This window comes from Sciurus vulgaris (assembly GCF_902686455.1).
Source record: "Sciurus vulgaris genome assembly, chromosome: 3".
Taxonomy (NCBI): Eukaryota; Metazoa; Chordata; class Mammalia; order Rodentia; family Sciuridae; genus Sciurus; species Sciurus vulgaris.
In genome coordinates, this window is record NC_136463.1 from 27093579 (window position 1) to 27231914 (window position 138336).

General features: G+C 52.4%; 6 protein-coding genes and 2 long non-coding RNA genes across 14 annotated transcripts; 3 read left to right on the top strand and 5 right to left on the bottom strand.

The window, feature by feature from the left end:
• Positions 1-4575: 4575 nt before the first annotated feature.
• Positions 4576-18625, top strand: PDK2 (pyruvate dehydrogenase kinase 2). The gene is made up of 11 exons (XM_079132387.1): positions 4576-4812; positions 6873-7014; positions 13799-13870; positions 14257-14441; positions 14854-14943; positions 15115-15192; positions 15840-15916; positions 16002-16100; positions 16202-16309; positions 16865-16978; positions 17536-18625. Exons 1-11 carry the CDS (start codon positions 4695-4697, stop codon positions 17674-17676), a joined length of 1224 nt encoding a protein of 407 aa, XP_078988513.1. The 5' UTR covers positions 4576-4694; the 3' UTR covers positions 17677-18625.
• Positions 18626-18904: 279 nt separating this feature from the next.
• Positions 18905-38273, bottom strand: SAMD14 (sterile alpha motif domain containing 14). Of its 5 annotated transcripts, XM_079132386.1 has the most exons (12): positions 34738-38259; positions 33193-33269; positions 32342-32477; positions 31466-31520; positions 24851-25012; positions 24137-24425; positions 23327-23414; positions 23158-23232; positions 22917-23076; positions 21745-21864; positions 21484-21639; positions 18905-20677 (listed from the first exon to the last, which is right to left on the bottom strand). In XM_079132386.1, exons 4-12 carry the CDS (start codon positions 31475-31477, stop codon positions 20522-20524), a joined length of 1218 nt encoding a protein of 405 aa, XP_078988512.1. In that variant the 5' UTR covers positions 31478-31520; positions 32342-32477; positions 33193-33269; positions 34738-38259; the 3' UTR covers positions 18905-20521. The 5 variants fall into 5 exon arrangements, 4 of the variants coding, with proteins under 4 accessions (XP_078988512.1, XP_078988509.1, XP_078988511.1 ...); XM_079132383.1 differs by lacking the exon at positions 32342-32477 and having other exon boundaries at positions 34738-38262; XM_079132385.1 differs by lacking the exons at positions 32342-32477; positions 33193-33269.
• On the top strand, positions 24420-31455 carry LOC306656841. The gene is made up of 3 exons (XR_013762654.1): positions 24420-24556; positions 27489-27585; positions 27749-31455. It is a non-coding gene; the product is annotated as an uncharacterized lncRNA (long non-coding RNA).
• A 71-nt stretch (positions 38274-38344) lies between the features above and the next one.
• Positions 38345-55548, bottom strand: PPP1R9B (protein phosphatase 1 regulatory subunit 9B). 3 transcript variants are annotated; one of them, XM_079132381.1, is made up of 10 exons: positions 53664-55546; positions 49578-49710; positions 47594-47714; positions 45625-45729; positions 44466-44601; positions 43828-43980; positions 43689-43742; positions 40593-40822; positions 40169-40265; positions 38345-39986 (listed from the first exon to the last, which is right to left on the bottom strand). In XM_079132381.1, exons 1-10 carry the CDS (start codon positions 55035-55037, stop codon positions 39933-39935), a joined length of 2457 nt encoding a protein of 818 aa, XP_078988507.1. In that variant the 5' UTR covers positions 55038-55546; the 3' UTR covers positions 38345-39932. The 3 variants fall into 3 exon arrangements, with proteins under 3 accessions (XP_078988507.1, XP_078988506.1, XP_078988508.1); XM_079132380.1 differs by having other exon boundaries at positions 47594-47717; XM_079132382.1 differs by lacking the exon at positions 40593-40822 and having other exon boundaries at positions 47594-47717; positions 53664-55548.
• Positions 55549-59761: 4213 nt separating this feature from the next.
• LOC306656792 lies at positions 59762-67031 on the bottom strand. Its single transcript, XR_013762642.1, has 3 exons — positions 66994-67031; positions 60472-61197; positions 59762-60281 (listed from the first exon to the last, which is right to left on the bottom strand). It is a non-coding gene; the product is annotated as an uncharacterized lncRNA (long non-coding RNA).
• A 737-nt stretch (positions 67032-67768) lies between these two features.
• Positions 67769-79556, top strand: SGCA (sarcoglycan alpha; the record flags this gene model as incomplete). Its single annotated transcript, XM_079130344.1, has 10 exons — positions 67769-67783; positions 69633-69834; positions 69928-70082; positions 70265-70337; positions 70734-70932; positions 71410-71572; positions 72586-72794; positions 73071-73097; positions 76741-76933; positions 77227-79556. 9 exons carry the CDS (start codon positions 67769-67771, stop codon positions 76919-76921), a joined length of 1224 nt encoding a protein of 407 aa, XP_078986470.1. The 3' UTR covers positions 76922-76933; positions 77227-79556.
• Positions 73106-76420, bottom strand: LOC306658375 (histone H1.9-like). Its single transcript, XM_079135247.1, has one exon. The coding sequence runs from the start codon at positions 74223-74225 to the stop codon at positions 73695-73697; it is 531 nt and encodes a 176-aa protein (XP_078991373.1). The 5' UTR covers positions 74226-76420; the 3' UTR covers positions 73106-73694.
• A 5395-nt stretch (positions 79557-84951) lies between the features above and the next one.
• On the bottom strand, positions 84952-101243 carry COL1A1 (collagen type I alpha 1 chain). The gene is made up of 51 exons (XM_079134015.1): positions 101015-101243; positions 99323-99517; positions 99168-99202; positions 99034-99069; positions 98843-98944; positions 98016-98084; positions 97733-97777; positions 97518-97571; positions 97321-97374; positions 96702-96755; positions 96549-96602; positions 96182-96235; positions 96047-96091; positions 95886-95939; positions 95726-95770; positions 95521-95574; positions 95152-95250; positions 95020-95064; positions 94822-94920; positions 94662-94715; positions 94381-94488; positions 94244-94297; positions 93866-93964; positions 93675-93728; positions 93483-93581; positions 92638-92691; positions 92376-92429; positions 92234-92287; positions 92081-92134; positions 91583-91627; positions 91391-91489; positions 91070-91177; positions 90579-90686; positions 90336-90389; positions 90139-90192; positions 89796-89903; positions 89654-89707; positions 89496-89549; positions 89200-89361; positions 88992-89099; positions 88736-88843; positions 88583-88636; positions 88379-88486; positions 88004-88057; positions 87807-87914; positions 87404-87457; positions 86936-87043; positions 86565-86844; positions 86283-86473; positions 85500-85742; positions 84952-85376 (listed from the first exon to the last, which is right to left on the bottom strand). The coding sequence occupies exons 1-51, from the start codon at positions 101115-101117 to the stop codon at positions 85230-85232; spliced, it is 4389 nt and encodes a 1462-aa protein (XP_078990141.1). The 5' UTR covers positions 101118-101243; the 3' UTR covers positions 84952-85229.
• Between the last annotated feature and the right edge of the window lie 37093 nt (positions 101244-138336).

Consider the following 138336-nt stretch of genomic DNA (forward strand, 5'->3'; position numbering starts at 1 on the left):
GCACAAGCTCCTGTGCTGTAGGAACAAGTAGTCCTGGCTGTCACTGAGTGAGGCTGGTGTGCAGATAGAGAGACAGAGCCCTCAGCCAGTGACTGAGTTCACGTAAGAGCCTCATTTTCTGCCTCCGTTTCACCACCAGCACCCCTGGGCACCACGATGCAATCAAGGTGAACCAGTTACCCAAGGCTGCAAAGACTGACAGGCCACAGTACCCATCCCCCAGTCTCTGAACAGGAGGCCCTGGAGCTCTCGTCTTTTGCAAGCCCTCCACGAATGTTTGGTCCCAAGATTAGGTGGCCACACCATTTAAATGAAGCTCCCCCCTTGCATCCCGTGTTTCCTGGGGTTCCTGAAGCAACTTCTACCTCTGTGTTGCGGTTGTCTCCCTCTGCATGGTCTGGGGATTGGAACAAGGCTGCATCCCCTTGATTTCTTGACCCTAAGCTGTGTGTTAATACTTTTCATTTTCCCCAAGGCTGAGCTGGGGATGCAGCCCAGTGATAGAGTCTTTGACTAGCACCAGGCCCCCTCCTGGGTTCCAACCCCAGCACCAAAAAAACAAAAAAAAGAAAAAGAGAGAGAGGGAGAGAATTTTCTCCAAAGCTGTAACCCTTGACAAGATTTCAATGATGGGCAGAAAAAATGGTCCGCAGAAACTTAGGGGCAGGGGCAGATGCCAGATTGAGCCACTCAGAGCCCACAGGCCCAAGCTATTCTGAAAGTTCCTCCTGATGTCTACCTGGGTATCTCCCAGCCTTGGCCTTAGGATAGCTTGTCTGCCCTCCACTCTCTCCAGCAGGGCCCAACACCCTCCCTGCACCTCATCCCTCCATTTTCTGTGCTGGGATTTCCTGTCTGGGGATGTTTGAGAGTGGAATGCCCAGTTCCACCAGGAAAACCCCAGCTCCTACCCAGAGAAGCCACGTTCCCAGAACCCAGTGATCAAAGACCTCACTTTGTTTTCCAGAATCTGGGATTGTTTAGGAATAACACGTGGGGGTGTCAAATTCGCGCTCATGTTGAGCAAAGCTTAGCCCAGCTCTGTCCTGTCCTTACAGCCACTTCCTGCTTAAGTCCAAGGAAAGTTTATACACCCCTCTGACTTTCACATGTCCAGCCCGACTCCTTTAAGCCGCTGCTTGGACAAGAACCCACACACTTCGAGAATAAGGCAGTTGCAGGACAGGGCAGCTACACTTCTAGGCAAGAAGTAAGTGGTAGAGATGCTGCGATGCCCGCTACAGAAACCAGCTCCACAGTGCCAAGCTTCCTGAGCTCCCGGGAGCGGCAGCACCTCTATCTGCATTCCAGATAGAGTCCTGGCTCAGGCATCTCTAAAAGGACCATCAAGGAAATCTTTCCTTCTTGAGTACAGGGTGGGATTGCACTTCCTGGGCCCTCCTGGTTGGGTGAGGCCATGTGACTAATCTGACCAATTGAATGGGAGGGAAGCAGCTGAATTGTGGGCTGAACCTTTTAATTGCCGGTGTAAAACTGCTGCTGTGGAAATCTGTGTTGAGATGAAGTTTCTGTCAGCCTGACAGCCCGCTACCAACCCACACTGCACAGGACATGGGACGTTTGAGGATTGTGGCTTTGGCCAGCTCAGCATCACCTAGCATGACTATTGCACCCTGCAGCAAGCTCTGCAGAAGGAACTTCAATTCAAGCACAAAGCCCACTGTGTGGAAGTTCAGCTCTAAGGTGAGGGTCATGGGAAATCTCTCCCTCTCTTACACCTAGGCTCAGAGTCCTGGCCTCTTCCTTGCTATTTTGACAATCTACGTAAAAGCTGCCATTTATTGCTGGGTACAGGCTTGGGTTTTTATGCATAATATCCCATACATTGCAGGGCACTTGTAGCCACGCTCAGCTCACCCAGGTCCTTAATCACTTCCTAATTGCTGGCTCATCAACATCTCTGATATCTCTGTGCATGTCTCCCTGCTGATCCTACTTCCGTTTTCACTCTGTCCTACTATTGCCAAAAGCTTGGTCCTTATCCCTAATGCTAATCCAATAGCAAGGACATAGTTTTGAGAAAAGGAAAAAGGTGTATTGCTTTGCTAGCAAAGGAGAAACACAGGGGACTCCTGTCCCAAAGGCTGTGATTTTGCCCATCAGCAGGAACAGGTGGCTTTTAAAGAGATGATTCAAAGGCTACATTCCACATGTTCTCTGTTGGACTGTAATTCACTTGTTAATTTGGGAGAGAGTCATTTCTGAGATCTTCTGGTGCCATCCCCAAAGTCTGGATTACTTCATTCCTATGGTGGGTGTGTGCTCAGGGGCAGATAAATCTGCCTAAGATGGGGATGAAAGGTAATCCTGTTTCCCCCGAGATTAAGGAGGGAGAGAAGAAGAGAAAGAAACATGCCCATTTCAAAAATTAGTTGCAGTAGCAGAGCAGCAAGGGTTATATTCACAGCGTAAAGTAGACCACTGTTACTCTGCCACATATTGGGCACCGTGTCCCAAGTTGGAGACAGAACAGTGAATAAGATAAACATGTGTATGTCCTCCTGGAGCTCAGAGTCCAGTAGGGAAGACTGATGAGTCAGCAAAAATTACCACTGGGTGCGATAAATTCATGCCTTGCTAAGATTAGGAGACCTCAAGAGCCCTGGGAGGAAGCTCTGAACCCAGCCTGGAAATGTCAGGGAAGCTTCCTGGAGGAAAGAATGACTAAGCAGATGAAATGTGAAGAATGGATAGATGAAGCTGAGAAAAATGATCCTGACAGAAAAGACTGAGTTTGCAATGACTTGGAAATTAGAAGCTAATTCAAGGCAGCACAGAGGTGAGGCTGGGAGTTGAGCACGGGTGTTGGTAAAAGCTCTTTCCTTGTCCCCATGCCAATCCAATAACAAGGATGTGGTTTTGAGAAAAAGGAAAAAGATGCTGATTGCTTTGCTAGCAAAGGAGAAACACGGGGACTCCTGTCCCAAAGGCTGTAATTCTACCTATCGTGGGGATCAGAGGGGTTTTTAAGAGGTGATTCAGAGAAAATGAGATTAGGGAGATCAGGAAGAAGATGGGGGAAAAGAAGATCAGGGAGAAAGTTAGGGAAAGAAGATAAGGGAAAAGATTGGGAAAAAGAAAACCATGTAAGTTTCAAAGCAACATGGGATATAGTCAAAAAGCATCAAGTGAACCCCTGTTACAGGGGGATGTGGGACAGGAGGCTGGAGAGTGAAACCAAAGTACATCATGGGACAACTGAAAGGGCTCCAGTAAGAAGTGGATAGACACTGAAAAGCTGTGAGCAGGAAAGCAACAAGGTCGGATTTGTAGTCCAGAATGAGCCCTGCATCTCGGTTTTCCTATCTATAAAATGGGGATAATAATAGTACAATACAATAGAGCTGTCTTGAGAATTAAGTGAGGTAATGCATACAACCAGTGCCTGGCACATAGATTATTATTCATTCAGCCAGGAGTGCCTTCCATTGTGAAGCCTGGCCACAATCACATTCTATTATTAATTCATTTCTTATGCAGCTATCTCCTAAACTGAGAAACGAAATGATTGAGGGAAAAGGCTATGTCATGATCCTGTCTGTGTTTCCTGATCTCAACACAAAGCCTAGCACATATAAGGCGCTTGATAAATGAGGGCTCACGGTTAGATTAAACTATTAGTGCAAATTCTCAAAAGGGGCAAGTCGGGCCCCAGACCCAGGATGGGACAGACCACATTCCACCACAAGTGGGCGCAAGACGTTTCCCACAAAGGAGTCGGAGCTAGTGGCGAAGGCCGGGCTCCAGGACTCTCCAAACCCTGGGACCTCACTCTAAGGAAACCGGGTCCGAAGAGGTTGCTTTCTTAAGTGGTCGCCGCAAGATGTCCAAGGCTTTATGATCAGTCAAATGAACCCGATAATAAAATGAAAGTGTTTCAAAAATGAGCACTGACTGTAGTTGCTGCCTCCATCGCTGCTAACCGTGAGGGTTTTTGGGCTCCGGTTGTTTTTCACTTTGGAAAGGCAAACGTCACCTTTTCCTGAGCCACTTGGATCTTTATAGAAGCGGGTGGGTTGCATGTATATAGGGCAGATTAGTATAGGCTCGTGTCCTGGTTCCTAATTTTGCAAATCCTCAGTCTGTGTCAGTCACCTGGATTGGGAAGCCATAGGATCCGGTAAAGGAGAACTGGTAGGGAGCAGGACAGATGAGACAGGTACCTTTATTAGGAAAAGGGATTCGCTGAAAGCTACCCGGGCAAGTCAGGGAAGAAAGGGTTAAAAAGGAGACGACAAGTGAAGAAAACTGGTGAGGGAGCAAAGGAAAGTGGAGAGAAGCAAAGGACTGGCTGGTCTCAGGGAAGAGAGGGGTTAACTCGGGGCTTGCCTCTGGGAGGCATCGGAGGAGTGAGCAGATAGGGGCGGGACGTCGACAGCCTCAGAAAACAACAGATCGACGTCGGCAAAGACAGGGTTAAGGGGGCGGGCCCAGAAGAAGCCACGTGCCGGGACACAAGGCTATTGGTTTTCCCGGAGTTGTTTGTGTACGGCTATTGGCTACGTCGGGAAGCCGCGAGTGCCGATTGGCTGAGCGTCGGAGGGGCCGTCAGGGCAGAGACAGGGAGGAGGCGGCCGAACAGCGTCTCTGGGCCGGACTGGGCCAAGCCAGCGCAAGAGCTGCCCGTGCAGGGATCGCAGCCCAGCTGAGCCCGAGCTGTGGGCGCCGCCGCCATGCGCTGGGTGCGGGCGCTGCTGAAGAATGCGTCCCTGGCAGGAGCACCCAAGTACATCGAGCACTTCAGCAAGTTCTCCCCGTCGCCCCTGTCCATGAAGCAGTTTCTGGACTTCGGTACGGAGTCCGAAGGGAGGGAGGTGGGAGGCGGAGGGCCGTAGGGTCCGCCAGGTGGGGCGCGGAGAGGGGGTCCTGGCGATGAGAGGTTAACGCCCTGGAGAGGAGAGGCCCTCAGTAGCGGGCAGGACTTCCTCGGGAGAGTGCAGGCAGGAAGGGGTTAACAGGGAGGCAGGGCTGAAAGGGTTAAGGGTGCCCCAGCTGAAGACGTGGTCTCCTAAACTGTACAAGGGAATGGGGGGCGCTAAGAAGGAGGGGGTCCAAGGTTTCCTCCTGGGCTGGCTTTTCAAGGGGTCTGGGAGAGTAAGGGGCAGTGAGGCCTGATGTCAGCGCAGGGAGGGAGGAGAGCCCTATCCAGGCACTGAAAGGCTAATAGGGTTGTCCCAACAACTCTTAAAAGAGTGATGGAGGAACTAAGGGCATGTTGGTAGGAGCAACAAGGCAGGGTTGAGAGATGCAGCCATCTGGAAGGAACCTGGGCTGTTGGTGAAGGGTCAGACACTCCTGAGCAGGCATCAGGGAAGACCCTGGGCAGTTGGGTAAGGAAGCTCCTTCAGAAGAAGTTGCCAACAGGAGCAAATGCCCCTGACTAGCGTACCTCCACTCATTTCAGCTGCCTCAGTGGGCAAGGACACTTGAAGATCAAACCCCCTTCTAGCCTGGCAGCCTGTCCTTAGCTGGGCAGGAGCCCAAGCTACCAAGAGGTGGTCAGGCTGCTTGTACCCTCCCTTGATTACCCCCCAGTTGCTGAGTCAGGATCACCTCCTACCAGTGTTCAAGGGGTGACTGTGGGGCAGGAGGAAGGCTGTGCCAAGGTGGGAACCAATACAGACGTGTAGGCCCTGCCTGTCTAAATGGTATTTCCATGGTGCCAGCTGGAAATTGGGGGTTGGGGGGGCAGGTCTCTCATGAGTTGAGTAGATAGTGGCTGGCTTAGGTTACAGCTGCGTCACTGACAGAAGGAGGTCAGGGAGGTGGCAGCCAAGACATATGGCTGTTTCTCAGGATATGTCTTCCCGCCCACTGCCCTGTTTGAGTGTTGAGCTTCCCTCATGTAGGAAAGCCTGGTGGGCCCACTCCTAGCCCTTAGAAGCCACTCGCCCATACTGGACAGAAATGTCACACTTGTGGAGGGACTTGAGTAGTTTGTTCCACTTGTACAGTTGGGAAAAGTGAGACTTTTTCGGAAGGATGGTGACTAGTCCTGGGAGACAGAATTGGTAGCAGAATCTGGACCGGAACCCAGGTCTCCTGTCACCAGGCCATAGTCTTTTCCAGTCCCTCATCTCCTTTTCATCTTTACTGGGGATCAGGGTCCCCATTTGCCTTAAAGATGGGCAATAATGCCAGGAATGGTGGTGCATGCCTGTAATCCCAGTAGCTCAGAAGGCTGAATCAGGAGAATTGCAAGTTCAAAGCCAGCCTTAGCAACTTAGCAAGGCCCTGAGCAACTCAGCAAGACCCTGTTTCTAAATAAAATATAAAAAGGGCTGGGGATGTGGCTCAGCAGTTAAGTATCTCTGGGTTCAGTCCCTGATGCCAAAGAAAGTGAGGGGGGGCATTAATACAGAGGCAACTCTATGGTGGGCATCTATCCACCTTACCATCCTGGATGGAGTGTCCAGGGACAATGCTGGGACTCTGCAGCCGTGGGAAGCTAGGCATAGCTCCCGTCAACCAGGTGCAGTTCAGGGTGGGATGGTTTTCCCAGGTGCCTCTGCGCCCTGGGTCTACTCCCAGAGCCAAAGCCTTCTGGGAGGGAAGGAAAGAGAAATGAGGTGACTTAGACCAGAGCAGCTCCAAATGGGTCCCAAAGGGGCCCTGTCCCCATGGTTAAAGGCAAATGGGACAGGAAGGGGATACAGGCCTTGAAGTACGAGGTGGGGGCTGGGGAGGCTTGAGCACTGCAGGGGTTAGGAGAGCTGCCTTGCTTTTGTCCTTGGCAGGTCACCTGCCCTCTGAACCCTTGATCAACGCAAGGTTTAGCCCACTTGATCCTGAAGATATCCTTGGGCTCCCATGGTTTGTGCCTATGGACTCACCCCTCTCCCTTCCTCCAGGGTCCAGCAATGCCTGTGAGAAAACCTCGTTCACCTTCCTCCGGCAGGAGCTGCCTGTGCGCTTGGCCAACATCATGAAAGAGATCAACCTGCTTCCGGATAGGGTGCTGAGCACACCCTCTGTGCAGCTGGTACAGAGCTGGTGAGACTTCTCCCATTCCATCACTCTGTGTCCCTTGGCTCAGGCATGGAGTCTACATGCTGCCAGCTGCCTTGAAGCAGGAAGGGATCGAGGGAAGGCACAGGACCTCTGAGAGGCTGGGGAGTTGCCCAGAGTCACATGGGAATCCTAGGCCCTAGCAGGAATGGTTGGACTCTTCACTTCTGTGTCTGGAATAGCCCTGTTCTTACCATCCTGCTTTTTCTGGGAACCCAGGATCCATCCAGGAAATCAGTTTTCATAGCCAAATCCTCAAGTCAGGCTAATAATGTCAGCAATGGCCACCAGCCCTGGACCTGGAAGCCCACCCCCTACTAGGTATTATTTATTTAGGGTAACTTTTTTGGGAAACAGAGAAAAAAAGAAGCAAATCTTGGAACAAATGATATAATCCAAGCGACAAGCCTGATTGTTTTGGAAATTGGAAAATGCTCAAATAGATACAGGGATGACATAGTCCCTTCCCAAAGAGTTTTGGAGGGCAAAGACCACAAGTTTATTGCAAGCAACCAGAGGAGCAGAGGTGAAGCCTGGGGAGGGCACTCAGGAGCATGCAGGGTCAGGTAACTAGAGGCCATTAGCAAACAGCCTGTTCCATGAAGCATAAACAAGGTGTGTCCTTCAGTGGCATAGAGCTGGCTAGTCATCAGTGGGCTTTCACAGTGCCTGTGCAGAATTGCCTGGTCATTGGGACCTGTGGTATGGAGTGGCTGTAGTTTCCTTTTGGACTCCAGAGCATGTGTCCCCAGCATGAGCCCAGCAACATGCTGTGTCTAAGAAAAAGCAACAGCTGCCCTCAAGGAGCCCATACTCTCATAGGAAAATACAATTTCTACCAAGGCAGGCAAACCAAGTGCATCAGCAATAAAGGGAGGAGCAGTGAGCACTGAAGAGTTAGTTGTTTTTAATGAAGAGTCAAAGGTTATTATTTTAAAAGTAAAGTTGAGTATTTTCCCCCCTTGTTACAGAAGGATAATATATCCATTTTGACACTAGGAAAACATAAAAGCAGAGAAGAAAATGCAAACCACTATCCTTTTCCTATAACTGAAATGCTGCTCAGGGTTTCGGGGCTTTATTTGCACCCTGCCAGCATTGTGTCCACACAGGGACATGCACACACCTGACTTATTCTAACGAAATGAGCCACAGTAGGTAGAGTGTTACATAGAAAGCCAGCTATGCAGGAGGTGCATAATGATCACTGACCAAGTCAGAAGTTGTAGGGAGCTGGGCCTGGTGGCGCACACCTGTAATCCTAGCAGCTTGGGAGGCTGAGACAGGAGGATCACAAGTTCAAAGCCAGCCTCAGCAATTTAGCAAGGTGCTAAGCAACTCAGCAAGATGCTGTGTCTAAATAAAATACAAAAATAGGACTGGGGATGTGGCTCAGTGGTTAAGCACCCCGGTACCACAAAAAAAAAAAAAAAAAAAAAGAAAAAAGAAAAAGAAGGAAAGAAAGAAAAATTTTGGGGAAGAAGAAGTGGACTTCAGAGAAATGTAGGCAATTCAGAGCCATAAAGGGAAGGGCCTGCCTCAGTCACCCAGAAACTTGCTCTGTGGGGGTTGAGTGGGAGCCATGAAGGTAGGGGACAGAGGACAGAGTCCCATCTTCATGTAGCCCAACCAGGTCACCCCTTGCTGAGCCCAGGATCTCTGAGCCAACCAGCATGGCCCACCACAGGGTGGTGGAGCAATGGGGGAGAGACAGAAGGTGCCATCTGTTCTCCCCAGCCCTCCTCCCACTCTGTCCGGTTGACTAGCCTGGCTGCCTCTCAGCCTGTCCCTGACTTCAGGACCAGGCTTTTCAGTTCCCTCCCTGGACACTGTGTTCCTGGGACAGTCAGGGATGCAGGAGGAAGGCAGGGGACTGTCGGACTGTCCATGACTCCCCGAGAGGCTACACAGAGTCCCTTTCTGAAAATCAATGACCTGTGGGGGCTTGGCCTGATTTATTCCTCTGTCAAAGCTTGGAAGTAATGTCAAGTAACAGCAGGAGGGAGTGAAGTTAGACAAGAGAGAACACTTCGCCAGAGGATGATTCAGCATAGAGGAGAGCAAGCCAAGGGATTGTTAAGGCATCCTGGCATGCTGAAGGGACAGCCTGCTCAGAGTTTTTCCAGAGCCAGTGGGCACCAGCCACAGTAAGAGAGACTGAGGTGTGAGAGCAGGACTTCCTGATGGGGACAAGGTGGTTGCCTGTAAGAGTGCAGATTCCTTTTCCAGGAGAAACCTCCAGCTAGCTAAATGATGGATTGGATGTGGTGGGGATGGACAGGGTCTCTAAGAAGAGGAGGTGACTTCCCAGGGAGCCCCGGCAAGAGGACCACCAGCCTAAGTCTGATGAATAAGGAACAAAACTCCCTTTTGGCAAACAAAAGAGTTCTGTGCAAGTGCAGTTGTGAGTAGTGTTGTGGTCACTATGTGCTGATAGCTGGCAGGTTTCCTCCCCAGCTGGGGCAGGGTCTGGGCAGCCCCTGTTCATGAAGAATTCCTGGTTCCAAATAAACCTGATGTGTTATTTCAGCTGGACAGACTTGGGGTAGCGGGGCCATATTTTGGAGTGGTGGGAAGGTGGGGATGCGTTAGGTGTTGCAGACAGTATGGTGGCCTCGTGGCCTCGAGCCTCTGTTCCCTTGTCTGTAACATGGGGACCCATTCTGTTTCTCAGGGTCAGATGCCATTGCTAGATGTGACAAGCATGCAGAACTCTGTCAACAACAGTGATGTCCCCAGGCCTCTGGGCAGCAGCACCTCCAGGCCACAGATGATACAACTGTGGTGGAGGTTTCTAGACAGTGTGACATAAGTGACCATGGGGACAAAAGACGCAGAGCCGAGGGCCAGCCTGAGTGCTTGTATGCACCACTCATCACTGCAGCCTTCTGAGTGGACCTCACTCCTACCCCCACCTTCTAGATGAGAAACTGAGGCCCAGGGAGGTGAAGAAACTTAAGGCCACCTGGAGTGGGTGGTGGAGATGGGATTCGAGCCAGGGCTGCAGGATCTGGAGGCTGCGTCCTGCAAGGGAGAGCAAGGCCGCGCCGTGGGCAGTGCCACGGTGCTGAGAGCCCTTCCAGAGCCAGTGGGCATCAGCCGCAGCCAGAGAGACTGAGATTTCTATGCTCATACGTAAGTCCCCTGCAAAGCAGTCTGTCAGCTGGTGGCTACCCTGGCTCCTCTCAGCAGGGGCAGACAGCCGGAGGAGGTGTGGACGGTGGGGACAAGCTTTCAGAAAACGAGCCCAGGGCTAAGTAGGAGTTACAGAGTAGAATCAAATGACAGTGAGTCATTCCTGTGTTTAAGAGTCTGTGGGGGTTGTTAGAAGGAGGCAGGTGATGGGGTGTGGCTAGCATCCCCTTACCAGCCTCCCTTGCCCATCAGCAAGATGTGTGGACCCCAGACCCTGCCTCCACTCCAGGGAACCACCCAGCCCCAGGGAATACCAAGCCACCCGCCCAGGTGGCTCCTGCCCGCTGGGCTAGGGCCTAGGCTGAACCAGCTGCTGGATCCCCCAGACTCCCGTGCGTAACCGAGGAGTAGAGGCTGAGCCCAGCAGGAACCACGAGCAGGGATCATCTCCTTTTATCTGTGCAGTCCCACCACCTCCTTCCTGCTGGGAGCCCTATTTTGCACCTGGGGACTGGGCAGCCCAGTGGACTGGCACAGCCATCCTGAAACCCAAGCCTGCCAGCCGCCACAGAGTGCTCCAGTGCAGAGAGCCACCCCCTCACGTGGTCCTCACATGGCCATCGCCTGGTCTACACCTTTGTCCCCAACAGCTGTGGACACGAGCGCACACATGCGCAGAGCGCCCCTCCCCTCCCACACAGGCCTGCGGGCGCCCCCTCCCTCACCGAGGTGTGTCCTCCCCCCTGCCTGCAGGCCGCCCCTCCTGCATTCCCTGTCGGGGCTCTGGACTGGTGAGAACACGGAGGCCCTGGGCACCTCCGTGTTACCATGGGCAGGTGGGAAGCTTACCAAGGAGTGGCAGGATCTGAGGCCCAGGTCTCCCCAGGCTCTGGGTTGGCCCTACTGCCTGCTCTGCATGGACGTACCATCTACTTCAGGCCCAGGTCTTCCCCTGGTGCTGGGAGGGTAGGCAGCCCAGGAGCCAGTGTCTCCATGCTGTGTCTCTTCTGTAGGATGCAGGTCTAGCCCAAAGGTGACATCTGGAGTGCCATGCTCCTGGGGGCTTCAGGCCAGGGCCAGAGTCAAGGGGCCTCTGGGAAACTCCTTCTCATGCTCTCCTCTCTGACCGGGGAGTACAGGGTTTTGGCACCCTTCAGTCCAGGAGACCGAGGCCTGTGGCTGCTGTGATGTCCCCTTGCCATACTGTTCTGGCTGACTGGTGGCACTGCCCAGCGTCAGTTCATCCCGCTGCTCTTTGTTCCACTACAGTGGCCGTGAGCGGCCCCCATACCTGCCCTTTCAGGTTCACTGAGCCACCCTACTCCTGGGCACTAGGACTCTGACCCCTGCTGGCCATGCACAGTCGGGGGCAGCTCAGCCTCCTCCTCTGGCCTCCTCCCCAGCTGCCCTTGGGTCCTGAGAGGGGGTCCCAGGACTCCCTGCTCCACCTGGTCCCCTCCCCATTCTCTCGCCCCAGCATCGTCCACTTGCAGATTCTCTCCCAAATCTCTCCAAGAGTCACATGAACATGAGGCTTTAGTTCAGACATGGTAGAAGACCAGGATTTAGAGTCACACAGGCCTGGGAGAGAGCGTCCCAGCCAAGCATGTCCACTTCACCTGGCTCGCAGCAGCGCCTACCTTAGGGGGTCACTGTGGAAGTTAAAGTGAAGCACCAGGGAGGCACACAGCAGACCCAGAGTCACCATCGGCCACAGCAGAAGCCTCACTCGTAGGACCAGTGTGGCTGGAAAGTAGCTGGCCACAGGGCATAGACACGGAGCCAGACAGACCTGAGTTCAAATCCCAGCCTGCTGCTCACTGTGACTGGGGCACAGGACCCGCCTTCTCTGAACTGGTCCCTTGTCCACAAAACGAGGGAAATCCTTTGCACTCTCCACCCCAGCTCCAGGTGCAGGTGGGAGACAGAGGTCTCTGTGTAAGTGCCAGCTGTCATAATTCTCCAGGAGACCAAGTGCACCCGATGTCTTTGGACAGGGATGGGGTGACTGGGAGGAAGTTGATCTTGACTGCGGTCTGGCTCCCCATTCCCAGCCTGTCAGTGAGAACAGCTATTCCTGCCCACAGTGGGGCAGCTCTTCAGGACAGTGTGGACCAAAAAATGGAGTGATTTGGGACCTAGAAGCAGTAGGGGCTGTTGGAGGCCACTGAGGCTTGAGTGTACTCAGCTGGTGCGCTTTTGAGCCACCATTATTATAAGAGCAAGCATTCAGAGGGTGCTTGCTATGTGCTAGATGATCACATTTAGTCCTCACCAAAATGCAAAGGTAAATATGTTTTAAAAATCCCCATTTTTGATGTGGCTTAGTGGTTGGGTGCCCCTGAATTCAATCCCCAATGCTCCCCACCCCCGCCAAAAAAAAAAAAAAAAAAAAAAAAAAATCCCCATTTTCCTAATGAAGAAATTCAGCCCCAGAGAGGTTCCATGACTTACTCAGGGCCACACAGCTTCATGTAGAAGAGCCAGTTCCAAGCTAGTTCTTTTAGACTCTTCTCTGCTGTCTTAGCAAGAAAGGGAAGGGCAGAAGTTGGTAGGTGTAAGTGAAGGGCATCTGAGCAGAGGAACAGCCTGAGTGGAGGCCTGGAGGTGAGAATCCAGAGCAGTCACAGCCTGATAGTGTGACAGGAGTGCTGGAGACCTTGAGCCTTCTTCATCCCCCTTCCTGGCTATGGCACTGTCCCCGGCCTGGGCTGAGGCGATGGAGGCTCCTCCCTGCCTTTCTTGCCTCCTAGAGGTTGCCATGAAAGTCAGAGCATCCTGGCCATCAGAGTGGCTCTCGGTGTGGTGTGGCCCTTTCCAGACACACCGCCGCACTTGGGGTCCCCCCGCCTGGCTGGAGCATTTCTGCCAGAGACCCAGTGCTTCCTGCCCTCGCAGGAGAACAAGCTGCAGACTGGGCATGTTAACAGGGAAACTGGGGGTGTCGGGGGCAGTGGCTGTGGCATTGCCAGCACAGGTGACTCGCAGCAGAAGCTTCCCCTGCTGGCCCTGGGTTCCTTTTGAACCAGTTCTTTTCTAGGTACTAGAGAGACCAACCTCTGCAGGTGGGAGCAGGTGCCACCGCTGGGCCCTTCAGAGCAAAGTGAGCTTCTCTGGGCTCTCCAGGGACCCCAGCCCCACCCTCTTCCTGGCCCTTCACTCTTTAGAATCCTATGTTCTAGGCCTGATGGCACTCTGGAAGAAGCCCATGCTGGCCAGTCAGTCTCCATCTGGATGCATCCAACACCTGTGGGAGAAGTGTTAGGATGTGTCTGGGAAGGGGCTGGGGGAGGCAGGTGGACCTCAGCGCCCTCTCACCATGGGCCCTTGGTCCACACTGGGTCACAGTCTCCTGACCTATGAGACCTCTTGGGTGGAATGATCTCCAGGCTCACCTAAGGCGAGTATCTTAGTTTCCAAAGCAGAGCTGCCACAAGGGGACCCATGGATTAGAGGTTTGCGTAACTCAGCAGGTGGTCGGGCGACTTGTGTGCAGATGATAGGGGCTGAGGAGAGCTGTGCTGCAGCCTGTCCCCAGGTCCCACAGTGGGAACAGAGCAAGAGCAAAGTCCAGCTGAGGGGATGGGAGGGACCTTGCCAGCTGTAGCTGAGGCCTCCTTCCCTCTGAACACAGGTATGTCCAGAGTCTGCTGGACATCATGGAGTTCCTGGACAAGGACCCCGAGGACCACCGTACCCTGCACCAGTGAGTGAGGTCCCTGAGCATGGCAGGGAGGCAGGTACAGGCGAGAGGCATCTGAGGTTGCAGCTCCAGGGGCGGAACCCCAGCAGGGCAGGGGTGGCCAACCTGAGAGGAGAAACAGACTCCCATTCTCGGTGTGGGGAGTCCACTGGGTGAGGGCCAGGCCCAGCTCTTGGGCAGCTGCCCTTCAGAGGGACTGAGAGCTCCTGGCTTTGAGCGTGAAGGGAAAGGCAGCGGGAGGGTCAGGGTGGCTTCAGGAGGAGGGCGTGTGGCTGTAGGATTGGGAAGGGAACAGAGAGGGGAGATGCTGTGGGGTGGAAGTCAGAATGGAGAGGAGTCTGGGCGCCCCAGGGCTGGGGCCGGTGGGGTGAACATCTGACCTTTCGAAGGTTCACCGATGCCCTGGTCACCATCCGGAACCGGCACAATGACGTGGTGCCCACCATGGCCCAGGGCGTACTGGAGTACAAGGACACCTATGGCGATGACCCGGTCTCCAACCAGAACATCCAGTACTTCCTGGACCGCTTCTACCTCAGCCGCATCTCCATCCGCATGCTCATCAACCAGCACAGTGAGCGTGGGCTGCCGGGAAGGCGCAGGGCAGCGGGCAGGAGCCCCTGGGCTGGGTCCCCAGCAAGCACCGATTGAAATAAGCGGCTGTTCAGAGCTTCTGTGTCCAGGATGTTTCACTGTGATTGTTGACCGATCACAGCCGTCATCAATTAAATGAGTTTCTCATGCTTAAATCATTTCAAAAGCAAGACTGGCGAGAGTTATCAAGGACACCTGTGAGGGGGAGGGACATGGGGAGGAGCTTCTGGAAAGAAGCAAGCTTCAGGCCTGCAGAGGCCCCAGGTGGCCGCAGCCAGGGGTGCAGGGCCCTTAGGAGCCTAGAGAAGGGTGGAGACCGGGCTGGCCCTGGGAAGAGGGGACGCAGGGGCAGGCTCTGGGTCCAGCGGCAGCACCTTCTCTCCCGCCCACAGCCCTCATCTTTGACGGCAGCACCAACCCCGCCCACCCCAAACACATTGGCAGCATCGACCCCAATTGCAAGGTGTCTGATGTGGTGAAAGGTGAGCCTGCCTGGGCCTGGCCTGCAGGAGCCTCAGGACCTGCCAGGGGGCGGCCCATTCCCGGGGTGGGGGCACAGCTCCACCAGGTAATGTTGGTGATCCCCTGTCCGTGCCAGGGGCACTGCCTGTGGGTGAGCCACCCACACCCTGAATGGCCCCATCTTCTTGCAGATGCCTACGACATGGCCAAGCTCCTCTGTGACAAGTATTACATGGCCTCACCTGACCTGGAGATCCAGGAGGTCAACGGTGAGCAAATGAGGCTGTGTGTGTCTCCGGGAGGGCAGGGGCCGCCTTGCAGGTAGGGGAGGAGCAGGGCTGCTTTTAGGATTCTTCATTTGGTAGTTGCTTTTTAAATATTTGATAAATATGTATTGCAAGGGAGATGGACAAGGTCCCTGTTCACATGGTGGGGCTTATATTCTTGGTGCTGAGGAGGTTGGGGAGTGGAGTCTTTAACCAACAAATAAATAAACAAGACAATTTTGAATGGATAAGGAGGAAATAAAATCGGATAGCAGGGCAGTGATGGGGCAGCCATGTCTGAGGTGGGATGTCAGCCTGGCTGCCTTTCCAGAATTCAAATCCCAGTGTCTGAATTAAGAGAGAGGGTTCCCTCTGGCCAGCCTCTGGGTGGCTGGGTGGTCAGCGCTGGCTCCCCACCCCCAGCTTTCGGGAGAACAGGGAAGGCAGGGCTTCCATGAGTCACCGGCTCCACTCAGCTCCACGGTGGCTGGGGATTTCCTCTAGCTGGGCAGCCTTGTGCCCAGTCACAGCTTGGGAAGGGGGGCTGTTACCCACAGAAGGAGGGAAGGACGGCTTGAGGGGCCTGTCTGGAGGAGGCGTGGGAAGGTTACTCCAGGCCGTGTCCTGACCTTGCTCTTGACTCTCCGCAGCTGCCAATTCCACCCAGCCCATTCACATGGTCTACGTCCCCTCCCACCTCTACCACATGCTCTTTGAACTCTTCAAGGTGAGGAGGCTGGGGACCCGTTTGCAGGCTCCATGAGGTCTGGCCTCTCTCACTCAGCGCCACCCTGTTCTCCACCCCCCAACAGAATGCCATGCGGGCCACAGTGGAGAGCCACGAGTCCAGCCTTGTTCTCCCTCCTATCAAGGTCATGGTGGCCTTGGGCGAGGAAGATCTGTCCATCAAAGTAGGTGGTCCTTGACCTTGTGGGTGGGGAAGACCATGGGAAAGTCAGGGGTGGTGATGGGATGGCTTTGGAGGGTCCCTGACATGTCTCCTGTGCCCCAGATGAGTGACCGGGGTGGAGGTGTCCCCTTGAGGAAGATTGAGCGACTCTTCAGCTACATGTACTCCACAGCACCCACCCCGCAGCTGGGCACGGGGGGCACCCCGCTGGTGAGATGGCTTCATCCAGGCCCCTCCCGCTCCTGGGGGATGCCGCCTCCTCCACCTCTTTTCCATCTTGCTTCCTTACCTCCCAGTCATACAGTGCCCTCTGTGGCTGTGTGTGGTGACAGTCTCGTCTCCTGAGTCTCATCCCTCCCCTCCCTGCACAGATCCACCTCTGCCTAGTGTTTGTCTGTCTGCCTGCCTGCCTGTCGGCTTTCCTCAGTCCGCCCTCCCTCTCCCCACAGTTACTGCCTTACTCGTGACATTGTTCAGCTGTCCAGTGCCTCCCTGTCCACCGGGAGGAGCCCTGTGACCTGCGTAGGCCTCCTGGCTACCTGAGCAGAACTCCTGACTGCCTGGCCTCCTCCTTCCTCCACGGTCCCCTCATTCATCCCACACCCCCACCTGGCCTCAGAGCCTCCTCTTTGCTGTGTTCCCTCCCCACCCGGGTCCTGGGGAACCCCTGCACAGCCCCAGCCCACTGGCCTTCACTTACCCGTCAGTCCCTGCAGCCCCAGGACCAGCCCCAGCCTCTTCACCGCTCCTTCCTGCTCCCTGCAGGCTGGCTTTGGCTATGGGCTCCCCATTTCCCGCCTCTACGCCAAGTACTTCCAGGGGGACCTGCAGCTCTTCTCCATGGAAGGCTTTGGGACCGATGCTGTCATCTATCTTAAGGTGAGGCCCAGCCCGCCGGGCCCCTGGAGAAGGGTTTTCTGGGCAGGCAGGGCTGCTGTCCGTCCTTTCCTGGTTCTAGTCTCAGAATCAGCAAAGCTACAGTTCCTCAATCCCCAGCCCCAGCCCCCAGCCCTTAGCCCCCAGCTTGGGAGGGAATTTCAGTCTGTGGCCCATGATTAAGACCCCTCTTCCGGGACCCTTGACCTTTGAGACCTGGAAAGAAATGGGATCATGGAGGTCTTGTTATCCAGCTCAGGGTGAGACTGAGGTCCCAAACTGGTGACCTTAGCGTCACAGCCCAGCCTCCTCCCTCTTCCCCCATGACCCTTGAGGGAGCAGCTTTCTGGAATGGGCAGGAGCAGGACACAGAAGGAACAGACCCTTCCGTTGCCTTCCCGAGCAGGGTGGTGCCTCAGCCAGTGGCTGGAGGCTGGGCCAGTTGACTTTAGGCCCATGGGACATGAGGGTCGGGGACCAGCACAGCCCACCTGGGGAAGGGCGGTTTTCTGAGGAGTGGGCAGTCTCAGGGAGGTGGGGGCTGACACTGGTGCCCGCAGGCCCTGTCCACGGACTCCGTGGAGCGGCTGCCCGTCTACAACAAGTCGGCCTGGCGCCACTACCAGACCATCCAGGAGGCCGGCGATTGGTGTGTGCCCAGCACGGAGCCCAAGAACACATCCACCTACCGGGTCAGCTAGAGGCCACCCCTCCCCTGTAGTCAAGAGGACAGACTGCTGTCTCTGGGTCTGGCCACCGAGGTGACCCTCTCCATCACCCAGAGAGCAGGGTGGGGGGTGGTTCTCCCTGATGACCAGGTTCTATCTCTGCAAATCACTGCGGTGACTGGCTTGTGGTGGTCCTTAAGTGCCAATCTGTCTCTGTGGAGACACCTGGGTGGTCTCCCTGGGTCCCAGTCCCCATAGGTGATGCCTGAGGATTGGGGATGCTCCACCCTGATGGGGTGCCCTAGAGACACTTTCCCATGGCAGTCCTGAGACCAGGGCTGTCACTCTTCTGCCAGGGGTCCTGGGTCCCCCTTGCTGCCCACCATAGCCCTGGCCTTCCAAGTGGATACCCCTCCTGCCCTACTCCACGCCCCATATGGGCATACTGGCCCAGGTCCGTCGTCAGTGCTAGGAAGGGGCCAGACACCCCAGGTCTGGTGAGAGTGGGAGGGAGGGGATGCACCTTTGACCCTTGTTGGGGTCTTGGTCCTGCCTTCTCTCCCTCCACCCCGTGCATGAAGGTCAACGTTGGCAGGTGGGGAGTCGGGAATGGTTCTCACCCTGGGCCTATCCCAAACAGAGGAACCTGGGAAGACCCAGAGGTCGCCTGCCCTATCAGGGAGCCTCATGTGATCTTGGCAATGTTGTGCCACCTCCCAAGCCCTCCCCAGCATGTCCTCACATGCACACCCCTGTCCGCCCACCACACACCCACTCGGTCCTGCCTGGGCTCAGACCTCAACCCCTGCTGTGCCCAATGTGTGTTCAGGTGGCTTTCTCCTTGGATGCTCTGTACATAGCTAGTTTTATAACCCTGAGTGCCCCCACCCTTCCCCTTAGCACACGGGTTAAAGCTGTGTGTTCCTCCCAGTGGCTGTGAGGATGACAGTGACATCCACAGTAAAGAGGAGATTGAATAAGACTGCGGCCTGGCTCCATTGCTGGGGGGCGGGGGAGCCACACATACACACGTTCACACAGACTGCCACGCCCTGTGTCCCACACATGATGCCCCAGGATGTTGGTCCAGCTTGGGACCTCACCAGGGTGTACCGTGAGCAAAATTCCAGGCAGGGCTGTCCATTGAGTACACTTGACAGCCCAGCACCCAGTGACAGGCCTGTCACTCCACCACACTTGGCGTAGCTTCGTCCTGGTGTCCCTGCCCACCCCCACAACTGGGGCAGACAGAAGTCACTGGCACATCGTAAATGTTTATTGAAAGAAATTGAGAACTGCCTCCCCCCTTCACATGCAGGTGGACACCCACTGTAGCTCCTGATGGCTTCAAGGACACACATGCCTTCCCGCCTCCCACTAGTCCCTCTGCCAGGCCCAGGTGGTGCCAGTGCCCCCACTGCTCCTTATCCCTGGACCTCCACTCCCAGCCCAATGGCAGAGGGGAGGAGAGCTCTGGTCCCAGGGAGGGGACCCTGGCCCTGAGCCACAGTCCCTGGGCAGGAATGGGGTCAGCATGCACTGGTCCTGTCCGCCACTCCAGGCAGACAGTGGGATGAGGGGTTTCTAATCAGAAGCCCCTGGCTCCATTGGTAGGTCTAATGAGGGCCCCAGAAGCTGGGCTGGCTGCCAGCCAGCATGGTACCTGGACAACCTGTCTCTGGACACTTTCCAAAAAGGACAGATGCCATCCCCACTCAGGGGTCATTCCTGGCCCTCTCTGCAGCCTGTGAGCTGCAGCCTGCAGGGCCTGCCAGTTCTAGAGCCCCCTGAGCTTCTCACTGTGCCTGGGGCCGATGGAGAGCACCAGTGGACCCTTCCAATCCAGCAGCTTCCAGGTGACCCTAGACTTTGCCTCTGCTGGCTGGGGTGAAGTGCTGGGGTTCAGCTGGCTGAGGCACTGGGCGGGCTCTGTCACCACTGCTCCCAAGTGTGTTCTGCCCCCAGCAAGGGCTCCGGTGCTCTCTGAGGGAGCAGGAGGAAGAGTCCTGGCTGGAGAGCAGGTGAGAGACCCACTCTTATTTCCACGATGCCACAGTGCTGGGGACTCGAACCTGGGCCTTGCGCGTGCGAGGCGGGCACTCTACGTGATGGGCTATATAGCCAGCACAAGAGAGACCCACTCTTGAGTGGGCCCCAAAGGGGCAGACCTGCCGCCCTGCCTGGATGCCATCCTTGCATTGGGACTCACAGGACAGGGAAGGAGAAAAGGGGTTCTGGTCCTCCATGTCTTCTCCAAATCCTTGCAGAGGCCACAGTTATCTCTTCCTGCTCTCTCTACTCTCCTGTTGAGTTGGCTGGGAGTCTACCCTGAGTGCAACTTGCTGTAATGCCCACTGATCTACCTGGGGAGCAGAACAGCTCTCCCCCAACACAGTCACCTTAAAGAGCTGGAGAGGCACAGCTCTGTCCCCCTGCTGAGATGCCCAGACTACCCTCTGAGCTGGAGACCCTGCTGGGTGCAGGGCCTCTGGGAGGCAGGCAGGCACCCTAGCTCACTTCATGCCCAGCACCACACTGGCCGAGGGCAGAGGGCCAGCCTGACCCCAGCTCCTCTGGGTTTCTGGACTTACATGAGCCCGGGCCTCTCTGTCCCTCTTCCCTACAGCTGCTACCTGCCTCCCCAGGAACTCTGTGCCAAACAAGTCCTTGGAATCAGATTTATTACTGGGCCCTCTCCTTGGGGTCTCCCTTCCCGGGGACTCTGGGTCCAGACAGGGTGAGAGAGGGCATGTGCCCCCCAAGAGTGTGGGGCCAGGCCAGCCCAAGCCTGGCGCCCAGGCCCACCCCCCGGTGAGGCCTGTGCCTGCTGAGCCTGGTGGCTGCCCGCACCCAGGTGCCAGTGCCACCCTGCCCGCCTCTAGCTCTTCTTGGCCTCCTGCTCCCGGCGCCGCAGCTTCTCCCGCTGCCTCGCAGCCTTCTCCTGGGCCTTGCGCTCCTTCTCTGCAGCTGCTGCCAGTTCCTTCAACTTCCGCTTCACTAGCGCCCGGTCATGCGAGTTACTGAGCCCCAGGCTCTGAGGGGAAAATCCCAGGGTGAAGGACAGTGTCCCAGAACCCTCCAGGTTCAGGTCCAGCCAACACAGCCTGGGCCTTCCTTCTGTCCCAGCTATACACTTGAAGTGCAGCCTCTGCCTCCCACTGTGACTGGCCCAGGATCAGAAGCCCCGGTGAGAAATGGAATTGCAGTGGGTGGGAGAGATGAGGCTTGAGGGCACTGGGCCTCCCCCATCCTTGCCTCCCATTCCTCCACTTGGGATTTCAGCCTGACACAAACCTGTCCAACCTGCTGAGGCCCAGAGGTGGGGAGTGACTTGCCCAAGGTCACAGCTGCTCTGAAGCCAAGGTCCCTCCCCACTACCAGAGACTTTCTTACCACCTCTCCCCCAAGCAACTCAGGTAAGAACAGAGAGAGGCCAGGAACCTTCCAGCAAAGTTCAGAGGCCACTCCCCCAACCTGTCCCCATGGCACACTACTACCACTAGCCTCTGAGACAGAATGGGACCCACCTGACCAGGGGTGAGGCCTGTCTTCCCCATGATACTGGAAAACGCAAGTACCAAAGGTCAGAGGACAGTCCCAAAGTTAGATCAAGCTCAAGTGGTGGGCGTGAATTCCCAGCCGAACTGGGGTCCCCTACTAGAATATAAAGATTAGACCAAAGACCATGCCTAGGGGTCAGAGGTCAGGGCAGTGGCCGGAGAGAGTAGAAAGGCAGTTCAGGAGGCAGGGCTGAGGGTCAAAGGTCAGCATGAGGGGTTCCTCATTCTTGAAGTTTGCCTCAGGCTCTGGCTGGGTCATGACCCTTGCACTTTGACCTACCTTCAGTTTGCTTCCGTCCAGCTGCAGGAGCTGAGGACCATCCACCTGTCGGGCTGCAAACTCGGCGGCGTACTGCTCCAGGTTGAGACTGTGCAGCCACTGGCCCACCTGCTGGCTGGTCCAGTGCTGGACGGTAGGGAGGGGTTCATCCAGGAACTGGGACAGAGACGGGAGAATGAGGGCGCGGCTTAGCCGTGGCATGCACACCTGGCAGAACCAGAGGTCGGGGCTCTAGCCGGCATGGCGGCCAGCCTCGCTCACCTCATCCGAAGACTGGGACAGTGTGTGGTAGGGGTAGGAACACTTGGCCTCCTGCCGGGGACCACTCGGGATCTTGGGGCTGCTGCTGGGGGGCGTGGAGTCGTCACTCAGGGTGGATTCCTACACAGGAAGGGGCGTGTGCTGCTGAGGAATGAGTTAACCCCCAGGCCCAAGGGAGCCCTCTGAATCTACCATCCTGTCTCCATGGGGCTGAGGTCCTGGACTAGGCACCAGAAGTAGCTCAGTGCCCTAGGAGCTGGGCAGGTACAGGACCTGGTGTCTTGTGGAGATGTCAGGACCTGTGGCCTTTGAGAGGCAGGCAGCCATCTGGAGGACACAGGACTAGAACTCAGCCAAATGGAAGAGTTGGCAGGAATAGAGGTCTTGGGCTTGGTGCTGCTTCCTACAGGAAGCCCGCCAGGACTCCCCGGGTTGGCCCAGGTGTCCCTCGGACCTGCCTCCTGTGGCACCCTGCTGGTAGGCACCCTCACTGGACTATGAGCTCTATGAGGACCTTCCACTGGATCCTGCTCACCACAGTGTCCCCAGGGCTGGGGGCCATGGAGCTTTACAATGAAATCTGCACAAGTCTGTGAGCAAGTCCCCTCTCTTGGGGCTTCATTTGCTCACCTGTACAAGAGGAGCGTGCCTATCTCTGCCACCTCACTGTTAGAGCACAAGTGTGTGCTTGGGGCTTTGTGAACTGCAGAGCACTGTGAGAACGGAAGCACACACTCAGGGTTGCCTCTGTCACTCGGGCTTGCTCCTCCTGCAGCCTGTGAGCTCTCAGAGCACTAGGCTGGGCTCCTATTCATCTCCGTATCTCTGAAGCGTCACCCAACAAGCAGGTGGCCCAGCTCCTGACTGGGTGTTGCGTCAGACCTGAGCCAGGCAGAACCCGTAGTGGGCAGGGAGACCCCAGGCCGGGTGAACAGCAGAGCATTGGTGTTCAGGGAGGAGCGCTGAACGGAGGAGGTGGTGAGGGAGTGAAGCAGTGAGTCACTCAGAGGCTGAATGGACGCGGATGACGGATGGTCATGGAACACACAGTGGCTCTGAGGTGGACAGAAGGGTTCCAGGAAGGCCCGGATCCCAGTCTGACCAGGGTGTGATATGTTCCGTGTCACCTGAGTCCAGGAGCCAGTTTTGGGGCAAGAAAATCCTGGGCTTACCTGTGAAGCTGACTTCTTGGGACTGAAGCCCTCGTGTTTAGGAGAGCAGGCGGGGGAGGTGGCGCTGCCCGAGGACGCCGAGCCCTTGCCACTGTCTGTGAACCAGGAAAAGGGCAGGAACGGGGAGCCCCCTGACCGACCAGACCCCTCCACCGACTCCCTGCGAAGAGAGCATCCAGCATGGGTGTGGACACCAAGGGGAGGTTGGGAGCTGAGGGTGGGCGCTGTGGGCACCTCTTACCTGCTGCCCATGGACAAGCGGTTGCTGCCCTTCTCCTTCCGGCTCTTGCCAGTGGATGCTCGGCGGAGGGTGACCCTGTGGGGAGGGCAGGGGGAATGGCAGAGCTGCCCACTGTGCTGGCCTTACCCCAGCAGCTCCAGCCCTATGTGGCGGCCCGCCCTTCACTCACCCCAGGTCCAGGAACTTTCGGCGAGTCTTCTTATCCAGACCGATGGTGGGGCTGGCAGGCTCAGGAGGGCTGGCATCCCGGCTGTCATCTTTCAGGGGACAGAGGGGGAAAAAAAGCCAGTACAGTGGCTTGCCTGTCTTCTTTGGTGGGTTGGCATATTCTTGACTTAGAATCAGCCAATCTGGCTCTGGTGTCCTTCACTAGCTGTGTGACCTAGGAGAAGTCACTTTATCTCTCTGAGCATCTGTCATTTCAAATGTGGGGGTAATAATCCCCGTACATGTCATGATACCTACTGGGATGCTTCAGAAAGTCTTTTACACACTGCAAAGCACTTTACAAACCGACAAATTAGGGACCACTACTATTTACTGTTCATTTTATCCTGGCCTTCCAATCATGGCTCAAATGTCACTTCCTCAGAGGAGTCTTTGATGATGCTCTCCAATAGGTCAGACAGCCTGATAATAGGCACTTCCGCCACCATGCACATTTCCTGAGTAGCACTTATTACCCTTTCTAACTGCACATTTAATTAAGGGATGATTTGATTGTTGAGCCTTTAAACTCAGAGGACAAGGGCTGCCTCTATTTGCCCTGTTTGTGGCCCTGGACCCAGCAGTGTTAGGCATATAGTAATTGCTCTATAAATGAATGAATGAACCTTGGTGCTCTTTCTCCCCGGTTCTCCCCACCCACAACCGACAGCCACACCGTTCCACTGGTGCAGCCACCAACTCCGTGTCACGGGGCGCGGTTGGGGCAGCTGCAGTGCCGGTGCAGACCGGCAGGGGCGCCGCCCGCGCTCACCTTCGCTGTGAGGCTCCGCGCGCGGGTGGCGGCGCACGAAGCTGGGCGAGCTGTCCGAGGAAGGCGCGGAGCGCGGCGGCGAGCTGGAGGCGGCGGCCAGGCCCTCGTGAGAGGCCGCGTTGTGCAGGGGCCGGTAGCGTGTGAGCGGCGAAGGCGGCGGCTCGTCCTCGTCCAGACTGCGCCGCAAACCTGGAGGCTCCAGGCAGAAAGAGCCCCCGGCTGGGGAGCCCGGACCCGAGTGCAAAGGCGAGCGCAGCCGGTGCAGGGGACTCCCGCAGCCATCGGTCACCTGGGGGAGGGAACAGCCCTTCACCAAGGACTCTCCTTCTCCCTTCTCAAAGGGTGAGGAGACCCACGCACCCTGCCCACGGTGCTGGAGCTGGCTCCTGAGTCCTGCTAGGGCCTGGAGAGGGTCCCCTGGTGAGTCACATAGGGAAGGGTCGAGGTCTGCTTGCTTTGCTTACTAACCGTTGTGACTGACACTGGACCTCTGCTGGCCTCAGCTTCCTGATCTGTAAGCTGGGTCCTGGGCAGCTTACAAACAGGGCAAATACAAGTCCTTCTTTAATAGGAGGAGCCAGCCAGAAGTGAACTGCAGCTGACATTTAGTGGCATTATTTGAGGCGTCCCTGGAAGTTGGGAAAGCCCAGGGGTGTGTGTGTGTGTGTGTGTGTGTGTGTGTGTGTGTGTGTGTGTGTGTTGCCCCAACCTTGCCTCCAGGCCCATCGGAACCTTCACCGTCCTCAGCAGAGCTGGCACTGTCCCGAAGTCTTGAGCGGGAAGGCCGGTGTCTTCGGCCCTTGGCCAGCAGCTGGGCCCGGGCCTTGTGTAAACTGCTGTCCAGTCTGGCGGTCTCTGGCACAGCCAAGTCCAGATCTGCAAACCAGAAGGGGCAGAGACCAATCCCCTGGAGGTGTCAAGCCCAGAGGTCCAGCTTGTTCACACCCCAGACGTTCAGCCAGTGCTTCTGAATGTGAGGCACTGCCAATCCAGGGGAGATGGAAATCAGCGCCCCCCCCAACACACACACAGAGGCTGGGAGGAAGCTAATCACACCAGCACATAAATACAGCCCTCGCTGAGGCACAGAGCAGTCGTATTTGGAGAGGTCAGAGGGGGAAACACCAACCCAGCTCCTAAGGTCTGGAGGGGTGTTTGCAAATGACCAGGTGGCATATGCAATGCTGAAAGTAGGGAAGCAGGGGCGGCACCTCTAGGGATGTGGGAGGAAAGCTCTCTGGGGAGAAGGACTGGATGAGGCTGCCACGTTAGAAGCATCTACAATGCGTCATTCAAAACAACCCCTGGAACCAGATGTGGTGGCACAGGCCTATAATCCCAGTGACTGGGGAGACCAAGGCAGGAGGATCACAAGTTCAAGGCTAGCCTCACAATTTATCAGGGTCCTAAGCAACTTAGTGAGATCCTGTCTCAAAATTTAAAGAATTAAAAGAAAAAAAGGGGGGGGGGCTGGGGATGTGACTCAGTGGTTAAGTGCCCTTGGGGTTTGATCTCTAGTAGGAAAAAATAAAAATAAAAAAACCCAGGGAGAGGAGGCTCCCACAGCCACTATACACACTGAATAGCTGAGTGAACTGAGGCTCAGAGAGGTCAAGTCACTTGACTGAAGCCTTCAGCTAGCGGTAGTCTGGGATTTGAGCCTGGCTAGACTGGCTCCAGATCTGGCCCTGTGGGGACACTTGCTGTGTTGCTCTTAGGGTTCTATTCAGAGATAACACTGGTGAGCATTTGGGGAGTTGCATTTGAAGTGAGGCACAGGGACTCCCACAAGCCAGTGGCAGTGGCAGGAAGGAAGGCCCCACAGGCCTCTGCAGCCTGTCCTTCCCGTCTGCAGTCTGTGGCCCAATGCGAGGTCCTGAAGGAAGGAGAGCAGGCAGACACAGTGGATCATGCACAAACGCACTTATTGATCAATTTCACTTTTTGTGTGCCCCACCTGGGAACGGTGCCCTCATGCTGGACTGGCCCTGACCTTGGCACGAGGGTCTCTGAATAGAAAAGATTCTTCCTGTGCCTCAGCATGGTTCAAGACCTTTCTCCTCCTCACCTCCCTTGGGATCTTCAGGACCCCATTCCATCCCACATCCCCACCCTGTCTTGCCTGCTCCTCCCTCTTTTCTGCAGATACCCCCAAAGGCACCCCTGGCTTAATGACCACTTATGTCTATTTCTAGCTGACTTCTCCCCTGAATTCCAAGCCCAGGCACTCAGGCCATGGTCAGGGAACCCGACATGACACAGGACCCCCAACACCTCAAACTCAACACATCAAAACAAACACACTGCCCTGCCTCAGACTTCTCTCTTCTCTGGCTCCCTGAATGGTTCCACTGCTCACCCAAGCCACCCAGGTCAGGCAGCTCTGGGCTACCCTCCCTGCTCAGCCCCACGCCCAGCTGGTAACGTCCATGTCTAACTGTCCACTCAACACTTCCACTGATGTGCCTTGTGGGCTCCTTCCACTTCTATGGTGAAGCCAAACTCAGGGCTCTGCCTCCCTGTGAGCTGCTCCCCCAGGTCCCCATCTTGGTAGCTCCATCCATCCAGGTGCTCGAGTCAACCCCCCAGGGTCATCCCTGACTTCTTTCTCTCCCATCCTACAAACAGATCCAGCCAGAATTCCTGTTAGCTCTACTTTCAAAATATATCTAGACGTACTGAAATATTTATGATGAAGTGATATGTTTTGGATTCAGTTCAAAATAATCCAGAGTAATAAGGGCAGAGAATGGAAGGGATAGAGGCGAAACAAGGCTGGCTGTGAGTGGGCTCATGCTGAAGTGGGGTGACCAGGACATGAGCACATGTCAGAGGACAATGCATTCTTCTCTACTTCTTCTTCTTCTTTTTGGTATCAGGACTAAACCCAGGGGTGCTTAACCACTGAGCAACATCCCCAGCCCTTTTCTATATTTTATTTAGAGACAGGGTCTTGCTGAGTTGCCGAGGGCCTCCCTAAGTTGCTGGGGCTGGCTTTGAACTCGCGATCCTCCTGCCTCAGCCTCCCAAGCCCCTGGGATTACAGGTGTGCGCCACTGTGCCTGGCACTCTTCTCTAATTCTGAACATGGCTGGGAGCTGGGGATGGAGCTCAGCAGCAGGGCACTTGCTTAGTATGTGCAAGGCCCCAGTAGTACAAAGAAAAAAATATGGTTGATATTTTTTAAAAAATATTGTTTATGATTGTGTATACACACACGCACCCATGCACACATGGAGAGGAAGGAGAGGGCAGGGGAGAACGCACAGCTAGGTACCATCATCTCTTGCCTTGATTACTATTAAAAAACACCCTAGCTGGTCTTCCTTCCTCCCTTCTTTCCCATGTGCAGTCTTTTTGCAGCACAGCATCCAGCGTGATCCTAATGAAACCTGTCGGCTGTCACTCCCCTGCACAGAACCCTCCAGTTACTTCCCATCTCAAACAGAGTAAGAGCCCAAGTTCTCCCAGGGGCTCAGTCTGTGCTCCTCTCCCTCCCTCCAGCCACCCTTCCTCACCAAAGTCCAGCCTGCACCTCAGGGCCTTTGCATGTCTCTTCCTACAGAGCCCTTGGCCAGATTTCTACATACCTCTCTTCCTCCCCTCCTTCAGGTCTTTTGCTCAGTGTCATGGAGGACTTCCCAGACCACTCAGTTGATGTCGCCTTCCCATACACACTCCAAAACCCCACTCCTACTTTTTCCACGTCATTTATCACTCTCTGGCATATTGTATTATTTAAGTTTATTGTCTGTCTTCACTCCTTAGAATGTCAGCTCCACAAGGACAGATTTTTCTCTATCTTGTTCACTACCCCAGGCATAGGACAACATCTGGCACATAGTGCACATAGTAGGCACTTAGTTAAGTACTTGTTTTTCATTTTTGTTTTTGCAGTAACCAGGATCTCCCACATGCTAGGCAAGTGCTCTATCACTGAGCTACACTCCCAGTCCTTTTTATTTTGGGATAGGTTCTGAGACTGGCCTCAAATTTGTAATCTCCTTGCCCTGGCCTTAAATTTATTTTTTATTATTTTATTTTTGGTCCTGGAGCATTAGACCCTGGGCTGCTTTACCACTGAGCTACATCCCCTGCCCATTTTACTTTGCATTTTGAGACAGAATCTCACTAAGTTACTGAGGATCTTGCTAAATTGCTGAGGCTGCCATCGAACTTGTAATCCTCCTGCCTCAGCCTCCAGAGTTGCTGGGATTACAGGCGTGTACCACTATGCCAACATTTGTGTAAGTACTATTTTAATAAAAGAAGAAAGTCCTGTTGATTGGCCTTCTTTGCACACATGGGGTGGCCTGTTCTCCCCGTCTAGACTGAACTGCCTCAGCTCAGGCCTCTGCCAGCTGCCCCCACCTCTGCCATCCCAGAGCATGGCTTCTGCATCTGTGTATTCTTCCCTCCCCACACCTTCCACGGGTTTGAAGGAACTTTCTAAAGCACCTTTCTTGCCATGTTCTCTACTCTCCTGCTCTGACCCACTGGCGTGTGGGGTAGGGGATCCCAAAGCCAACATACAGTCCAGCTCCTCAGCCCTGCATTCAAGATCTTGGAGACCCCGCCCACCTTTCTGTTTCCCAGACTCCTCCTGCTCCAGACTCTTATGCTACACCTCACATAAGGGCATGGGCTCTGGAGCCGCGTGGCTCAGGCCAAGTCCAGTTTTGTTGCTTCCTAGGTGTACCTGGACAAGTCACTTACTTACATTAGGTAGTGGCTCCCTCATCTGTAGAAAGGGGTCAAACCAGCAGTATCTTACCGAGAGCCTTGTCATGCGCACTAAGTAGAATCATCCCCATAAAGTGCTTCATCATGCCTGCAACTTGGCGACTGCCTAATGGGCATTTGCTGCTGATGTCGAGCAATGCTGGATTGCCTGCACCCACCTGTGTATACACCTGAACCTATGCCCACCTTTGCCTCTGTGCCCACCCTCCCTCAGTGCCAGCACACCACCCCTTCTGTCTGGCTGACTCTAGCGCCTCACCCCCGCTCCCTCCTCCTCAGGCCTCACAGGACATTCGTCTTTGTCTATCTCTGTGAGCTTTCATGATATGTGCCCCTGCTTGTCCTCACCCTAGAAATCAGGCTCCCTGAGGGCAGTGACTTGATCTGCCTTGTTCTTTGTTGCCTTTCCCCAGAGCCTGGCACAGAACCTGGCACCTATCAGGAGCCTGTGGATCTTTCCTGGATGGCTGAGGAGACAAGGATTGCCTATGGGCTACTACTTCATCTCAGACAAGGCCTCAGTCTAGCTGACAGTAGAGCTGAGGTTGTAGAAAGACCCAGAGTTTCCTAAGGAGAGGGAATGGTGCAGGCTTGGGCTTGGGGTGTCTGAGGAGCAGCCGGGGGACCAGCACAGCCTGTAAGGAGGAGCCGGGCATGGGCTGGTGAAAGGGGAAGATGGACACAGAGAGGCAGCCGCAGTGGACTAGGGCAGCGGCAGGGGGTTCTGAGGGGGCAGATGCTGTCTGAGGACGGATTTCTTGGACCCAGGCCTGACTCGGTCCTCTGGTCCCTCAGTTGCACTTGCTCTGCTTCTGGTGTCCACAGCCCCTGGGCTGAACCGGAGAGGGGTCCTCCTTTCCCCGCCCTCCACCCCTCACCCAGACTCCCCAGTCATGACCTGGTCGCAGCAAGCCCTGAAGACCAAACCGCAGAAGAGGCAGAGCTACTCCCCGCTGGGCTCTTCCGGGCCAGGCCTTCTTCTAAGTGCTTCACAATTACTCGCTCATTCTACCTCCCACAACCCAGGAGGAAGGGACACTACCAATCCCCAGGGTAGTCTCAATTTGACTGAGCTGGTAAGATCCTGCCAGGGCTAAAGACAGGCAGTCTGGCATATCTGTAGCCACCAACTACACTGCATCCCTTCTGAAGAAAGATGGGAGTGATTTGAGTCCAACCCCCAGCTTCATAGGTGGGGAAGCTGAAGGTCGAGGAAGAAAGGTTTGGCCTAGGGTAGGAGGGAGTTAAGGATGGTGTCCAGGTCTCCTGGCTCCCAGCTGCCCTCCTGGCACTCAGCTGCTGCTCAGCCAACCTGTGCCAAGGAGGGGGCCCTCTGCTCCTGACTCTGAGCACCACGGTCATCTTCCATGGGACAGTCTAGAGGGAAAAGGGAATCCTGGTGGTTTAGAGGTTCTGAGGTGAGGTCAGCCAGCCTCTCCTGGGCCCCTTGGTCTACCAGGCCCCTCAACCCCTTCTTCCACCTCTTGCAGTTCCCTGCTCTGTCCTGCTCTTCCCCTCCTGCCTGGGCAGTGGGAGTGATGACTATTTAATTGCCTTTCCCATCAGGAAGCAAGGCCCACTACCTCAGCAGAGTAGGGAAACAGGAAGGGCCTGGGTGAGGAGCCTGGGTGAAGGCTACAGGGGGAGGGGGCAGGAAAGCCCAGGGGAGGACAGTTCCCCTGCTAGGCCAAGGGTTGAGCTGGGCCTTTGTGGGGATACAGGGACCCAGGGACCCACTGGAGCCCCTGGGAGCCTGGGGTGGGAAGCAGTGTTCCTCAGAAGCCAGGAGGCAGTAGTCCTGGTGTTACTGTGGTCAGGGGCAGTGACAGGGAAGAGAGGAGCAAGATAGATAGGAAGGCAGGCACGAGAAGCTGGGAGCCCCTTGGTATTCTAGGTTTAGGAGCTCCCCAGCTGCACACCCTAATCCAGCCGGGAAACAGTTTCTCCGCCCCAGGGCCTGCTGGGAATGCTGCCCCACTGGGGTAGTCTATCTCCATATGAAGGTACAGGGTGTGCACGCAACCAAGTGTGTGCTGAGGACAAGGCCATGCAGACCAGCATGAGGGGCTGCTATGGGGTCTGAGGTTGTATATGTGTTGCACTTGATTTCAGGGAGAGCCATGGAGCGAGGTCGCATGCACTCATGGAGGTGACTAGGAGGTGATGCCTGTTGTCTGGGCTGGAATATACAGGTGTGGAGCACAGTGACCAAGAGCAGAGAATCAGGCAGTCAGGGGTTCTAGCCCCAGGCCTGTCAAATAACTTATGTGATCTCTAATGCAAGTCACTTCAACACTTTGCATTCTGTGCTTATCTGTAAAATGGACTTACTAAACAGCATTATTGTAAGAATGAATGATACAGTGCATGTGAGATCGGGGTGTGTGGACTAGTACTGGAACAAGATAAGTACTTGCAGACGAGAACCCACTAAGATAGTAGTGTCAGAGTCAGACCTCAACACACAACACACACACACACACACCGTGCACGTGCGCGCTTGCCCCCACTTGATGCCCAGTGGCCTTGGGAAGAAGTGCTTTTTGGCTGTATCTATTGCTAGGAATGGAGCCACACAGAACTTACCAAAAACCTCATCTGTGGGTTCTCGGAGCTTTGAAGAAGCCATGACTCAAGAGAGCTGTGGAGGATAAGTGGAGAGAAAGAAAAAGAGACCCTGATAAGAGGTTCAGGTTGGTCAAGTCAGGGGACAGTTCAACGGCTATACCTGCTTCTAGCTTGCTAGGGTCCCTCACTTTCCCTCAAAGCTCCTCTTCCAGCCCTGGAAGAAAAGCCATCTGAGTTCTCCTCTAGACTGGGGGTATTGGGGCAGCAGGCACAAACAGAAGGGCCTGGCTAAAGCCAGTCCTGGCACAGATGCAGGCCGGGCCCTGCAGGCGGTCCAAGCCAACTGGCTGCTGCCTTCACACGGACTCTTCACTGTCCTGGGCCCTTCCATCACTCATATCTCCTAAAAGCTTTCAATCATCATAAACTGTCCAACATCAAATGTAGGAAAAGTTATGGAGATTATTAAATCCAATCCTCTCATTTTACAAATACAGAAAAGGAGGAGAGAGTGGCTAACCCATCATCACATAGCAAGTTAATGGCACATACAGAACCAGAACCCAGGATCTTCCATTCATCCACCTACCTATTTATCCACCCATCTGCTCCATCCGCTAGACTATCCACCCATCCATCCATTCATTCATCCATCCCCCACACCTGTCTAATAGCCATCTCATCCATCCAACATCCACCCAACACCTACCTCAATCCATCCATCCACCCATCTTTGCAACTACCAGTTCTGTATCCATCTTCCATCCATCATCCAATTCTGCTTCCCCCCTCTCCATCCTCCATCACTGGGGCCCTCACCACCTGCCCTTCTGAACATGAGCTGTTCAGGAAATTGGCACCATCAGCAGGGCCCACTGTTCTAGGCAGACTCACAGTTCTCACTGTTCTTGACAGACGCACAGATGCAGGAGGGTATGAGGAGTCAATGCTCAGAAGCATCGAGTATGTTCTGGGAAGGAGTGTGGATGGACCAAGATATTTTGTTGTTGTTTGCTCATTTGATGGGAAGCTGAAAGGAATGACAGGTAGGGAAGCAGAATATAGCAGGTGAAACCATTTGGACAGGCTTTCCTAGCAGATGTTGGGAAATACTGGATGAGAAGACAAGGAAGAAATTGGGAGTCACTGATGGCTTAAAGAAGAGGACACTATAAAATCAAGACATGATCTTTAGTTACTTCTAACACTCAGGTCCCTAGGAGAAGGGCAGGGCACTGGGCTAGGTCATGTACTTGACAGGTGCCTGGAAGCTAGGCACATGCCTTCCGCTCCACCTCTGTTCCTTATGGTCTCACTGTGAGCTTAGTATTCCCACTTGTCAGATGTGAAAACTGAGATGCAGAAGATGGGAGGCAGAACTCCGCTTTGACCACCTCTCCTATCTCAGTGCTCTCTTGAGGGATGGCCTGCAATTCCTGGGGTACTCCTGAGGAAGGGATGGGATAGAGACAGGGGAGCTGGTATACGCACATGGCCCAGGATTAGGGGAAGAATTAAAACAACCTCCACCCCAGACTCCATGGATGCCTTCAGCTGAGCAGGAAATGAGATATGGGAGGGGTCAGTGATGCAGGGCCTCCAAGAATCCTCCCGACATTCTTGAACTCTGGGGATTAGTAATAGCCAAGATCTAGACTGGTTCTTCCTGCCCTAAGGGGTCAGATGAGAAGGGAGGCTAACCCTAAGAATGAACCAAATTCTCTCACTGGATCACAAAGCCTTACCTGTCCCCTTTTCCAGAAAGCTGTCCTAGGTAGTTCTCCTGCCTTCTATTTTTCTGCATAGTTTCCAATTCCACACACTGAGAAATGAAGAATTTTTCAGACTTCATTGATTCCCTACATGGGTCTTATCTCCCCATATCAGATGAGAGCTCCCCAAGAGTCCTGTATTCCCCCATCAGAATAGGGGCTTTTGAGCTAGGAGCTGCCTCTCCCATCAGAATGGGGGCCCTCTGAGGACAGCAGTCTTAGACACTGAGAAGGAAAAGCTCATGTGCTCTTTATTCAAGGACCCAGTCCAGGACTGAGACCCTGCTGTGCACGGAGGCCTCTTCCAGCCAGCTCCCTGCAGTGTGTGAGGGAGGGGAAGGAGGGACCCAACCCTCCCTACACTGCCCCATGGGGGAACTCTAGGGAAGCTTGATATGCAGAAGGTCACCTGACCCTGCCACCTCTCCTTCCAAAATTGAGTCTTGGAAAATTAGATATTCAACCTTACGTCACACACACACACACACACACACACACTCTCTCTCTCTCTCTCTCTCTCTCTCTCTCTCTCTCTCTCTCTCTCTCTCTCTCTCTCCTGGACAGGTAACCATCCAAGGATAGAAATGAACCTGTTCCTCTGGACACTCCATTGCCAGACCATTCTCTTCCCCCACAACTGCCAATTTCTGGAGGTGCATCAATGACCTGACTTTTTTCTGGGAGAAAGGGAAGCAGGTGAGTTCAAAAATAAATATGGGAGCCAAGGGAAGGAGAAAGAAAAAGAAAAGGTGCACAGTCTGGGGAGGAAGCAGGAGTAGGAACACCAGTCACAGAGATTGGCAGGGTCCAAAGGGGGCTGAGAAGAAAGAGCAGAGTGGGGCCAGAGAAACTGGTGGAGAAGACAGAGGGCTGGGAGCCCTGAGGGGGCCCAGGGTGGGGTGCCAAAGAGCCATTGCCTGCAGGCTAGAGGCAAGAAAGGGGCCCTGGAAGAGGCGGAGGAGAGTGGGGGGGGGGAGTGCAACTGGGAAGGCCGGGCAGGGTGGACTGAGCAGGCTGGGGGAGAGGCTGTCGTGGAGCTAGGGAGGCTGTGCCCCTCCCTATGCGGGCAGTCTTCCACTCGCCTCAGGCTGGGGACAGCCTAAAGGAGTCTGACACTCTCCTAAAGCGCCGCTGGACATGGAGAGGAGGTGGGGGACAGCTACCTATTTCACTCCCAGGGTCCCCCTCTCCCTAATCACAGCGGGTGGCCAATCTCTCTCCAACCCACTAGTCCAACTCCTCACTGGGCAAGAAGGAGTTAAGCCCTCTACCCCTTCCCCCACACCAGTTTTTTTTTTTTTTTTTTTTTTAATTAATTTCTCGGGAGAGAGGGAGGGGATTAGGGACACAAATCCTATCTCCGCCCCCTCCCCTGACAGCCCAGCTCCCCAGCCCCGTGCGGTCCCCCTAGGGATAGGGGAAAAAAGGTTCCTGTCGCTCGGACCCATCCAACCCCACTCGGGCCAAGCGGCTCCCCGCCCGGCTTCCCCGTCCACCCCAGGGGGCCCGGCCTCTCACCTCTAGCATCGGTCATCTTCAGCGGCTGGCGCCTCGGGAACCCCTCGGGCCCATGGTGCTCAAGTCGAGGGCCGGGCAGGAGAGGGGCGAGGAACCGTCACCCCGGCCGCGGGGGGCTCCGGGCTGGCTCAAGCCGCTCCATCCCGGGTGGGGGTGTGGGCCGGCGGGGAGGGTCCCGGAGCCGGAGAGAAATGGAGAGTGGGGGGAGTTTGGGGACAGGGGGAGGCTTGCAGGCAGCAGGAGGCGCGGGCGGGGCTGGACCTGGAGACCTGACGGGAGGATGCTCCGTGTGTGCGTGCGTGTGCGTGTGTGTGTGAGTGTGTGTGAGTGTGTGAGTGTGTGAGAGAGAGCGCGAGAGAGCGAGCGCGCGCGCGAGCGGTGGAGCGCCACCTCCCGCCCCGCCCCCGCCGGGCCCGCGGGTCGGGGCCTCGGCCTGGCAGGCGGAGTCGCTCAGCGTCGCGTCCGCCGGGTCGACGGGGTTCCCGGGAAGGGGCGATGCGGGGGCGCGTGGCGGGGAGGCCGGGCGCCCGGGAGACAAAGAGCGGGCGGCAGGGGGCGGAGGCGGGAGATCCGAGCGGAAGGAGGCGGCGGGCGCCACGGCCCGGCCCGGGGATCCTAGTTGCAGCTACTTGTCGGCCCGCGGGAGACGCCACGCACTGGAGTCTGCGCGGGGGCAGGGGAGCGGCCCGGGAGGCGGCCCCACCGGGCTGCCGCCGAGTCTGCAGGGTCCGTGAGGGCTCCTGATTCACTCACTCACGCACTCACTCACTCACTCATTCAAAACACCCGCCCAGCAGCAGCCCGGCGCTGAAGCCGGAGGGGACCACGGTGAACCCAGCCGACCCAGTCCAGGCCGTGGCGCTCGCCATGCAGTCGGGAGGCCCTCCCAAGCCCGGATGCTGTAGGCCGGGTCTCAAGAGGACACTTCAGCCGGGAGGGAGAGCACGCGAGGGCGCCTGGTTGGTCTGGGAGGGTGGACAGGGAGGATTCCTAGAGGAGGAGGTGTCTGGCTACTCCTGCGGACCACGGGCCACGTTAGGGGAAAAGTGTCCACGGTCTTCGGCCTTGCGGTGGAGGGACCAGAGGGGCAGGCCAGCTGATGCTGCGGAGGTGCAAGGGGAGGTTTGCATTTCATTCTACTAGCCATCGGGGAGGGAGGGGTGCAGATCTGCATTTTGGGAAGAACCCTTGGGCTCCTCAATGGAAAGCTGATAGTAGAGGACATCCTAAGGTCGAGCCCCCTCAGGACGCTGTGAAGAAACGACAGAAGGGGGCAGAAAGAGTAAAGATCAAGTTGAGAACTATTCAGGATGGAGAAGTGAATAAAGTGACAGGCCGACTGGACAAAGTTGAGGGAGAGCAGGGGTTTAGGATGGCTGTGGGTATTGGCTAGAGGCAGGAAGCCCTAGAGCTGAGTTGGTTGTAAGGAGGGACAAGCTCACACTTGGACTGGGTGAGCCAGTTGCAGATGGTGGTGGTGGCAGGCCACCCGGGAGAGATCACGTAATCAACAACTAGCTGCCATAGGCAGGGCTTGAGGTGTGTCAGGCACCCTACTAAGTACTTCTCAAGTAATTTAATGTCATTCTCACAGTAAACCCATGAGGTAGGTGTTCCTGTTACTCCCTACCTTGAAGCTAGAGACTTAGAAGGAAAGTGGTTTAGGAGCAGGTGGTGAAGCTGGAGAAGGGTCCAGCATTCATGGGAGAGTCCAAGAGGCTGGAGAGGGAGAGCCCCTTCGTGGCCCATGGCTATCTGTAGTCTGAGGCCTCCAAGGGTCTGTGGGAAGCTGCACAGAACTGTGGGTGAGGACAGAATTTTGGGAACTGAGGGCATCCTAGGAGATCTGTGGCAGTCTGGGACTCTGGGTGTCTACAGAATCTGCTGGCAGTCATAGGGGGCTGAGAGGGTGGGGTCTTTTTTGATAGCTCATTTGGGCTGTCTGGGGTCTTGAAAGAGGATGTGGTTTGCAGGCTGAGATCTGGAGTGAGGGATTGATTCTATAGCTCATATAGATCTCAAGAGATTGGGGGTTGATGAATGTAAGGACACTGCTGGGGGTGGGGCATTCTGGGGGAGGATGCTTTTAGACTTGAGAGGACTCATGTTCTTAAGAGGCCTAAGTTGCTGAGAGCTGAGAAATTCCCCTCACTTGACTTCCCTCCCCAGGTAAGTGTTGGGGTTGTGACAAACCTGCTCAAGTTTTGGGCATGTGACCTGGGTAGGGGATGAGAATGGGGCTAGGGGAGCAATGGTGACAAGCCTCATGCAGGACTGGCCATGGCCATCTGACCCAGCCTCAAATATGGATATGTTTCAGGGGTAAGTCATATCTCAGGCTCGAGAAACTCCCAGCAAAGCCACACACACAGCCATAGGGCTTAAACATCGGGGGGCTACTAGGCCCACCTTCTGGAACATGTGTATGGTTATCTGACACACATGACAGATGGGAGTAGCAGAACTCCACCCTGGATGATTAGCCCCAGCCAGACCAGAAGCCCTCCGTACAACCCCCAGGTCTGCCTCCCCCAGCCATGTCACTCACTTCTTGGGGCTTCTTTGCAAGGCTTCTTCAGTAGTCCTGGGGTTGTGACTTCTAACTATGGAACCATGACCTGTGACCTGTGATCATGGGATAGTGACACCTGGATCTGTCTTCAGCATCCCCAGAGCTCTCAGTGTTCCCAGGACGATCCACTTTGGAGGTGACGCTCTGAGAGATATGGTCACTAACACTCGGGTTGGACTAGACTGGTCCTACATGGGCCATGATGTGAACTAGACATTTTGAGGGGTAGTTATGAGATGCCAGAATTTGCCTTGACATGAATGAGACTGTTGAGTCATCCACAATGGAGTAGCTGCCTCAGGAGCTATCAATGGAATTCAGGGCCCTTCAGGTTGACACTTCTATTTCTTATGGCAAAGAGCAGGGAAAGTGAGAAACCCACTGGGCCCAAGCCAAGGAACACAAGGGCCCAGCTTTGGTTCTCTCCCACGCTTGCACCACAGCACGAGGGGCAGGGAAGTTCGGGCTGGGAACTGCCACAAGTCCCTGCCCCTCCCTGCTGCCCTGACCTCTGGGACTCACCAAAGCTTGTTCCTGGAACACCAGAATCTGACTCCCTGGCCCTTTAATATCAGACCTGGAGGCAGCAACCGGACCTGCTGGAACAGAGCAGGGGACTCAGGCTGTTTAAGACCTCTCAGGCCCATCTCTAGAGGGGCAAACAGGACATTTCTAGGACCATGGAGGACAGACTGCTCTGACATGTCACCTCCCACTTTGATCCTTCTAGCACTTCGGAGTGCCTGTGGAGAATACCCCTTCAGTCCAGTACTCAGGGGAGGGACCTGGGGTTCACCTTACCATATCTAGCCCATCCTCTGGATCTTAGAGGTCTTACAAAAAAGATGCGACAGACTGTTTAGAAACCGCAGGAGGTCTGGACAAAAAGCATGTATGCTGATGGGGAATGATGGCAGAAAGGCAGTTTGCTGGGACCCGGAACTCTGCAGAAAGCACATCAGGATCCGGGATAGCACCGGTGGTCTTGATGGCCCACCCCCACCCCCAGTGAATCAAGAAACCAGGCAGCGAGGCTCTGGGGGCTGCTTTTATGGGGATGACCTGACAGAGGGCATGGTCCGTACAAAACCGGGAACAATACATACATATATATATTATATACAGAGACGGGGTCCTCCAAGGACGGGGCAGGGGCGGCCGCTAGCCCGAGAAGCCGGAAGCGCCCCGCGGCCCCGCCCACCCGGCTCCGCCCCCTCCATCTGGCCGGGTGAAGCACAGGGGCCCGGCACTGAGACAGCCAGCTCTTCCGGGGGTGGGGGCACGTCTGAGGGAAGGAGAGGGCAAGAAATACTGATCGATGTTAATGGTCTATTTACAGGGAACAAGGAGAGGCCGAAACGGATGGAAAGGGGTTGTTTTTAAAAAATGAACAAAAACCCGGGCTTGGGGCAGGGGCATGAGCAAGTGGCAAAACAAGATGGATTTTTAAAGGGGAGGGACATGAGGGGGGGTCTCACCTCCTTAGTCAAAGCCCCAATTTGGGGTCGAAGTGGGGAAATGGAGTGGATTTCACTTAGAAAGCAGGCTGCCAGTAGGGCAGCCCTGGTCTCCAAAAAGATGAGTAGTAAAATTTCGCCCTCCAGTCAAAACAGTGGAAAACAGCGCGGGCGGGGCAGGGTAGGGTGAGGCTGAATCTCTGCGATGTTAGCACAAGGCTTCCAAGTGTGGCCCTGGGCAGGGCTGGGAAGGGCGGGGCCTGGCTTTCCAGTGAGAAATGTTGCCCTTGCCTAAGACCAGGGTCTCTGCAACCAGGCCCCCTAAGTTGACCTCCCCTCCTCCCTGACACTCCCAGGCTGGCCAGGAAACCTGGACCCCAGAGAGGTCACAGAACAGTTCAGGAGGAGGTTATGGCTATTTGGCACCTGGGAGAGGGGAGGCACAAGGAGAAATTGAGGGCTGCTGCTCTTTCCAGGAAAGGGGGAGCTGGGGACCAGGTGTCCTGGACTCGACTTTCCTCCACTCTCACTCCCCTTTTCCCGAAGGATACATAAGAAATCAGTGCAGGGCCAGGCCCAGCCGCTGGACTCTGGGGTGGGCTCTATCCTTCCCAGGATAGGGAACAGGTATGGGAGGTGTTGAGGCAACCCCCACCCCAAGCAGGAGGGTCAGAATGCAACAGACAGCACAATGATAGGGGAGAGGGAGGGCCAAGAAGGTAGAATCTCAAGTCAAGAGGCCCAGGGGCACCCAGAGCCCCATGGGTAGGGAGCAGCCTCCAGTTGGCGAGATGCTGGGAGAGCCTCAGCCCCACTCCAGTCCAGAGACAAAGGCTGGAGGTTGTAAAGTCTGGCAGTTTGTTCTGCAGGTCCACATGTCCATCCACCACCCAGGCCAGCCGTAAGCTTCCCTTGGCCTCTGTGCCTCAGCCCTATAGGGCAAGAAGGAGGCCACCCTTCCAGCCACCACTGTCTGCCCGGGCCACCTTAAGGGGGCCTGTGATATGGGCCCTCTGGTCCCTGAAGCTGGGGGAGGTGGGGTGGAAGGGTAGGGGGAGTCGGGGCACCTGTCCCCAGGCAGAAAGAGGGTGGGGTGGGATATTGAGGACAGGGGAGGGAGGACAATGGGAGGGGATTATTATTGTCTGGTCAAGGAATGATTCCTGTTAAGTAGAATTGGAATTCCTCAGTGTTTGCAGGTTTCCTTCCAGTTCTGAGATCTGGAAAACAAGGATTGGTGGTCAAGCCTGGGCACCAGACATGACCCTGCTCCCTCTACCACCCCAGTGAGGAAACGACCCCGAGTTCCAAGCTAGCTGCATCTTGGGGTTCACAGGTGCTAGCTGGGGCAACATGCTGCTCCCTTCACAGGGCCCTGCCCCCAGGGTACCCCTTGGCCTACCTTGTCCAGGAGCTTGTCCATTTCCTCCTTCCGGGCTAGCTCTGACTCCTCCAGAACCCGTCGCTGGGCAGTCTCCTTTTTCAGGAACTCGATCTCCCTGGATACAGGAATGGACAAATGCTAGGTAAGGGTGTGTGGTCTGGCTTCTGTCCAGGGAAGAATCAGGTCTCAGCCCTGTCCTCAGTTCCACCCGCCAGCTGTGCTACGCTGCTTCTCAGATCAGGAGGTCCCAGGTCTCCTAAGGTCTCTAAGGCCTGGCCCTGTGCTGCCTCAGGGGCCTAGCCATTCCAGGCCCAGGTACCCCACCTTGGGGTCCTCCAGTCTCTGTGCTCCTTGTCTCCCTGCTCAGGGGAGGGGATAGGGACTGCCACCGAAGTCCTCTCAATACTCTGGGGCCCAGGACCCACAGCCTCCTACCACGTACTTCTGCTGGTAGTCCTTGATGAGGCGTTTGGCCTTGCTGTACTTGCGCTCCAGGGCCTGGTACTGGGCCTGGGTCTCCCGCAGGTGCTCGTCCACAGCCTGGCACAGGCTCTGGGCCTCGCCCCAGTAGCCCTCCAGTTTCTCCATGCGCTCCTTGTTCTCCTCCACACTCTGCTCCAGCTGTGCCTTCTCCACCCGCCAGCGCCCCTTCTCCTGCTCCAGGCTCTGCAGCTGAGAGGGAGGAGTGGCCCTGGGTTGGTGTGGGCCAGAGCCAGCTCAAGGGCATCCCAGTCTGGCATTGGGGCCAGAATCTCCCGAGGATTCCTGCAGCTATGAAACCCACTGCCCCCCAACTATTCACTCTCCTTGGCTGAGTCTGGGAACTGAAACCCAGGGAAGAGGTGGGACTTCAGCCTCAGGATTCCTAGCCAGGGTCCCTGTCACTGCCCCATACTCCCAAGGAGGCAGGAGGCCTCTGTTAGTCACTGACTAGCTCTTGCAGCTTCTGTCTCAAGCCTAAGCCCTCCCATCTGTAAAACAGGAGTGACAACTATCACCAACCATCCCCCTCAAGCTTTCAAGGGAGCTTTTAACACCGATGAGATGGAAGATGTGAAAGGCAACACATCAGCAATGGTGAGGGTCACCACTGCACTCTGTCCTTTCTGCAGTCCTGACTGCTGATGCTTCTGGGGCTTCCTGAACAACCCAGTCTCTCTCAGCTCCCAGGTAAATTTTGGTCCCCAACAGCTTAGCCTGGACCCTTCTTTCTCTCCACACTCACTACCTGGAGCAGGGACCTACCTCCTATGCCACCTCTGTGTGCTGGGCCCCAAATCCCAAGCTTCAACCCCAACTCATTCCCAAATCCCAGCTCAGTCCTATCCCCCAGGCTCCTCACAGGCCCCATATGCTAAACCAGAGCCCCCAGCTGCATAAACCAATGCCTCCTTTCCAGACTTGCTCACCTGTTAAAAGGTACAACTATTTCAGTCACCCCAGAACAGTCTCAAGCCCCTGCCCTGCCACTTTGTTCTTTGTGTCTCAGCTAAACAAGCCTTCCTGTAGACTCTTAGACTTGCCACCGGGCCTTTGCATATGATGTTCCCTCTGTGGGAAATGGCATCTACTCTCTCTCTTGCTAGTTATTCCTAACCAGTTTGTCCTCTGCTCTCTACTCCATCTACCACTGCCTCAGAGAAGCTCCCTGTGACTCCAGCAGCACAACACAGCCCGTTCTCATCTGGCCAGGTTTTTTCTGCTCTAGGTGCTCAGTAACCCTGTCCTTTCCTACAGAGTCCCATGTCAGCTTGCAACAACAGTCACTGGCATGCAGACTAAGCTGTGTGAGGACAAGGACCAACTCTGCTTTTGCCCATCATGGGGAGTGACTGGAACAGTGCCAGCCATCTAGAAGTGACACCGCAGTTGTCTGTAAATTGGAGGCCCCCTTAGGTCAGGCACAATTGTGCACACCTATAATCCCAGTGACTCAGGAGGCTGAGGAAGAGGATCTCAAGTTCAAAGCCAGCCTCAGCAACTTAGTGAGGCCCTAAGCAGCTTAGCAAGACCCTGTCTCAAACTAAAAAATAAAAAAGACTGAGGATATAGCTCAGTGATAAAATGCCCTTGGGTTCAATCCCCAGTACAAAAAAAAAAAAAGGCCCCCCCTTTGTGCCCCTGGACACAACTCCAACTCGCCCTTCTCCTTGAATGCCCTGCATACACCCAGGAACATGACCTGTCACCTCAACCCTGAAAATGAGGCTCCAACGCACCCTTCCTTTCCACACCCTTAGCTTGTCTCTGGGTAGTCCTGGGCCACCCTGACAGGTACTGCCCAGCCTCCAACCAGCTGGCCTGCCTCCAAGTCCTGCCCACCCTCACATCCTCCCACTTTTTTGGGCAGTGACTTTCTGAAAACCCCCAGTGACTATACAGCCCCATGCCATCTATAAGAACAAGGCTAGAGTCCTTAGGACACAGCACCCTGCTGGCCAGAGCCCACCCTAGTCCGGCCTGCCCACCACAGGATTGGCACTGCTACCTGATGTCCTCTCCCAGAGTCAGCCTCCAAGCTAGCTTGTCTCCCTGTGAGGAATGCCCTTCCTCTGCCTCAGCCGCTTTAATCCCGCCCACTCCATGCACAAGTGGTAGTGTGTGTACAGGAGTACCTAGGTGGCCTGGATCTGCATGGCCCCTCCAGACCCATCTCTCCCACGCGAGAAGCCTCATGGGGCTTGAAACTCCTTCACTGTGAAGTCTGTGTATCTACATACCTGCGAGAGTGCTGGCACCCAGTGTTCTTGTAAGCATCTGTGCAGGGACATATGCATGTTTGTATGTCACATGTCACCAGCTGGCGCTGTCAGCATTAGCATCTGTGCTGCTTGCTCAGGTGAAAATATGCATGTCCTGTAACCCTCTTCCCAAGCCAGGTGCTCTGAATGATGGTCACACCAGTGTGTCTCAGAGCACTCAAGGGCAGTGGGTCCATGTCCCCTGCTAATGGCCCCGGGAGGACTGTTACAGGAAGCACAGGTGCACCGTCCTGTGATTAAAAAGTCTGTACAGAGCGTGAGTGTAGGTGTCTGGGTCTGCGGGTACTGTGTACCTGGGTTCAGCGTGTGTACCTCTGGGCAGTTTGTACTTAACACTCAGCCTGCACATGGAAGAAGTGTGTGGGACAATATCAACATCAAGACATCTAGAACTCAACTTAGCCTGCTGCAGTGTGACAGCTAACACTAACTTCTGACTGATCACCTCCTGTGCGAGGGGCTGTGTATTATCTCGTTTAACCCTCACCAGGCTCCTATGGCGCTGCTAGTATTTTGGCCCCACCTTAACAGTTGAAGAGACGGAGGCCAGAGCGGCAAATGAATGGTGGAACAGATGGGCTGGAGCCCGAGCTCTTGGACTGCGTTCCCTCCCCTCACGGTAGTCTGCTCCTCGAGCATCTGTGGTCGTGGGTGGACTATGAGTGTCAACTGCTGCAGGTTGGAGGGTGGGGATCCTCCCTCCGGCCCTCAGGCCTGCTTCTTAACACACAGGCAGACGCGCCCGCCAGCACACGTGCGCCCACAGGCACTCTCACCTTCCTTTTCAGCTGCTGGATCTCTGCCTCAGTCACAGCGTGCTTGATCTGGAGCTGCAGGGCAGAGGGGGTAGCACTCAGCTCCAGCAGGGCAGGCCACCGCCTACCTTCACCCCATCACCCAGGACCCTCCTCCCACCTCTTTGAACTTGTGCACCAGCTTCTCAGGCTCCATGTCCACAGGAGACAGCGCGTCTTCATTCTCCGCTAGCTCAAACACCTCAATGGCCATCTCGCCACCTGGGAACGTGGGGCTCAGCTCCTCATCCTCGTCAGTGGCATATTCCCCTGTCTGTGAAGGGAGACAGGTGGCCGTGGGCCCCACCCACCACAGCAACCCTGTGACCAGAGCTGAGACCAGTAGCTATCTGCCCATGGCACACTTTGAGCTGGCCAGGGGTGTGGTCCATGCCTCCCCCAATAGCCCAGGGAGACCCCTTAATGCAGAGGTAGTTTCCCTATAAGATTAGGACCCTGAAAAACAGCCCATACTGTCCCCTTCACAGTATGTATCCCCAGAGGTCTGGACCTGTCTCCCTCCTTAGGTTAGATCCCCTGAGGATCAGGAAGGCTCTCTGAAGACAAAGGGTATAACTCTTTCATCAGACTAGGGGTTCTTTGAGTGAAGGATCTGCTTTTCCTCTCTCAGACTGGGGGCTCCACAGAGGGGTTTGGGCTTCTTTACCAAGCCTGGGAAAGCCTAGAAGGAGATGTCTGTACTGCTCCATCTGGCCAGCAGAGGGCAACCAAGCCACCAGACAGGTCCAGAGTCCCTACCTCCTCATCATCCTCCCCATACTGGGCGTATCTCTGCTCCATCATCTCCCGCTGCCATCGCTCTTGTTCCAAGGTCTGTTGAATTAGCTGGGCTACTTCACTCTGCTCTCCCGGCCGCTCCCGGCCAATCATAAACCTGCAGGGGCACCAGTGTCATCCCCTGCCTGTCTTCAGCTGGTAATGCCAGCACCTCCCTGCTGGTGCTCCCCTCTCCAAGCCCAGGCCCTCCCAGGGAAGGTGAAACGAGAGGCTGAGTCCAGAGGCTGCAGTGTTAATAATGAATGGGGGAACTGGGCACCTTACTGGGTTTCCTTCCCAGAGGAGGCAGGAAGGCCCACCTGGCCAGTCCGCCGAAGGTGGATATCAGCCAAACTTTGGGCTGGGCTGCAGAGGACATAAGCTTAGGAGCCGCCAGTACAGGGGGCTCTCTCACTACCACATGGGACAAAAGGAGGCAGGGGAATGGCAAAGACGACCCACCCCTGCAGGGCTGGAGCTGGGGGTGTGTCTTGGGTTGGCTCCAAGTCCCTGAGCTTCAGGAAGGGGCGGGATGATGCTGACTGGAGATTAGGATGGAGAGGAAATAGTGGAACTTCCAGGCACCAGCCCCTCCTCCCGTGGCCACCCACATCCTGTTTCTCTCCACCACCCTTTCCTGGGGGCAGTGCCCCTCTTGGAGGGGGCAGGGAGTGATCCTTAATGTTAGGCCAGAGATGAAACGCACATGGGGAACTTGGAATCTAATCCCTGGGTTTGTGGGTTTAGGGAGCAGTCTTTCCAGGATTACATGGGGCTAGTTGCGAGGGTGGTTTGAGCTGCAGATGAGAGGAGCCTAGTTTGATTGGCATTCAGCATGTACATCTTGGTTTTCCAATGAGGGAGCCAGAGACAGGCAGGGGAAAAGGAGAATAAGCCCAAGTGGACAGTGTGGAGGAGCATGATGGTGGGCCTAGAAACCTGAGTACAGGTGGCCAACAGTGGCCAGGGAGCTCAGGGTGGGAAGTCAGGCCTGGGGTAAGGGACTATGGACACAGAAATTTTTGCAGACAAGGAACCAGTGGAACCTTGACTAAAGGTGAGCAGGTGGACAGAGTGGTCACATGAGGGCCAGCCTCCTGCCTGCTCCCATCCCACCTGTCCCCACCTCTTGGGCTCTCACCGCACTCGGCCCTTGGTGTTCCTGAGCACAGAGGCTGCAAAACTCTGAGTCACTCCCACCAGACTTGTTCCATCCACCTCCACCAGGAGATCATTCACCTGGATCCTAGGGAAGGTGACATTGGTTAAGGGGGTCATGAGGGAACTGTGAAGCTGGAGTACAGATGAACCCCTCCCATCAGAAACTCGAGGTTCGTCTACCTGTGAAATATTTATGAGACCAGAGGATTAGGTATTGACCAGGCCCACCTGTGTGGGCATAAGAGCCTGGCAAGCTACCCAGACACAGTGTCTAGGACTGGGAGAGGGGGCTGGTATACTTCCTGTAACAATCACACTCTTGCCCCCTCCTCCATCACACTCAACAGGGTGGTGTGACATCCTCAGAGTTCATGTCTGCCATGCACACATGTCCTGTGTTGCCCTCTTACATGGACACTTCTGCCCAGACCAGAGTCCCCAGACGTTTTCCCAAAAGTCTCAGACCTCAGCAGCACCCTCATGCTCACCCCCACCACAACTGATGAGGGAGCACCCCACAGGCACTCGAGCGCTGGCTCTAGAGGCCTTGTCCTCCACCCAGGGGAGAGATGGGGTGAGGGAGCCTGGACTGCCCAGGCGAGCACCTCCTTCCTCCACTGCCCTCTGCTTGGAGAACTCCAAGCTTTCTCTCCGGGCGCCACGTGGAAATGGAGACAGTCTATTATACAGCCCCACATGTCCCAACCCCCCATGTGGCATGAGCCTATGGACACACTCATGCACACCACACCCTCCCCAACCAGCAGGTGACAAGGGGACAGGCTCTGGAAAATTCCAACTGGGAGGGAGAGGGGGTAAATACAAGAGTAGGAACAGTCCCCCTTTCTGTTCCCTACCCCTCTCCATGCCACCTGGGCCGCAAAAGGCAGAAACCCCCTGAACGGGGAACCAGACTCTCCCAACATGACCCCAAGGTCAGCCAGCTCTCACAAGGACACCTGTTCATCTCTGTCACAGGACGGGGTCTGGGTTTGGAGGTGCCACCACAAAGGATTCCTGATGCTAACCTCTCACAGCCTCCATGGGGGGTGCCAACAGCACTGTTCACCCCAACCCTGCCTCCCCCGGCAGCATCACACAGGGGAATCACTGACACAGGTGTGACTGGGCTGGCCCAGAGCTCCATAAAACCCTCCCTGATTCCTCGGGCCCACAGGACTTATCCCTGCATCACAGATGCTTGGCACAGGCGCACACGGCACACAGGCAGAGAGCGGCCCTGCCCCCAGAGCACACCCCCAGTTGGTCTGGTCACATCCACACCTGGATCCCCTGGCCCTCAAAGTGCCAGCCATCCTGCCTGCCTTCTGCTTCCCTGCCTGGAACTTTCTGCACTTGCTGGGCCTGGCCAACTCCTGTCCAGCCTTGAGCTCACAGCTCCCATATCACTTCCTCCAGGAGGCCTTCCTCACTCCCAGAGAGAGCAAGCCCTCCTGTGTTCTGCCTTTATGTATTGTTCTCCATTCTGCCACTTTCTGGGTATTCCTTGTCTGGTGTCCTCCTACCTTACTACACTGCCAGCTTCCTGAGGGCAGGCCCTCAACACTGACTGCCTGGGGCCTGGCACCAGCCCATGGACTGGCACTAGCCAGGCAGTGAGTATTTATTTGGTGAAAGAAATGCTCAAACATGCTCCAGAAACAGCGTGTGCTCCCCGCACAAAGCCAACATGCACAAGACACACAGTCCCGTCTTCACCACACCTCCTCCAGAACACAAGCACCACGAGGGAGGGGTTCCCATCTGTTTGTCCACTGCATATCCCAGGGCCTGGCACGGCACCTGGCAACGCAGCGTTCCACACACATCTGAACCACACAGAGCGTGCATGCCTCCCAGGAACAGCTTGTCCCCCACCCAGTGGCTGGCTCCACAGATGATGTTGGGGAAGGGGTTGAACGAGAGTGGGGAGGGTGGGGGGGCGGTACCTGCCGTCCCGATGGGCTGCGCCACCCTCCGTCACAGTCTTGACGAAGATGCCCAGCTTCTCCAGGCCCATGTCAGCCCCGGCCCCCATGCCAATGATGCTGATGCCCAGACCCTCGGAGTCTGCTGGACAGAAGGGCAAGATATTAGGGACAGTGAAACATCCTTCAACCTGAACCCTCACTCTAGGGAGCAGCTCCCCAGCAGGAGGCAGTCCCCAAGCTTAGAGGATGTCCTACAACTGGGAAAGGGAAGGACATGGTTCTGTCTACCCCCTTTGCCAGGCCACCAAGAATGGCTCTTGGTTCATTCACTCCCCTTGCCCCTTTTAAAGAGCTCAGGGGCAGCAGGGTATGCAGGCAGGTGTGGGAGACTACCACACGTGCAGGTAAGGGTGCATGGCTGGACACTGCAGTGACGCAGCCACAGCAATGCTGGTAGCAGCACAATCCACAACAGCTAAGCTATGAGCCAAACTAGGTGCCCTTCAACCGACGAATGGATTAGGAAAGTGTGGTATATATGCACAATGGAGTGTTACTCAACCACAAAGAGCACGGAAGTTTTGGCATGTGCTGATAATGGATGGATCTGAAGACTGTAATGCTAACAAAATAAGCCAAACCCAAAAAGTCAAAGGTTGGATGTTTTCTCTGATATGTGGTCTAGTCCAAAATAAGAGGGGAAGAGAAAAAGTGGGGACGGGGGCATGGGATTCCATTAAAATACAAGGAAGATAGGTGGACTAGATGATGAGAATTGAGGCGGAGGAGGAAGGCTGGGATAAGGGAAGAACAGTGGAATGGATCTGACCTAACTTTCTTGGGTTCCTATATGAATACACCACAGTGAACCTCACCATTATGTATACCCACAAGACACTAACTATTAAAAAAAAACCTTAAAATTTAATAGCAGAAAGATCAGTAAAGGGAAGGGAAGGTAAAGGGAGGGAAGAGGGAAGGGAAAGGGCAAGTACTGGGGACTTCATTAGAGCAAATTATATTCCATGCTTTTATTATTATGTCAAAATGAATCCTAATGTTATGCATAGCTGAAAAGAGCCAATAAAAGGGAGGCAGGGAGTGTGTGGCTGGGATGTGGTCTGTGATAGGACTTGGCCTTAATCCTTTTGGTCCCTCTCCAAGCAGTCTCATCTATACTCAGAGCTTCACTGACCAGAGATCCTATTTTCGCTCGCTTTCTTCCCTAGCCACAGCTGTCTGGCCTAACTCATGGGCCTCTGATATCCAAACTGGTGACCTTCCCTCACAGACACTCCTCCAGCGGGGTGACACCACCACTCTCCTGCTGCCAGGCCCAGGAAGCACCCCACCCCCTCACAGCCTGATGAGCCAGATCCCCACCAGGCCCCACTGATCCACCCACCACCTCGTCCACGCCACAGTGGTCTCTCCATCCACTTCTGAACCTGCATCACTTGCTGTGGTCCTTCTAGAACACCTTCCCATGCCTTGCAATGGCTCCCAATCCATCTCAGGGGAGAGGTCGTGGTCTGGGAAAATGCACCCAAGCCCCTCCCTCTCTCCTTCACTCCCCTGCGTTCCTCCTCTTCAAGCTTCACTCAACATTACCCCCTTAGGAGCCCCCATGTCTGGTCAGGTCAGGTCCTGTTAAATGCTTTTACAGCAGCAATCCTCCCTGCCCACACCTGTTATAGCTCCTTCATCCATGTCTGCTCCCTGCTGGTCTCCCTGAGGGGGACACCTCCTGAGGGAGGGTGCCTGGTTTGGCCCATCACCAACCCTCCAAGAGAACCCAGGGCCTAGCCCACCATGGTCTGTTAACTGAATGACGGGCAGGAGCGGCTGGGCTAGAGTGCAGAGTGGCTGTGGGGCACTCCTGAGGGAGGGCCAGGTAAGGCTGCCGCGGCCCAAGCGTGTCTGTGAGAGCTCGGGCGCGCTGCTCAGACTGACACCAGAGAGGAGCCCAGGCGAGCCCGGGGGCCTAGACCAGGCCTCTCACCCTTCTCCAGCTCCACAGGGAACAGCTCCAACCTCTCCACTCGCTTCTCCAGCTCATACTCTGCAGAGGCCGCCATGGGATCCACGTCTTCATTGCGCCGGTCGTAGTCCTCGTTGGAGTAGGTGCTGAACACCTGCGGAAGGGCAGCTCGTCAGAGGCCCCAAAGGGGCAAGGGCAGAACTGGCATGAAAAGGCTGAGGCAGCAAGCCGAGCCCCACTGATGCCCCTGTGCCACTCCTGCCACAGGCCCTTCCCTGATCCCCAGGCGGACCTGAGATGAGGCCTCCCCCAGTCCTGGGATGACCCCAGCTCTGAGCAAAGTTCTGAAGCCCGGGGGTGGGGGGCAAGAAAGAAAGGCACCCAGCTGGCCTCAGCCACACAGCAGCCAGAACTAGCACAGCAGGTCTGTGCAGGAACAGACAGGCGCTCCTGGAGAGGCTGACAAGCTCAAGAACATAGACACTCAGAGCAGAGAGAAAGCAAAGGACAAGACCCGGGGGTCAGACAGGTGAGGGGGACAGAAAGACAGACAGATGGGAACTGCTGAGCAGAAGAGGAAGAAGGAAGAGGAGCAGGAGAAAGGATGGCGACTATGCTGGAGGATGCTGGATGTGGGGTGGGGGACAGGAGAGAGGGATGGGGAGAGCCAGACAGGACCCCATTCTGCCTGGCACCTGAGGTGGACACTGGGAGTAGGGGAGGAGGGTCATGGAGAAGGGCAGGCCCTCCAACTCCAAGTGCACCTTGAGGGCAAGAGCAAAGGTAGAAGCTGGGCCCCTATGCCCAGGCCTGTGTCCCTCTGGACTAGCTGCTGAGTGGTGCCTCCTGTGTACAAGGAGGCCCAGGCAGAGACCCTAGGACACATACCCTGAAAGGGCCAGGGGCCCAGGGAAGTGGCAGCCTCTCTGCCTCTGCCATGGTATCCCCTGTACCTCTCTGTGGTCTCCCTCCTCCTGGATCTCTCAGTCAAGGGGAACTCCCCACTCCCACCTTCCCTCAAAGGACCAGAGGAAGGTGGGCCAGGAGCTCTGTGGGAATGCCCGATTCTGTTCACAGGCAGGGTGCCCCATGGGAGTATAATGAGCACTGTTTGGGGTACCATGTTTGGCTTCACTGCCTGCGGTGACAGGCTGGCACTACTTGGAGCCAAGTGGGGACTGGGAGGGTGGACCTGGGCCTGAGGAGCTGCAGTGGGACACTGTCTCCCCAAGGACCCTGCCAGGGCCCCCTCTGCTCCAGGAGCTGGCCCATGCCTTTGTTTGGGCCTGCTCCATGTCATCCCCACCCCCTACCACAGAGGCGCACTGCCATGGTGGAAGGGGATGCGTGCTTATAGGACTAACTAGAAGCATAGCTAGGAGGGGCCTATGTGGTCCTTAGTTCAGTGCCCACAATGTCACAGCAGCAGAGGCACTCAGGCTCGGGCCCATGGGCTCATCTGGCCCTGTGCAGTGGTCAGTGGGCTGTTTTCCCAACATCTGGTCAGTAGCCCAAGCCCCTCGAAGGAACAGGACACCCATTCCACATACAAACCAAGACACTGGGTCCACTGGCCAAGTCGCAAGCGTCAGTCAGTGGCTGGGTAGGATGGGACCACACCCAGCTGGGCGCTGGCAGGTAGGTGACCAGTGACTGTGTTCCCATTGCACAAGTGCTCCTGGCCTTGGGATGGGGGCTGGGGTAAAACTAGCTCCAGTGAACTGGCTTTAGCCCACTTTTGCATCTGAGGCCCCCTCACCCTCTGCTCTAGGACAGAGGGTCCTCCATTCCTTTCCTTGTTACCCCACTACCACCACTGTGACCTCCCAAGCACCCTCCCATCCTGTCATGGACCTTGCCCTCCCCTCTTTCCTCAGCCTATCAAATCCTGTTCATTTTTCTTTTCTGTTCTTTTTCTTTTGGAAATAGGGATTGAACCCAGGTCTGCCAGGTGGAAATATTCACATATGAGTCACATCCCCAGTCCTTTTTATTTTTTGAGACAGGGTCTCCCTAAATTGCTGAAGCTCTCACTAAGTTGCTGAGGTTGGCCTCCAACTTACCATCCTCCTACCTCAACCTCCTGAGTCGCTGGGATTGCAGGCATGTGCCACTGTTCCTAGCGCCTGTTCACCTTTCAAATCCTGCCCCCCTGCAGGAATTCCAGGTCTCAGGTTCAGAGGAACCAACCCAACACCCTCTCCTATTAAATGGCCTTGGGCCCAGTCCCACCTCCCAGGCGATAGTCTGGAACTACATTCTCTGTCCTTCATGAAATACTCCACTTCTATAAGGGCAACAACTGGGTCACTGGAGGAAGAGAGAACCCTGGACTCAGGTGGAGGCAGGGAGAAGAAACCTGCAGCCCCTGCATCAAGGTGGGTAGGAGGAAATCCCCAGCATGGCCAAAAGTCACTCAGAGCCTACATAGCGCCTTGGCTCTCATGCTGGGCGGCCAGTCTCATAGTCACTAGGGAGTCGGGAAGCACTGCTCCAAATCATGTGCTATTTTTTACCAAAAAATCAGGGTAAGGTGTCAGATATAGACAGAGGTCCAGACCACACTCCATCTCTGAGGGCATCCAACTGCCGGTGGGGGCAGGGGTGGGGGCCTCCTGACTCCCTCCCAGGAATAACACATCTTCCACTCACTTCAGGATCTCACTGCCTCCAGAGGGAACAGGGGATGGAAAGGGCACCTAAGGTCTGAGCCAGGGCAAGAGGCAGGCCTCGGGGAAGAACAACAGCCACTCTCCTTTAACCTTTTACTTAGGCTCTTGCTAGGCTGGGAGGCAGGAGAGGGCAGAGGGTGAGAACTCTGGATAGGGAGAGAGAAACTTGGGCAGCTTCAGTGTCCAGTAGTTATGGAGACTGCAAGCAAACAGATGGGGCTTGGCTGGGAGGGTAAAAGCTGGACAGGGTTCAGGCCAAGGAAAGTCCTGGGACTTGGATACTTCCAAAGCGCAGACCTGGGGCCAAGCACAGATGAGTCTGGGGTGGTGAGAATCATCAAAGCTGAATATGTCAGTCAAAAGTGGAGGGCAGTGGGGTGGAGGGCTCAGGTTCTTAATTCCTCCCAAGGGACATTCCTTCCTCAACAGCACTATTTTGAGGATCTCAAAGCACAGGCAAACCAATTATCAGCAGTGGTGGTGGGGATGGGAGTGCAAACTGAGACCCCCCAAAAGGGGAAGCTCCCACGGTCTTTCAGGGTACTCAGAGAATGTGGTAAGAGCACTTGGGGCCTGCTAAGGCCACAGGAGTCTGTTCTATTGAGCAGCCAAGAGCAAAGGCTTGTGGGTCTCTGCCAGGCACCCTTGGGATCTCCCAGCCCCACCCCTTCTCCTTCATGGTCTGCAGAAGGCCTTCCCCCTCAAGGGTAACAGAAGTTTCCCCACCCTATGCAATGAGGGATATGGGAAGCCAGCCCAGCACAGACCCCAGGGAATAGAGCCCCAGTGCCTGGGCCCTTCCCTCAGCCCCAGTCACATGCCCATGGCCCTGCTCACCCTCACGATCTGCTTCCCTCTTTCACTTCTGTAAAGTTGGGGTGGGGGTACACACAGGGAGGAGGAAGGGACACCATCCCCTGCATCTTTGTTTTGGGAAGTTTCTGACTCCCCACTCCCTTACCCGAGCCAGCTCCCCTACAGGGGAGAGCAGCAAGTGTTTCTAAGCCCCCTGACCCCTCTTTCTCCGAGTGGAGCAAGTCATCGGTGGGGAGAGTCTCCTGAGGACACCCACGCCCTTTCACAGCATCCAAGTCCCAGCCTCTGGCAGCCTCTGGAGTAAGGAATGTCTGGGAGAGGAAGGGAAAGCAGGTGTCCCAGAGCCCACACGGGGCAGGGCCTGTGCTGCGGTGCTGGGCGGGGCAGAAGGCGGAGGAACCAGAGGGCAGGTCGGGGCAGGTCGACCAGTCGCAGACCTGAAAATCGTCCCCCTTTGACAAACAGCTGGAACTCCCCCACGCCCCCCTTAGGGTGGGAACTTCTGGGAAGGGGGCTGGGTGGCAGGGGCTGACTCAGCCTGCCAAACCCCGCTAGCGAGGCGGGGGCGACCGCGTGCACGTGGCAGGGGCGGCGCGGGAGCGGCAGGGGGTTCACTCACTTGGATCGGCGCGGTGCTGAAATGGATCTTCCGGCTCGGGGCCGGATCCTCTTCCTCCGAGAGCCCCGGAATCTCCACGCACCCCGACTCGGGCTCGTAGGGGGGCTCCGCGTCTTCCTCGTCTTCTTCATCGTCCTCCTCCAGGGCACTACCCCCAGAGTCCTCCCCGAGCCCACTGTAGGCGCTCACGTCCACCAAGTCCGCCTCCGAGAAGTCCTCCTTCTTGGACTCGTCTGCCTCCTCTGGGGCCACGTCCGGGACCCGCCCATTGCCCACTCCCCTCTCTGGCGCTGCCACCGTTACCGCCTCCTCCTCGGGGGCCGCTTGGGCCTTGGGCTCCTCGGGCGCCGGGCTGGCTGTGGTTCCCGAGGTGCTGCCATTCTCCAGGGCCGCATGGACCGTCACCTCGGCCTGGATCACTTCCCCGGGTGCAGACTCGGCCTCCGACTCCCCGCTCTCCTCCACCTCCACCGGCTTAATCTTGCGCACCTCCCGGGGCTTTGGGGGCGGCCGGGAGGGGGCCACCCGGTGCTGCGGAGGCTGCTGCCCTCCCGGGCCGCGCTCCTTTTCGGCAGGGGCATCCCCCGACGGGGCGGGCGGCGGCGGCGGCGGCTGGAACACCCGGGATCGCTTACTGACCAGCTTCGAGTTGACCTGGGGGGCTCCTGCGGCCGCGGCCCTGGGGGGCCCCGGCCCACGGTGGAGGCCGGTCCTCGAGTCGGCCTTCTCGAAGACGGCGCTGAGTTGGCTGACAGTCGGCGACACGGCGTCGGCGTCCAGCTTGTCCAGCGCCTCGGTGCTGCCGTTAAAGCGCACCACGACGTCCAGCTTCCGGTCCTGTAGGCCGGCGCGCTCCTGCCTCAGCAGCCGCCGCGCCGCGGCCTCCTTGTCGCCGGCGGCGGCTGCCGGGATGTTCCGTTCGAACAGCTTCCGCGTCTCCTGCAGCCGGGACGGCGGGTGCGGCGGCGGCGCGGGCTGCGCCGAGGGCGCGGGCTTGGAGTCGAAGCGGCTCACGCGCTCGGACACGCTGGTGCCCAGCTTGAGCAGGGCGCTGTGGTCCACGTTCTCGTTCAGGCTGCTGGCCCGCGGCAGCGACAGGCGCACGCCGCGCTCGGGCGCCCGCGGGGCCTCGGCCAGGCCTGCGCCGCCGCCCGCCTCGCCCGGCGGCCCCGCCGTGGTGCCCATCTGCAGGAACATACTTTTGATGCGGTGGACGTTGGAGCCATATTTCTTGTGGTGGGCCGCCTTTGGTGCCTCGTCGGGCCCGGGTGCGTCGGGCGGCTTCAGCGCCTGGATGCCCGCCTCGTAGGCGCTGCGGTGCGGTGAGGCACTCCGGAGGGGACCCCCGGGCCCCCGCGGCTCCGTCTTCATCATGGTGGGGGGAGCCGGGTTAGCATCCCCCCGCTCCCCGCTGCCCCCCTCCAGCAGGCGGCCGGCCAAGTCGGGACCACCGCCCCCTGCCCCCGAAGAAGGAAACCAGAAAGGCCTTTTTCAGGGTCCTCCTGAAACCAAGCTGCCAAAAACAGTTAACCCCGCTCTAAAAAAAAAAAAAAGAAAAAAAAAATCTCCGAGCGCCCTGTGTGGGTCGCCTCCCCCAATCAAGCTGCCAAAGACAGCCAGCCCCCCTTCAAAAGCCCGAGCGGCCTGGTGCGGTCGCCCCCACCCAAATTAGAAGAGCGGCGGCCGGGGCCGCTGGGACCGCGCGCCCAGCCCGCGAAGCAGCGGCGGCGGCGCCGGTTCACATCGTCCGAGGCGGTGTCAGCGGGGCTGGCGTCGCGGGCGCCCCCCATTCCAGCCGGGGGCCTCGGCTCTCCGGGCGCCCGGCACTCCAGCGCCCATGGCTGCTCGGCCGGCCGGGCCGCTCCGCCGCGCCTCCCTCCCTCCCTCCCTCCCCCCCGCGCCCCGAGCCTCGGTCTTTCTCTGGCTCTGCCGGAGCGGCGGCTGCCGGAGACCGAGCGGCTGCCCTTCTCGCCGCCGCCGCTGGGGGACTGGCACCTCTGGGTCCTAAAGGGATCGGATTTCCGGGGCCGGAGCCTGTGAGCCCTCCCCTTTCCCTCCACCCCAGCGTGTCGTTTCCCCTGCCTATGGTTGGAGGCGAGCCTTCCGCTGTCTCCGGACCATGACCAGTTCTCTTCAGCCCTTCCATCCGAACCTCTGCGGCTTATCACGACCCACATAAACGCACTCCCATTTAAATTTGGGGGAGACAACTCAGCCAGGGTGGTCTCAGTGCGGCCCCTCTCTTCTCCCAATGGGAAGGAGGGGTTGTGGGGAGGGGCAAAGGATCATTTCCCTCAACGTCCTTAGGGTTCCTCGAAGTGCTTCAGGTTTATTAGCATAAAAATCGCTGGGCTACTGGTAAAAACAGATTTCTGGGCCCTTTCCCCAAATCTTGTGAAAGAGAAGATCTGAGGCTGGACCCTGGGATCTGCATTTTAACAGTTTCCCATGAGAAATCTTTTGCATCTTGGAAGGTGCAAAACCTTGGCCAAGCGTTATTGACCTTGCAGTGGTGGAGGAGGAATAACAAAAGGGGGTGGACCCCTCATCTAAGTGGCTAGGAATCCCTAAACCTGCCCTTTACCCTTGGGAAGTCTGAATAGATGTCCTGTCACCTGCCTGCTCTACACCCCAGGATAGAAAAGGATCCAATTCCGGTTTTCATGCCCTTAGCAGGACATTCTTGTCTCTCAAACAGGAAAAAGGGGTTGGGGAGAAGGAATTCTAGAGGCCTGGGGCCAAAGTTTCCCCAGTGAGAGTTCTAACTTGGGTCTCTAATTTAAAGGATCCTGGACACAGCCTGCAAGTGTGTGTGGGGGGGTGACAGTGACCTACACATGCCCTGTCCTGGAAACCCAGAAAGCTGCTTTGAAGCTCCCTCATTCCTCACATTCACAATTAGGGGCTTAAGACTGCCCTTTATCCTTCCACAGCTCTCTGAGTCCTGGGGTGAACATGGACATGTCCTCTGGACATGTCCAGATGTGTTGATCCAGTCTGCAGATCCCAGATGAACCGAGTGGACTCTAGGACCCAGAGAACAACTCAGGCACAAAGCCTCACCCCCCCCCCTCCCAGCTGCTTCCTGCATCTCGGGCCTTCCTGCGGCCTCTGCCTGCCATCCCCCCCCACCTCCCTCCTTCCCTTCCATCCTCTTCCTAATCTCCCACTGCCTCAGCATTGGCCTGGTACCCCTCCACTGTAGCGGGTGGATGTGGGTTTTGCGGGATACTGACCCATCAGCACGTGCTAAAGAGCTCCGTGTGTGTGTGGGGGGGGGGGGATGGGGTGTGGGGAAGCCGCCTGGGAACCCTGAATATTGGGATGGGAAGGGGCCAGGAACCACAAGAGTGGATCTCAAGGCTGGTGCCAATGGGGAGGGAAGATGTGGGTTCTGAGCTGGAACTGGAAATGAACCCAGACCTCAGGCTTTGCAATGCCATCTACCTCTTTTGCCCAGTCACACAGGAGACGATTCCCCTCCCCAATTTTGCACTTCTGGATGGGACAGAGCTAGGAAGCCAACCTCAGACTCCCCACCGGACTACCTTTTTAATGCTTTTTAGGAGGCCTCTTTCAGGAGAAAACTTTGGGATTTGGGTTTCCAAGCTTAAGTTTGGGGCTTGAACCCCCACTCCAAAACCTGCTATGGCAGTTGGGAGAGGTCTAAAAGCTTACCCAGTTGGGGGCTGGGAACTTGGGCAGTGTCCTCAGAAGCTCTTTTGTGGATTGGAGGAGGGCGCAGGCCCCTGGGTGTTCTGCCCAGAATCTCCCACACCCTTTGTAGTGAGTCATCTTAACTAGTCCCAGTCCAAGGGGTCTGTGCCCACGCTTCTGGCCAGGTGGGGAGCCCCCAACTTCTGAGGGTGGGAGGAGGCAATGAAAACCAACTGTCAGATGCAGGCACCCTGGGGACCCCTAACAATAGTTCTGCAGCAACTTGGAGTGAATTAGAATTACTAGGATGCTCAGGTCTCCCTTGTCCAGAGATTTGTGAGGGTGAAACCGCTTTAAGGGCTTTGGGATGCGAAAAGGTGGAGCCAGCCCTGGCCTTGGGTGACTGAGGCTAATGAGCTGGATTCTTATTTCATGGGCTCCTGGTTAGCTGAGCAACCTCCAGCTAGGATTCCTGAAGAAGCTTTTAGGGAGCTGTAAGTGCACTCTTCCCCTGGGCTAGGGCACCAAGCGTCTGCACTGTAAGATGGGTGGGGAATGGGCGTCATGTCCTCCTCCATCCTCTCTGCCTCCATGGAGCAGTGATCCCACCTGCAAGGAGGGGGCTACATTTGGGAGAGTTACCGTCCAAACTGAAGGCTTTCCACCCTATTTACACCCCTCAGGCTATGACACCCACCTATTCCCTAGCGCCCCAGGATAACTCGGCACACTCTTTTATTATTCCCATGGTCCTGGTGGAGAAACCTTGAGGGTCAAGGGCCTGGTGGTCTTCTGATTGATATTTTTTTCATTTCTATTGTGCCAGAGTAGAGGACAGAGTGGCTCCCAAGGTTGACCAGGAGCTAGGCTGCCAGGGTTTGACCTTGACCCTATAACCTTTTAGCTCTGTGACCTTGGACAAGTCATGTAACCCCTCTGTGCTCTGAGAGGATGAATCAAGGCCCAGGAGAGGTGACAATGACTGCAACCCAGACAGCTAGGTACATGGGAAAGGTGAAGCTTTCCCAGAGCTTGCTAAAAGGCCAAAGGCAGATATAATTCTCTCCTGTCTTCCCACACACCCTCATCTGATGAGGGCCCCTGGGAAGATGCTCTTTGAGGACTGTTCCTTGAGGCTTGCTTGCTTTAAACATGGGGTGTAGCTGCAACAACAGCAGCACAGGCAGGGAGAGGCCTGATGTGTGATAAGTCCTGAGGCTTCAGCACCCTGGGCTGAGGCCTGGGCTGGGTGCCAAGGCTGGCTTCTCTTCCCAGCCCTGGGGCCTTGGGACAGCCTCCGAAAGTGTTTTTTCCCTGGGCACGGTCATCTGAGCACAGGCAGGTCTAGACCCTGTCCTTCAGACGTTTTGTGGTGAGCCAGTAGCCCTTGCCCCAATTTCTCCCTTTATCTGCCAGGGCCTTGGGCTGGCCGTAGGGCACTGGGAAGGTGTGTTTATGCGTGTACACTTACACAGAGCTCAACTCCCGTGAGTCAGTGTTGGCGGGGCCTTTAGAAGCCCTCGTCTGACCCTTTCACAGGGGAATGAGGAGGGCTGAGTAGTGGCTTACTCATTTTTGAGGAAAGAGACCAGGCTAGGGTTCACAAGGGTCACCCATTTGGTAAGTGACCTTGGACTACTCATTTCCCCTCCCTAACCCTCAATTTCCACAACTGGCTCAACTTGAATGTCTGATCATCTCCTGAGCATGGATGACCCTGAGAGTCCCCCAGTCTGTGTGTGGAACAGAGCAGGACGTGCTGTTTGAAGTTAAATCATTTTTGTTAAAACCCCACTTCCAAGCTAGGGGACTTAAATGTAATGTACCAACCTCACAGAGTTGTTGTGAGGATTAGTGGGTGCTAAAAGCATAAAACACAAAGGAGCCTGGGGTGTCAGCTGTTATTGATTGCACACATATCTGAGTGTGTGTGTGTGTGTGTGTGTGTGTGCGTGTGTGCGCACACACACACAAGGGCAGGTGTGGCTGAAATTGAAAATTGGTATCCGTAGCTCTAAATCTGTCTTCATGGAACTTTGGGGCTCTGGTTTCTTTTTAAGGCCCATTATGTGAAATTCTGAAATTCAAGTATCCCCTGCCTGCAGCTCCTTCAAGTCTCTTGGGATCATTCTTGCAGTGATGGTCACCTCCTTTCACTGCTTCCCAAAGGATCTTTCATTTCTGTCTGTCCAGGAGAGGGGCAGTGAGGTCCTCATGTAGCTGAGAGACTTCTGCTGCCTCTTCTTTCTGGTTTGCCCCTTTTCTTTCCATCAGTCTCCCACACTTCATTCTAGTGTCCCTTGGAAGTTCAGATACATATTGGAGATTGGCAAGAGGAACTGAGAAGGAGTGTGTGTGTGAGTGTGTGTGTGTGTGTGTGTGTGTTGGGGATGGGGCAAAGGGTGGGACAGAGGAAAGATTTCTCCAAATCATCAGTTGTTTTAAAGGAAAGCCTATATTTAGCTTGGCTTAGAGGGCCTGTAAATATGTATTTTGCAACACAGACAGCCATAGCCATGGGAGTTCCAGAGACATGCAGGGAGGTCGCAAGGAAAAAAAAAAAAAAAAAAAAAAAAAGAAAGAAAGAAAGAACCAGAAAGATTAGGAAATGTATTTTGTCATCAGCAGATTCGAAGAACTCTTTCTACTGCCTGCTCCAACTGCTAATAATACACACTTCTATGTTTTGATGGTTTCTATTTTTCATCTGTTCTCTGGATCTTGTGCAGTGGGTGCCTGAGGAGGCAACTGACTCTCAGAGTCACCTTCTTCTGCCAGCTTTTGCATTACCTGCCCTGGATCAGGGGGAAAAGCATCCTGCCACCTCCTGTCCTGACTGGGCTAGTGTGGCATCCGGGACATGTATCCAACACTGTCCGGTCATGGGTCCCCCATACTCAGCTCCTTGCACTTCGGGTGGTCTCAGTCCCTGAGAGATTCTGATACTTCAGGACAGTTCTACTTCAGAGAGAGAGAAAGAGGGAGGGGGGCGGGGAGAGTTCTACTTCAGAGAGAGAGAGAGGGAGAGAGAGAGAGAGAGTTCTACTTCAGAGAGAGAGAGAGAGAGGGAGAGAGAGAGAAAGTGAAACTTTCTAATTAAAAAATAACTTATTATGGGCTGGGGACATAGCTCAGTTGGCAGAGTGCTTACCTCCCAAGCATAAGGCCCTTGGTTCAATCCCCAGCACCGCAAAAACAAAAACAACAAAAAAATAACTTATTAGTTCTTATTTTTTAACATGTAGTTTGAAAAGTTTTTGAAAGATGAGTTCAGAATATCAGAATCGGAATTTACAAATGCTAGCAGTGTGACATTTTTGCTCCAGGTTCTTCCCTATAATAGAAGGTGGCCATTCCAGTTTGAGTGAAGTCCTGGTTCCTTTTCTGCATCTTGCTTGCCTGTCCTTCCTACTCTCACAAGCTTGGAATACATCCTTGGTAGGTCCTAATTTTGTATTATTGTTTTATAATTGTAGCAAACTAACATAACATAAAATTCGCCATTTTAACCATTCACAATTGTACAAGTCAGTGGCATTAAGCACATTGACATTGTGTGACCATCATAACGGTCTCCAAAACTTTTTCTTCATCTTCCCAAACCGTGACTCCATATTGGTCCAACAGTAACTCCCCACCCCTCTCCCAGCGGCCCTGGCAACCACCATTCTTCTTGTTCTATGAATTTGACCACTCTGGGTTTCTCATATGAGCGGAACCACACAGAATTTGTCCTTTTGTAACTAGTTCATTTCACTTAGCGTAGTGTCTTCAAGGTTCATGTGTGTCGCGGCATGTGTCCGAATTCTCTTCTTTTTGAAGGATAGCTCAGCGGATCCACGCTGGTACATGCCTGTAATCTCAGCAGCTCACGAGGCTGAGACAGGAAGATCACAAATTCAAAGCCGGCCTCAGCAATTTAGCGAGACCCTAAGCAATTTAGTGAGACCCCGTGTCTAAGTAAAACATAAAAAGGACTGGGAATGTGGCTCAGTAGTTAAGTGTCCCTGGATTCAATCCCTGGTACCACAAAAAATAAAATAGCACATAATTTCATATTTTCCCATACCTTTAAATTTCATAGAACAGTAGTGCATTCTGTCACTTCACAATAAGGTGATAACCATCATGCCATGTATACCATTTTGTGCTTTTTCCTGCATGAGGTGTTTTTCACAATTCAGCCATGTTGATGCTTATGGCTTCGGTTTGGTCATTTTAATTTCTGTTTATTATATTATTATGTGAATGAGCCACAATTTATGTATCAGTTTCTCCACTGACGGTTGTTTAGATCATATCCATGTTTGGCTGCAATGAACATCCTTGGACAGCTCTCTGAACCACCTTTATTTATTTATTTATTTATTTATTTATTTATTTTTGCTCTACTGGGGATCGAACCCAGGGCCTTGTGCTTGTGAGGCAAGCACTCTACCAGCTGAGCTATCTCCCCACCCCTCTGAACCACCTTTAGCATGAAGCTTGGCAGCGGGGGGCAGGCAGGCTCTCCACCTGACTAGTACTGCCAAACTGCTCTCTACAGTAACTAAACCAACCACTGGTTTTCCCACAACCAGCATTTGTACAAGATGTCCTGTCTGGCCTCATCCTTGCCAACTTTTGCTCTTGTTAGATATTTTATCTTTGCCAATCTGAGGGATGTGAAGTGGTATCTCATTTGAATCTGCATTCCCTTCCTATGAGGTCAAGCTTCTTATCATGTTCATTGGCCCTCTGAATTTCCCCCGGATGAATCACTTATGTTCATATCCTTCTCTATCCTTTGTAGCTTTTGATACAAGTTACAGAGAGCCCAGCTAGAAGTGGCTTAAGCAAAAAGGATTTTCTTACATAACAGGAAGTCTTCGAGTTGGTTCCTTCTGCGACTTCAAGGACCAGGTTCATCTCCATTTTTCTTTCATGAGGATAATGCCGCCCTCATCATGTTTGCTTGCCTCTTAAACTGGCTCCCTCATGATCCCAAAATTGCTGCCTCAGCTCATGTATCTTGTATAGGCAGCAATATCCAGAGGCAGAAGAAAGTGGACACTTTCTTCTTAGACTCTTTCCCAGAAGCCCCCCCAAGGGAATATCCATCTAGTTTTGGTGACCAGAATCACATCCAAGTCTACATCTAACCCAATCAGTGACCATGCTATATTTAGACTAACAGTTCACTACTGAGACCAGGCAAAGCCTGGTCCTTCCCCAAAGCCCTAACCCCTGAATCAGATCAAGATTCTAGTGGGGAGAAGGGAAAGGGACATTCAAAAGATCTGTCCTTTCTTTATTGGTTTCTGGGAGGTCTTTATATATTTTGAATACTAACCTTTGATCTGTTTCATGTGCTGCCAACATTGCCACCCAGGCTGTTATTTGTCATTTTAATAGCAGAAGGCTTTTCAGGGGGTCATGTAATAAAATCAGACCATCTTTTACAACTTGTGCCTTTTGTCTAAGAAATGCTGCTTTCCTAACCTCTAATTATTTTAAAGTTTTGTTTTTCACTCGTAGATATTTAATCCATCTGTAATTAATATTTATGGATGATGTGAAGAGTTTTCATATGAAAAGCCAATTGTCCCAATACTCTTCATTGAATAGTCTGTTCTCTCTCCCTGGGTTGCAATGCCACCGCCATCATAAATCAAATCCCCACATATGCTTGCATCTGTTTCCGGGACCTCTATTTATTGATCCCTTTGTCTAGCAGGGCACCAATACCACACTGTTTTAATCACTATGGCTTTCAAAAAAGTCCTGGTATCTGTTAGGGTCAGGTCCCCTTCCTGTTCTTCTTCAGAATTCTTTAGCTCTTTCTTAGCCCTTTGCTCTTCCATATGAATTTTAGAATTAGTCTGCCCAGCTCTGTGAAATGTATTGGACATACATTGAATCAACAGATTAATGTGGAATCTTTTTTTTTCTTTTTTCTTTTTTCTTTTTTTCTTTTGGTACTGGGGTTTGAACCTAGGGGCACTCAACCACTGAGACACATCCCCAGCCCTTTTTTGTATTTTATTTAGAGACAGGGTCTCACTGAGTTGCTTAGGGCCTCCCTAAATTGCTGAGGCTGGCTTTGAACTTGTGATCCTCCTGCCTTGGCCGCTGGGATTACAAACCTGTGCCACCACATCAGGTGAGAGAATCATTGAATGAAAACCACACTGAGGAATCCCATCCCTAAACTCAACCATTCTCTACTGCTCTCCATTTATTTCTTTTATAGGCTACAGTAACTTTTATTTTTCCCCTGCACAAATATCTTGAAATGTCTTGTGTAAGGTTTTCTTCCGGATTTTCTATTATTTAAATTTTTTGTGAATGACTTATTTAAAAAATGTATAATTTCTAATAAATTATTGCTACTACACCGAAACACTAGAGTTTTGCATTTTATTTGTAGTTGGATGCTGATCTTTGTCCAGCAACCATGCTGTGCTTTCTTAGTAACACTAATAATAATAATGCCTGTAGAAATCTCTTGGGTTTTCTATGTAAATAATCATACCATCTACAAAAGATGTCAGAAATTGTGTCTCTTTTATGTTCTCAATCCTTTTATCAGTGAGTTCTGGCTTCTAAATTTGACCTGCCCTAGCTCTCAGGCCCTGCCAGTAGGCTGGCCCTGGGTAGGTTAGTCTTGCATTGTCTGTTATAAATAAATAAAAGATCCCTTACTTTCTTCAGAGCTTTACAGTTTACAAAGCACTTTCGCTTCCATTATCTCATTGATCCTTCTTACACCCCTTTACAGAGAGGGAGTGTCTCCGAGGAAATGGCTATGACACTGACCTCCGACAGTCCCTCCCCTTCTCTGTCTTCTGGAATCTAAAGTTTGGGCAGGAAGTCTCTAGCATTCTCGAACTCAGGTTTGAAAGCTTTGGGAGGTCAGAGATTCAAGAAACCCCTTAGAGGGCTGAAATCCACTGATAAGAACGGGTTAAAAAATTCTGGGTAGATCTAAGTCTTTAGGCTGGCGCCCCAAAGTGTCTGCGGGGTTAGGGGGATATGGAAATGTCCTTGGAAGTCGCAGGATTGGCACAGATGATGGGTGGGTGGGAGACAGGTGGGGAAGAGATCATTCTGTCCAGCCTCCTGCTTCCATGCTAGTTCTCCATAGGGAAGAACATTCTCTGAATAGGGAAGAGGAGGACGACTTGGGGTGCGTGGCCTTGGGTGCCCTTCTGCGTTGCCCCTTCGACCCTCGGGTTCAGCACGCATGCACCACAGTAGCGCATCCCTAAACCCGGGCGGGGCGCCCCGCCGCCCTCCGTCTCCCTCCTGCCTCCGGGATCTCAGCTCTCGGTTCAGCGCTCCGCTCCGCCCCTCCATTGCGCAAGCGCAAGACCGGCTGGAGCCGGCGAACGCGCCCTCTCCTGGCCAACTGACCGAGTCGCATCCTTTGTTGTTGCGCTGGGGGCGACGAAGAGGATGGGGGAGAATGATGTGGGTGGAGCTTGGGAAGCAGATGCGAGAATCAGATCACAGTGACGAAAATGCCTTTCCTTTGTCCCTCACCACAACGTATAATCCCCTGTTTTAGATGCAGATAAAGAAAATATGGCCCTCAGAAATCAAGAGACTTAGGGAGATAGGCCCATGGATACTGGAGTGGAATGAGACAGAGTTGGGGATGTCGTGCACGCATTCATTCACGCAGGATTCGTGCGAGGGAAGAGACAGTGTAGGAAGCTGGGGAGATGAACGCGGTTGGCAAAGAAGCGAAGACAGAAAACCAGTTAGGACAGGGAAGGGCTGGGTTCGCACGAGTGAAGCAGAGGCGAGGGAAGCTCCGGCTGAGCTTGCAGAGACAAGGCTGAGAGGCACACATGCGGAGACCTGACCCTCCAGTAGCGCCCCTCCCATCCTGGCCAGATGCTCCAGCTGGTGAGGACAGCTAAACCGAGAGCTAAAGACGGGCAAAGTGGACACCAGGAGGGACGCTAGTCGCAATGGATTGAAGCAAATATATTTAAACCATGGATTCATAATTATATTAATAGCGAAAAGAACGCTAATTAGCCACAGCTTGGAGGATGCTAGGGAATCAGCCTATTGTTTTGAAACTGGTAAATATGGGAAACAAATCAAACATTGACCCTGTTTTTCCTATAAGAACTGTGCCATTCAGATAACCAAATCACGAGTGAGGGGCAGTATCGATGTAGATGATGATGAATTTTAGTACCCAGGATTGAACCCAGGGGCCCTCTACTACTGAACTATATCCCCAGCCCCTTTTATTTTATTTTGAGGCAGGGTCTTGCTAAATTGCTGAGGCTGGCTTCCAACCTAAGACCCTCCTGCCTGAGTCTTCCTGGTTGCTGGGATTACAGGTATGTGCATCACACCTGGCTCAGTTTTTCTATCTAGAAGTATTCCAGCTAGTAGAGAAAGGAATGATCGAATTTGAATATCACCATTTTTTCAAGGAAATAAGAAAACAACATCTAAACTAAAAAAGCTGATGGTGCATGATCTGCCTTCAGATGGAAGACACTTCCAGCACCTATAAAGTGGTTTTGCGGAAGAAAATTGAACCTAAATCTGATCAGGCCTCTGGATCCAACTATAATGTACAGGAAATACCATTTACGGAAAGTGCAGAGGTCAGAGGAACATGTTAAAGAACACCAGAGAGATGCAATCAGCAAAATCCAGACTGTAGAAAACTGCAGAAGAGCTTGTTCTTTCAAGGAAGGAGAGAGTGCTAGGGAAAGGGTGTGAAGAAAGATGAAGAGGGGAAAGAAGAGAAGCAAGGAGGAAGGAGGAGGGAGGAGAAGAGAAAGAGATGGAAAAGGAACCTATGGATCTGGAGGGTTTTGTTGGTTGGTTGGTTGGTTTTTGAGCTTATTTTTATTTTTATTTATTGACTTATTTCTTCGGTGGTACTGGGGATTGTACCCAGGGCCTCACTCATGCCAGGGATTTGGGGATACTTAGCCTATCAATCAGTTGTAATATGTCCATCTTATTAGATCCTGATTCAAACAAATACATTGTAAAAAACAAGAACTTAGATGGGCACCTAGGCATGTGCCCTTAGTCCCAGCTACTTAGGAGGCTGAGGCAGGAGGATCACTTGAGCCCAAGAGTTTGAGGCCAGTCTGGGCAACATAATGAGACCCTATCTCTTGAAAACAAACACTTGAAATATGTTTAATATTAAGGGATTATTGATTATAGTAACAATTACGTTTTGTGATTATGTTAAAAAGAGTCATCATCTTTTAAACATATGTACTGGAACATTGACAGATGAAATTAAATGGGAGAGGGCAGAGGGCAATTGGGAGGGGCATAGATGACGCTAAATTAGCCATGAGTTGATAATAGTTGAAACTAGGTGATGGATACATAGCAGCTCATTATATTATTCGGTATACTTTTTTAAAACTTCCAAAATAAGTTTAAAGACCCTGCCACCCCGCCCATCCCTGCCCATCCCTGCTTCAATAAACAGAAAGTGCTATGTGTTCCGTAGCAAGCTGAGATCCAGATAGCTTTGAGGTAGGGAGTCCATCTGGTGATCTAGGGGACTGAGGAGGCTTCCTGGTTACTTCCAGCGGGCTCCTGGACAGTCCCTGTCTCTTCTGAATGGGGGTAGTATTGGGGAGGATCAGAGGGGGATTGGCTACAGCTTTTCCATTGTGGTAGGGTGACTTACGTGGGCCTGGTGACACTGGGTGCAGGCACTGCTGCCTTAAGACAGCTGAGGGTGTGAGTATGTGGCTCCAAAAATAGCAGGGGAGAAGGAGGGGAGTCACATGGGGAGCTCAGGGCCTGAGGCCTGGGCAGCTACCCAGCTTGGGCACCCGACTGCCCCCATGGCCCTCTGCCTCCGGAATCGCTCTTCCTCTCTCCCTTCATCTTTCAGAAGTCAGAGAGATGCCAAGGTGATTCAGGGACAAACACCTGCCCGAGATCCACAGTGGTTGCTGACTCTGGAATTTGGTAGCTCTCCAGAGACAAGTGAGGTGGTCAGGTGAGAAGAGAGAGGACAAAGATGACGAAACCTACCTGCCAGTCCACGCCCCAACCCCATCTGCAGGCCTACACACTTAGGCCCAATCCAGGGCACTCCTGACATCCTTGCCGGCGTCGCGGGGTTGTGGGGTGAGGCAGGAAGCACCTTTCATTTTGAGGCCTGGAGAATGACTTACACGGTTACCAAGGACAGTGGGCCACTGGCCACCCTGGGTTCCTACCTTCTTCTCTCGCACCTGGGAAGAGTGCCCCTCAGCCTTCTCTGAATGGAGGCTTTGGGAGAGAAGAGCACCCTGGCTTTCTTCACGCATGGACCAAAGTCCTTCAGCAGATACAGGAGGAAGGAAGGGTGCGTTGCTCATCAGCAGCATGGCTTTGGGAAGTCATACAGCCCTGTGCCTCAGTGTTACCATCTGTAAATGGCGACAATACTAATGCTGCCTCGTGGAACCACCATGGTATGCCACAAGGTAAGAGGTGTAAAACTACATGAGTCTTTGAGCCCAGTGGCAGGCAGTTCAGCTGTCCTGACTTCGCATGCAAGCTTCACGCACCTGGATTTTGCTCAGCTCTGCCTCTTTGGCACCTGGTACCTGGTGGATGCTCTGTTGTAGATATGCTGCAAACATGATTGTGGGGATCCTCCACAATGACGCTGGCAGGCAAGCACGATTCTTGCAGCCTTGTACTTGTGGACAGAGGCCTAAGAGGACAAGTGACTCGCTCAAGGCCACATCTTGGGGAGCCTCAAGGTGGGACCTATGCCCAGCCAAGCAGACTTCCAAGCCTATTCAGTGAGTCCCAGCTGCACGAACCAGAGAAGACACCTCCTCTGCTCCAAGACTGGCCCCATGCAAGGCTCGCTCTTCCCAGACCTATGTGCCAGGGATGCTTGGCCTGGGAATGAGCACAAGGTGAACAGACACTTCCATTTGCTATTCAGGAAGCCATCACCTGTCCCTTACACATACTAGTTGCTAAGACCTGTGTCAGGTCAGGGATGGGAAGGTAGAGTGATGGTAGTGCCCTAGGAACCCAGAGCACCCATACCACCCCCACTGTGGCCTTGGATTGTGCACAGGGATGCACTCAGGAGCTAAGGGGAACCTGGCCTCAGAGAGGAGGGAGCCTGTCCAGACTAATCAAAGGTGAACAGAAGAGGAAAGAGCTTATCAGCTAGGGAGGGGCAGAGTGAGATGGAGAGCCTGTGTGTGTGTGTGTGTGTGTGTGTGTGTGTGTGTGTGTGTGGTGTGTCTATAGTGTAGTGGAGAGATTTAGACAGGATGAACCTGAAAGTCATCAGGAACTCAAGGACAATGGGGGCCATTAGGATTTTAGAAGGTCCCAAGTAAGCAGGTTTGTGGTTTAGAAAACACTATGGCCATGGGGAGGGGGTGACTGGAGGGAGCTGTGAGGAGGGCGTCCACCCCAGATTCTAGGTGGAGAAGGGGAGGGCCCTGTGGCTAGGCTGGGACCCAGCTGCTCTGGGTCACCTCCCCAAGTCCCTCCCTCCCTCCCTCCCTCCTCCTTTTCTCCCTGCCCCTGTCTCTGTCACTCACTGGGGCTGGCCAGGCTGGGGCAGCCATGGTAGCAGTACTAATCTGGATTCCTCTCTTTGTGGGCAAGTTGGGGACTTCCTCAGGGGGAGGCCTAGGGTGAAGGGTGGGATGAGACGGAAGAATGGGGGTCCTTAGGGGAGGAATCTGGGGAGAGCCAGGTAGGGCCTGAAGGACTTTTGGGGTGTTGTTAGCATGAAGGCAGGCCAGGATTCAGGGGCTGGGAGCTGGCTCTGGGCTGTGGGGCCTGGAAGCTCTGAGGCCTGAAGGTATTCTAGGGTCGAGGTGGGCCTGACTGCACAGTCCCATAGGGTCACGGGCCCTTTAATGGGCTGGCTGGTATACTGCTTCTTTGAGGCTAAATTTGGCCCTAAGAGGGAGGGTGGGGCGGCTGAGGCCTGTCCTCTTTGCTGGGCTTCCCTTGGCCTCTAGGGTAGGCCCTGGTCTTCCCTGCATATTAGGGAAGACGAGGGGGGGGGGGGTGTGCTTGGGATTCCAGAATAGCTCCTTTAAAGGCTCCTTCACCCTGCTGTCCCCTCTGGCCTCCTAGACATTTAGTATGGGGTTCTTTTCAAGTGTCTTTAACACACACACACCCCACATACCCCTCCCACTCAGACATTAGTCCCTGCCCAGGGCAACACCGAAAGGGGGCCTAAAATGAGGGGTGGAAAGATTGTTGAAGGGGGAACCCTCCCATAAATCCAACATGCCCTCCTTTGCTGGGGGTCAGCAGATCAGACCCCTTCTCTCAGCTTTTTAGGAGCAGGGATTTGGTGGGGAAAGGAGCTTATCCTCAGGACAGAGGCCATCTGTCCTATTTGGGGTTTGTGGGGTGCCCTCAGGTGTCCTGGCAGGATTGGGGGGCACTGAGGCCCAGCAGATTACCCTGCACCCACTGGTGGGTCGTGTCTTTGTGCACACACTGGATCATGCGACCTTCCTGCGCCTTCCTGAACACGTCGGTGAGTGGGGCCTGGTGGGCACCTGGTGGGCTGGGGGGTGCCTTGCCCTGGGCTCTGGTCATGAATCCAATCCCCTCTTCTTTCCTCCACCAGCTGTCCCGCCCACCGTGCGCATCACCTACCATGCCCACCTGCAGGAACACCCAGACCTGCCCCGGTGGCTCCGCTACACCCAGCGCAGCCCCTACCACCCTGGTTTCCTCTACGGTACTGCCACTCCAGAAGATCGTGGACGTCAGGTCATCGAGGTGCCAGCAGGGACCCTCGGAACCTCCTAGGGGCAGCCTCACCAGCTGGGATTGGGTGTTCCTTCACGTTCATCGACATACAATTTATATTACTTCTAACTTAGTTTCCTTATAGTCCTCTCTGCCAGGCCCAGCTGTCCCACATTCCCCCCTAAACCCACATCGCTCTTGCTACTCCCCAGGTCACAGCCTACAACCGCGACAGCTTTGATACCACTCGGCAGAGGCTGGTGCTGTTGATTGGGGACCCGGAAGGTATCTTCAGCCCCAACCCACTCTTCCCCCACTCATGCCAATCTTGGGGGACCTCCCCTGGGAGGGGGGTGTGGTTGTGGACAGGAGAGGCTTGGAAAGCAGTAGAGAGAGGGGAGAAGCCAGATGTGACGTTGATAGCTTCTAGGGAATGAGCGCTGGCTGGGGTTCCAGTCTCAGGTTGTGCTATTGGTCACTCTGCCCACAGATGGCAAGACTGGATGAGTCACTGAGGCCATGGGGGTCTGGGAAGGGCATTTGGGACCTGTGATGTAAGAGTGCTGGGGGTCGGAAGGTGTGTGTGGGGAGGTGGGAAGGAGCTTAGGGGCGGCTTGGGAAAGATCTGGGGGTGCAGAGCTAGGGCTGGGGCAGCCTGAAGTGTTCCACCTGGCTTCCCAGGCCCCCGGCTGCCTTACCAAGCTGAGTTCCTGGTGCGCAGCCATGACGTGGAGGAGGTGCTGCCCTCGACGCCCGCCAACCGCTTCCTCACAGCCTTGGCAGGGCTCTGGGAGCCCGGGGAACTCCAGCTGCTCAACGTCACTTCTGCCTTGGACCGCGGGGGGCGTGTCCCTCTTCCCATTGAGGGCCGTAAGGAAGGGTCAGTGTGCGTCCAGCAGGGCTTCCTAAAGGAGAGGCTGCCCGCTTTGGGTCAGGGTGCTGGGCATGAAACAGTCCCCCTAATTTCCAGGAAGGGCTTCACCACCAGCGCACATCCTCCTTGCATGACCGTCTCTGGAGTCACATGGCCGTCCAGTCCCGTCCAGTCAACCCCTTGCCTCCTTCTTGTCCTTCATGGGCCCAAACCCATTACCCTAATTTTTGCACTTCCTACAGATCCATCCGAGAACATCCCTGGGGGAATAAAGAGTGGGGTGCTCTGTGTCACCATCACCCCAGCTCCCAGGGAGGGGAGGCTGGGATATCTGCTGGGCCCCAGCTGCACCATGCTTCTGCCCTACTCCCCATCCCACCCCCAGGCCCCTGCCTACAAGCAGGTCAGCATCAACACCTTTTGCAGAGTGGTACCCGGGCCCCTCACCCCACGCTGTTGACAGTGGTTTCCACTTGTGCCCAGGGTGTACATCAAGGTGGGCTCTGCCTCACCCTTCTCTACCTGCCTGAAGATGGTCGCCTCCCCTGACAGCCACGCCCGCTGTGCCCAGGGCCAGCCTCCACTTCTGTCCTGCTATGACAACCTGGCACCTCACTTCCGTGTTGACTGGTGCAATGTGTCCCTGGTGAGGAGTGATCCTGAGTCCAGGCCTGGGTGTGGGGCATGGTCCCCTCAAGTTTCTCCCTCTCCACTGCTTCTCACTCCAGCCTTTCTAACTTTTCCAGTCCTGTGTGTGTCCCTGGTCTCAGTCTCAGCTTTAGTCTATGCTCTCAGTCTTGTTCACAACACACACACACACACACACACACACACACACACACACACACACACACACACACCCTGAAGTTCTACCTTCTTCCACAAGAGGGCAACAGAGTCTACAATCCACATATCCACATCTGGGGTCTCTAGCTCCTAGTTTCCCAGATCTGCCCAGCCCAACAGCTAAACCCAGCAATAAACTACCCATAAGGCAGTTTCCAAACCCTTTACCCCGAGGGCTTCTGTATGACCGCTTTGTCTGCTTCCCTCTGAGGTGCCACTTAGCATACACACCTGCTGTAGAAGCAGGTAGTTTCCAAGTTATAAACCAAGGAGGCTCACTACAGCGCTTTGGCATGTTGAGAGTCCCTGGAGATTCCAATTCCCAGGATAGAAACCGCTGGTATCCTCTGCTCCTGGGAATGGACCAACAGGCAGCGACTCATTCATGGACCCACAATCAGGGACTCGTCACTGATGACATCTGAGCACTCACTACGTGCTGGGCATTGCACAGTAAGCCTGTTTCAGCCTCACAGTTACACTGTGATCACTCTGAGTTTACAGAGGAGGAAACTCAGGTACAGAGGCAAGCCACCCTGCTGTAGCTCTAAACTGAGTCAGGATGCACACCTAGGCAGTCAGACCCTAGAACTGGACGCTAACCGTTGTACAATGCTGCTTCTCCTAGGGTTGGCCTCCCTTGTCTCTGGTCCAGTGTTTGTCCTGCTAGGTCACATGAGCTAGGAGAAGCAGACAGGAAGAAATCCTGTGGTTGCGTGGGGTGACAGAATAGCCCTGCAACCTCTGCCCTGTCCCTGGAGGTCTCTGTGTCTAGCCAGCAGCTTCTGGGTCAGCCTTGGGCTCTCTGTGCAGGTGGATAAGTCAGTGCCAGAGCCCATGGATGAGCTGCCCACCCCAGGCGATGGGATCCTGGAGCATGACCCCTTCTTCTGCCCGCCCACTGAGGCTACTGCCCGAGACTTCCTAGCAGACTTCCTGGTCACCCTCCTGGTGCCTCTGTTGGTGGCCCTGCTGCTCACCCTGCTGCTGGCCTACATCATGTGCTGCCGGCGGGAAGGACGGTGAGTGTGGGCAATGGAGGGCAGGGTGGTGCTCACATTCGTGGGACCCCTATGGCCCTTGTGCTGTGTGCAACCCCCTAAGGAAGTGGGGTTCTCAGCCAGAGGAAGAGTGAGGGACCCCTTTATGGGCAACTGGGACTCTAGGCCTGCCTGGCCTGGAACCAGAAGAGATTATGATGAACACACACAAAAACCAATATACATTGCAGCCCTGGGGTCACCATGGAGTGAGCCCAGAGCAGGACTAACCCTCTTCTCTCCCTCTCTTTTCCATAGGTTGAAGAGAGACCTGGCCACCTCTGAGTAAGTAGGAGAAAGCTGGGGGCTGGGTGGGAACCCCCTTGACTGTTACATTGGGTCCCCCAACCTCCATGAGCAACAGGGACAAACCAGATTACTCTGAGATGATGGGGACCACCCTTGAACTCTGAACCCTGACCCCAGGCTGACTGATCTTGCACAATTTTCTGGTCATAGAAGAGTCTGTTGTAACAAAGGGGAAGGGGCCCTGTCACTATCCAGGGAAAAGTGCTTGAGAAGCTCCCAGCCAGCCTCCCACCCACCCACCCACCTCCTCCAGGCTGAGCTCTGCTACACAGTGACTCCATCGGCCTTTCTGGCCTCAGATTCTCCATGTGCAAGAGGTCATAGGTGGAGCTGATGTCTCTGCATGCTTTCCATTCTGCCTGCTCGTCCCAAATCCCTTTTACTCTTATTTTGCTCCAGGTTCCCCCTACATGGCCTTGCCCCTCCTTCCAAATGCCCAGCCCTCTCCCTCTCCCTCTCCCTGAGCTCAAAGATTCCAGAAGGCCAGAGTGAATAAGTTGGGATCTTTTTTATTCTCACTGCCCTGAGCCTGTGGCTGCCCGGCACTCCGGCCTGCTTGGCTGGCCTGCCTGGTTAATGGCGGTGGCATTTGGCCACCCTGCGAACCCCCTTAAAAAGCCGCTTGTGGCCCTGTTTAGAGCCCAGTAGCGACCTGTGCTGCCCAGACCGGCGCTGCCCAGACCGGCGCTGGCCAGGCCGCTGCCGACGCTGTCTTCTCTTGGCCTTAAGCTTGGAGGCCCGCTTCTTGCCCAGGCGGAAGGAGCCTGAAGTTCCCCTGCCGGTCACCTGCTGGAGCATACCGTTGTCCACCAGCTTCTTGAGCACACGCTTGAAACGCCAGATGTTGTGGGTCATGTTGTAGCCATTGCTGGTGACAGCCTTTTTCAGAGCGGCCAGGGATACACGGTTGCGTGTCCCTTTGTCTGCCATAGCCCTCATGATCACCTTGGACATACTGGGCTTCCGGTGGGCTTTGGGGGAGGGGCAGTGTCCATTCTCACTCTTGTTAGGGACTCCTGATGCGCTGGCCTGCCGGCCTCCACCCATGGTAGCGTTTGAGGCCGAGGGTATAGATGGGGACTGCAGCGAAGTGTCTTTCTGCATCTCTCCCTGGGATGGCTGAAGGGAGCTCGGTGCGGGGACCTCCAGGATGGCGGCCGGAAGTCTCCACTGCCTCGCACTCTGTGGTGGGCGATCTGCGTCCTGGCTCCCGGTCTCCTCAGAGGCTTCCTTGTAGGGCTTCGGCCACGCCTTCCCCTGGGTGGCCAGGAGGAGGACCGAGGTGATCACCCACGGTTGGCCTCAGCAGACTTATGCTGTGGGTTCAGAGGGTGGTGAGTTTATCTCTGCGGTGACCTCAGGGAGACATTATGAGGCCGCCAGAATCCTGCAGGGGTCACAGTGGCCCCATTGTTTCCTCCTGGGTGGGGCAGACAGGAGGGCAGCCTGATGTGTGGGCATCTGACCTGCCAGGTGCCCGGTGGAGGGCTGTGTCTGTGTGGGCCGGATGGATGGGTCCACACCGGTGTGCACGCACATACCTACACGTGCGCAGAGGATTTCAGGGTGTTCCCAGCCCTCAGCTTTAAACGCCCCCATCTTGATCGGGCCCTCTCTGCCCTCTGGGTCTTTGTTCTTCTGAGTTGGAGGATACAAACATTTAAACAGCAGAATTATGCCCACACCATTTTTATGGGGGATATGGTTTCCAGAGTACACAGAAATGAAATTCCTTGATCTATGTAAGTCAATTTCATAGCTCAAATAACTCTCCAGGCGAAGCAGTCCAAAGGCTTTGCTTTTATTTTCTATGTTCATTTTTATTTTGCAGACTCCCCCTCCCCAGAAGTTGAGATCAATGATTTTCCATGTAAATTTCACGAGGAAGATTTTGTTCCTCAGTTTTGGAGGGCTGTACCCAATTCCAACAATGGTATTTTTGTTGGGGGTTTTCTCTTGTGACCAATATTTTCTTTGCCTCCAGCTTTCCTGGGTCAAATGTGTAGTTCTGATATTGTCGGGAAAATCAGCTTCCCTGGTCAATCTGGAATTGATAACTGATTTTGCCATGCATGACATCAGCCTTTATCGTTTCGGGTTTTGTGCTATTTATTTCCACCACATTCAGCTGTTCTGCTTTGTTTGATGTCTGCCATTTTCCAAATTATCCACAAATTGTGATTCTATGGCCTATTTTTCACTTGTATCAGATTTTACTGGTGACAGAGTCCTCCAGGCCCCAGTGACACTGTGCCAGGTGCAGGGCCTACGGGGTCACATATTGACTGGGTGAGACCTCGGGTCACCTGTGTGTGGGAATGCCTGTCTGCACATCCCTCTGTTCTAGTGCTGATGTGGAAGGCCTGTGAGGGAAAGGCACCTAGGGGTCTCGCATCTGCTTTTGCGCTATGAAAACATCCCCAGAACGTTTTTCCACCTGTGTGTGGCAGAGTAATGAGACCCGGATGTGGAGCGGGGTGGGAGGGGCCCACTGACTGAGTCCCTTCCTCTCTGGGCATCACCTGGCTCCCCACCTCAGCATCCACACGCTTCTCCACCTTCCCCCTCAGCCTCTCCTTGCCCAGGAATGGAAAATTGTGTGTTGGAGAACTCCATTTGCCAAATTCCAGACTCAAGAGCTCATCTTAACCTTCCCCTGGCCTCACTCGGTGATAGAGCTTCTTCTTCCCCGACGTGGTCACGCTTACCCTGGGGAGTGCGGCCCATTCCGTGCAAGGCGGCACATCTTTCTGTCGTCTAACCTCTCAGGCTCTAACTGGGGCCCTGACTGAAACTAGGACAGGAATGGGGATGATTTTCCCTCCCACATCTGATCAGTACCTGAGTGGCAAGTGAGGTTGCTTCAACCTGCCCAGGGCCCCAGCCACTTTTATTAAAATCAATTCTTATTGTTTATAATGAAAAGTCCCTGCTCTAAATGTCCTGGGAACCTGATAGTCCAGGGAAATGTCACCAAGCTGGGCCAATAAGGGGCTGGGGAGATAGCTCAGTTGGTAGAGTGCTTGCCTTGCAAGCACAAGGCCCTGGGTTCAATCCCCAGCACCAGGAAGAAAAAAAAAAAAATCTGGGCCAACAAATATGGATGGGTTCATGTAAAAAGGGCTTGGAAACACTCCTGGGGTGGGTTTCCTATAATCATAGATACTGCTGGCTACAAGCCTGACCAGGAGATGGCCCAGGTGCTTTTCCTGGATTAACTCATTTAATTCATATAACTCCATTGCTGATGAGGAAATGGAAGCACAGAGGGGTGGTCATTTGCGCAAGGTCACATAGCAGTAAGCGTGGAACCCAGGTTACTGGAGGGTGGGCATTATTATCCCAATTTACTGTTGAGGAAACAGGCACAGTGTGGTTAAGCAACTTGCTGAGAACACATAGCTTTGAGCGCAAGCCTGTACCCCAATCCCTGGGCACAAATGAACACCATGGAGTGTCCTGTTTGTTCCCTGATCCCACATTCTGTGTTTAAGCCCCCTCACCCCCCCCCCCACAAAGAAGTGGTGGGGCAGCCTGCAGGGTGGCTCAGGGGCAGTGCCAGGCTAGGCCCTGGCAGGCCAACTCTGAGAGTTGACGTCCCCTCGCCCTGTGCCTCCAGCATCCAGATGCTTCACCATTTCACCATCCACGGGAACACAGAGGAGCTGCGGCAGATGGCAGCCACCCGTCAGGTGCCCCGGCCTCTCTCCACTGAGCCCATGTTCAACGTGCGCACAGGCCAGCGGCTGCCTCCCTGCGTGGATAGTGCACAGGTGCCTCTTATCCTGGACCAGCACTGAGCGCCCTGCCAGGTAGGTCCAGCTGGGCCATGCCAGCCTCATTTCAGGAAAGAAGATGGCCTGTGTCTCAAAGCTGGGGCGATGAGGTCAGGGGAAGGGGCACAGAGACCTGCCTGTTCCTGTGAGGTGGCCACGGGCAGCGGGTGCTCAGCACCGTCAAGGTTAGACCTCCCACTGCCAAGCACTCGGGGTCAGAGGGTCAGGGCGGGAAAAGCAGGCGAATTGGGCTCTCTCCGTCCTCCTGTCTGTCTCCCCCTGCTTCTAGTTCCAGCCCTGGCCTCAGGCTTCTTTTTCTCCCGACTCAGAGAGCTGCTGACCCATGGCCACATCCCACTGGTTGATGCTGGCTCCTGGCCCAGTTGGACTGCAGGCTCTGAACAAGCAGGGATGAGATGGGAAGGACCACGGGTGTTTGGAGTCAGGACCCCCCCCGGAATAAAATACTTGCTGCCCTGCTCATATGTTGCTGCCTACATGCTCCTCCCAGCGGCCTCCCACTGTCCTCACTGTCTACATTTCCCCTTTGACCTTTTGGGAGTCCCCAAAGGCTGACAGCCTACTCTGGACTCTTAGCATTTTGCTGTTTTCTCGAATTTTCTTGAAGAGGGAAGGACCTGCTATATGCGACCCTTATATGAACCTGACCATGAGAGATGCCTGGATCATTATGCCCATTTTATGGACAAGAAAACTGAGAACTATGGAGAGTAAGTGATTTTTCCCAAGGTCACAAAGTAAGCAGGTGGCAAGGTTTGGATTTGAACCTGGCACATCTGCCCACATTGCCTGCAGAGGACGGAGGGGCTTGCAAAGCAGAAGATCCAGGCTCTGACCTAGAAACTTAGTCAACACCTGTCACCATCCCTTGGAGGGAGTCCCTTTGTAGGTTGTGTTGAGAGAGAAGCCAATCTAGAAATGGAGAGAGGTTTGAAGGCAGGACAGAACGCCCTAGGCTCGAAGGCTCCTGGTGCTCCTCCAGAGAAGGACCAGGTGCAGAGAATCCGGCAGCCTAGAACACTTGTTGAGCCGAGTGCCACCAGAGTACCTTGTCCCCAGGAGCCTGGGAGAGCTCAGCTGGCCATGCAGAGCCCCAAGGTTATTTTTCCAGGTGGCAACAACCAAAGTGGGCCAGCTCACTGCCATCTGTGCTGCATCCAGTCTCACGTTTTACCACTCCCATGTGAGGGCAGGTCTGAGACCCAACCTGAGAGGTGACCCAGATACAGGGGGGGACAGCAGAGGAGTAAAGACACATGGCTTAGGCTTCTCTTGGTGGCAACTGCAAGAGAATCCAGCAAGAGCCCAGCACCCAGCACCCTAGCCCGCTTCAGCCCTTCTCCACTGGGGGGACCCCAGCATTCCCTTACCCACACACATCCCCGCCTGCTGCAGTTTTGGTCCCTGCCCTACTGGCCTATTCTCAAAGAGGCCTCCCTGCCTGCCTTTGGCCTTGGGGCCCTTTCACAGCCCTCCTTGCTCTCTGAGAGATGCCTCTGAGGCTTACCACGACACAACGTGTGGGCTCAATGAACGCTGGCTGAGGGGTAGCTCTAGGTGCCCAGTCCTTAACCACATGGGCACATACACTTGCGCCAGCTCTGTGCCTCTGCCAGCCTCCACGAATGCTAATGACTCAATGTTCTATGCATTAATTAACTAGTTAATGGGTATGGGGCACTGGGGGCAGGGGCAGAAGAAGCTTTAGCAATAGGCTTGCTCAGCCCTTTGCCCAGAGAGGAGGAACAGCCTCTTTAAGAACCAGGCGCAAACCCAGACAGACACAGCCTGCCTTTGCTTCTCGTTTGCCGTCTCCTTCCTCCTGGGCCCATCATCTGACGGAAAGCACAGGAGCTGCATGGAATCTACTTAGAGCAGTCAGCCTGCTGCCTGGGCTGGCTCCCTCCATCCTGGTCCCTTGAGGAGGGGACAGCAGTCTCCCCAGTCACCTTCTTGCCCCTGCAGCCAGGCAGACCTTGGCCCTCCTCTGTGCTCTTCCTGTGTTGGCCAGAGACGGGGGACTGTGAGGCCAGCTCCCCCTCCTCCTGCTTCCCGGCCCTGCCTTGGGGTCTTGGCAGCGCCTTCCTCCCTGCTCAGCTCCAAGGAGCACACGGGAGTCTGGCTGCCTGCCTGAGAGGAAGTGGCCCAGACAAGTAGCCGGGAGGATGGCGTGACTGCAGAGGACAGAGAGCCGTGCCCAGGCACACGCACACGAACAGCCAGCTGCCCAGTGGTGCACGGGGAGGACACAGTCACACTTAGTGCTGCTCTGCCACTTCACAGCAGCCCCTACCAGGAGGGCAAGATTCTACCCAGTGGTCCCACCCCACCCCCCGCAGGCCCTGACCAACCCCACCTCCACCCCAAGATAGCCCCATACTCTGCCATCCTGTCTCCTCCAGGCCCATGGCTGGGCCTGACAAGACCTGACGCACATGGCCTGACTCTTTACACATTTCTTCACCACCTTCAATTGGCCAGACCTGGGGACACAGGGCACCACCTACAGCAGGCCTCAGCCCCTGTAGGCGCACTTCCCCAGCGCAGGACCCAGTCAGGGCTTTGCCACCCTTCAGCTGCTGCAACCACTGAGAGTTAGTTCATACCTGCCATGGGGCTGTTGTGAGGGTGGCTCCTGGGGTGGGGACCTTATTATACACAAGCCCCCCCACCAATCTCTCCAAGGACAACTGTTCTGGGGGGTCTCCCTGCCTCCCCTAAGATCCAGACTAAATGGGCTCCATTTCCACCTATGCCTTCTGAAAAGTTCCGTTTTCCCCTGCGAATTTAAGGTGGAAGCTTAGATTTGCCCCTCCTGGATACAGAATTGCTACATATTACTACATGGTGCTGCCACACTGCCGAGGGAGCACTTGAAACGTGCCTGGTCCAAACAGATGTGCTGTAAGTGGAAGGATGAAATTTTGGGATATACCAGGTTAAATAAAAAACATTATTAAAAATCAGTTTTGCTTGTTTCTATTTTTCTTTTTTTAACATGGCTGCTAGGCAATACAAAATGACATGTGCGACTCATATTCAATTTTTATGGGAAGGTGCAGGTTCCATTTCAGATCAACTCAGGCCTAGAACTCAATCCTTTCCATGCTTTCTGTGTTCCCCTGCTCTTCCAGGTCTCCTGCTTGCATCCAAGAAGCCCTGGTGGGGAGCAGAAGCATCTGCCCCACAGAAACGAGACCCTAAAATTTGGATGTGTAGCCTCCTTGCTCTAGAATGTGCTTTGGTCCTGACCGTGGCCTTCACTGTCCTCTTCCTTGCTCCTCTGCCCTTCTCCTTCAGCAGTCCTTCTTCTCAATTCCCTTTGCTGTCTCATGCAGGGAGAATCCCAGTTTTTCCTGCACCCAGGGGGACCGAACTCACCTCCTTCCTGGCCTGGCCTTGCACAGCCTCTGCACAATGTGGAAATTTCCAGGGGTCTAAGGATCCATGGCTGTCCCAGACAAGGGCAAGCCCTCGTCCAGGGTCTTGCCTCTTAGGTCATCGACATGACCCCCAGCCCAACTTGGTAACTTCCAGAGCACACCCCCAGAGGGCCACAGAGACACAGCTTCTCACTAGCACCAGGGCTTCCACTGGGGCTGAGACTTCAAGGTGGTAGTCTGTTCCCACTCTCACCCTCTCCTAGTCTTGCCACGCCCCTCCCTACTCACACCCTGTCCATCCCCCTTCACACAGAAGGACCCTCCTATACCTATGGACATATTTGTCCCAAAAGCCAGGACCTATGTCTTCCACAGCTCCTATGGCATCTCCTCCCTGCCCTGTGTGGGAGGAAGCTGCCCTTGTTGTATATAGACTCCCCCCACAACATACGGCCCTCCACTTGTGTGCAGGACCTGGTGCCATGGATAGGGGCACCCATGGGTGGGCAGAGTGAGGCACATTCTCCTTCACAGGCACCTACCAGGAGGCCCAATGGGGACCATCAGAGGACCATGCTGTGCCTCACCCCCTCACAGCATCACACAGGCTACCCCAAGTGGGTGCTCCTGTGAGCAGCCCCACATTGTCCCATATGTAGCCCCTCACCCCCATGCCAACCCTCCTGGCCTGTCCCCTCCTCTACCTCCCCAGCTGTAATATCTAGGGAAGTCAGAGGACTCGGAAAACTGAGGGTTGAGATGCTGTGGGGTGGGGGTGGGGGGGTGGAAGGAGGGAAAACCCACCAGATTCTGGATATAGAAAATCCTGCCAGGAGATGGATGGAATCAGGCCTTCAAAGGGACCCAGGGTTCCAGGACAGCGGCAAAAGTAAAAAATTCAAGTGAAGTCTCCTTCTTTTCTAGAGTTTTCCATCTGGATTTGACTGAAAAGTTATCCATAGGAACTTAGTCTTCCTGCTCACAGAGAAAACCAAGGCAAATCCTGCAGAGCAGAGCCGGGAGCAGCAGGCACCATGCCACCAAGCAGGGCACAGTGAGGGTCCCCGGACAGGGTCTGGCAGCTGTATTTAGGGCAGCTGTGATGTCAGCGGAAAGGAGGGTTTGAGTTGGGAGTGTGGTACAATGGCTTCATTGTCCCCCTCCCCTCCTGTCCTGAACACACACTGAAACCACACACCATCCCCACACCATGTGACGCAGACACGGAGTCACCAGGTGGGGTGCTGCCACATGAGCCTGCCACCTCTACAGTCCCGATGCAGGGTTCCTGTGCCCACAGACGGGCACACACACAGGTAGATCTGCATGCATGTAGCAAGAGGCGTGGTCACTCGTCCACCTAGAGCTACGCTGCCCAACACAGTAGCCACCAACCCACACATAATTGTTTAAATTAATTACAGTTAATAAAAGTCAGGTTTGCATCCCTTGGTCACTAGTCACATTTCAAATGCTCAATAACCCGGTGGCACAGGTAGAGGACCTGTTGGTCATTGCCTGCTGCTCCCCTGCACGGGCGGTTTACACTGCTCTTCCCCACTTGCCACACCTGCGCACAGGTGTGCACAGCCCCCACGCACCCTGAGGGACGCCTCTCTCACATTCTTACTAGTCCTTCTCCCCAGTATCTACAGATTTTGCACAAGGCACCTGGCCTGTGGCCTGGAACCTGGTGACATGGGTATGGCAGCAATCTCTGGGTGCTCAGAGGGACAAGCACAGCCTGGGGCAGGGACGGGAACAAGGGCATGGCAGGGGTAATGGGACATTTAAGCCTGGCCTGGAGGGTGAGGGTTGAGCAGGCAGAGAGAAGAAACATCATATTCCATCAGGCACAGAAGACCCAGAAAGTGGGTAGAGGGGTGCACATATGGGAATGGCGGTCACCCTTTTTGGCTGGTGTGACAGATGTGGGCTGTGGAGGGAACAGCGAGCCTGGACAGGTGGGTACTGGCCAGGTAGAGCCTTGAATACTGAGCTCAGAAAGTTTTCAGATCCCCATGGGGCCAGATGGGGAAGGGGCCCAGAGAGCAAGTGTCCTGGGCACCAAAGGTTCAGTTAGGTGGGGTTGCCTGGGCAGTGTGTCAGGCAGGCAGACATCACCATGCAAATGCATCGATAAACCCATCAATAGTATTCACGCAACTGGACAATTTGCATACCAGTACGTCTTCATTTATATGTATATGACAGGTTTCTAATTTTGTTTTTACACTGTTCTACTATGGTAGAGGTGCTGATGGTGAATTATTAAAAGCCATAATTAATGGCCATGAATCTTCAATGATAGACACAGTATTAGTATTGCCGGTGGATATCCTCTGCAGACTTGTCCATGCTCTATAGACTGAGGGAAGGACACAGGTCAGCCTTCTCTTTCCTTTGAGATTTGGGCCTTGGGATGTTTGGTGGGGGCAGCTGTCATCTCCCTGTCACTCATCTCTGAACACGCTGTTTGCTTCAGGCTTCCAACTCTGGATTCTCTGATCCCCACTGATCACACACTGCTGTTCACATTCCCTGAGATGGCGGAGCTGGCTGGTCACCTACCCTTCAGATTCTCAGGCAGGGGCAGGGAGGGGCAGGCAGAGGGTAAGGGAAAAGAGGAGGGAGGGAGAAGGAGGATGAGAAAGCAAGAATTTGGGGAAAGCACAAAAAAGGGGAAGTGAAGAAAAGGGCCAGAGCTAGAAGCAGGGCGCCATGATTACAGGCTGCCAGCTCTCTGCCATTTCATGTTCTGGGTGTGCAGAAACCCAAGAGGGCCCACCCCTTCTCCATGGGGCTGGGCCTCTGTCCTCTGGGCTAGTAACCTGCAGGTGTCTTAACTGAGACTCTCCAAATTCCCTAGAAGGCTCTTTTGAGACAGTCCCCTTGAGCAAGGAGCCTTCCTTTCCTGCTGTCCCCTCCCAGGTGTCCGGGCAGGCTCAGCAGACCCCTTCCCGTTCTGAATTGCTGTTTCCTTGGGGTGAGGAGGGGGTAGAGGCCAGCGTCCCTTCCATGTTTGTCCAGGCAAAGGATTTGCAGAGGGGCTCCCATGTCCCCCTCACTTGTCCTAGTACCCACGGGCAGCACCTCCCCACACCCAGCCCTGCAGTGTACCCACAGCATAGAAAGCCGATGGTGTCCAAGCTGAGGGTGGCATGAGGCCTGGTGACTGGCAACTTAGGATCTGAAGGGGTTTGTGCTTGCGTACATGCGTGCTTGCGTGCGTGCATGTGTGTGTCTAGCTGCGAGCGGGTGGGGGGGCTACCTGTTTGGCATTGCAGGAAAGAAGAGGATTTGGAAACATGCAAAGAGGACTGCAGGAGAGAGAAAAATAAAAAGGAGGAAAGAAAATAAAGGCTTAAGACATGAGAAAGACAGAACAGAGGAAGACAGAGGGCAGGATCCAGCAGGAGTGGGTGGAGAGCAAGGGCAGGGGATGCTGTCGAGCCCACCTGCTTCACACCCCCACCCAGGCCACTCCCTCCCCGCCTCCCAGGGAGGAAATTAGGAGACCACTGCTGAGGTGTTTGGGTCATTTCCACATGCTTTATTCCAGCAATCAAAATAATTAAAAACATCTCAAATTATTATACACATACAAAATAGGTACAGAGTCTCTTGCTTCCTCCCACCCTAGAGGGAAAAACTGCTTTGTGCTTTGGGAAGTTGTGCTCTGAAACCCGGATGCAGGACAGACCAGTAGAGAGGTGGGGAGGATGGGGCACAGCTGCAGAAGGGGAGGGTTTCAGAGGAGGGAGAGGTCAGAGAGCGGCAGACCCAGAAGCTGGCGGAGAGAGGGTGGAGAGCAGCAGGCTGGAGCCCAGCCTCTCTCCCCCACCGTGTTAAATAGCACCGTTAGAAAAAAATTCACATGAGTCCCCATCCACAAAATAGAAAAGGAAAAGAGAAAGAAGGAAAGGGGAAAAAAAAAAAAACAGAATAAAAACAAAGACTGAGCAAAAGGAACATTTGCTGGTCTAGGGGGGCATCTCAACTTCTATAGCACCAGAGATTCCTTCCCCACCCCACCCCATCACATAGATGTAGCACCTTTGATATAAAATGGGGAGCCGCTGCCACCCTGCCCCCATCCCCGCCCCCACACAGTTGCCCCGGTGACACAAAGACGAGAACGAGGTAGTCTTTCAGCAACACAGTTACAAGGAACAGAACAATCTCTCCCACCCAGCCCTGCGCGCATGGGGAGATTGGCACCGATGTTTCTGGTCTGTCGTGGCCCTGCCTGACTCTCCTCCAAACCCAGTGAGGCGCTGGGGCTCCCCCCGCACGGCCCCCTTGAAAACAAAGTGGGGTGTGCTGCAGAGGTTGGGGGGAATGCCAGAGGGTGAGGCTCCTTTGGCAGTCTGAGAACCCCAGGTCCCCCCAGGGTTTGGGGGTGCTGGGTGGAATGGGCTGGGGGCTTGGGGCCACTTAGATGTTTCAGCATTGCCTTTGGTTGCTGGGCAGACAATGCATTGTTTTCTGTGTCTTTGGGGGAGACTTGGATTTGGGGAGCAGTGGAAGAGAGGCCCCAAGAGGGGGTGGAGAAAGGAGTAGAAAGGGCAGCATTGGGGTGTCATAAGCCCAATGGGCAGAAAAGGACTTACCCCCACATGGGTCTTCAAGCAAGTGGACCAAGCTTCCTTTTTTAAAAAGTTATTTATTTATTTATTCTTTTTTTTTTTTTTTTTTTCTTTGGTAAGGTTGAATGCACTTTTGGTTTTTGGTCATGTTCAGTTGGTCAAAGATAAAAACTAAGTTTGAGAGATGAATGCCAAGGAAAAAAATATTTTCCAAAGTCCATGTGAAATTGTCTCCCATTTTTTGGCTTTTGGGGGAATTCAGTTTGGGTTGTTTGTCTGTTTCCAAGGTGGGGAGAAAGTGGGCTGGGTGGGAGGGAGCCAGGTTGGGGTGGAGGGAGTTTACACGAAGCAGACAGGGCCAATGTCGATGCCGAATTCCTGGTCTGGGGCGCCAATGTCCAAGGGGGCCACATCGATGATGGGCAAGCGGGAGGTCTTGGTGGTTTTGTATTCGATGATTGTCTTGCCCCAGGCTCCGGTGTGACTCTGGGGTGAGGGGAGATAACGGGAGAGGGCTGTTACCCAAGGGGATGATGGACTGAGGGGAGCCGTCCTGCCCCAAAGTCAAAGCCCAGAGCGGCGGGGCCCTGCCAGGGCCTGGGGACTTACCGTGCAGCCGTCGTGGATGGTGCTGTAGGTGAAGCGGCTGTTGCCCTCTCCCCGGAGTTCGATCTCGTTGGAGCCCTGGAGGAGCAGGGACTTCTTGAGGTTGCCAGTCTGCTGGTCCATGTAGGCCACGCTGTTCTTGCAGTGGTAGGTGATGTTCTGGGAGGCCTCGGTGGACATCAGGCGCAGGAAGGTCAGCTGGATGGCCACATCGGCGGGGTCGGAGCCCTCGCTGCCGTACTCGAACTGCGGGAGGTCGGGGAGACAGTGAGAGTGAGTGACCACATGGGGGCCTCTAGTCCCTGGCCTCCCTGCTCCTGAGTCCTCCCGGAGTATTCCCAACTAACTCCCTCCATCCCCCCACCCCTGGGGGCTGGGGACTGAAACCAAGAACATATACCCCCAGCCCTTTTTAAAAACTGGAGATTTAACCCAAGACTTATGACCCCAGCCCTTTTTAAAAATTTGTCATTCTGACTCAGGCTCTTGCTAAGTTCCCCAAGCTGTCCTCAAACTTGGAATCCTCCTGCGTCAGCCACCCAAGTCTCTGGGATTATAGGTGTACCACACCATACCCAGTCCAACTAACTTTTCTGTCAAGAGGGATGTCACTTGCCCATGGGGGACCCTGTGTCTGAGCCAGTGTCAAGGACCCAGAGCTCTAGCCTCCCAGTCTAACTCTGTCCCTCAGACTCCATGAAGTCCTAGGCTACTCCAGGATTCTCCGCTTCTGAGTACTGGGCTAACCCAACTCCTGAAAATGGTTCTAGGGTCCAGCTCACACACCTGGAATCCACCGGTCATGCTCTCGCCGAACCAGACATGCCTCTTGTCCTTGGGGTTCTTGCTGATGTACCAGTTCTTCTGGGCCACGCTGGGCTGAGTGGGGTACACGCAGGTTTCACCTGTCTCCATGTTGCAGAAGACCTTAATGGCGTCCAGGTTGCAGCCTTGGTTGGGGTCAATCCAGTACTCTCCTGCAGTGGGGCAGGACAAGGTAGTTAGGGGAGGCGGGTGGCCAGCACCATATGGGAGGAGGGGCAGGAAAGGGAGGAAGGGGGCCCTCACCGCTCTTCCAGTCAGAGTGGCACATCTTGAGGTCCCTGCAGGTGCGGGCGGGGTTCTTGCGGCTGCCTTCGGGGCTGCGGATGTTCTCGATCTGCTGGCTCAGGGTCTTGAGGGTCGTGTCCACCTCCAGATCACGGTCACGGACCACGTTGGCATCATCGGCCCGGTAGTAGCGGCCATCGCCAGCCTTCTCTTGAGGTGGCTGGGGCAGGAAGCTGAAGTCGAAACCACCGCTGGGAGGACCAGGGGGACCAGGGGGTCCAGGAGGGCCTGGGGGACCCTGCACAGAAACAGAAGAGAGCAGGGATCACCTGTGTCCTGGTGCTCTTGGGGATAGAGAGCCAGGAGGCAGAGAGGGTGGGGCTACTTACAACAGGACCGGCATCACCAGTGCGACCACGAGGACCAGGGGGACCGATGGGGCCTGGAAGACCGTTGAGTCCATCCTTGCCAGGAGCACCAGCAGAGCCGGGGGGACCCTGCGCCAGGAGATACAGTTGCAGAAAACCAGACGGAAAACCCAAGATCACCCCACCAAAGAGACCACCACTGTCCCTGCTGCTCTGGTTCCCAAGGCCTCGCAGGGCCAGTCTCGCCTCTGGCCCTGACCTTACTGGTTTCCACAGCCAGGCCAGGAAACAGTAGGTGGGGGAAGGAGTGAGGAGCAGGGAGGCCGAGCTCTACAGAAGACTGTTCAGGACTCCTTTTGCCTCCCCCCATTCCCTGTCCCAAGAACTGAGGGACAGGGAATGGGGGAGGGATGCCTGTGTCCCTGGCAAAGGGCCCCTAGGTGAGTCTGGACTGGAGTTCCAGGCAGAGGAAAGAAAAGCAGGACTTACGCGAGGACCAGCAGGACCAGAAGCTCCAGAGGGACCTTGTTCACCAGGGGAGCCCTGAAAGGTAGATGCGAGGGAGGTTCAGGCCCAGTGTGCATCAAATGCCCCCTGGGCACAGCCGGGGAGGTGAGGGGCAGTGTGGGCAGCCCAAGGCCCCTCCGCCTTCTGGAAATCTAGCCCCAGGCTGTCCATGGGCCGACACCTTTCCCACCTCTCTCCCTCTGGGAAGCTACTGGAAATGCCCCACATCTTCAGCCTTTAGTCCTCACTAGGGAGGAGTGAGAATGTCTACCCAGAGGGGGAGAGTGAGGCACATGTTTCCTGCCCCACCATCACGCAGCAAGCACGGGCAGATGACGAGAAGGCTCAAAGGCAATGGGGACCTTGGTGGGGGGGGCATACTCACAGGAGGACCAGGGGGACCCTGGAGACCGGAGAAGCCACGGTGACCCTTGATGCCTCTGTCGCCCTGTTCTCCTGTCTCACCCTTGTCACCACGGGGGCCTTGGGGTCCCTAGGAGAGAAGAGGCACCAGGGCGTCAGGTGGAAGTTCTGTTGGTGCTAAGGGTACCAAGGGCATGGAGGTTGGCAGCAGGTACTTACAGCAGGACCACGGGCACCAGCAGGGCCAATGGGACCAGCAGGACCAGCAGGACCCTGGGGGGAGCAGAGAGAGCATTAGATCCTGGCCCAGAGATGCTGAGGCTGAGACCGTCCCTCTGCTGGGTCCTCTTTACGCACATCCCTCCACTGTGGCTCTCTCTCCTGACTCCCTGATAAACCCCCGAGAGCCAGGCTTTATGTGAGCTGGGGTAAACCTCATTTGTCGGGGGACACGGGGGTCTTGTGTGGAGAGGGGCCTCGAGGTCAGTTTTTCCAGGGAGGCTGAGGGCCCCGACATCTTACAAGACCTGTCCATCCCCAGGCCTCTAAGTAGGCCTGGAGGGCCCCTGGCCTGAGCCCAGCCCAGCTACTTACAGTCTCACCGCGATCGCCGCTCTTGCCAGCAGGGCCGACAGGGCCGGGAGCACCAGGAGCACCGGGAGCACCAGGGGGTCCAGCAGGGCCAGTCTCACCACGGTCACCCTAGGTGGGGAGGACAGGGAGTGTGGTCAGCCCCGGGGCCAGGCTGGGAGGGTCTGTGGCAGGCAGGGCTGCAGCCCTGGAGCGTGGCTCTCTTACCTTGGGGCCAGGAGAGCCATCTCGTCCAGGGGAACCTTCAGCACCAGGAGCTCCCTGAAGAGAGAGGGGAGAAAGTGAGTCCACCAGGAGGAAAGCTCAGGACAGACCCACGAGGCCCTGCTGTGGGCACTGGCTCAGGGGCTAGGGACTCACCTCACGTCCAGATTCGCCAGGGGGTCCAGCTAATCCAGGGGGGCCCATGGGACCAGGGGGACCACGTTCACCACTTGCTCCAGAAGGACCTTGCTTGCCGGGCTCACCCTAAGACACAGGAAAAAGTCAGGCCAGACACAGGGTATGGGGACAGACTATCTCCTTCAGTTCTGTCCTCCTTGACCCCCTCCCCATCTGCACCCTTCAAGTCCTAGGATGGTTCTTCCTGGGGATCCCAAGATAAGGGGGCACTTACAGAGGGGCCAGGAAGACCAGGGAAGCCTCTTTCTCCTCTTTGACCAGGCAGGCCAACCACACCACGCTGTCCAGCAATACCCTGAGGTCCAGGGGTACCAGGAGCACCCTGTGGGAGGCAGAGGTGGGTGAGGTGCCTCATGGAGACACAGGGCCCACTCCCCAGCCTGGACACCTCCAGAACTTCAGAGATCTGAGCTGGCACTCACAGCAGGTCCGTCAGCACCAGGAGATCCTTTTTCACCAGCAGGGCCAGGGGGACCAGGGGGACCAACTTCACCAGGACGTCCAGCAGGGCCAGTCTCACCACGGGGACCTTTGCCACCTTCTTTGCCAGCAGGGCCAGGAGGGCCAGGGGGTCCAGCATTTCCCTGAATGAGGACAAGAGGGGAACACACTTGAGTGACGTCTGAAGCATCGGAGAGGCCTCAGGTGGGCCCACCATCCTCCTGACGTGTGCCTGCCGCCCCGGACGCAGAGGAGCAGACTCCGCACAGATACTCACAGAGGGGCCGGGGGGACCGACTCGGCCAGCAGCACCAGGGAAACCAGTAGCACCCTGGCAGGAAAGAACACAGCAGTCAGGAGAAGAGCCGACTCACCGGCCCAGCCCCTCTGAAGCTTGTCTCTGGGGAGGCCCCACAGAGGGCTGGTAGTACTCACAGGAGGACCAGCGCTGCCACGAGCACCTTTGGGTCCAGGAGCACCAACGTTACCCTGCAGGAAAGAGCAGAGGTGTGAGGCCCAGGCTGGCTCTGGGTCCAGCGCTGCTGGCAGCTTGACTAGCAGAGGGTAAAATACTCACAATGGGTCCAGGGGGGCCGGCAGGGCCAGCAGGGCCAGGAGGACCAGCATCGCCTTTAGCACCAGCATCACCAGGTTCGCCTTTAGCACCAGGTTGACCATCAGCACCCTGGGGAGGAGGGAGAGAGGTGAGGGGAGAAGATACAGCCGCAGGGGTGCTGGGAGGGCCCTCTGGACTGGGGGAGGGGCAGCGGCTAAAGACAGGGAGATCCTTGGGTGGGAGGCAATCCCTCCCGCCTTTCTCCCCTGACTCGGGCTGACAGCTCTGTCCTCATTCAGTCCCCCAGGATCCCTGATCCATGTCCCAATTGGTGATGGAAAATGAAAGGGGTCTCCATACTTACAGGGGGGCCAGCGAAGCCAGCAGGACCAGGGGGACCAGGCTCACCACGGTCTCCCTAGAAGAAAAGGAACAAGTTGGGAAGATGCCATGACATCGGGATAGGTGGAAAGTGGGAAAGGGAAGGGACAGGGAAGAGGGACAAAAAGAAGGCAGGAGGCAGGGTTGAGTGTGGGTCTCAAGAGGTGCTTCTATACTTACAGGGGCGCCACGGGCTCCGGTGGGACCAGCAGGGCCACTTGGACCAGTTTCACCCTGAGAGGCAGAGACAAGAGGCTCACGGTCAGCAGGCCATGCTGGACACTCCTGGCAGATGAGTCCAGGAGAGCCTCCCCCTGCTGGTAACTTCCTAGGTCGCTAACCTGGTACAGCAGGACCTGTCTACCGCTGGGCTTGTGGCGGAAGTTCTGTGTTAGGAAAGAAGATGGGAAGGTGGCCACTCACCTTGTCACCAGGAGCACCAGCGGGACCAGGAGGACCAATGGGACCAGTCAGACCACGGACGCCATCTTTGCCAGGAGAACCATCAGCACCTTTGGGACCAGCATCACCCTAAAGACAGAGAAGAGCCTGAGACTTCCAGTGTGGGGTGTTTTGTTTTTGTTCAGGAGCCCCCGAGAGGCCCTTGCCAGCTCTGCCTCACTCCGCCTGTGCTACGGGGAAAGGCGTCTGGCTGGGATCTGGGTGCAATGTGGGTGAAGAGGTCCCTGACTGTGTGGGGGACGAACCAGGAGGCCTCCATCACTATGGTCACTCATGGGGAAAAGGGACAGGACCACAGTCAGAGCATCTTCCAGTAACGGAGAGCAAGGGGATGAAGGGAGAATTCAGGATAAGAGGGAAAGAGCCCAGGAGAAGGGGAGACGCCGAGGGATCCAAAGCAGAGAGAGACCTGGGAGCCACAAGACCCACGAGGAGGGGAAGGGTGAACTTACTCTGTCTCCCTTGGGGCCTGGAAGGCCAGCTGCACCACGTTCGCCAGGCATTCCCTGAAGACCAGGGGCGCCCTGGCTACCAGGAGCTCCGGGAGCACCAGCATCACCCTACATGGCAACCGAGAAGACCAGAGTGAGACGACGGGGCCCCCAGAGTGGGTCAAAGCCCCGGGCCCGCTCTTGGCATCTCCCAGGTTTGGTCCTGAGGCCAATGACAGGTGTCATGTAAGAGGAAAGCCTCCGAGCTGAGACGGGCAGCACACAGCGCCCTCCCGGTCTCCATCCCTGCCCTCCCGCATGTCACTTCCAGCACTGCCTCACCTTGGCACCGTCGTTGCCAGGAGCACCGTTGGACCCGCGGGGACCAGCAGGACCAGGGGGACCTTGCACGCCACGCTCACCAGGGAAACCTCTCTCGCCCTAGAGGGGAGGGAAGGCCATGAGACGGCTGCTCCCGAGACAGGCCCCCGCCCAGGGCATCCCGGTGGAAGCAGTGGGGGGGATTCTACTCACTCTTGCTCCAGAGGGACCGGGGGCACCAAGATCTCCAGGAACACCCTGGGGGTGAGAGGGAGAGTGACAGTGAGCAAAACCCACCAGGGTCCTCCCCACAAGAAAGAACTCCTGCCCCTGTTCTGGAGCCTGGCCCTTGGGACCCACGAGTAGAGATGAACATCTTAGCATGAAACACAGATTTTTCCAGACAGTCTCTCTACTCCTCAAGATTTGTCAAAGACCTCCCAGACTTACAATCAGAGGCTTGAGGGAAAGCCAGAGTATTCCAGCAGCTCATTAAAAATGTCACTCAGCCTAGGAGCCATGCAGCTCCTTCCAGATCATATCCTACAGCACTGGCCTCCCTCTGTGTAGCTCTCTTCACGATAGGAAGTTCTTCTGGGTGTCTAATCTTAATTCCGCTAGTTGCTGGTCATCTGATTTAGCTAGGGGCTGTGGCCTATTCTTCTGTATTTTCTGCCTTCCTCATACCTCTGGTTGGTTGATGCTACTTACCTGTTCACCAGGTTTGCCTGCTTCGCCAGGAGGACCAGCGGGACCAGGGAGACCCTGTAAGTGGGAAATGGGAGAGGGAAGAAGAAGGTTTAGAATCTGGGAAAGAACAAAGAGGACCCCTTGCCAAGCACCCTTACAGCCATGTGGCCTTACCTGGAATCCAGGGGAGCCAGCAGGACCTTGTTCACCTCTCTCACCAGCGGGACCCTGTCATGGAGAGAATGCCGTGGTCGTGGGAAGGCTGAGGAGAGGCGGGGGTCTCCCTTCCCCCTCCTGAGGCCTCCCAGTCACTCACAGCAGGGCCGGGGGGTCCCTGAGCTCCAGCTTCTCCATCTTTGCCAGCAGGACCCTGTGGGGAGAAAGTAAAGGACTCAGGTGGCAGCGGGTAGAAGGGGTGCAGTGGGCAGCGGGCAGAGGGCAGGGCCTGGGGCTCCCAGACATAGTCTCCCTAGGAGCTCCTGAGGGCCAGGTGACTGGCAGCTGGTGGAGACTTCTGCATCCCTCCTGTGGGGAGGGGCGGGATGGGAAGGAGCTAGGGGTTGAGGGAAGATACTCACAACAGCGCCAGGGGGTCCGGGAACACCACGCTCTCCAGCTTTGCCAGGCTCTCCCTGTGCAGAAGGGGGTCAGAGTTGAGGCCCAGGGAGGTGAAACTGGGTCTCGTGCATTCACCGAAATTTTTTCTTTTTGTATCAGGGATTGAACTCAAGCGCGCTTAACCACTGAGCCACATCTCCAGTCCTTTTTATATTTTATTTTGAGACAGGGTCGCACTAAACTGCTGAGGCTATCTTTGAACTTGTGATCCTTCTGCCTCAGCCTCCCCAGCCGCTGAGATTAAAGGTGTGTGCCACTGCACTCATCTTGGAATCTTTTTTAAGGGTATATATATATATATATATATATTTTTTTTTTTTTTTTTTTTTTTGAAAAGGCCAAAGGTAGGCTCTGTTTACAAGCTGCAGTTTCTGGGGAGTGCTGGCTTTTAGTACTTGGTCCGTTAGCTCGCTGCGCCCCTGAACAGATGCCCTTTCAGCCCCCTCCCTCGCCTCCTTCTCCTTCTTTCTCCCTGCTCTATGCCTGCTGTGAACTGAACTTCGAAGGACTTTTACCTCCTCCGGGATCTCCTTTGAACCTCGAAATAAAACATCAAATTCGGGGGTTACTATCCTAAAAGACCCGTGCTATCTGTGGAGTGAGGCACCAATAATACCTATCTCCAGGGACAGAGCCATGATCATGGTGCCAGGAGAAGTTTTTCATTTTGTGGATGGGGAGACTAGGCCCAGAAAGGGGCAATGAGTGACTCGAGGTCACACAGCAAGTCATCGGAGCTGGGCCCAGAGTCCAGGGCTCTTGCCTCCTGACCCTGGCTCTGCATCACTCCTCACTGAATACTTACAGCAGCACCTTTAGGTCCGGGGAATCCCATCACGCCAGCCTGACCACGGGCACCGGGGGGACCTGGGGGTCCGGGACGACCATCTTGACCAGCAGGACCCTGAGGGTGGAAAGCGTGATGGTGGTGGTGAGGACAGAAGGGAGGCAGACAGGAGGGTGGAGGTGGGCAGCGAGCTCAGGGAGACATACTTACAGGGGGGCCAGTTTTGCCATCAGGACCAGGGCTGCCAGGGCTTCCAGTCAGACCCTAGTGGGGACACAGAGGCATGAATGGTGGGAGGAAGGACACCGAGGGCCAGCCAGGGGGCCCTTCCAGAGTGCTTATCCCAGACCCTACAGAGGGCAGGGTCCTGGCTGAGCTGGGCTGGAGGGCTGGGGTCTCACCTTGGCACCAGGCAGGCCGGCTTCACCAGGGCGACCAGCTTCACCAGGAGAACCTTTGGGGCCAGCAGGGCCAGGAGAACCACGTTCACCAGCGGGACCCTTGTTGGGAGGAAGTCACAGGAAGCATAAGGTCTTGAGCTGGGCCTGGTTCCCATGAGCCAGCGGATACTTCCTTTCAAAGGGGTGGGCAGCTGGTTCAGGTGGGCTTTGAGGGACATTGGATGGGATGGGGCACCAAAGTGAGGCTCGATGTGAAGAGAAAGGAGGAGATACACATCTGCAGCCACAGCAGGGAGCTCATGACCATGGTGGGTGGTGCTGGAGGTGGGCGATGCCCAGGGAGTGGTGGTCAGCCTCCCAGCCATGAAGAGAGGTTACCTTGGGACCAGCAACGCCATCTGCACCAGGGAAACCACGGCTACCAGGTCCACCCTGCAGAAGGAGAAGAGGCCGGTTAGCCTGGAAACATAGTCTAGGGCACCAGTGGGCACTAAGGGTGGTGGTGGGGCACTCACACGCTCGCCAGGGGGTCCGGGAAGGCCAGTAGGTCCGGGTTCACCTCGGGCTCCTCGTTTTCCTTCTTCTCCAGCAGGGCCAGGGGGTCCTTGAACACCAGCGGGACCCTGGAGCAGGCAGAGAAGGCGGCGTTGGTGAGGGGCCATCCTGGTGCCAGCCCCGGAGGTTGTCTGAGGCTGGGCTACCAGCACGGGGGCCTCCCCAATAGACAAGGGCCATCCCGTCCTGCCTGGACCTCCCTCAAGGGCTCCCAGGGCAGGAGTGTCAGTGTGGGACTTACGGGTTCTCCTTTGGCACCGGTGTCTCCTTTGTTGCCGGGAGCACCAGGTTCACCCTGTGTGGCAGAAGAAGAGGATGAGCCGAGGACCAGGGGTCGCACATCTTCATGCTGCCCACATGGGGTGCTCTGGAGCCAGCGCACAGGAGAGGTTTGTACTTACACTGTTACCCTTGGGACCAGGAGGACCGCTGGGGCCCTGGGGTCCAGAGGGGCCTCGGGCACCAGGGAAGCCAGGAGCGCCAGCAATACCGGGAGCACCCTGTGAGAGGCAGGACCGATAGTTGAGTAAAGGGTTGGAGGGCAAAGGCAAGCGGGAGGTGGGCATCAGGGGAGGACTGAGACCTGGCAGGATACTTACGTTGGCACCTTTAGCACCAGGTTGTCCATCAGCACCAGGGTTTCCCTGTGGCACAGAGAAAGGAGGGTGAGTGACAGGAAAGGTCTCTAAGGTTGGCAAGTGGCACAGGGGACACTAAGAGGTGACACTTACAGCAGGGCCAGCAGCACCAGCAGGGCCAGGGGGGCCGGGCTCACCACGAACACCCTGGGGACCTTCAGAGCCTCGGGCTCCTTGGGGACCAGCTTCACCCTGGATCAGAGGAAAGGTTATGTCAGAAACCATGTAGGAGAACCCAACGTTACCTCTAGGTGGTGGGGAGATGGGCAGTGGGGCAGGGGAAGGAGAGACAAGGATAGGAGACCAAGAGTGAGGACTCTAGGATCTGAGAATGGGACCCTAGCACAACGATGTTGGTATTGGGTTTCTCTCTTGCCACTCTGGATCCCCTGGTGTGGGGAGCAGGGAGCCCCCATCCCCTGGCTAGTGCAAATCATGTTCGGAGGAGAACAGGGGTCTCACCTTAGCACCAACAGCACCAGGGAAGCCAGGAGGACCAGCGGGACCAGTGGGACCCTGTGAATGAAATGGAGACATTAGCAGGAGTCGGATGCAAGGCACATCCTGGGACAGAAGGCACATCATGGCCCCCGGCGGGTGCAGTCCCAAGAGCCAATGCTGAGACCCTCCCCGCTCCCAGGCCTGGAAGTCCAAGGGCCATACTCACAGGGGGACCAGCAGCACCAGTAGCACCATCATTTCCACGTGCACCCTGCAAGAGAGAGGGGAAGCCCCAGTTATGTCCGCTGAGTGCTGGCCAGTTCTTGCAGGTTTGGGGGAACCCTGTCCAGAGCCCAGAGATCCCCCAAGAGTCCAGGAATACTTACAGCAGGGCCAGGGGCTCCAGGGCGACCTCTCTCACCAGGCAGACCACGGGGGCCCTAACCACCAAACCAAGAGAAGTCATGTGAGATGGAAGACAACCTCTTTCCCCCAAGCCTCCATCTTGCCCCAGTACCCAGCTCCCTGGAGAACTGGACATACTCACCATCTGGCCAGGAGCTCCGTTTTCACCAGGGCTGCCAGGCTCACCCTACAGGACAGAGAATAGAGTGAGGAATTCATGCATGGTAGGATTGGGGGCGGGTGGGCCGAGGACCAGGACATTCCCACAGCCTCTTACCTTGGGACCAGCAGGACCAGCATCTCCCTTGGCACCGTCCAAACCACTGAAACCCTAATATAGGAAAGAGGGACAAACTGAGAGCCTGTGGAGGAGGGAGACCACCTTGACACCCACCCAGATCTGAGAAGGAGGCCACCAGAGCCATGCCCCTGTCTCTGAGCTAGACTAAATAAACCCCAGCTGGCCCAAGATTCCTCCAGTTCCTTACTGGGATTCCATTCCCAAGGAAGGAAATTCTTTCAGGTGTCTACCCCCACATCCTTGGGATTTCTGTAGCTGCCACCCACCAAGACGCCTACCAAGATCTGTTGGGGAAGGGGCAGCCCAGGACTTTGGGAGCTGAGATGATGCAAAGGGGACTTACTCTGTGTCCCTTCATTCCAGGGAGGCCAGCTGTTCCAGGCAATCCACGAGCACCCTGGAGAGAAAACGCAAAGGAGGGCGAGGAAAAACCATTAGCATACAGTTAAGCACAGATGCAGCCAAGAGGAGGGGTCCAGCCGCACCCCCTTCTCACCTGAGGCCCAGGAGGTCCACGCTCACCAGGACGACCAGGTTTGCCAGCTTCGCCCTGGAGGGAGAGAAAAGACCATCAGGCCCAGTCCTCGCGCTGGGAAAGTGTGGAAGGGCTCAGTCTTCTTGGGATTGCTGAAGGTCAGGTGTAGGGGCCCAAAAGCTTTCTCTGAATCTAGAGCTCAGTTTAGATCTACCATGAAACCTCCCATTTATTTATTTATTTACCTATCTAACTATTTATTTTTGGTGACATTTGAGTCCCTCCAGAGGACTTTCTGGTGTGTGTGTGTGTGTGTGTGTGTGTGTGTGTGTGTGTGTGTTTTCTGCCACCAGCATTTTAATCTCATCTTCTTTGCACCCAGAGCACTTAAACCTGAGAAAGTTGGAGGGATGGGGTTGGGGATCCCTTTAAGGTGGTTGGGGAGGGAAAACATCATTAAAATGTAAAAATCATTGTTCGAGAGCAGTCCTAGGCCTGGTGGAGGAGGGTTGTAGGGGACTTGTCTTTCTTCCTCTTGGTATCAGCCACAGAGGTGGTGGGGGCATTCTGGGAGAGATTATGGGACCCAACTTATGGAGGCCATGGGGTCAGATGGCATCTTTTCACTGGGGTTACTTACATCATCTCCGTTCTTGCCAGGGGGACCAGGGGGACCTCGGGGACCCATGGGACCCTATTAAGAGATAGAAGGAGAGGTGGTTAGAATCTCTAGAATAAGGGGAAAAAAGGAAGGGGAAGGTTCAGATTGGAAGGAGGTGACGAGGTGGTCCCCAGGTGCAGGGCTTTTCAAGGGAGAATCTGCGGGAGAGTGCTTACTGAAGCTCCAGGCTCGCCGGGCTCACCAGGGGGGCCTTGGAAACCTTGGGGACCCTGGAGAACAAGGAGAGAGGGGTGGGGTCAGAAAGGCAGGTGTCTGCCAAACTGTCCCCATGTCCCCAAGAACTCTCTAAGTCCCTTCTCTGCCCTTATCCCAATCTTCCCTCCAACAGTCAAAGCCCAAGATGGAATATGCAGATCTCCTAGATACTCACAGGTGCACCAGGGGGGCCAGGGAGACCACGAGGACCAGAGGGACCCTAGAAGAAAGGGGGCCATGGTGAAACTTCGATGGGAAAACACACATGGAAGAAGTCTTGCTATCCCCCTTTGTCCCTTTGGGAGTACAGTTGTCATGCATCCTCTCTAGACTCTGAGGTCCCAAAGGTGGCTTTTACTTCCCAAGTTTTCTAGGTCACCCCCATATGTCCGCCCATCACTGGCCCATCTCTGGACCTCCATCTTCTTCTGTCATCTCTGCTCCCCCTGGTGGCTCACCATGGGGCCAGGCACGGAAACTCCAGCTGATTTTTCATCATAGCCATAAGACATTTGGGGAGCAAAGTTCTGGAAAAACAAGAAAGAATGCATGAGAAATTAGCACAAGACAGGAAATTGAAATGCAGAGGACATCTCCAGTAATGGGACAGACTGACAACACATGCTTCCCCTTGGAATGTTCTGACAGACAACAACATCTTGTGTGAGATTTTCCTGCCCAAACGAGTCGCCTGAATCTAATCTAAGGATACAATCCCAAATTGGGGGACTGGTTAACAAAATTACTGGCCTTTAGAAAACAACTAAACTCTTTAAAAACTTGCAGTGTTACGAAAGAGTCTCAGGAATAGTTTACACTCATGGGAATTAAAGAGACATGACAATTAAATGCAATTTATGATCCTGGATCAGAAAAAAATATGCTATAAAGGACATTATTGGTGAAATTTGGACTGTGTATTTGACAATCAGTTTGGATCAATGTTAAATTTAATCATTGTGCTATGTTCACATAAGAAAACGTTCTTGTTTTTAGAAAACAGCTCTGAAATATTTGGAAGCAAAGGGACATCATATCAACAAACTATTCTCAAATGGTTCAGGAAATATATAATGACATCATGCATAAACGGAAATTGATGAAGCACATGTGGCTAAGTGTGACAGATACGTGAAAACTCTCTGCACTATCCTTGCAATTTTTCTGTGAGTTTGAGGTTATTTCAAAAACATAAAATTATGCCATCTGCCAACGACAACAGCAAAAAAGCACTAGGAGAGGGGGCACATGTGGCCTTCCGGGGGAGTCGCGATTCTCCACTTACTCCTCCGAGGCCAGGGGGTCCAGGAGGTCCAGGGGGTCCGGGAGGCCCGGGAAGTCCAGGCTGTCCAGGGATGCCATCACGTCCAGGGGGGCCTGCGGGTCCCTGTAAAGGGAGAGGGCGGGGCCGGGGTGAGCGCAGGCGGGAGCCACGCCCACTCCAGCCTCCCAAGGCCCTGAAAATGCACTGCTTACCCTTGGGCCGCGGGGGCCAGTGTCTCCCTTGGGTCCCTGTGGGGTTGGGAGAGAAGAAACAAGAGACCGGTTAGAGAAGGGAGGACAGTGAGGGGTCCTGGACTTGATGGCAGCAGAAGAGGGCCCAGGATTACCTCGACTCCTGTGGGGTCTTGGTCCGTAGGTGATGCTGGGGGAGAAGAGGCACAGTTAGAGGCGGTTTGCTAACGATGCTCCCGGTGGCAAAGGCCTCCAAGAAGCAGGGCGAGCGAGTAGCGAAACCTCCCCCAGGCCAGCGCCTGAAACATACCGGCGCCGTCGGGGCAGACGGGACAGCACTCGCCAGGGGGAATTTTAGCGCCGGGGCAGTTGGCGTTGTCAGTACAGACCACTTCATCGCACATCACTTCGCCGTTGTGGCACAGACAGATCTGGCAGGGCTCGGGTTTCCAAACGTCGTTATGAGCGCGCCTGAGGCCATTCTGTACGCAGTCGACTCCTGGGACTGGACGAGCAGGAGAAGACGCGGGCGGTCAGCGGCACCCGAGACGCGCGCCTCTCTTCTCGGGGCACCAGGGACCCCAGCCCTACCCGCTCTTTCCCTCTAAGAGACACATTTCGATTGTTCACTTTCCGCCTCCTTCTCCTTTCCCCCCACTGTCTCCCAGGTTCTTAAAAGCTCGGATGCTCCATATCAGCGTCGGTGACAGAGCGAGGCCCCCGGCCAGGGCGGCTGTAACTCTTCCCAGTTCTCAGGAATTTAAACAAAGTTCTAAGCCGGGGTTGCTTCCAACTCCAACCTCAGCCCACGGGCGCTGAAGCCAAGTGAAATAAAAAGCCATGGGGGGGGGGGTAGTTGGGGCCCCATCCAGAGGGCAGGCTATGGGGAGTGGTTTGGCGTGGAGACCAGAGGAGGGGGTGGGCGGAGAGAAGGGAGGTTCAGCTCTCATTCCACCCCATTCCTTGGGCAGGTGGGATGGCTTAGGCGGAGCTAGAGTAGGGAGGGGCGAATTTTAGTGGCGTCCCGCCCAGAGACTTGAAATGTTCCCCCTAAAGTAGCATACATCCTAACCTCCAGTACTCAAACATCTTAAAAGCGTGCTTTCGGGACTGGCCTCAACAACCCCCTTCCCAAGCGAACCAGTGCTTCCGGGTCACTCTTTAGCCTAAAAACCCAAAGACCTCAAATAAAGAAATTAGCCCATCGCGCTAGCATTTATTCAGACGGTCACTAGGTGGCGGGCAGCGCTAAGCAAAGGGAAAGGGGAGGGGCCAATTTCCCTGCACTGGCTACTTGTTCTAGTAGCAGGGGTTACCCCATCCCTGACTTTATTTTCCAGTTCTAGAACTGGGGTCTACGCCCGGCAGTAACCCAGTTTCTAACAGCTCCAGCTCCCGCGCCAGAAAGTGCGGGACCAAGAAGCGCAGCGCTCAGTGTTGATCAGCAGGGGGCGCAAGGACGCCGCCCCGCCAAGTCCGCGCCAAACTTTCTGTCCTCCAACCCGCCCACTCCGCGCGTCCCATCCCCCCGCAGCCCAGCACCCCCGCGGTCCCAGGAAAACTGTCTAGCCTGTACAGAAGGCAAACAATCTTTCCTTATGAATCATCCCACAGCCTTCCTGACCACTCTTACATCTTGGGCTCCAAACCCTAGTTCGGCTTGCCTAACCCATCTTCCCCATCTTCGACGTGCCCCGCCCGTACCCGCGCCCAGATCCCCACTTTCCCCGTTGTGCTCCACAGTGCACGCTCGAGATTTCCTCCTGTACCATCTCACAACGCGCTGTATTCTCACTTCCCACTCCTGGGAGGTGTTCATCCCAACTTCCACCCCACGGTAAAGTCCCTCTTCTCCCAGGGTGCCGAAAAAGAGCCCCCGCCATCTCCTTTCCATCTCTGGGTCTCCGTAGCATCCCGAGTCTCTGTTTAAGCCTCGGTCCCCTGGACCAAGATCAGGGCGCGATACCAAGTAGCTCTGGACTCCCAAAAGTTTGAAACTTACTGTCTCCCTCTTGGTCATTGACCTGGCCTTCCGTTTGGCCGTGCGTCAGGAGGGCGGTGGCCGCTAAGAGGAGCAGGAGCCGGAGGTCCACAAAGCTGAACATGTCTAGACCCTAGACATGTAGACTCTTTGCGGCTGGGGTGGGGGGTTAGCGTCGGCTCATGCGTGGCCTCACACTCCGCGTGCCTCCTGCTCCGACCCCGAGGAGAAACTCCCGTCTGCTCCGACAACTGGCCCGGGCCCCTTTTATACGGTCCTGATGGAGCGCTGGGAGGAACCCTGCCCCTTAGAGAGGGGGAGCCGGCCGCCCGTCCCCCGGCCAATCAGAGCCGCCTGGCCCGGCCCCCAATTTGGAACGGAGAGGGGGAGGAGGAGGGAAAGGAAGGGAAGGGAGTCCACCCGACGTCTCCCCCCTTTGCAGCTCTGCCTCCCCAGCCCCCCAGCCCAGCCTGGGCCAGAGGTGCTGCCGCTGGAGTGTCGCTGGGTCCTCAGTAGAGTGTGGGCTAAAGAGTGGGTAGGGATGCCCCTTGCCCTTTCTTCCCGGACCTCCAATCTGGAGGAAGTGGAACTGGAAAGCTGAGTGGGGAGGCTTCCAAAGGTGGAAGGGTTGGGGGTCGTTAGGAGAAGGTCCTCCTGACCATGCCTCATTCACTCTCCTGAAAGCCTTGGCAAGAGCTAAGGAATGGGTCTAAAGTGACCAGCTCGGCCTCTCCAGAACAGAAGAAACAGGGAATTCAAAATATGGGCCGGTTTGGGGGGTATGTCCCGGTGTGTCTGGGGAATGGAAGCTAGGAATATTTGAGGAACAAACTAGACATTCCTTTATAGATATTAAGAATCAGATACTTGGAGGGGATGCCGGTAAGGTTTTTTTTTTTTTTTTTTTTTAATGTTTTTACATTTATTTATTTATTTATTTATTTATTTATTTATTTATTTATTTATTTGGTGTCAGTTCTGCCAGGCTTGAAGACAGATTCAGATGCTGTCCTCCCTTCCCCAGGCATCATGGGGTGGAATGGGGTGGAGAGGCTGAGGTTCAGGGTGAGAAACTTGGCTGTCTCTCCAGAAGGAAGTTTGGTGTTGGGTGATGGGGCAGGGTAGGGGTGGGGGAGTGCTGGGGGCTCAGAGGTATGCAGCAGGCTTTGCAACCCCTGACAACTCACTCCCCACACTCTCCTCCCCAGAACTGGGGGATGAGTATGCAGGGCCTGGTATAAATGTATAAATGGGCCTGAAATCATTGATGACTTAGGAAAGGGTCTTGTGTCTGCCATGATGGTGGCCAGAGGCTGGCTAGAAATGTGTCTACCCAGCACAGTCAATACAGAGAGAGCCCGAGTGGAGGGAATGCCAGGGAACGTGTCCTGGAAGCTGTGTAAAGTCCCTTCTCTGGAAGTACCTGCACTTGGGGTTGGAGACACATAGGAGGATTTGGGTGTCTGGGGAATGCTGCCTTTAGGGCTTGAGATGGAGGTGCAGGGGAGGTTGAATAATCTTATTTTGGAGGTTACTTCTCACTGCTTCACCGCTTTCCTAAAGCTCTGGCCATTGCTCTCTGCCCCTAGAGTCAGGAGAGGATCATTTGTACCCTGAAAGGAAGCGAGGACCCTGAGAACAAGAGCCTATATTTGGGGAAGATGTCTCTGGAAGTCAGCATCCTTTCTTCCCCCATGTCTCAAGCCCCCAATAGTTCTCCGCCTCAACCCAATCTACCAGGGCTCTCATCCTACCAAAATCTAAGGGTCTGAGCGGAGGCAACGGGGTCTCCTCCCGGTGCCCCGTCAGCTCCTCTCCCTCCTGTACCACTCCCCCACCCCTGTTGGTCTAGAGCTGCAAACGTGGAAGCGGGGAGTCCCTCCTCCCCCAAACCATCCAAGATTCCATTGCCTCCCCCCGCCCCTCTCCACGCCCTCCCCCAGCTGGTTTTGTGCAACGAAGGCAAAGGAAAAAAAAAATATAAAGACTAAGGGAACAGAAGGGGAGGGAGCCACGTCGGCCTGCCGTGGGCAGCTAGAATGAGCCGTGCGGGTGGGGCAGCGGAGGGAGACGGCAGGGGCTATAATTAAAGGGAAAATATAGAGTTTCCAGAGAGGCAGGGCTGGAGACAGCAATGGAGGGACGGGACTTCATCAATTATCCCAACCATGTGGCAGTAACTTGTGGCCCAGGATCTGCCCCCGCCTAGTGCCAGCAACGGCAGGGCAGACTGGGGGCTGAGGTGCTGAGATGGCAATTCCTGGACCCACCAAAGTCCTGACCTCCACTTGGTCAGTTCCAAGCCCCTTCCCCAACAGAGGACAAGGGCCCTGGTCCCAGAGGGGACATTTGGAGTAGTTGTCCAGGGCAGGATATGGCAGGACTCAAAGTGAGAGTTGGTGTGACCTGCCCTTTTCCCTGCTTGGTGCGTTTACTTCCTGGAAAGGGTTTCTACCCACAGCCCCCTCCCCAGATGCTTCCTGTCTAGCCTCCTGTCCCATGTATACCTTGAAGGAGAGGTGAAGCTTCACAGGTGTGGATGCTACATCATGGGCCTGGGGTTCTGCCAGATGTGCAGGGACCCCTGGGATTGGGGCTTTGTGTGTGTGGTAGTTGACAGCTGCCACCCCAATGTCCAGGGTTTCCAAGCATCCTTTACACGTGGCACAGAGCTGAGGCCCAAGGCCTCCTCTGCCACTTCTTGACTTGAAACGCTTGGCGGGCACCCAGCCCGAAGATGTGTCTTTAATTTCTGCAGCATGACAGTGAGAGGAAGAATGTGCTTGGGGTCTCCTCCCAGCCTGGCTGGGCCTCCCTGGCCAGGGCTGAGGGCTGGAGACTGGGGGAGGGGGAGCTTGGGGCTAGGAGGGGAGGAGACGCCACCTCATCTTTAGGAAACTCTGAAGCTCTGGCTTCTTGTGGAATGTAGGATTTTTGTCCGGCACTTGGAGGGGGGGAGCAAAAGCCAGAATCTCCACCCCCCACCCCCAAGAATGGTAAAGTCATCAGCAGTTGGGGAAAAAAATTCCTCAAGAAGAAAAACAGAAAGAGGAAAGTGCTGAGCTCTGAGTTCTCTCCCTCTCCAAATTTTCCCAAGTGCCCCCCCAAAAGGGAGGGGAAAGCCTATGGAGCTCCTCAGACCCCTGTCTGGGCTCCAGGGATGTGGGACAGCTGGAGAAGCAGTCTGAAGAGGCAGTGTCAATGCACCTGATGGGGACACACCCCAGCCTCCTGCACACCTTTCTGGCTGCTCTGGTCCCCATTTGAGGTTTTGTTGTCCTTCCCCCCAACTCTGACCCTCCACTGGCCCCAGATTAGTGATGGGGAGAAGGTATCTAGGAGAGAAGAGAGAAAGGCCGGGGCTTGAGACTGAGGCTGCAGGGAAGACCGTAGACACAAAGCTCTCCAGAAACCCCATGTGAAGCTCTGCACAGTTAAGGGACCCTGGAGCAGAGTCTGGGACAGACTCCAGGAGTGCGGGTGCCCTTCTCCTCCCCTTTCTTCCACATGGCCTAATCAGAGCCCTTCCTTACGCTCCTTTGCTCTCAGGATGGCTCTGCTCTTCCTATACCTCTGCCTCCAGCCCAAGGGTTCACCCTCCAGAGACTTCCTTCCCCCTTTGCCCTCTTTTCTAGGTTTGAGATGTTGAATTAAGTTTTGCTCAGGTTGATTGTTGAATGCCTGTGAGACCTCCTGTCTGAAATGTGGGGGAAATCCGGGGCTCCTGGGGTTCAGAGGAGAGAGAGAGATGGGGTTCTCCCAGGATGATGGTAACGGAAACTGTGGTGTGGATGGAGGTATCTCCAGAGGAAGCCCGGAGGGGGGCAGCCAGGACTGGACTGAGCTTGGAGGATTCTCAGGTTAAAGGGTTGGGTGGAAGAGAAGTCCACACAGGACACAGGACAAGAGTGGCCAGAGAAGAAGGAGGGGTGAAGAGGAGAGGATCCAGTGTTGAGGAGGGAGAAGCAGATGCGGCCGAAACTGCTCGTGCGATGTGGAGGGAAATGTTCCCTGAATTTAGCCACATGGCGGTGACTGGTGCCCCTAGCATGAGCTGTTTGGTGCAGAGATGGGTGAGGAAGCCAGACTGCTGAGGGCTGAGGGTGTGTGGGACACCAGGAAATGGGGTCAGAGGACACGCAGCTCAGAGGAGGAGCTGGACTGTGAAGGGAGCAGACAGAGGGAATCTCGCCGTCCCTCCCTCCTCTTTTCCTTCCTCTCCTTACACTCTCCCTGCGCCTGTCTTGTCTACCTCCCTGCTCCTTCTCTTCCCTGTGAATTTGTCTTTCTCCATCCTCCCCAGCTCTGGGGCTCTTTTCTGGATCTCTTTGCTCCACCTCCTCCTTTCCTTTTCTTCCAGGTGATCTGAGCCCTCAGCTGTCCACAGGCAGGCCAGGCACCCACCTCTCCTCCAGAGTGAGCCCTCAGTCCAGCCTCTTGAAGAGAAGACTTGATTTCCCACCCCATTCTCTAGAAGCACCAATTCAAGAGGGACAACTTGGGACAGGAACCAGGGAAGGAGCTGGGACAGCTGGAGAGAGTAGGGCTGCAGGGTGACTTCCAGGTGACACCAGGACAGTCTGGCCAGCACTGCTTCCTAAGCACATCCAGTCCCTCCCCAGGTCCCAGCTGAGAAACTGCTGGAGGGAGGATGTTGTCGGGCTTGGGGACCTCAGTCCTTGTTGCTCCTCTGTGGTCACCAAAAGTGAGGGCCAGTCCCCATCCTTTCTGCTGGAGCATGAATGCACAGGGACAAGTCCCCTGTCAGCTTCTCAGCTGCATCTCTAGCCCTCACTGGCTCTGAAGGCAGAATGGGGTCTCCTTAAGGCTGGGAGAGCCAGGTGATCGCGTTTGCATTTACCGCCTTCTGGTTTGAGTCAGTTCTGGGCTTGTTTTATTCCAGGTCTGCTCAACACCTCCCTGTCTTTCTTTTTTCTCCTCTTTCACCTTTTCTCTTCTCTCCCCACCCTCGACCTCGCTCTCTTAACCGTTGTCTTCTTTGCGTGGTTTTCTTCTTTTTCTCAGATTTCCCTCCTCTGCCTCTGCCGATGGTCCCACCCCTCCACCTACGCACTCCTTTCTCTCCCTCCTTCTTTTTCTCTCATGTTCTCTTCCGGCGTCTGTTTCCGTGGCCGGCTCTGATTCTCTGGTGCTTCCATCCAGTCCTGGGGGGCGGTGCTCTGCCTGCAGCCTCCCCACGTAGGATGCAGGATGCCGGGCGGGTGGCCGCCCCCACCAGAAGCAAGCTGGGAGGCAGCAGCCAGGGGAAGGGTGGGATAAGCCGGTGGGCCTGCATCGCCACCAGATGTCCAGTTGAGGTGCAGGGGAATAAATGCAGAGGTTCCTTTGAAACGTAAATTGAAAAACTTTTATAAAAGGGGAATAAGGGACAGCGTCTAGGGCAAAGGTTCCAGGCCAGATATTGACCTCTTCCCTTCACCCTGAGGCCCCCCTCCCCGGCCCCCCCAAGAAGTCTCCCATGATCCACTTCTGCACCAGCCTCTAGGGCTTCCTCCTGGCAAACCTGGAATTGGGGAGTTTCTAGTGGGAGGGGTTAGGCTGGGGTGAAAGGTGGGGGTCTCAGTCTGCTGACCTGAACCAGCATTGGGCAGAGGCCCCTTTGGACAGACTCTGGCTTGGACACAGAAAGAATCCAGTATGGATAAGATGGTCCCACTTTCTCCCCCAAAGCCTCCCCTCCCCTCATCCATTTTACAGCATTTACTCTGCAGTCACTCGACAATACTTACGTGCCTGAGCACTGAGTGAGCCACGCAGACCACGGGTACCCTTGTAGATCTCTGCCTGGTAAAGAGGCAGACAGGAATGAAATCCCGTAAATAAACATGAAGTTGCAATCATAAGATTACAAAGCAGGGACTGTCCTAGTCCTGGGGACTTTGGATAGGTTGATGGCTAAGAGGAGATAACTTAGATAGAGGGGTAGAGGACAGGGTGAGGAGGTGAGCTGACAGGGTGGTTCCACATATGCAGAGGCTTTTGGGCAGGAGGGAGCATAGAAGGTTCTGGATGCCCAAGGAATCCAGAGAAGACCAGTGTGGCTAGAGCACAGAAAGCAGAGTGGGCAGGTCACAGAAGCCTGATCAGGGGTTTTAGTCTTTGTCCTTGGAGTTATGCACCCCCCTCCCTGTAGAGGGTCTGAAGCAAGGGAGGTCACAGTCAGGTCTGCGATTGTGAGAGTTCACTATGGTCCCTGGGTGCAGTAGGCATTGCAAGGAGGAGGCTGGGAGGAGGTGGAGAACCAGCTGAGGCTGAAGGGCAATGTGCCGCACAGGAAGATGCATCTCAGCCAAGGCAGCACCGTGGGTTTGAGTAAGTTGCTTCCTTTCTCTGAACTTTGTCTGTGAAATGGGGTAGTGGTAGGTCACCTTGCTGGCCCATGTCTTGCTCAGTAAATGGAAGTCTCCAGAGAGATCCAAAGGAGAAGGAGAAGGCCAGCAGGAGATAAGGCAGGCTTCACAGAGGAGGTGCTTTTGAACCAAGCATGAAGAGAGGGCAACAGGGATTACAGTCAGGGTTCAAATGGCAGCGCGGGGCACCGCCAGGCCCAGAGGCCTGACACAGATTGAGACAGATAGACAGGGCATTGGGCAGAGGAGACCTGGAAGATAAGCCTGGAAAAGTAGCCTGGGGCTAATTTCTGGAGGCCTGGGACTCTCCGTCTGGTGTCCATAGGGAAATGGAGACTGCTTTTGGGCGTGGTTGTAATTCTTTTTCCAAAGACTTGTGCAGGGGATCAATAACTTGGTGAAAGCAGGAAGATCCAAGTAAAAACTCTTGGATCCTCTTGGGCCTCTTGTGGGGACAGGAAATTTTAAGGAAAGTGGTTGGGAATTGTGGATCTGGGGATCAATAAGAAAACAGAATGGAAGAAGGCAAAAGGGTAGACCAGATGACCCCTCCAAAGTAACGTGTTCAACTTCTGTTTCTGGAATTTTAGAGTCTCAAGGTGGAAATGTCACAGATTAAGAGATGTTCTGTTGGAAGGAAATGTTGGGTTCATTCTACTCTCCCTTTCTTCTGCAAATGAGAACATCGAGGCCCAGAGAAAGCAAGAGACTGTCTAAGGTCACACCGCTGGAACTGAGGGCTCAGAGGAAAGATTCCTGCTTCACTCACTCAAACCACAAACCTGTGTGGCAGGGGATGAGGAGCTGGCAAGCCTGGGAAGCAAAGAGGGATGGTGGTCAGCATGAAATAGGGGCCCCATATAATTCTAGCCCAAGCCTTGGGGGACAGTTCGAGAGAGCTATGCCCCAACTCTCTAAGCTGAGCCATGTGGCTAGAGGGGGAAGGGAGCCTGGTGGGCAGGGAGGAACTGCCACATGGAAAAGGCTTGATGCGAACCATCTGGCCTGGGCGGGAGTGTGGGCTGCAGGGAGGGAGGGGCAGGAGACAGGCAGGAGGCCATGGTGGGCGGGGAGATGGCGGGTTGGGGCTGGGCGTGGCCACCCAGAGGCCCCTACCTTCCAGCCTGCTGCAGCCCAGATGCCTTCTCTGAGGGCTGGGCTCATCCAACCCGCTGACCTCATTCCCAGCTCCCCTCCCTCCCAGGCCCCCTCGCCTGCCTGCCACGTAGACTGCAGGCTGAGCGGTATCCTTTGCTGGGGAGGAAGAGCCGGACATAGGCTCTCAGGGCCCCAAGCCCTGCCCAGCCAGAAAGAGCTGGCAGTGGGCAGTCGAGACCACTCTGGGCCTCAGTTTCCCCTCCCCAATCAGAGGCCCAGTAAATGGAGAGGACTATGGTTATGGGAGGAGAGAGATGTGAAGCAGGTTGGAGTGGGCAAGAATCAGGTTCCCTAGAGGTCATCACAGCCATCCACCTGCCTCTTCAGGGCAGGAGGGTATTAGTCTCAGTCCCAGGAACAGGCAGGGGAGGGATATTCCTCCTCTTCTCAAACCATTCACAAGAAAGGGAGTTCTGGGAAGGCTGGACCGGGGGTCCTCTGTGAGATCTAGCTTCCTCCTTCTGGCTACATCACGATTACAATTTGCAGCTAAGATGCAGTGACCAGGCACATTGTGTCCCCTCCCTCAGACACCTCAGAAACCTTCCCTTCAATCCCATCCCTAAACTGGAGGGTGGCTCTGCCTCTGACCTCTGCCTCCTTCTTCCCTCCCTACCCCCCAGGTCTGGGTCTGCAGCTGCCCCCACAGGACAGGGGGCTGTCCCTGCTGGCTCTCAAGGCGTTCCGGGCCTGTGAGTCATCGGGAATGTCTGCTCTGGTTGCAGCTTCCCACCCCTGGCCGTGGACCCTCTTTCCCCTCCTCCCCCAAACTAAGGGCAGAGGGCTCTGGAGGGGGGAGTAAGCCAAATGCAAGACTGTGCTGAGGCCTCCCCTCACCCCACACCATCAGGAGGGGCTGAGGGAGTTACCCCCCCACACACTCCACCTCCCCTTCACAGATGGAATTCCTGCCCCATCTCCCATTTCCCAGGAGGGGCATGTAGGGGAAGGTCAGAGCTTTGATGGGTCCGGGCTTCCCCCTCCTGTTTTAGGGCTCAACTCTGCGGAACTGGGAGCTGGCCCAAGCCTCTTCGGAAGGGCCCTCCCCGCACTCAAGGCTGGGTCTGGCAGAAAAGCTGGAGAGGACATAGCAGCTCCAAGATGACACGTCCTGGTTGGGGTGGGGATCCACGTCTGCAGAAGAGGGGGAGGCAGCGGGCTGGGCCTCTTCCCACGGAGCCCCTGTGCCCTGCCAGCTGCCCCTCACCTTGCCCTCACCTGGGTCTCGCCTGAAGCTGGAGGGTGGAAGGGACACCACCAGGAAGGACAGGCCTTGGGGAAAGTTCCTGGTCCTCCATGAGTCCTCCCCACCCCTCACTTCCCTCTCCTTCACCCTCCTTCCCACCTAGCCCCAGGCCTGGATTAGCTATCTAGAGACCAAAGGTCTGATGCCTGACTTGCCCAGTGACCGTGGCCATTTCACTTCCCAGCACTGTGCCTCCGTTTCCTCAACTGTAAAATAAAGTGGTGGACAGAAAGTTACTGTGCTTGGATTGGCCAGTGATTCTATGTCTTTGCAGTAAGACAGTAAGACAGACAAACTCACAGGCTCATTCATACCCAGGGACTGGCGCGCTCTCTCTCTCTCTCTCTCTCTCTCTCTCTCTCTCTCTCTCTCTCTCACACACACACACACACACTCTCTCTCTCTCTCTCTCTCTCTCTCTCTCTCTCTCTCTCTCAGATGCACTCTTTCACACACAGATTTGCACATGCACACAGCCCTCTGCCTATTGTGGGGTGCAGCAGGTCTTCACAAGGCTCGCCTCCCTCTTTCTGACAGCCTGTTCCAGTGCTTGTCCTCTCAATCACACACATGCACACTTTGCTCCCCCTTTACATTCTCCTCCTTCTGAGGTCACTGGCAGGGCACGTGCAAGGAAGGACAGGAGGCCCTGAGCTTTGAACTTCAGAGTGGCAGACCTCCGACCCTGCGGAAGACCACTGTCCTTCCCACTAGGGCACTTGGCTCTTCTGAGGCTTCGGGATGGACGGAGGACTGAGGAACAAAGCAGAGAAAGACTTGCTCTTTCCAACTCATCTGGGGACCCGTAGAAGCCATGCCCTTCACGTCTCTTTCCTGGGCCCCATTAGCATTCACTTTCAAAAAATCTGACCCTGAGGACATCCTGGGACTTCCCTTCAAGTGCGATCATTTTGGCAGCCTGCCCTGGCTGTTGCCCAGGTTGTACCCTTCTAGGAACTGCTGCCTAAGGGAGACTGGTCAGAGCGCAGGAGGACTGTTCCAGGGAATGATATCTCTGCTGGCCAGGAAAGGCGTGGGAATTGGGCAGCAGCACAGGAGTAACAACGAACATCTGTACCAGGCTCTGCTGGAAGCTTCACACGTCTGTATGCCTCACAAAGCCACCCCCCAGGTGGGTGCTCTTATCGTCTGCAATTTCATAGAAGAAGAGACAGACACAGAGAGGTTAAGTCAGCTGACCCAGGTCACCACGCCAGGGAGTGTCTGAGTTGAGATTCAAACCCTGACGCTGAGACTTCACGCTCAACTGGAGCTCCAGACAGGTCCCAGAGACCCAGGATGGATGCCAAGGGATGCCACTCCACCTCATCTGAAGAAGTGGCTGTTTGCACAGATAGGCTCTCTCCATCTGTGTGCACACATGGGAAGAATCGCAGCACACGTGGCTGGAGAGCAACCGGCCAGTCTCAGCAATTGGCCTCCCGCCCATCTGCTGAGGACCTCACGGTGCACACATCTCAGTTAGACCTCTTCAAGGTTCTGGGAGTGAATCTTAGCACTTGTGTCTCGCAGATGGAGGTCTTGAGACCCAGGAGGACAGAGGCATTGCCCAAGATTCCCTCCCTGGAGCTCAGACAGGACCCAGCTGCCCGGCAGCCAGATCAGCCTTCTTTCCATTTCCCCACGTGGCAGATCATGTTCATCCTGGAGAGAACCACAGCTCTGGGTGGTGTTTCGAGCAGCACTTTGGTCCTCTCACTGACACCCCCTGCCCTGAGGAAGATGGTCTGCCTGTTCTGTAGGTAAGGGAACCAACTGCTGGGGACCGCCCACTGGGGCGTGCTGAAACCGTACTGGAGTCCCTGCCTGCCTGCTCCGCGCCCTTCCAGCTCGGCCGCACCACCTGCTGCCCTCACTACCATCCAGCCCAGAAGCACCCTCTGCACACGTCACAGCCCCGTGAGCCCATGTGCATGGAACAGTCACCGGAAAACCACACCCCCGGAGGAGCCCCACCCTCCGCAATACAAGCTAAGGGATACGGGTGTTTTCAGTGTGCCCGGCACTGTTGTGACACTTATGCAATAGCTCACTGAATGACTACAACAGTTGAATGATGTAGGTTCTGTTTATAGTCTTTCCCCCATTTTACAGATGTAGAGACAGAGGATCAGAGAGGTTAAGTAACCTGCCCAAGTTCACACAGCTAGGAAGCCGTATATCTGAGATTGGAATGCAGGCTTTAACCACTGTGTATTATGGCCTGTTTTCTAATGTTGAGTAGGTATTACTGTTCAGTCAGCATTGACTGGTTTGCTGTGCCCACTCTGCAGGCCCTTGGCACACAGAGATGAACAGGCACGGTGCCTCCTCCCTGTCCCTGCCTGGCTGCACAGTGGATAAAGCTGTGCTTGGTCCTGCTCTCCTTCTTCCTGGGGAGCCTCCTCCCCAGCACGCTGGGACATGTGAATCTTGGCTCTGACCCCATCTGACACCCAGTGAGGGAAAACATTGAGGTGGCGCCTGGATGGGCAGTGTGGGGACAGGGCGATTCAAAGCAGGAGGTGGTGACCGCTGGGGCCAAGGCTGGGGGACTGGGGTGGGAAGTCTCTGCTCTGCCTTCATTTTTGTCTGAGGCTCTCTCCCATTCTTGACCTCTCCACTGCAGACCATCTCTCACGTCTGTCTCTGCACCTGTGTGTCTCCTGTCTTTTCATGCCATCACTGCTGGTCAGCTGCTCTAAGCCCTTGTGGGGATCATGGACCAGGCCTTGGTCACCCACAACCAGAGTGGGCAACCATGTCAGAGCAGGACCCACTCCCATGGCCCATCAGCTCTGCCCCAGGACCCTTCCCACTGGTCTTCTGTCTACAGGGGGAGGGGGCCTCCTCCTCAAGCCTTCCTGGTCCCTGAGCATTAATGTCTGAAGGTCCAGGAGGTGTCAGCAGGCTGTGGTCTGGGACACCTCCTCCAAAGCCTGCTCTACTTTAATGTTTTAATGTCCACCCCCCACTGCCTGCAAGTCCAGCTTTCTCAAGTCCCTCTTCCATCCAGTTTCCTCCTTCCCAGCTGGGTCCTTATTTTCCTGGGGTAGCTGGAAATAAGAACAGATAGGAATATGACTGTCCAGCATTCCACAAAGAACTGTGTGGACAGGGAGACTGGGCTTCCAGTGTCCCATACCTCCAATGTCCCGACATCCCAATCCTACCCAAGATGCAAGCGCGGCCTCCTCCCGGAAGCCTTCTTGGACTAGGATAGCCCACCTGGATATATTTAGGCTTCATCTGTCTGATGGTTTCCTGATGCTATTTTTTAAAATAACCTTTTTATTTTGGAATGATTTTTGATTTACAGAAAAGTTGCAAAGAGAGTAGAGAAAGTTCCTGCATATCCCATGGTCCTGCTACCCTACCTTTAACATCCTATGCCACCCGCTGCATTGATCCAAACTGAGACACCAACCCTAGGACATCACTATGAGTTAAATTCCAGACGTTATTCAAACTTCACAAGCTTTTCTACTAATGTTCCTTTTCCGTTCCAGGATCACATCCGGGATCGGACCTTAGATTTGTTGTTCAAATCTCCCTGAGCTCCTTTGGTTTGTGAACATATCTCTGTCTTGACCTGTTTTGTTGTGACTTTGATGGTTTTGAGAACTGGTCTGATATTCTGTAGAAGGTCCTACTGATATTTTGCAGCCGTAAGCATTTTCCTCAAATGAAACCTTCCTCAGAGCCTTATGACATGAATAGATATAAATGGATTTGCCCTGGTCACAGCAATGATGGGAGAGGATGCAAGGTGAGCCAGATGACCTGAATAGGACCACCATGGGACCTCCTGAGAATGCGAAGAAACCCCTAAGGTGTTATGGAACTGAGCTTGAGAACCATTCATTTAGGTCAAGCTCTGCTCGGTGCATGGTTTTGTGCTCTAAAAGCCTGACAGGTCATTATAAACTGGGACTCATATATATTCAGTGACAGGGCCACGGCTACTCTGAGAAAGCTCCGGTGGCTGGAAAGGTCTTTCTCATCTGTTTTCCTGCCCCCCAGGCTCTGTTGTAGGCACCGCTGTGGTGCACCATGCAGGTCTCTACCCATGCAGGATGTAGACATTCACTGCCACAGAGGATATTAAGGCTGGAGGCTGCTGTCTTTCTCCCTCCCCAGGTATCAACCAAAGGAAGTCACTTTGCTCACAGTCATGCTCCCTCCTCCCTTGACTGGTTGTTGTGAAGGAACAAAAGTCCTGACCCATTGTTTCAAGGGGAAAGACCCCAGAGGATTATCTCAGCTCCAGAGCTCTGGACCATAGCTGAGGCTTTTACCAAGAGTTCACCACAGTTAAAAGTCTCCCAGTGCCCCGTCCTACTTCATTCATTCTTCAACAAATTCCTGCACATAAATCTCCAGCTCAGAGTCTGTTCCCTGGGACCTGAACCAAGACACTGGGGTGCCAGAAGTGGTCAAAAGAAGCAGATTCTCCAATAGGATTTTTGACCTGGATGACCCACCCATTAGTTTCATACTAAGTAAAGAAGAAATGCTAGAATTGTCATAGCAGATGGTAGAAGACAGGATTGTAAGCTCAGAGGAGCAGCTATGGAGCTAGAGTGGCTATATTATTTCAAGCCAAATGTCCACCAGATAGTTCCTGCATCACAAGGGACCTATTGCATCTTCAACCAGGGACTAGCCACAATAGCAGCTGCTGAGTTGGGTGCATTTTTCTTTCTTTTCTTTTTCTTTTCTTTTCTTTTTTTTTTTTTTTTTGCTAAGACAGATGAACACGCTCAGGTGTAGTACATGGCCATTGATCTGGAAAATGCATTCTGTCCCATCCCTACCAGGAGGAGATGCAGAAACAAATTTGCATGCACTCAGGATGGACGCCAGTGTACAGATAAGGTCTTGTCCTAGAGTGTATTAACACTCCTACTCCTGTCATAATATAGTCTGAAGGGACTTGGCTTACCTGAACTTTCTGCAGAATAATGCATTGGTATGTTCTTGTGAGGACATTGTATTAATTGGGCCAGAAGGACAAGAAGTGGCAGATGCCTTGGTAAGACATGCATTCCAGAAGGTGGAGATAAAAAACTGTACCCAGATTTAGAGACTTTTAACATCTGTGAAATCTGTAGGGGTTTAGCAGTCTGGGGCATCCCTGGACACCCCCTCCACAGAAAAGAGAGATTACTACATCTCATACTTCTTGTCATAAATAAGAAAGCACATTGGTCCAACCTCCTCTAAGTCTGGAGAAAGCATGTTCCACACTCAGAAGTACATTTACGGGTGATATGATGGCAAATTTGAGCAAGACCCAGAACAGGAAAGAGCTCTGAAATAGCTCCATGTGTGCTGCCAGTGGCCTTGACTGTAAGACCTGCAGACCCTATGATAGTAGAGGTGGGTGTTGTGGCATCAAAAAAGACTTTGACACTCCAAGGGGAGAATCACAGTGTAGACCCCTCAGGCTTTGGAGGAAGGTCATCTACAACGGAGAGTAATATACTATGCCCCAAATGTCTTTTTGCATGCCACAGCACCCCCCTGGTAGTCAGAACACGTCATCAAGGGATACCAGGTAATCATGTGGCCAGAGCTACCCATCATGAGCTAGGTCCTGACAGACTCTCACGCTTTCCATGAGTTTTCTCCAAGCTGCCGGCCAGGTTTCTGGGCATCCTTATTATCCTGGATCTCTCTTGGTTTCCCCCTTAGATGTCTACCCATGTTTCTCCCACTTAATATGTCACTTGACTGAGAACATGAGCTTCCAGCTGTAGATGGCCAGAACTGAGGGTAAGAGGATGCCCCCACCACCCATCAATTTCATGATTAAAATAGACTTAATGGCTACAGAGTTTTCCTAAAGTGCAGTCCATTGACCATGGAGGAGGGTGTATCTCAAGTGTTCCACAGGTGTTGGGTGTTTCCAAGGGAGGAAAAAAGGTGGAATTACTTTACTCATAAATTTGAAATGCAAAATGTATTGAATTTTTTCACAGCAGTTCCATATGTTCTTAATAACTGTCACATCATTTGACATTGTGCCCGCGCTAATTTGAATTTGGTCAGTCTTTCTCAGCAGCTTGTCTCGGGCTTTATATTTTCATGTCACTTATAAGCTTTTGGTTATTACTTTGGTGATGTATAATATCCTCGACCCGAATAATAAGTCACTGATTCAAAAGTGGTTCATTAAGGCTTAAGAGCGGCCATGAAAATAGCAACCCAAATGCTACAACTGAGAAGAGTATTATAAAAGTAAATAGTGAACGAGGATCTAGTCCCCAAAAATGTAAATCTCTAAGAACTGGGGCATGTCAGATGATTTCACACAAGTGGCTGAAAAAGAAAAGTGTAAATAGTGAATAGGATGTCGGATATCTGAAACTGGATTTCACTGGACTGAGGATCCATTCCATTTTAATCCCCAGTGTGTTGTATGTTATGAAACTTTGTCACACAATGGCATAAATCCATTAAGATTTTCACATCATTTTCAAACAAAGCACCGTGACCTTTCTGGTAAACCATCAGAACTTTTTTTTTTTTTTTTTTTTTTTTTTTTTGTCCAGAACAAGAGCAAAGTAAGCTTTCCAGGACAAAATTAATGGATTTTTTTCCCCCACTAACAGGCAGGAAGAAAAACAAACAAGAGAGACAGCATTAAAATTGCATTCCTCTTAGTTAAACATAGATACAAAGTAACACTATCTGGAAAAACTTGTAACACAGCTGTGTTACTAATGACACACATTCTCTCCAAGAGGATGAGGAACCAACTTTTGGCAAATCTCCTTTATAAAATGACAGCGTTAGACATTATGTAAAATCAGTTGCATATATTATGAGAAAATCATTTGATTTTAATAAGTCTTCCTATCTTATACTCCTCATTTAAAAAGTGTAAAGTTTTGTTCTTCTAAGGTTAGATTTGGACTATCACAGACAGTGAACGTATTGTCATCAGAAAGAGCAGTTTAAGATCTTAGAAGGTCTACAGTGGTTTAATTCATGAATTGAAGAAATGGTTTTATCTCACCTCTTTTCAAAACTTCATGTGGGCCCATGTGTGTGAAGTTGATTAAAAATCAACATGCAGTCCCGGTGCCATGGTACAAGACTGTAATCCCCGTGGCTCTGGAGGCCGAGGCAGGAGGATTGTGAGTTCAAAGCCAGGCTGAACAACTTAGCAGGGTTGTAAGTAACTCAGGGAGACCCTGTCTCTAAATAAAATATATTTTTAAAATGGCTGGAAATGTTCAGTGGTTAAGAACCCCTGGGTTAAAAAATAAAAGTCAATGTGCAAAATCCAAACATGCTTAGCATATCTACGAGTTCACATATGAAAGAAAATGTCTAATAACTTAATTCTAGCTCTAAAAACCCATGCTACAAAGAAAAAGGTCACTTGCTCAGTGATTATTTTGTGACTCACAATATGAATTGATAAGATAGTTTGGTGTCCGTGACCAAAAGAGAGCTGTGTTTGGAGCCAGGAAGGGATGAAAGAGGTTGTGCCTGAACACAAATTCTGTTTCCTGATCTTTCTTCAGCATTTTGGTAATGTTAACAATTGTCTCCTAAGTTCCTTTATCTCCTCTCCCATAGTAATCGTATTCTCAATTTCGGTGGACAGATGACCACCTAGAATAGAAATGACATTTCCCATCCCCACTTTCAGCTAGATGTGGTCATGTGACTATGTTCTGGCCAATGGGGTGTGAATTAAAGCATGACCTTCAGAAAGAGAGCATACCATTCCTTCCCAATTTCTTTCAACTACTGCTTAAACCCTCAGGTAATATGAGCCATCTTGGATCATATGTGAAGGTAAGACCTACAGGTAGAAGAAGAAGACGGAAAAAGAAGAAGATGGAAAAAGATGGACAAATTAATGGGAAATCACTTTTCCAGCTTTGGACCACCTGCCTCTGGACCGTTAGATGAGAGAGAAATGAACTGCTGTCTTTTACAAGTAATCATCACTTTAAATCTCTGTAATGAAGGGCCAAACCTAAAGCCGACCCAATACAGAATTGAAAGAAATAGTGAAAATAATGATTGTGCATCCTTCTTTTCAGTGTGCTGTGCGAAGACATGAGTGATAAGTTCCAGATTCTACATGTCCTCCCTGAGATAGTCCAGCTATGGAGGAAAACATTTCCACAAGGAGTTTTGAAAAGAGTGATAAAGTAAAACCATTTCTTCATGTCATTGATAAGGCTTCTCAAGACCACTTCTACAATCTGGAGTGGCCTAGGCAGACAACAATATATTTGACATCTAAATTGCCAGATTCACCAAACTACTGTAACATTTACTATTGTTGTTGTTGTTGTTGTGTGTGTGTGCACGTGTGTGTTGGGGATTGAACCCAGTGCCTCCCACATGCTAGGCAAGTGCATTACCACTGACCTGTATTCCCAGCCCATGTTTACTATTCAGTATCAAGTTAGCTGATTTTTTTTTTTTTTTTCCCCATTTTTGTGCTGGGGATCAAGCCCAGAGCCTTGGATATGCTAAGCTCTACTACTGAGCTCCATCCCCAGGTCCAGCAGAATTTCTTGAACTCAAACTGCAGTGGCTGCTCTGTTATGAAAGTTTGATTCTTTCTTAACGCTTGGAGATTTTGTTTCTGAGCACAAGAAAGGAATCAATGACATATTATTAAGACTATTTAAAAACCACATCCAAACATTACATCAGAACTTAAAGAATTCTTTCCAGAGTCAAATTCCTCCAAAGAACAAATTATGATTCTGTTTGCCACTCTCTTTCAGGTGGAATATTCACTCTTCCAGCTTTTGGAAATCTTGTACCTGTTGAGTTGGTGTGCAAGACAGAAGAGAGTGGTCTTCAAGAAGAAATTGCTGTGTGATTTCTGGATTCTTGTTTTTTTTTCTGAGTTCAGTACCATCTGACAGAGTGACCAAACTTTTACAGCCTTTCTAATGACCTATAATTGTGGTTTAGGATTTTCTAATTTAGTACAAATAGGAATGAGAAAAGAAACTGACAGGATATGAAAACTCTCACAGCTCATTTCAGAACGTCTTCTCTCTCCCTCCTACAAAACAATCATTCTTCAGATTGCTTTTTACGAAGTTGCATTTATTATTATTATTATTATTATTATTATTATTATTTGAGAAATACATTCTTTGAAAAATTGGTTTACACTTGGTGGTTGGTGTGTGAGCTCAATGCCCATTACAGACAGGGTGGCTGGTGTTCAGAGAGGGTGGAGAGCACTTCCCTACTGTCTGGTCTGCATTCCACAGATAAGGAAATTCCTGCAGGGAATCCAGGGAGGCCCCTGCAATCCCTCAGCCCTGCTGGATCATGGGGGCCCCACTGCGGGGCAGCTAGGGTGACCCTCATGACAGCCTCCACTCAGGGAGGGAGGTAGTGTTCCCATTTGACAGACCAGGCCCCAGAAGCCCTGGAGCTTCTCTCCAAAGCTCCCCAGCTTATAGAAGAGTGGTTATGATAGGAACTCAAGATTTCTGTGTGCCTTCAAAGGCCGTTTCCTCCGCACTTAGATGTTGCAAAACAACAACTATAGAATACGTGAGGCTTTGGTTTACCGGGACTTAATAGGAGATTCCAATCTTCAACAAAGCCCCTTGAGAAAGAGAGAGCCATCCTTCGCCATACTTTGCAGAGAGCCAAACCGAGGTTCAGTGAGGTTAAGCAACTTGTCCTGTGTCACATTGCTAGTGAGTGGAAACACAGACTTCACGCTGAGTCTGACAGCCAAACGTGGGTTTTAACTCCCACCACAAGCTTCCATCAGACAGGCTTCCGAGTTTCCCCCCAATTTCTCCACCTGTGGGCCCCGATTTCAGCCCAGTCTTGCTTCCTGCTGCCTAGCAGTCTCTGTGAATCAGGGTGGCCGGCTCCCTATTCCTCTCCCAGCCCCGCCCCGCTCATCCTCTCTCTTTTTTGAAAAGGCAACAGCCAGGTGATCTTTTCCAGGTGCGTCGGGCTCCGCCCTGTTCGCTGCGCAGCGCCCCTGGGTGGGACCCGGTCCGGCAGCCGCCCCAGGTCCTGCGCCCGCGCTCTGGCCGGCGAGAGTGAGACGTGCCACTTCCCCGCGGTGCAGTAGGAACCTGGACCCCTCGGCCGGCCCCCGGGTCTTTCCCCAGCCCGAGGTTCAGGTACGTCCCTGCCTGCACCCGGCAGCCAACTTCACCAGCCTCGCCCGCCCTTGTTCCCTTTCCTCCTCCGGTAGCGTCCCGACCTCCCGACTCCTCTGGTTCTTTACAGACTGGCTTTGGGCCCCACCTCCGGCCCGCTCCCCACCTGGGGTACCCCACAGGACACGCACTGCCCTCTCGGAGCCCGCGCTCTGCCTGGCTGCCCACTCCATCATCCCACCCTTCCGCGGATCGGCTCTTAGAGCACTGGGGTTGTCAGTCCCCAGCCCTAGCGCGGCGCGGGACAGGTAGGGAATGCCCAGGGAACACGTGGGAGCCGTGTGATGGAACTCGCCAGAGCTGGAGCTCTGGGCTCAGACTTCAGTTCGAATTCCAGCTCTTCCTTTTCCCTGCGGTGTGACGTTGGGCAAGTTGCTTCCCTTCTCTGTGCCTCAGTTGCCTCCTCTCTTAAGAGGGGTAATCGATCCTTTTTATGAGGTTTGGTGAAAACTTAAAGCATTTCAGACCCAGACCAGGAGTGGTGTGGAGCTGTCCCTGGGTCCTGCCCTGGAATTGGATTCTTCTGGTGTGAAACTGCCCTGCCCTACCCCAGTGGGCATCCTGGCCCCCCACCCTATCCTCACCCACTCCCCTCCCGGAAGTGCTCAGTGCCCCTGAAAGTCTGGCCCATCCACACTCACTCAAGGGCAGTCTCAAAATCCAAGGAGACAATCCTGTCTTCCACCGCAGGTTCCACATCAGTGAAGATGTGCTCTCTCCCAGTCCTGTCTCAGAAATGTCAAAACTCAGGGAGTGGGACTGGGGTTGTGGCTCAGTGGTAGAGCGCTTGCCTAGCATGTGTGAGGCACTGGTTTTGATTCTCAGCACCACATATAAATAAATCAATAAAATAAATAAATAAAATAAAGGTCCATCAATAACTTCAAAAAAAAAAATATAAAATAAAAAAAAACTCAAGGAGCCCTGGAATGAGCTTTGATCTGAGAGAAGAGTCCTGTCCGGGGGTTCCGCTTCTGTCACCAAGTAGCTGTGTGACTTTAGAAAAGTGGTTCGACCTCTCTGAGCCTTACTTTCCACTCATAAAATAGGAATAATTCCACCCCGCCTCCCTCCTGATGTTCTGGTGCTCCATTGCACAGACTGGAGACAGGATGCTTCATAAACCAAGACTGGGTGGAGAAGTACAAAACCTGGTACCATTAGGTTGGCAGGGCGGAGCTGGGTCAGGCCTGCAGGCGTCTCTGGTCAAGGAGGTGCCAAGGGTGTAGCCGTTGGGCTCTTGCTGGGCAACATGTTAGGAGGTGGGGTTGATTGGGAATAAGCCTGGGACCATGTTTTGTCCAAAGTCACTCAAGGGCTTTTGTCTGGCCATTGTCTCCCTGACACCTGCTGTCACCACTTCTCCAGAAGCATCTGCAAGTGCCCCTGGCCCCAGGAGCTTGCACTGAATCCTGATGCCCAGACACCCTGCCAAGTCTGGCTGCGGCTGCAGCTCTCCCCGCCCTGTCCCCATCCTCTGAACTCCAGCCAGCAGAATTAGGAATTTCCTAATATTAGTCATGATTCTTTCAGCTGCAAGTGCCAACAGCTTAACTCAAAGTGGCTTAAATAGAAAATTAAAGGTATTTGGCTTATTTAACCCAAAAGGCCAGTACAGCTGGATCTGTGGGCTAACACGATCATATATGCAGTTTCTCTGCCTCTTATTTTTGCTTTTCTCTGAAATGCCTTTTTTTCCCTCCTGTACAATTCGACTCCACATGGTGGTCTCAGGCGTCACTCTGGCCTATTTTCTAAAAGCTAAACAACCCCAGGAGAAAAACAGAACCTCTTTCACAATAGTTTCAGAAAAGAAGGGAAAAAAAAAAAATCCCAAGATTGACCCACAGTGAGCTGGCTAAGTCATATGTCCTTCCCTAGACCAATGACCACAGCCAGGCTGATGAAGTACGCTAGCTGACTTGGGCACATGCCCACGCCAGCCACCCGGGGACCCGGGGTGGGGGAGGGGAAGTTCTCCAAACCCAAAATCTGGATGCTGTTTCTGGAAGGGGGAATGAATGCTAGGGCAGAAATGATCGCTGTCCAAAACATGCCACCCCTTGGCCGCTAGCGCGTATGCACACACACACTTCTCTCCTACCCAGAATTTTTATGAGTTTTACTGTCACCATTTTTTTAAATTTGGAAATAATTTCACACTTATAGGAAAGTTCCAAGAACAGTACAGAGAACTTTTTTTTTTTTTTTTTTGGGAAACATGGAGAGTAGATTGGCACCGTGATGTCTCATCACCCCTGCGTACTGTGGTATGTAAATCCTGCAACTCCATTCTCCTCCCAAACAACCATAAAAATGCAGGTACAGGACTATTATTTATCATTTTCCATTTGTCACAATAATGTCCTTTGTAGTAATGTGATCCAGTCCAGGATCATGCATTGCTCCTATCCTCAGTCTTTCCTTTTTATGTGTGTGATCTTGTAAATTTTGAAGACTACAGGACATGATTTTGCAGAGTGTCCCTCAATTTGGGTTTGTCTAATTATTTCCTCATGTTTAGATTCAAGGTATGAATTTTGGAAAGGAATGTCACAGAAGTGATGCTGAGTTCTTCTCACTTGCATCTTTTTATTTATTTTTTTTACAAGATAGATTTATTTATTTATTTATTTGCACTGGGAATTGAACCCAGAGGTGCTCTACCACTGAGCCACATCCCCAGCCCTCTTTATCTTTTATTTGGGACCAGGGTCTCTCTGAGTTGCTTAGGGCCTCCCTAAGTTGCTGAGGCTGACTTTGAACTCAAGATCCTCATGCCTTGGCCTCTGGAGTTGCTGGGATTTCAGGCATGCGCCAGGGTGCCCAACTCTTCAGTGCGTCTCCTTGGGTGGTGTCTGATTTCAGTGTGTCCCATTACTGATGGTACAAACTTTGTTGACAAAGGTGTTGTCCATCAGGTCTCTCTACTGTAAAGTTACTCCTTTCCCCCATGTAATTAAGTTTCTTTTGGGAGGAACTTTGAGACCACACAAAGTCCTCCTCTTCATCAAAATTGTGCCCATTAATTTCAGTCTCCACTGATGTCTCTTGGCCAAAATATCTTTTATTCTGAAGGTGGCTGTTTTAGTTGGGGCTGCAGTAACAATGTGCCATCGATGGGGAGGCACAACAGAAATCTGCTTCTCATAGTTCTGGAAGCTGGAGGTCCAAGATTGGGGTGCCGGCACCTCAAGTTCTGGTAAGGGTCCTCTTCCTGGTTCCAGAGGACCAACTCCACCTGGTATCCTCACGTGGCAGAGAAAAAAGCTGGTGAGCCCCCTAAGGTCTCTTTTATAAGGGCACAAATTCCACCCATGAGGGCTCACTCATGACCCATCACCCCTGGACGTTCCCACCTCTCTAGATCACCTCCCGGGAGTTCGGTTTCCAACTTATGAATTTGGGAGGGGGGTGGCATCGTCGTTCAGACCACGACTGTTGTCAACTGGTGACCATCATTTTCCATCGTTTCTTCTGTCGTTCACCATAATGGAAAAGACTTATTTTTTATTCATTTATTCATATTCATCTTAAGGTCATTTTTAATTTAGATGTTCAAATGTCCACATTCAACGGTGGGAACCTCTTCAAGCTGGCTTCTGTGTCTTTTTCTTTTCCATTTTTTTTATTGGTGCATTATAACCACACACAATGGTGGGATTTGTTGTTACGTATTTGTCATGCACACCATGTAGCAGTATAATTTGGCCAATACATTTCCTAGGATTTTCCCTTTCTCTCTCCTCCTCCCTACCTTCCCCTGGTCCCTTTCCTCTGATTTCCCTTCAATTTTCCTAAGGTCCCCACCCTCCGACTTTCTTTTCATTTTTCCTCTCTACCTTCTATATCTGAGAGAAAACATATGACCCTTGACTTTCTGAGTTTGGCTTATTCCACTAAACATAATGTTGTCAAGTTCCATCCATTTTCCTGCAAATGACATGATTTCATTTTCCTTTATAGCTGAATAAAACTCAACTGTGTTCATATGCCATATTCCGTGTCTTTTTGATTTGTTCCTCTATCCCCCAAATATTGAAGCCCTAACCCCTGATGTGACTGTATTTGGAGACAGGGCTTTTACACAAGTAACTAAGGTTGCTGAGGCCATAAGGGTGGGGCCCCATCCAACAGGACCAATGTTATTGGAAGAGGAAGAGGAAGATGAGGGTTGCACAGAAGAAAGGCCAAGTGCAGACACAGCTGGAAAGCTGCCATCTGCATGCCAAGGAGAGAGGCTACAGAAAGAACAACACTGTCGGCACCTTAATTGTGGACTTCCAGCTTCCGGAACAGTGAGAAAATACATGGCTGCATTTAAGCTACTCAGTCTGTGGAGTTATGTTATGACTGCCCCAGGTGACTAAAATAGTTCCCATCATTCTTTGAAAAGGTTCTTTACTTTCTGGCTCAAGATGCTCTGGGCTTATTTTATACCTTCCTTGCCCTACCCTCCAAACTAGCCATTTCACCAAGGAGTTGCCTTTTAATGGAAAATGAGGCTTAGAAGCCAAGATGTGGGTATTTGGTGCTCACTGCTATTGGAATGTCATGGATCCTAAGCAATCTCAATGGGCAAAGCCAGGGGATACACACACCTGCACATATCCACACATACATCTCTCTATTTATCTGTATTTATAGAGAACTATGAATTCACACAGATTCCTCAATTCTGATTCAACACCATAGGTTCATTCTGGTTTTCTCCTTTTTCCTACTTTGAACTTCCTTCTCCAACTGTGAGAAACCTGGCTTCCATTACCCTTAATAGACTTGCTTATTTGATCAACTCCCTGTTTGTAACCAGTCTCTGTGTCCACTGCCACCCTTTTCCCTTGTGGATGTCCTCATTACTTTTCTAGGTCTCTGACAACCCGTACCTGGCCACTCCTACACATAAAACCCTTCCTAATCCCTTTTTGGGCTCCAACATCCCATGCCAGGCCATCCCCATGGAGGGGTGCCCTCCTCCACTAGGGTCTGGATAAACCACCTGGGACCATTGCAATGCCTGCACACCCTCACCCAGGAAGGCTGATCAACCTATTCCCACTGCCCTGCCCCCGGTGTGGGTGCCCTCCTGTCCTGCTCTGGACACTGCAGTTCCCACCACCATGACCGTGGGTGCCCACCTAATGACTTTAGGGCTGAATCACTAGGAAAGGGCAGAAAGGAAAGGAAAGTAAAGGAAGAGAAGGGAAAAAAGAGGTATTTAATAAATCAAATTACTGTAGTGCATGCCTCAATGAATTTTCAAAGTGAATGCACCCCTATGTCCACGAACCAGGTGACATAGAACCTTACTGTCACCTTAGACATGTCCCTCACCTGCCTCCAATTACTGCCCTCCTCAAGATAACCAGCTTCCATCACTACAAAGTGATTTGGCTCACTTTAAGCTTCATGTAAATGGAACATAACATTCTTTTGTTTCATTTACTCAATATTAGATCTTTGAGATTTGTGCATGTTGTTGCATGCAGAAGTGGACTTCAGTATTGTTGTATCATATTTCATTGAGTAATATATTGACCCATTCTATTGCCAATAGCCCATTTGGATTCTTTCATTTTTTACCATTAGGAGTAACATGACTACAAACAAGTTTGCTCTTGCTCCTGTGGTGCATACATATGTGTACCTCTGTTGGATATATACTCAAAAGCAGAACATCTAGGATATAGTGAATGCAGATGTTCATTTTTGTAGTTATTGTTAGAGTGTTTTCTAAAGTGGTTGAACAAATTTACACTCCTTCCAACAGTAGAAGAGTTCCAGACATCTTCATCCTTGCCAACACTTGATACTGTCAGCCTTTCGAATTTTAGCCACTCTAGCAAATGTGCAGTGATTTCCCATTTTTGCAATAATTTGAATTTCTTTGATAACTGTATCGAATAGCTTTTCAAACAATCATTAACCACTTGAATATCTCCTTTTATGAAAAACATTAAATTCCATGACTTTTTTTTTTTTAATTGAATTATCTGTCTTTTTGTCTTATTTTGTAGAGTTTATTTTTGTGTGTACGTGGTGCTGGGGATGGAGCCCAGAGCTTTGTGCATGCTAAGCAAGCACTGTACCACTGAGCTACACCCTCATCCCCTTGAATGGTATTTTAATATGTTCTGGATACAAGTCCCTTGTCAGATGCATATATGAAAATATCTCCTGTGGCTTATCTTTTTGCTCAGTGATGTCTTTTGATGAATAGAAGTCCTCATTTTTACTGAAATCTAATTTATTTACCTGTCTTGTTTAATAATTCTTTGAATAATTTCAAACTGTGAATATGTTCTCCTTTGCTATTGTCCATTATTCATTTAAAGAAATCTTTTTTTCTTTTGTTCTTTACATATACTTTTTGTTTGTTTTAATTTTTTTTTAGTTGTAGTTGGACACAATACCTTTATTTTATTTATTTATTTTTATGTGATGCTGAGTTTTGAACCCAGTGCCTCACACATGCTAGGTAAGAGTTCTACCACTGAACCACAACCCCAGCCCTACATATACTTTTTAAAATGTAGTTTTAAGGTGGGCACAGTGGCATGCACCTGTAGTCCCAGCAACTTGGGAAGCTCAGGAGTGCAAGGTCAGTCTGGGCAACATAGTGAGACCTGATCTCACAACACACAAAAAAAGTGTGTTTAATTTTTATTAAAATTAAATTTTATATTTTTATTAAAACTAAGGTGTATATGTACATGGTTTAAGAAGTCAAGAATCTACAAGGCATGTAAAGAAAAGCTTCAGTTCCACATTTCGTATTTATTTCCTGTTCCCCAGCACCAGTGACTTTCAACTCAATTAGCTGATTTTTTTTTTTTTTAATTGGCCATGCTTCTAAATGACATGTTTTGTTGCAATTTTTCTTTTTCTTTTTCTTTTTCTTTTTTTTTTTTTTTTGGTAGTTTTGGGCAATAGCCCTTAACTTCCCAGTATGGAAGATGAGGATTTAATTCTTTTCGACTCCTCACCTCTATACTCAGTCACTGCGGGTCCCACCAGACTCTCAGGTGCTTACGTAACAATTTTGGTTCGTTTACTCTGACTGCGTAGTTGTTGTTCTTGTCGGAGTGGTGCGAGTGTGATGATCACTTTTGTTTTGGTTATCCTGGAGTGAATAGTTACCTGGTTTTGTTGTTGCTGATGCTCATTTCGTTTCCCACGTGATCACCCCTGTTAAAGCCCACTTGCTCAAACAGCCCCTCCGAAGGTTCAGAGGCATCAGGTGCGCGGCTGGTTTCCTCTTCTTGGAGCGATCTCTTGGGCAGGCTTTTGGCCCACCCTTGTTCTCACAGGTGGCCGTTCCAGGTGGACAGCTCTCATATTGGTATTTCCAGCACCATTTTCCTGCGAGTGCCTTTGCTTCCTCTTTCCCACAGGTGATTCCTGAATTTCCTAAAGCCTACGTCTTCCTCTGTCTCGTTTTACTCTCCTAAAATGGACTCTCGCAGAGGTATGCAGAGGTGGGATATGAGGGCGATCTGGCTGCCACATCTGTCACCCCATTGATCGCCAGGGTTGACGCTGCTGGTCTGGCTGACCAAGCGGGTATCCCCGTCCTTCCTCACCGCTCCAGGTGCGTTCTTCCCAAAGCTGCGCGCTCCGTCCAAGAGTCCAAGAGATCCAAGGTCCAAGAGGATGACCTTCCTGGAGAGAGCAGGACCGTCTTCTGTCAAGGGTAGGGGCTCCCCCGGGAACCTCCAAACAATCTCTCAGGGTGTGCAAAGGCAGAGTAAATTCTGAAACTTTAAACATTCAATAAGGTCTTTGACTTATCCTCACACCATTGATGATTTTACTGAGAAAAGAAACCTAGGTGACAAATACATTTCCTTCAGGACTTTAAAGGCATATTTCCTTTTAGCCCTTACATTTGCATTTATGATCCATCTAGGAGTAATTATTTTTCTATATATTATGAGGTGATAGTCAGAAATCATTTCACCCATATGCATATTAAATTTGTCCAGTATCAGCTCAGTGCTGTAACAACTTGCCTAGCATGCTGGAGGCCCTGGATTTGAACTCTAGCACTGTCAAAAAATAAAATAAAATAATCCAGTATCATTTATTGAAAAGCTCCTTCGCAACATCTTTGCACTGGACTGTATGGACACAGTTCTGTCTCTAGATTCCAGGTCCCATCAGTTTATTTGTCTAAAAGTTTGTCAATATCAACTTTAAAAAATTTTTTATTTGTTATAATTTGTACACAACAGTAGAATGTATTTATACATTTTGATAGATCATACATAATTGGAGTATAGTCTCTCATTTGTCTGATTATACAGATTTTAGGATCACATGGGTCATGCAGTCATATATGTACATGAGGTAATAATGTCTGTTTCACTCTACTATTGTTCCCTCCCCCATACCCCTTTCCCTCCCTTCACTCCCCTCTACCTATTATAAAGTAACTCTATTATCCCCATCTCCCCACCAGCATTGTGCATTAGTATCCACATATCAGAGAAAACATTCAGCCTTTGTTTTTGGGGGATTGACTTGTTTTGCTTAGCATGATATTCTCTAACTCCATCCATTTACCAACAAAAGTCATAATTTCATTCTTCTTTAAAGCGGACTTATATTCCAGAGTTTATATATGCTACATTTTCTTTATCCATTTATCTGTTGAAGGGCATCTAGGTTGGTTCCAGATTTTCGCTTTGGTGAATTGAGCCACTATAAACATTGATGTGGCTGCATCACTGTAATGTGTTGATTTTAAGTCCTTTGGGTACAAAGCAAGGAGTGGGATAGCTGGGTCAAATGTTGGGTCCATTCTGAGCTTTCTGAGGAATCTCCATACTGTTTTCCAGAGTGGCTACACCAACTTGCAACTCCACCAGCAATGTATGAGTGTGCCTTTTCCCCCACATCCATGCCAACACTTACTATTGCTTGTGTTCTTGATAATTGCCATTCTGATTAGAGTGAGATGAAATCTTAGACTAGTTTTGATTTGCATTTCTCTAATGTTGAACATTTTTTCCTATGTTTGTTGATCAATTGTATTTCTTCTTCTGTGAAGTGTCTGTTCAGTTCCTTAGCCCATTTATTGATTGGGTTTTTTTTTTTTTTTTTTTTTTTTTTCCCTTTGGTGTTAAGTTTTTTGAGTTCTTTATATAACCTGGAGATTAATGCTTTCTCTGAGGTGCAGGTGGCAAAGATTTTCTCCCAATCTGTAGGCTCTCTTTTCACATTATTGATTGTTTCTTTTGTTGAGGAGAAGTTTTTCGGTTGAGTCCATCCCATTTATTGATTCTTGATTTAACTTCTTGCCCTTTAGGGGTAACACTAAATTTAATTGCTACAGTTTTGTGATAAGTCTTCCTTGACAGGTAGTTTAAGTCTTATAGTTATTCTTGGTCTTTTGCATTTCTCTGTAAACTTTAGAGCCAGCTCATGGAGTTCCACAAAAAGAAAACTTTCAGGAATTTTTAATCTTTTAAAATGATTTGAGATATAATTGCCCCACTTAAATATGTATGCAATGCAGTGGATGTTAATACACTCAGAGTTGCACCACCTACATTGGAATCAATGCTAGAACATTTTCAACACCCTCCAAGAAAAACCCCATGCCCATTAGCAGTTCACTCTCTTTTCTTCCCCACCCTACCTCCAACCCTAGACAATCACTAATTCTATTTCATCTGTATAGATAAGCCTATTGGGGCATCTCATATAAACTGGATCATATTATGTGGTCTTACGTGACTGGTTTCTTTCATGTAGCATGTTGTTTGCAAGATTCACCCATCTCGTAGCATGTACTAGTACTTCATTCATTTTTAGGGCCGAATAGTATTTTGTTGTTTGGATATGCCACCTTTATCTATTCATGGGTTGTTTCTACATTTTAGCTGTTGTGAATAATGCCACTATGAACATTCATGTACAAGTTTTTGTACAGACATATTTTCATTTCTACGAGACGGGCTATATGGCCAGCACTCAGACATATTTTCATTCCTTTTGCATGTTCATATTTAAGGCTGGAATTGCTGGTCACACAGAAACATTGTTTATTCTGTAGAGGAAATTTAAATTTGTTTTCCAAAGAGGTCGCACTTTTTATATTCCCACCAGCTGAGGATGAGATTACTGGATTTGTACTGAATCTGTAGATCATTTTGGGAAAAAAATTGACCACCTCATAATACTATTATCAATCTATGAACACAGCATCTCTTTTTTAAAGATTTTTCATTTTTCATACATGTATATAGGGTAATAATATCTGTCTCAATCTACTGTCCTTCCCATCCTCACCTGCCCCACCCCTCTCCTCACTTCCCTCTGTACAATCTAAAGGTCCTTCATTTCTTCTCTACCCACCCCCAACTATGGATCAGTATCCACTTATCAGAGAAAACATTCGACCTTTTTTTAAAAAAAAATTTGGCTTATTTCACTTAGCATGATATTCTCTAGTTCCATCCATTTATCTCACAGCATATATCTTATTTTTTTTGGAAAGGGTCTTCTTTTCCTCTAAGTGATATTCTATAGTTTTATGTGTAGAATCCTGAGTATATTTTGTCAGATTCATTCCAAGGTATTTGTAGGTCTTTATTTTCAACACGCTATCATTGATGAAAAATATTTTCTTTTCCTAGTTCCTAAGAGAAATATAATTGATTTTTGAATATTGACCTTTTTTCTAGCAACCTTCCCAAATTTATTAGCCTAATGCATATTTGTCGTTTTAAAAAGTTTTCTACATACATAATCATGTAATCAATGAATGGCCACCGTTGTTTTTTTCTTTTCAATTCTCCCACCTTTTGCTTTTTTTCTTTTTCTTGCCTTATTGCAGTGACTAGAACTTCCCACAAAATATTGGACATGGATATTCTCAATTTGTTCCCATCCAAGTTGAATAGCTTTCAATACTTCATTACCCCTAGTGTGAATTTTGCTGTAGAATATATATTCATGCTGACCAGATTCAGACAGGAAATTCTCTTCTATTCCTAGCTTGCTAATGACTTCTATCATACATAAGTTTTAAATCTTTATAAAGTGCTTTTTAAACGTCTATGGAAATATGATTTTACTCATTTATACATTTAATGTGGTGAGTTACATAACTGACTCATAAATGTGAAGCCAACCTCACAATCCTGGAATGAACTCAACTTTGTCATGATGCATTATCATTTTGTATAGCAAATAGGATTTTGTTTGGTATTATTTTGTTTAGGGGTTTGTGTCTGTTTTGATTATCCTACTCCAGTTTTAATATCAAGGTTATGCTGCCCTCATCCAAAAAGTCAGGAAGTGTTATATTCTTTTTCCTTCTAATCTCTGTAAGAGTTTGTGTAAAACTTGTGTTATTTCTTTCTTTAGTGTTTGGAAGAATTCAGCAGTCAAGACATCTCGACTTGAAGTTTGCTTTGTAGGAAGATATTTAATTACTGATACAATTTTTCTAATAGGTAACTATATATTGTCTTTGCAAGGTATGGTAAGTTGTGTTTTTCAAAAATGTGAGCCATTTCGCTATGATCAAGGACACAGGCAATAATAAGCATTGGTGTGGATGTGGGGGAAAAGGCACACTCATACATTGCTGGTGGAGTTGCAAATTGGTGCAGCCACTCTGGAAAGCAGTATGGAGATTCCTCAGAAAACTCAGAATGGACCCACCATTTGACCCAGCTATCCCACTCCTCGGTTTATACCCAAAGGACTTAAAATCAGCACACTACGTAGTGACACAGCCACATGAATGTTTATAGCAGCTCAATTCACAAGAGCTAGATCGTGGAACCAACCAAGATGCCCTTCAATTGATGAATGGATCAACAAACTGTGGTATATATACACAATGGAATATTACTCAGTCATAAAGAAGAATAAAATTATGGCATTTGCTGGTAAATGAATTTAGTTGGAAAATGTCATGCTAAGTGAAACAGGCCAAGCCCCAAAAACCAAAAGATGTATATTTTTTGATAAGTGGATGACAATATATTATGGGCGGGGGGAGAATGAAGGAACTTCAGATGGTGTAGAGGAAAATGGGGTGAGAGGGGATGGGGGATGGAAAGCTAGTAGAATGAAACAGTATTACCCTATGTATATGTATGATTACATGAATGGTGTGAATCTACATTGTGTTCCACCCTAGAAATGAAAAGTTGTACCCCATTTGTGTACAATGAATCAAAATGCAGTCTATAAAAATTTTAAAAATCAATAAAAAAAATTTGAGCCATTTCATTAAAAATTTCAAATTTGTTGGTATAGAGTCATGAAATAAGATTTTGTATGTAGGATGTATAGTCATGATCTCTTTTTCATTTCTAATGTTTGTAATTAGTGCCTTTTTTGTTCAGTATGGGGGATTGAACCCAGGGTAGCTCTGACACTGAGCTCCATCCCTAGCCATTTTCATGTTTTTATTTTGAGACAAGGTCTTGCAATGTTGCCCAGGCTGGCCTTGAACCTACAATACCCTTGCCTTGGTCTCCTGAGCTGCTGGGACTACAGACACCAGCACACCTTACTTAGTGTGTTCTTTGATTATTGATCATTATCATTATCTATTTTTGTTATTTCTTTCTTCTAATTTATCTGATTTAGTTTTGCCACTTTATTGATGTTCAACCTCTCTTCTAATACATGCATATATGTCCACAGATTTCTTCTTAGGTTCTGTGTTAGCTATATCTCACAAGTTCCAATATATTTAATGATTATTTATTTAAAATATTTTTGATTTCTAGCATGATTTACTTTTTAAACTGTGGATTTTTTAGAAACATATTATTTACTGTTAAATCTTTTGGAGATTTTCAAGTTATTCTCTTATTCCTGATTTTAACCTAATTCCATGCTTGTCAGAGTCCATACTCTGATTTTCATTCTTTGACATTTCTTTTTTTTTTTTTTCTTTGTGTTGCTGGGGATTGAACCCAGGGCCTTGTGCATGTGAGGTAAGTACTCTACCAACTGAGCTATGTCCCCAGCCCCTTTGACATTTTTTGAGACCTGCTTTCTGATCCAGCATAAGGCTAATTTTGATCATTGTTCTATGTACAAGAAAAAATGTATGTTATGAAGTTGCTGAGTACATCAGGATGGAGATATATGCAAATATATCAGATTGGCTTAAATTCTCCATATGTTTTATTTATTTATTTGTCTGCTTGTTCAACCAGAGACTGAGGGAGGTATATTAAAATTTTTAATCCATAATGGGAATTTTGAGGTTTTCCCTTTAATTACTTTGTGTTTTGTGGATTTTAAGACATTATTATATTATTATAGACATATAAATTAAGGATGCTTAAAGATCACTTTTATTGCTAGTATTGCTTCCCAACTTAAACCTCTGTTTATATGAGCAAAGCACTTAATATTTATAATTATATCTTTTGGTTAACATTTACATTGTGAAACTTTTCCCATCCTTTACTTTCAATATTTCCATTTCCTTATATTTAAAGTGTCTCATAGGAGTTAATAAATGATATATTCTCTAAATTTGTTCTGTCAATCCTTACTTTTTAGCCCATTTATATTTAATATAATCACAGATATATTTATCAACATATTTGTTTTTTGTTGTCTCATCTGTTTAAAAATATTTTCCATTCTTTTCATCTTTTTGATCAACCAAACACTTTCTTGGATCAATCTAACTAAAAGTTTATCCATTTTATTTGTTTTTCTGAAGATCCGCTTTTTGGTTTCATTGTTCTCTTATCTTTTATTTTAAGACTTTCTGTTTCATTCATTTTCACTCTTATCTATATTATTACCTTTTCCTACAAATTTGGGGTTCAATTCACTCTTCTTTTTATACTTTGTTAAGGCAGAGGCTTAAATAATTTATTTTAAGCCTTTCTTCTTTTATAATATAATTGCTGTAAATGTTGCTGGAGGACCAACTCTAAGTTCACTCAAGTGAATATTAGCAAGAGGCTTCAGTCCTCCTGGTTCCTTGCTAAAGGCTTCAGTTTCTCACATGGTGAGCCCCTCATCATGACATCATTCTTATTCTGGCTGGTTTTCTCAAGAGAGAATGTAGAAAGAAAGTGAGCAAGAATGAGAGAGAAAGAGAGAGAGAGAGAGAGAGAGAGAGAGAGAGAGAGAGAGAATGCAAGCAAGCAGGAAATCACAGTATCTTTTATGGACTAGGCTTAGAAATGATCACATCTACCCTATTTTATTAGTTAAACAGACTAAATAGGACACATTGTGGAAGAAGAGTGCATGAGAACAGGGCTATCAGAAGGCAGAATAAATGAGAAGAAAAGTGGCAGATAAATTTTGGAGGCTAGATACCACTCCATTATTATTTTTAAAGATTTAACCACACTGTTGTGAAGTATATATTAGTCATTCATTTATATATATGTAGTTGTGGACAGATGCAATACCTTTATTTTATTTATTTTAATGTGGTGCTGAGGATTGAACCCAGTGCCTCACACGTGCGAGGCAAGCGCTCTACCACTGAGCCACAACCCCAGCCCACCACTCCACATTTTGATGTTTTTTTTATTTCTTTGCACCATCCTGCTTCCATCGGAGATCATTTTGCTTCTACACGAAGTTTCCTTTAGGATTTTTTTGAGTGCAGGTCTGCTGATGATGAGTCTCTATTGTTTTAAAAATATCTCTGTTGTCTTCTTTTTTAAAAATAGATTTACCTTAGCCAGGTATGGTAGTGCGATACCTGTAATCCTAGCTACCTGGGAGGCTGTGACAGGAGGATTGCCAAGTTCAAGGCCAGCCCCGGCAACTTAGTGAGACTCTGTCTCTAAATAAAAATGAAAAGGGCTGGAGATGAAGCTTAGTGGTAGAGCACCTGGGATTCAATTTCCAGTATCATACACAAAAAAGAAAAATTAAACTCATCTACATTTAAATTATAAAATATCTACTACAGAGCAGTAATTATAATTGTCGATGTAAATCAACTCATGAATGCAGGAATTCAGTGACTGCTCATTTGATTTCCTATTTTCAAGCATGGCATAGCATTATGAAGTCACACCTTTATGGCAAAAATTCCCAAATGTGAAATTGGGAAGAGCTCAAAGAATACTTGAATACCCATCACCTAGATTCAACAACTGTCAAGATTTTTGCCATGTTTAATGTAACACTGTTTGTGTGTAGTCTGAAACCATTTCAAAGTAAATTAGGGATATCATAGTATTTCATCACTAAGTACTTTAGCATAGATATGTCTTTCTATATAACCACATACTATAATCATACTGAACAAAAGTGAGAATAATTCCATATTCTCACCAATTACCAAATCTACACTTAAATTTCCTTATTAGTCTCAAAAGTGGTTTTTACATGTTTTCCCCTGAAGATATTGCCAAGACTCACCAACTAAATTTAATTGTAATGTCAAAGTCTCTTTTACTTTGATATTTCAAAATATTTATTCATTTATTTTTGCAATACTAGAGATTGAACCCTGGGGAGCTCTATCACTGAACTACATAACAACATCCCCAGCACTTTTTTTTCTTTTTCTTTTATATTTATTTATTTATTTATTTATTTAGTTAGTTAGTTAGTTAGTTAGTTAGTTAGTTAGTTAGTTAGTTTTTGGGAGACAAGTTCTCACTAAGTCTCAGAAGCTGGACTTGAACTTGCAATCCTCCTGCCTCAGCTTCCAGAGTGGCTGGGATTCCAGGCAAGTACTGCCTTGCCTGGATCTCTAACCTTTTTTAAAGAATAACTTTATATTTTAGAGTAGTTTTAGGTTGGAGGCAAAACTGATCAGAAGGCAGAGAGATTCTCCATATGCCTCCTGCCCCCACATATATGCTGTCTCTTCAATCGAAATCCCATGCCAAGTGGTACATTTGCTGCAATTGATGAACCTACATTGACACACCATTATCACCTGTAGTCCATAGTTTATAACCACTTTGGTCTTGTATATTCTATGGGTTTTGACAAATGTGCATGATATCTATTAATCATTGCATTTTTACACAGAATAGTTTCACTGCCCTTAAAAAAATCTCTTTGCTCTGCTAATTATTCTTTCATTTGATGATATGCATTTAAGTTTCCTTCATATCTTTTCATTTCTCTATAGCTCACTTCTTTTTAGCATTGAATGATACTTCTATTGCCTGGGTGTACAACTTGATTTACCCAGTCACCTATAGAAGGACATCTATAAGTTGAAACAAGATGTTTCAACTTTTGGCAAGCCTGAATAAAACTGCTCTAAATATCATGTGCATATTTTTGCGTCGAAGTAACTTTTCAACTCTTTTGAGTAAATCAGGAGCACAATTATAGGATCCTATGGTAAGAGTATGTTTAGTTTCAGAAGAAATCACAAACTGTCTTCTGAAGTGATTATGTTATTTTACATTCCTACCAGCATTGAATGAGAGTCCCTGCTCCATTTTCTTGTCAACATTTGGTGTTGTGTTTTGGAGTTTAGCCATTCTAGTAACTGTGTAGTGGTGTCTCATTGTTATTTTAATTTGCAATTTTCTACTGACATATGATGTTGAGTATCTTTTCATATGCTTATTTGATATCTGTATAACTTCCATGGTGAGGTGTCTGTTCACATCTTTTGCTCATTTTTAAATTGGATTGTTTGTTTTCTTATTGTTGAGTTTTGAGAGTTCTTTGTATATTTTGGATAAGAGCCGTTTATCAGATATATCTTTTGTAAATATTTTCTCCAGTCTGTGGTTTGTCTTTTCATTCTTTTGACAGTGAATTTTGAAGAGCAGAAGTTTTTAAATTTAATTAAATCCAGATTAGAGAGTCTTTCTTTCATGGATCATGGCTCTGGGGTTGGATTTTAAAAAAGTAATTACCATATCGAAGGTCATTCATGTTTTTGCCTATGTAATCCTTTGTGAGTCGAAAATACATAGTTTTACACTTTAAATTTGTGTTTGTGGTCTACTTTGAGTTAATTTTTGTGAAACATGTAAGGTCTATGTCTAGATTCTTGGTTTTTTTTTTTTTTTTTGCATGCGGATGTACAGTTTTTCCAGCACTATTCATTGAAAAGACTATTTTTTATCCATTTCATTGCCTTTATTCCTTCTAGACTCTGAATTCTCTTCAATTGATCTATTCACCTATTCTTTTGTCAATACCACGTTGTCTTGATTACTATAGCTTGGTAGTAAGTCTTGAAGTTGCATAGTGCCTGTATTCCAATTTTGTTTTTCTCCTGTAAGATGTGGGTTTTTCTGGGTCTTTTGTCCTTCTCATAACCATTTGAACAATGTCCATATCTGCAAAATAACTTGCTGGGAATTTCACTGGAATTTCATTAACTATCTATAAAGCAACTTGGGAAGAACTGACATCTTGACAATGTGGTTGAGTCTTCCCATCCATGAACATGGAATACCTCTTCAGTTATTTAGTTCTTCTTTAATTTCTTTTATCTGAGTTTTATGATATTCTTTATGAGACACTGTACACATTTTATACTTACACCTAAGTATTTCATTTTTGAGGGGTTCTAATATAAATACTGTTGTTTTTTACTTCAAGTTCCACTTGTTCAATTGTCTTCTGTAAATTAGACTTGTATCCCATAACTCCTCTGTAATTGCCTATTAGTTTCATGAGTTTGTTTTATCAAAAAAATTTTTTTTGCAGGACTGGGGATTGAACCCAGGAATTTGTGCATGCTAGGCAAGTGCTCGACCATTGAGCCACATCCCCAACCCTTGTCAAATCTTTTTTTATATTCTACATAGGCAATCATATCATTTATAAACACAGTTTTATTTTTCCTTCCCAATCAGTAGACTTTTTTTCCTTTTGTTTTATTATGTTAGCCAGGAATTCCAGTATGAAGTTGGAAATGAATGATAAGAGATGACATCATTGCTTTTTTTTTTTTCTTGATCTTAGTGGGAAAGTTTCTAATTTCTCACTATCAACAATGATGTTAGCTGTGGGTTTTTTTTTACAATAAGTTGAGGGAGGTCCCCCCTGATCCCTAGTTTGCTGAGAGGTTTTTTTGGTTATTGTTGTTGTTGTTTTTGTGTGTTTGTGTGTGTGTGTGTGTGTGTGTGTGTGTGTGTGTTGAGTTTTGTTTTGTTTTGCTTTGATTATTGTTTGTTTTTATCATGAATGGGCACTGGATTTTCTCAAATGCTTTTTCTACATCTATTGACATGATCATGTGATTTTTCTTCTTTAGCTATGGATGTGATGAATTAATTACATTAATTGATCTTCAAATGATGAACCAGATCTGTGCATTTGGGATAAATCCTATCTACTAGTGGTGTAGAATTCTTTTATATGTTCCTGAATTTGATTTGCTAATATTTTGCTGAGGATTTTAAAAATCTGTGAGAAATATTTATCTGTAGTTTT

What these genes read in the sequence shown, in the direction of transcription:
- PDK2 (XM_079132387.1), top strand. Translation starts at nt 4,695, where the DNA reads ATGCGCTGGGTGCGGGCGCTGCTGAAGAATGCGTCCCTGGCAGGAGCA. An exon ending in TGCTCTTTGAACTCTTCAAG is followed by an intron (nt 15,917 to 16,001) that starts GTGAGGAGGCTG and finishes ACCCCCCAACAG; the next exon opens with AATGCCATGCGGGCCACAGT. An exon ending in GCACGGGGGGCACCCCGCTG is followed by an intron (nt 16,310 to 16,864) that starts GTGAGATGGCTT and finishes TGCTCCCTGCAG; the next exon opens with GCTGGCTTTGGCTATGGGCT.
- SAMD14 (XM_079132383.1), bottom strand. An exon ending in CGCGGAGCCTCACAGCGAAG is followed by an intron (nt 23,415 to 24,136) that starts GTGAGCGCGGGC and finishes GTCCCCTGAAAG; the next exon opens with ATGACAGCCGGGATGCCAGC. An exon ending in CCAAGAAGTCAGCTTCACAG is followed by an intron (nt 21,865 to 22,916) that starts GTAAGCCCAGGA and finishes CTTCCTGTGTAG; the next exon opens with GAATCCACCCTGAGTGACGA.
- PPP1R9B (XM_079132380.1), bottom strand. Translation starts at nt 55,037, where the DNA reads ATGATGAAGACGGAGCCGCGGGGGCCCGGGGGTCCCCTCCGGAGTGCC. An exon ending in TCCAGCAGCTGAAAAGGAAG is followed by an intron (nt 40,823 to 43,688) that starts GTGAGAGTGCCT and finishes CCTCCCTCTCAG; the next exon opens with CTGCAGAGCCTGGAGCAGGA. An exon ending in ATCAAGGACTACCAGCAGAA is followed by an intron (nt 40,266 to 40,592) that starts GTACGTGGTAGG and finishes TCCTGTATCCAG; the next exon opens with GGAGATCGAGTTCCTGAAAA.
- LOC306658375 (XM_079135247.1), bottom strand. Translation starts at nt 74,225, where the DNA reads ATGCAGAAAGACACTTCGCTGCAGTCCCCATCTATACCCTCGGCCTCA.
- COL1A1 (XM_079134015.1), bottom strand. Translation starts at nt 101,117, where the DNA reads ATGTTCAGCTTTGTGGACCTCCGGCTCCTGCTCCTCTTAGCGGCCACC. An exon ending in CCGGTGCCAAAGGAGAACCC is followed by an intron (nt 94,489 to 94,661) that starts GTAAGTCCCACA and finishes TGCCTGCTCCAG; the next exon opens with GGTCCCGCTGGTGTTCAAGG. An exon ending in ATGGCGTTGCTGGTCCCAAG is followed by an intron (nt 93,965 to 94,243) that starts GTAACCTCTCTT and finishes CCTCCCAACAAG; the next exon opens with GGTCCCGCTGGTGAACGTGG.